At 43.5% G+C, this 143,802-nt stretch overlaps 4 protein-coding genes across 8 annotated transcripts; 2 read left to right on the top strand and 2 right to left on the bottom strand.

Moving 5' to 3' along the window:
- Positions 1 to 43,523: 43,523 nt before the first annotated feature.
- EVPL (envoplakin) lies at positions 43,524 to 72,742 on the top strand. Its single transcript, XM_066613373.1, has 21 exons — positions 43,524 to 43,619; positions 46,036 to 46,190; positions 46,466 to 46,589; positions 48,850 to 48,975; positions 49,831 to 49,869; positions 50,779 to 50,940; positions 51,708 to 51,815; positions 53,241 to 53,336; positions 53,964 to 54,089; positions 55,292 to 55,438; positions 57,587 to 57,741; positions 59,940 to 60,037; positions 61,664 to 61,845; positions 63,265 to 63,443; positions 63,635 to 63,773; positions 65,363 to 65,556; positions 65,936 to 66,086; positions 66,488 to 66,571; positions 66,660 to 66,770; positions 67,637 to 67,729; positions 68,874 to 72,742. The coding sequence occupies exons 1-21, from the start codon at positions 43,557 to 43,559 to the stop codon at positions 72,318 to 72,320; spliced, it is 5,979 nt and encodes a 1,992-aa protein (XP_066469470.1). The 5' UTR covers positions 43,524 to 43,556; the 3' UTR covers positions 72,321 to 72,742.
- Positions 72,743 to 73,364: 622 nt separating this feature from the next.
- CDK3 (cyclin dependent kinase 3) lies at positions 73,365 to 89,479 on the bottom strand. Of its 4 annotated transcripts, none has more exons than XM_066613860.1 (9): positions 89,396 to 89,479; positions 87,219 to 87,367; positions 85,281 to 85,358; positions 83,541 to 83,661; positions 80,756 to 80,926; positions 79,183 to 79,230; positions 78,587 to 78,688; positions 75,158 to 75,361; positions 73,365 to 74,486 (listed from the first exon to the last, which is right to left on the bottom strand). In XM_066613860.1, exons 1-9 carry the CDS (start codon positions 89,423 to 89,425, stop codon positions 74,364 to 74,366), a joined length of 1,026 nt encoding a protein of 341 aa, XP_066469957.1. In that variant the 5' UTR covers positions 89,426 to 89,479; the 3' UTR covers positions 73,365 to 74,363. The 4 variants fall into 4 exon arrangements, with proteins under 4 accessions (XP_066469957.1, XP_066469959.1, XP_066469958.1 ...); XM_066613862.1 differs by having other exon boundaries at positions 87,219 to 87,363; positions 89,396 to 89,438; XM_066613861.1 differs by lacking the exon at positions 79,183 to 79,230.
- Positions 89,480 to 92,248: 2,769 nt separating this feature from the next.
- TEN1 (TEN1 subunit of CST complex) lies at positions 92,249 to 103,740 on the bottom strand. Its single transcript, XM_066618276.1, has 5 exons — positions 103,389 to 103,740; positions 99,950 to 100,082; positions 97,798 to 97,914; positions 96,373 to 96,530; positions 92,249 to 93,606 (listed from the first exon to the last, which is right to left on the bottom strand). The coding sequence occupies exons 3-5, from the start codon at positions 97,884 to 97,886 to the stop codon at positions 93,470 to 93,472; spliced, it is 384 nt and encodes a 127-aa protein (XP_066474373.1). The 5' UTR covers positions 97,887 to 97,914; positions 99,950 to 100,082; positions 103,389 to 103,740; the 3' UTR covers positions 92,249 to 93,469.
- A 119-nt stretch (positions 103,741 to 103,859) lies between these two features.
- On the top strand, positions 103,860 to 142,388 carry ACOX1 (acyl-CoA oxidase 1). 2 transcript variants are annotated; one of them, XM_066614103.1, is made up of 14 exons: positions 103,860 to 104,072; positions 106,716 to 106,875; positions 120,566 to 120,726; positions 125,188 to 125,295; positions 127,097 to 127,216; positions 128,285 to 128,400; positions 129,931 to 130,100; positions 131,386 to 131,548; positions 134,918 to 135,108; positions 136,257 to 136,436; positions 136,817 to 136,922; positions 137,017 to 137,160; positions 138,978 to 139,184; positions 140,610 to 142,388. In XM_066614103.1, the coding sequence occupies exons 1-14, from the start codon at positions 103,952 to 103,954 to the stop codon at positions 140,658 to 140,660; spliced, it is 1,998 nt and encodes a 665-aa protein (XP_066470200.1). In that variant the 5' UTR covers positions 103,860 to 103,951; the 3' UTR covers positions 140,661 to 142,388. The 2 variants fall into 2 exon arrangements, with proteins under 2 accessions (XP_066470200.1, XP_066470201.1); XM_066614104.1 differs by lacking the exon at positions 120,566 to 120,726 and adding an exon at positions 116,399 to 116,559.
- Positions 142,389 to 143,802: the final 1,414 nt, after the last annotated feature.

Genomic DNA, 143,802 nt, shown 5'->3' with positions numbered 1-143,802 from the left:
TGAAGCTCCCAATGACACCAACCCCAACTTTCTGTTGTGCAATCCCCCATGTATATGTGACACAAACCTTCTGGCCTAACCCTTTATCTCTCCTAACAGCCACAGTGATCCCATACCTTGAGGAGGTTCCCTGTCGAGGAGGGAGTTTCTCCTTATCAGGCAGAGTAGCAGAATGCGGCTTCAAGGACAGAGCTTACAGCCCAGCAGAGAATACAGACAGGCAGATTTATACCACCAATCAAATCTGTATTTGCAGCAGCAGCACAGAGGAAGCAGCACAGAGGATACAGCAAATAACACACCACACATGACTTTCCATGACCACCAAGGACCCACAAATGAGGGCTCTCACAGCCTTGCTGATAAGGAACTGGGAGCCAATCAGGATGGGTGTTGCATCATCCTCTTACCTCATCCTGTCTTGTGATGCATGATCTCATCCCTGTGATTGCATCAGCCACATACATTTTCACAATGCACTCCAATAGAAGTGTAATGTACTCTGTCATGATGACTCAGCACTTTACATATAGGCTGCATGGAATACATTAGGCCAGGGGTGCCCAAACCCCAGCCTGGGGGGCCACTTGTGGCCGTCAGGGACTCCCAGTCCGGCCCGCGGGGAGCCCCCAGTCTCCAATGAGTCTCTGGCCCTCCGGAGATTTGCTGGAGCCCATGCTGGGTGACTGTTCGACCTCTCACGTGAGCTGTGCGACAAGGGCTGCTTGCTATTTGACATCTGCAATGCAGTAGCAGCAGCAAAGGAAACACCTGCCTTGCTTTGTCTTTTATAAGCCTTGAGCTCTTGCAAGACCATTCATTCATTCATGTAAGTTCCATCTCTAATATATTCATATATGTAAATTTATTCAAATTTTATTCCCAGCCCCTGCTACAGTGTCAGAGACATGATGTGGCCCTCCTGCCAAAAAGTTTGGACAGCACTGCATTAGGCCATGTCTTATTCAGACCTGCAAATTCCGTCTGGGTTATTCTCCAACCCTGACACCCCTCCAATTTGCAATTGAATAAGGTTTACAGTCTAGTGTCATTTACATTTACATTCATCCCAAGTTTCAGTACAAGACCATCATGTTTCTGAGCAGTGAGAGGTTTGGTCGTTACATCTGCAATGTTCTCTTCTGAAGGACAATAAATCAAGTCTATCACCACTTCTCTAATGGCTTCTCTAATTATGCAGTAACAAATATCTACGTGTTTACTTCGACTCTTTACTCTGTCTGAGATTACCATCTGTATATATGTTTCACTGTCCTCATGTACTGGTACAGGCAACTGCACTTGTACTCCTAAATCACTCAGTAGCTGTACCACGTTAATTCCAGGCATAGTTCAGACAGTGCAACAAATTCAGCTTCTGCTGTAGACATAGCTATACAGGACTGTCTTTTTGACTTCCAGCCTATTGGTGTGTTGGCAACTTTTATGATTAGTCCAGATGTGGTTTTTCTACTCTTTGTGTCACTGGCCCAATCACTGTCTTCAAAAGCTTCCAGCTGTAGGTCTCACCTCAAGATACTGATTCATGGTTCCCTTTCAGTATCTGAGGACTCGCTTTACAGCTAGCCAATGCCTTCGTGTTGGCTTGGCAGCATACCTGCTTCAAATGTTAACAGAACTGCAAATGTCTGGTCTAGACCATTGGGATAAATAAACTCCCCACAGCTGTTTGACACATATCTACATCACACATTTCATCCTCTTCATCACTTGAATTTTGGAAATCTACAGTCATTGGAGTTTTCACACTTTTACATTTCTCAATACCACATTTTTCAAGTAGTTGTATTATTTTTTCACTCTGACTGAGAGCATACCCCTTATTTGGCAGCTTTTGTATTTTTACTCCTAAGTAACTTTGAATTTTTCCTAGGTCTTTTAATTTGAACTCTTTTCCTAGCATCTGGGCAACTTGCTTAACCTGCTGAACTTCCTTTGCCATCAAACAGATATAATCAACAAACACCAATAGAATAATTTTTTTTCATTTCCAGAGCCTTTTGAATACACATAAGGATCTGCTCTTATTGCTACAAAACTCATCTCTTTGAGAGCTTTCTCCAACCATTTGTGCCAATTCTGGGCACTCTGTTTTAATCCATATAGAGCTCTCTCTAGCTTGCACACTGTGCCTGGTTCTTTACTCTCACCCTGGGGCTTGAGTCATGTAAATGGTTTCTTTTAGCTCAGCACTCAGCTAAGCTGTCTTCAAGTCATAGTGACGTACATGCCAGTCTTTTGTGGCTGCAATGGCTAAAGCAAGTCTTACAGCCTCTCCTCTTACTTTAGGTACAAAAGTTTCATCATATTGAGAATTCTTTAGCTGAGTAAACGCTTGGGCGGCTCATCTAGCTTTATACTGGGTCTGCCCATCTGCTGAAACTTTTTTCTTAAAAATCCATTTGCTCCCCAGGGCTTTGTGCCCCTCAGGCAAATTACACTCCGTGAAACCTTGGAGCTCTTGCATAGCAGCCATTTCATTTTGCATAGCTCTTAACCGGTTCTCTTTCTCTGTTTTGGGTAGTTTTAAAACTTCCTGGTATATCTGAGGTTGATAAACATTTACTCCTTCATTACAGCTTGATGCTTCTCCAACAGTAAAACGTTGGGGTGGTACCCCCTTGTTAGCTCTTGGGGATCTCCTCAGAGCTGGTTCCTGAATTTCCTGAGTTTCCTCTTCTAACTTTGGTGACTGAGGGGTTAACAACTCCTCCTCATCACCCTGCAGCTGTCGAGGACTGCCTACCTTATCTGGTTGTATAGACAACTGCTCTTGACCATCCAGGGAAAAATTTTCACTGACTGGGAGCAATATTTGGGAGTCTTCTACTCTTTCCCCGCCTGCCTGTTCATTGAAGTTGGCAGACCGGGAGATAATTATCCTTTTACTCCCATCAGAAAACCAATAAGCCTTTGAACCTGGTTCATAGCCCAAAAAGGTCAGCTTGAGTGCCTTGGGTTGGCCTTTGCGCCTTTTATGGTTATGCACCCACGCATTTGAACAGAAAACTCTCAAGCGAGATAAAGAGTAACATATAGTACCTGGTATGGGATTTGATTGATTGCTGATGTCCACAGGCGATTAACCAGGTAATTAGCTATCAACATAGCCTCTCCCCAGAACAATTGGCCAAGCCCTGAATCTGCTAGGAGGGCATCTTTTATGGTTTGTAACCATGAGTTTCTACGTTCTGCAACACTATTTTCAGCAGGCGAAAACAGGTTTGTACATCTGTCTCCGATCCCAGTTTCCTTAAGCCAAGCCTGAAATCTGGCATTCATGAATTCTGATCCACGGTCAGTCTGGAGCTGGGCTACCTTTTGCCCAAACCTGCGCTCCACAAACTTTACCCACTGGCAGAACTGCTCAAAGGTTTCATCCTTTCCCTTTAAGAGATAGCAGAACCCAAATCATGTATAGTCATCCACTATCACCATTACAAATCTTGCCCCTCCATAAGTTTCATGCATGGGGCTTATTAAATCGATATGGACCAACTCAAAGGGATGGTTTGTTTGTCCAGTACTCTTTTTGCTTACTGGGTACACTTTTGATTTCACCAGTTTGCAAGTTGTGCAATCCAAAAAGGTTTTGCACGCGTTTAGGGTAAGACCTTGCACACACTAGTGTCCTGCAGCATTTTAAAACATACATGCCCCGTCCTCCTGTGCATTAAATGAATACAATTATGATGTGGTGGCTGATTTTTAAAAGTAGCCTGGGCCAAATTATTACTGGCTACAGCCATTAGCACATACAAATTGTTTAGCATGGTGCCCTGTGCACAAATTTCCCCATTTTGCTTTACAGTGAACACATCCCCTGTGAAATTCACTTCATATCCTTACTGAACAAGGCAAGAGACACTAAGCAAATTATGTTGAAGGGCAGGAACACAAAGCACCCCTGTTAAAGATTTACCCAAATGGTACAAACACTGTTCCCTCACCCTGCACAGGGGAGCAAACCCCATTTGCCAAGTTCACATGTTCTTTGGCTGCGGGTTCCAGCAAAGCAAATAAGGCTGGATCATTTGCAATGTGTTGACTGGCAGCACTATCAACAAGCCACATGTCTTGAGTGTTGCTGCTGTCTTCACCACGGCAACCTGAGTCCTTCCAGTTCTCTTCTGTGAAGTGACACTCATTTTCTCTGGGGTGTGACGGGTTACAAGCCATGATGCAACCTTGCAAGCCTGGTGCAACCTCCTGATTTCAGAAATGGGCTATGTCAGATGCAAGGGAGGGCACCAGGATTCAGGTCTCTTGTTGTCTTGTGTGCTCCCTGGGGCATTTGGTGGGCCACTGTGGGATACAGGAAGCTGGACTAGATGGGCTTATGGCCTGATCCAGCAGGGCTGTTCTTATGTCTAATATTTGTAGTGATTTTATAAATAATTCCAAAGAATTTAAGATTATCGTATATGCGGATGATATTTTATTATTTATTTCAAATCCACAATCCTCCATAGCAGAACTGATGAAGGTAATTAATGGCTTTGGAAAATTATCTGGCTATTCAATTAACTGGACCAAATCTGAAATTATGCCACTTGGTGAGGATAATCTTCGTAGCATGTACAGTGAGTGGCAATTCCAATGGTGTCCGGATGTTATTAAGTACTTAGGTATACAAATTCCTAGTGATATAACACAGATTACAACGCTAAATATTAACTTATAAATTAGATATCACTTAATTTGGACAGATGGGCCTCTTTGAATTTGTCATTATGGGGTAAAGTAAATACTATAAAAATGAATATTATTCCACGTGTTTTATACGTCCTACGCACAATTCCCTTTTATATACCCCATAAATATATTCACCAGTTGTATGCACTATTTAGAAAATTTATCTGGAGCTCCTCTCAACCACAGATTTCATTAAAAAGGATGCAGCTTCCTTATACTGAAGGTGGATTTGGATTTCCAGATCTTGACTTATACCATCAGGCATATCTTCTTTCCTGTACCAATTTTTGGGACCATTCTATAAATTCTGACAAACCTCCATGGGCTATATTGGAAGCCTCATACTTAACCCCTCTGACTAGGTGGACAGCTTTAGGTTCTTCATGGGTTAAGATATATGGAGCCCCACCTACAATCTCATCAGTTAGACATGTATGGTCCAGTATGGCCAGGAAATACAGATTTGATCCATTTACTCCTGCTTGGGTTACACTTTGGGACAACCCTGAATTAAAAATTGGAGGAAAGCCTTTTTTTTAGAAGAGCTGGGTTGATAGAGGAATTATTACTCCAGATCTGCTGGTTTATGATGATCAGCAGTTTTTATCCTTTGACAAATTGAACGGTAAATATAAATTGCCACCCTCAGCTGAATGGCAACTCTTGCAGTTGCAACATTTGTTAGTGAGTAAGTTTGGCCCAGCTGCAATATCAGCATCTCAAGTGCCTTCAATTTTAGCAATATTAGCTGAATCTTATAAGAAAATGAAGCCTACAATAGTGTTATAGAAGCATTTAATTTCATTGAATAAATATAATCCTAATAGTCTCCAGGATATGTGGAATGAAGAGTTGGAAAAATCCTATTTTAAATGAACAATGGAAGATTGCAATAGCAAATATAAATAAAATATCTATGGACCTTAAGTTACACTTGATCCAACAAAAAGTTCTTTTTAGAGTTTATTGGACTCCTAAACATTTGTTTAATAAGGGATTTATCAAGGAATCAAATTGTTGGCGATGTGGTGAGCATAATGCATCATTTCAACATATGTTTTGGTCTTGTTCTACTATACAAGGATTTTGGATAGAGGTCATTAGCAATATTAATCAGGTTTTGGAGAAATCAGTGTTTTTTATAGACATGTATATTATTTTGAATTATATTCCAACTTTATGGAATCTTTCTGAAGGACAACAAAGATGGACTCTCTGCACCCTGACAATTGCAAAAATACTTAAATCCTGGAAGGACAAATGCCCACCCACTATCACCCAATGGAAGGAAGATCTCCTGGCGTTATCTATATTTGAATCAGTTGTATATAGAAGACAATTTTGTGTTCATAAATTTTTTGATATTTCTTAGATATTTGTTAACCTTTTAAAGATATTTTTGTATAGTTTTTTAATTCTGTCACTTCTCTCATTTTTTTCACTTTTTTCTTTCTTTATTGATACTATTATGCCCTAAAATTGTATTTCTTGTATTATGTTTATGAATAAAATAAAAAAGTCTAGTATTTGTATTCCCCCACCCGCCTAATTGCAGTACTCCTGTTGTAATCTTCTGATAGTTAAAGGGAAATTTTTTCTTTTTGTCTTAAAAGAAGTCTTCCTTTTGTGTATGTGGTTTTTCCTTTAGAAAAAGCAAGTGGAGCACCAATTTCCGATGACAAAAGGAGTCACACAGCTTCAACTAATTTTTATGTGCATGAATGTTGTTATATTGCAAATAAATCATTTTGGTTCTCAAAATATGTGGCAATTTCTGGACTATGCTCCTGGAGCTTATTAAATATCTAACAAAAGTTGAAGATCTCTGACTAATTAAGGACCCAATCCTATTTTTTCAAAGCCGGTGCAGCCATGCTGTTGGGGCATGTACTGCATCCTGTGGTGGGGACGCAGTCACAGAGGCCACCTTAAGGTATGGGAACATTTGTTCCCTTACATTGGGGTTGCATTGAGGCTACATTGGTGCTGGAAAATTAGATAGGATTTGGACTGGGAACATTCTGGAGTAATTTCCTTTGCACAAAAGTCTGGACAAAAGTAAGTCTGAGGCATGTTTCCTGAACAATACAGTCTCTCTCTCTCTCTCCTCCCCCGCCCTGTGTCTTGCAGATGGTGTGCCTATTTTCCAACAGAGCCTATGCATGAAAATACAAAGTGTAGTCACAAACTATTTAGTCTATGCTCATGGGATATCTGCTTCTGCCTTATGGGGGCAACCAGTCTATTCCCAAGGCAGTGGTTTTTTGTTTTTTTTTACTGCAGCAGCTGTAAACTCTGCTGACAGATGTGATGCTCTGTCAGGTTAGCATGTGATGGAGGTTGAGAATACCTCTGGGATAATAGTGGTATAACTGTTGTCTAAAAAATGGCGATGCAGTTTTTCTTAATGGCAGACCAGTGTGAATGGGAAGCAAGATGGCCGTAACCAGTGCTTTTTTTGTAAAAGAAAAGGTGCAGGAACTCACAACTTGTTAATCTTTTATTTATTTATTTATTTATTTATTTTTAAACCATTTTTTATTGAAGAAATAAAATCTTTTTTATGTGCTTCCCCCCTAAAGATGAACTGACTTCTGAGTTGACATGCATAGGATTGGGCTGTCAATCTCCACAACCCCTTCCCCCTAGCTACTTTTTCTACACATGGGGAAAAATACTGTACAGGTGCACTTGTAGCGTGTAGTATGTAGTGTGGCACTACTTCGAGGAGAGGAAGTAGTGAATGGATTCCAAAAAATGGCTTCCATGAGTTCCATGTAGTAAAATTACTCTAAGCAACTGTGGGAGTAAGAATAAAAAATGAATTCTTACATGAGAGGGGTCCTTAGGTGCACATAGAAACAGCTACATTTGCAAACAAGCGATTAAATATGGTTTAATTCAGGTATCAGAATACTCTGTGTCTTTGGGAAGGCGCGTGGCATGCAATTGTATGTTATCTGCTGCCCTGAGCAGCTGCTGTGCATTGCTAGAGAGGAGCTGCAAATGCTGGCTGGCGGAGGGCATGCTTGTGGGGGAAGGATGAGGAGGATCTCTGGCAAGGCTGGACAGCACGTTGTACACACGGAGAATCTTTTCACCTGCCCTTAGCATGTGAAAACGGGTGCAGATATATATCTCTGCCAGGATTAAGAGCCCAGTCCTAGGTATGTCTACTCTGAAGTAAGTCTCGTTCTAGTCAATGGAGCTTACTCCCAGGAAAGTGCCTAGGATTGCAGCCTAAGAGCCCAATCCTATGCATGTCTACTCAGAAGTCCACTTTAGTGAATGAGGCTTACTTTGGATAGGATGGCAGCCTCAGGGCCCAATCCTGTGCCTGTCTCCTCAGAAGTCAGTCCCATTAGAGTCAATGGGGCTTCCTCCCAGGAAGGTGTGGAGAGGACTGCAGCCTCAGAGCCCTTCCTCTGCCTGTCTACTCAGGCTGCAAGGCTATGACACTTTCCCAGGAGTAAGCCCCATTGAACACAATGGAACTTACTTCTGAGTAGACATGCATGGGCTTGGGCTCTCAGGCTGCAAGGCTATGCACCCTTTCCCAGGAGCAAGCCCCATTGAGCACAATGAGACTTACTTCTGAGTAGACACGCCTAGGCTCGTGCTGCAGATTGGCATGGGGGCTGCACCAGCCAGCTTCCTTCCCCTCCTCCTCTGCCAAGCCAGTACCTGGATGTTCCATGGGTGCCGCAGCCCGTTTCCCTGGCTGGCTGTCCGTCCGTCCTCCTCCTCAGCGTCAGCGCACCCTCCACCAGCTTGGAAGCTGTGCAGGGAAGCAGAGTGCGGGGGGAGGGGAGGCGGGCTGGGTTCAGGCGAGAGCTTGGGGATGGGGCAGGAGGGGGGTTGTTGTGCAGTCAGGCAGGGGCCAGGCGCCTGCCCACCCTGCACCCCCCAGCATCTACCCAGCTAATGCCTCTGTTTTGCTCCCCCCCATGCCTCCAAAGGAGAGGGGCCCCTGCAAAAAAGTGCCGGAACTCCGCACCCCTGCGTTCCATTAGAAAAAAAGCCCTGGCCATAACCTTCCCATGAGGTTTTCATCTTTTCTATTAGAGATGCAACCTGGAGACAGGATTGTGAGACAGATGTACATCCTGCAAAAAATTTCTCCCGTCATCCTCATTGGAGCTTGCCAAAATAAAGACACTTGGCTCCAATAAACAGAAACAATCTATCCAAACTACTAATCTAAGAAGGCAATGTGACAGAAAGATAAAGGCATCTAGCATTGTACTCTTTCCCCATGTGCTCCACTGCTCTATATTCTGAGACAGGAACAGGAGAATATTCAGAAGTAAACAATTAAGCCACTTGTGAATTGATCTGTTCATGTTGTTGCCAGCTGGTGAGGCAGAATAATGAAAGCTATTTTGATTAGAAGAGTATCTGTACAGAGAAATTCTGCAAACTAAAGTGTTTTATGTACTTGCATAGCATGAAAGATAAATGACTTTCTTTATGCATGCAACATACCCTTTTCCATGTATGTATTCATGCACTCTGAAACCTCACTTCAGTGTTCTATGGTTGAGGACAGGAAAAGCAGAACCAAATATTGCCTAAGGGCCCAATCCTATCCAACGTTCCAGAACCAGTGTAACCGCAATGCAGTCCCAAAGTAAGGAAACAAATGTTACCTTACCTTGAGGAGGCCTCTGTGATTGCCTCCCCACCACAGGATGCAGCACACGCCCCACTGGCACAGCAGCACCGGCACTGGAAAATTGGATAGGATTTAGCCCTCACTTGGGAAATCTCATATCAGTGGTGAATCAAAATAACCCAGCAGTTGCTGGTCAGATGCTCATGAGAAGCTCACAAGCAGGCATGGTCAGTAGCCCCCCTCCTTCCACTATTTTCCAACAATTTGGATTCAGAATCATACAGCTTCTGAACATGAAGTATCATTGTACTGTTAACAACCCTAGATATTTATTCCATGGATATGGTTGTACCCCTGGATATGTACCATGGATACATATGTACCCCTGGATATGTACCATGGATATGGTTGTACCCCTGGGGGCTGGGGATAAGAATAGGCCCTCAGTTTGGCTGTACTTGTCGTAAGAGGCGACTAGACAGCCACCGGGTAGATGGGACTCGTCAGCCTGGGAAGGCAGCTCATCTGAGAGAAGGAAAACTCTGATCCCAAACCTCCACTGCCTTGTGGCTACATCCAGTTATGGAAAAGGCTTCAGGAGTCAACCTCGAGGCAAAATCCGGAGCCGGAGTCCCTGAGGCAGTTCATGGCTGAACACAGTCACATTCTGGCAACTCCTTCGAGGCCACTGGAACCAACCGTATTGGCCTCTGCCTTTCCATTGGACCATTTCAGCGACGTGGAGAGGGGGGATTTGCTGCATGGGTAACAGCCCATCCTCCATACCTACTTTACCCAGGCTTCGCGCACTGGAGAGGACACTGTTCCAGAACCACCATTATAGTCTTTAAGACTATAGTGACGCTATAGTGACGCATTATACTCATTAAGACTATAGTGACGCTATAGTCTTCTGAGACTGAAGGATGCCAACAATGGATATGGTTGTTTTTCTAAAATTCTTGTTACATGGACAAGCCCAACTACATCCAAGTTCAGTGACTTCTGCACATCAGATCATGCTTTTCAGAAGGGGAGAGAGGTGGACAGCGATATAATATGAAAACTGTTGTGCATCAAGTCTCGGTGATTATGTCCTATATGGAATGGGACAGGTGGAGCTATCCACAACTACTTGTGATCTACCTTGACTATTAACTAAGCACCTATGGGAGTGCTGAGTTTGTGATGCCCTTGTATTGTCTGTTACTTTTAAACTGATCTAGTTCCCTGAGCTCAGGTGTTTCCAATGTGCCCACTTGCCTTCATGTGCCTAGCTGGTGCAGATAATGAAAAACACAACAAACCAGGACTGTTCACTTCAGCTCTTGGCATTCTGTTTAATGATACTGTTCTCAGTCCCTCCCTCTCCTGAACTTTGAGGAAGTAGAGCTGAGGTGAGTGAGTGCCACTTGCAGCCAAAGCAGAGGTTTAATGTGTACAAAGGTTGGGGTGTGGGTAAGTATGAAGATAACTTGCTTGCTTGCTTGCAACTTTCCTTGTTTCTCCATGTTTCCAAACACCTTGCTGAAAACTTCTGACAAAGTTATGTAAAGGACATAACTCCTCCTCATCACTATCCTCATGTAAATCTTTAGACTGTGTATTCATGGAAGGAATTATGGACTTTCAGAGCACTCTGCCAATCTGTGTCTAGATTTCTAGACCAGTTTTGTTCTTTGCAAAGTCTAGCAAAAGCAGAGGATGAGGTACTGTGGAGCTCATTTAAGCCTGTCTTTCCCAGGCCCTCTATTGCCATTTTGAGCTGTCATGAATATAACTAAACATGCATGTGCATGTTACACTGAAAGGAATGTCTGGGAACTGCCACAGCTGCCTTTTTGTTTAAGAGATCTCCTGGCTCTTTATTGGCTTTAAGTTTTTTCCACAGACCCCTGATGTGGTGTCTGCTAATCCATTTATAGAGAACAGTGCTACGGTTTGCAGAGCTTTGATTTTTATTCCCCCCTCTCCCTAAATAATTGGAATAGGATTGAATCTTTCCCTGTGTAGTGAACGGATTATTCTGATTTGTCTTATTTAATACAGAGCCCAACTTATGAGACTTTTTAAGCCATCAGGACCTACTAACTACTAAGCTTATTATCCTAGTGGTTGGTCTGGTGCCTCTTACTCCGGGCTGGCTGTGTGCTCCAGTTCTACAAGCTTTGGGTATAGAATTCAGCTTTCTGATTTGTGGTGTGAGTGTGTTTTCTACTGTAGCTTTAAAAAAACAAAAAACTTTCTAGCCCTTATGGCTGCAAAGGTGACTCTTGCAGAACGAAATGCCTTATACTAAATCAGATTATTGATCCACCTTGCTTAACTCATTTTTGCCCAACCCACAGGTGTATACATTTGGTCTCTGTTTTGTATATGCAACACTGGGCAGAAAAGGCTTAAATGCTGTCTATATTGACTGACAGCAGCTCTCCGGAGTACCAGATAGGGGTCTTTCCTAGTACTACCAGATTATGCCAGGGATTGAAACTGGATCTTTCAATGTGCAAAGCAGGTGCTCTACCATTGAATACAGCCCCGTACCCAAAGCGTGTGAGTAATGTCTACTGAAACATTAACAGTCTCAAAATGAGCTTCCCAGTGATCAGGCTTTTGTGCCCCCCAGTGACTAGCAAAGCCAGAATAAATCATGCTAACTCATAACAATTGCAGGAGAAGGTATTCAAATGACAGAATTTTCCAACTTGCTCCATGTGCATAATTCATACTGGTGGCAGAATTCAGCTTAACGCAGCATGTTGATTGCCTGTATGCAGACTTGGGTTGTTTTTAGCATGGAATGCAATGCATGTACAGCCCTGTACAGGACTTTGCCCTGACCCAGTTCCAGGCACATCCTTCACACCTTATTTTGGGGGAAGGTTGTTATGCCACAATATCAGTGTTTGTGGCCTGGAATGTGGAAGTGATCCACCTATGACTGCTACTCTTCCATCCATGACATAGCCAGGTCTCAGTATCTGCTGTCTCCCCAGGAGCCCAGGCAACATCTCACCCGCGCATGATAAAACAGTATTCTCATTCGTGCCAGCTTCAGCAGCTCTGTTCTCTCAGTGGTGCTATTATTCCAGGACACCTGAACCAATAACAAAGCAAGAGGTGTACAATTTACATAAATCTGCTTTTATTTTTCCTTGTTGATGCTGCCCTAGTCTTGAAAAAATGTGTGTTCATTCTCAGCATCTCGGCCACAGTGTCGATGTGGTTCACAGAGCAGTGTTTGACAGTATACTGGCATCAGGGTTAGTTGAAGTTATTGAGTACCCCCCCCCCCCCCATGCACCTTGTACTCATTCCTTTCTCAGCATGGGACCTTTAGACAAAGCAGAAAGTGTGGAAAATGCCAGGAACACTTCCTGTAACACTTCCTGTTTTATTTGGATACCTTGCAGAAGAAAGGGGCAAGGTAAGGAGACTGGCAAGGTAAGGGGGTTGGTTTGCTGCATTCCAATCCTCAGAATGGCTCTATCAATGGGCAGAAGAGGGTGCGAGTCACCCCTGCCCATTTTGTTCCTGCCCCCTTTTACTGCTTGATGTGAGTGTCATTGAGAGGTCAGCCATGTGGCATAGTTTTCCACCTCCTTGGGGAAAGAAGGATTTGAATGAATCAAATATTGTAAGCCAGAATGCTAAGTTCATACAGAGCTCCTCTGGCAGTGGTGATCAACTAGTTATCAACCTCAAAGCCCAATCCTGTCCAACTTTCCAGGGCTGATGCCACCATGCCAAAGGGCCTGTGCTGCATTGGGGACCTTTGTTGCCTTAACCCAGGGCTACATTGCGGCTGCATTGGTGCTGGAAAGTTGGATAGGATTGGACCCTCAGTTGATCTTTGTTCATCAGCTATCAGCCCTTAACCCTATTTATCATTGTCAAGGGATACTGTATTACCAGGTTCCTCAAGAGGTGTTTTTTCAGGCTTTATACACTGTTATTGAAGCCTCTGTTCTAGCACTGTATTTACACACTGAAACTGGTCATCTTGATTTATGCAAGATAACTGACTCATTCATTAGTCATGCTCAGACCTTTCTGCTTTTTAGGCAATAAAATGCCAAGCCAATTATTCACCCTCCTCAAATACTTCTGAGGACAGCCCAGGATAAAGCTTGCTTGGTAGAATTAGTGGAATGCATTCTTTTGTTTAGTTTGATGTCACAACTCATGTATGTACTTTAGATTCTTGTAGCTATTCCAGAGTTAGGTCACTACAGGATGATAGCTTGTCCCTATGTTAGACTAGGACTGGGCTTGATAATTTTGCCTATAACATATATTGCTCCGACCACGTGCAATGTCTGCTATATGAGGTGCACTGGAACAGTTCTTTTTCCATTGTATCAGTTTTAAGAAAGAAGGCACCTCAAGGGCGATGTGATTGAGACATATAAAATCATGCATGGGATGGATAGAGTGGATTGAGGGAAGCTCTGTTCCCTCTTGTACAACACCAGTACTATGGCAGAAGAGTTGGAACAGGCAAAGGGAAATATTTCTTTACTCAATGTATAATTAATTTGTGGAACTCCTTGCCACAGGACATTGTGATGGCACCTGCCTTAGATGCCTTTAAAAGGGAGATTTATGGAGGAAAAGTCTATCACTGGTTACTGCATGCAGCCTCCTGGTTTTAGAGGTAGCCTATTGCTGAGTGCCAGGAGCAAAGGAGTGGCAGCAGGATATAGGTATCTTGTTGTCTTGTGTGCTCCATGAGGCATCTGGTGGGCTGCTGTGAGATACAGGAAGCTGGACTAGATGGGCCCTTAGCCTGATCCAGCAATGTCCTTCTTATGCCCTTAGGCAGGTGCGCATTGCAGTGCTTCATGGTGGAAACTGAAGTCACAAAAGCACAACAGCAAGAAAGATCTGCAAGATGGTCTAGAAAGAACTGTGCTGCTTCTCAGACTAAAAGAACTTAAATCTAGATGTGCCTTATATAGCACATGTATTTTTTTTTTTTTGTTGCATGTGAGAGCAACTCTTTCAATAAGGGGAAAACTCCTTACCCTTCTGGGTCTTTGTGGTGACATCACAACATTAAATGTGAGCTTTGGTGGTTAAATTTCACCAATATTTAATTCTAGTTTCTTAACACCTTGGATAAAACCATATTAAATAACCCAATGAAACTATGTTTCTCCAGCAAATAAGACATTTATGACCTTCTCAGCTGAATCAAGCTGTAAGCTTCTGCATGTTCCAGTAGCACATATGTTTATGGTATCTTCTGCAGTGAAATTTTCCATTTGATACCTTTTGAAAATGTCTGCATTGGTAACAGGCTGCCAACTATGCCAAAAATGTGGTGGTGGGTGGGGGGAGGCAGACTGTTAGGTCCTGAATTTCCAGTTTACGGCTGATTTATTAGGTAGGGCAAGGGCCTGTTCACTGCATAGCATGGATGTTTGGTTGAGGCTCTTCTTTGTAATTACAAAAAAAGTTACATGATTCCATAAGCACCATTTGGCCCAACTTCGTATGCCACTAGTTCCAAAATGAGCCACCTGTTGCTTCCCTGCCTCTTCTATACACCCTTTCTCTGCTCTTACTGGTTTCAGCTCTTGGTATCAGCTGTCCACATTCCCTTGCTCTTCATGCTCTGTTTATGTTAGTCTGGGACTGCAGTAGGATGGGTTTGTGGTCACCGCGATGCCGCTATGTTCATGTTCTCAACTCTTCCCCTTCCCCACATCTAGTGGGTGTAGGAATCGTACAGTTTAACAACAGTAGGCAGGGTTCTCAGGATCTCAGCAAATCTGTCATCAATTAACCAACAGAGTAACAATTTGCATGCCTGCTCTAGTATCGTGGCCTCTAGATATCCCTTAATTTGTAGATGGCTAGCACAACTCTATTGGGGAAACAAGTCACACTGGCTAGTTCTAGAATGCCCAACCATATTTTGCCTTCTTCATGCTGAGGCTCAGATCCATTGTGTGGGGATACATGTGCATGTGCAAACAACTATGGGATTTCTCTAGGCACTGGGGAAGGTGGAAGTGCTACAGAAGGATTCTGCTTCTCAGTGGGAATCCTGCAAATGAGCTGGGAAGAGCTCCATTTTGTGATATCAAGACAATGGTCTCCATCCTCTTTCCTCACTTATCTGCCTGAATTCACAGCTGCTTTGGGAATGGGTGTATGGTTGTTTGATAACCCTTTTGCCCCAAAAGTAAAACTGTATACCACTTGGTTCAAGAGAGAGTGAAATTGTCTCTTTACATACGCGTAGAGACAAGAAAGCTGGGCTTGGCTCTTCGGTTTGGAAGTGTTGGAACTAAGAGAAAAGCTGTAGTGTTTCTGTATTGGCCTTTCTGCTTCCACGACTCATTGCTTTGTTGTATTTAGGCAAAGTAAAGCTTGAAAAGGGAGGGTCAGCCATCAATGAGGTATTACTAAAGTATTCTTGACAACCTGTAAGGCAAGTGAACCTTGCTCAAAGGTTGGAGCCAGGAAAATATAACCCAGAAAACCATCTCTCCCTGCTTCCCAAGCACCACTGGCCCAGTTGGAGGTGACCTGATGCAGCTTGTCTCAGAAATGATACACTTTTCTTTTGGGCATAGACAAGGTTACTCCCATTTGATTCAGAAGATCTTGATTTAGCCCCCCACCCCCTAAATTTTCTTTTTTAAATTCATTTCAAAAAATACTCTTACATAATACGCTAGTTCAGGGGTGTCAAACATAAGGCCTGTGGGCCAAATGCAGCCCCCATAAACAATTTATCTGGACCCCGTTATAACTGGGTTGTCCCGGCTTGATAATTGGGGTGTCTCATCTTGAAAATATGAGTAAGAATTGCACATTTTTTTGTTTTGTCATTTGCAGCTAATGAGTTTCTGTGTGAGAACAAAATGCTTATTTCTGGCTATCATCTGCTTAATGATGTCACTTTCTGCTAAATGATGTCACTTCTGGCCCTCAGCAAGCACCATGGATGCTAACTTCAGCCCTCTGTATGGAACGAATTTGACACCACTGCTCTAGTTTATGCTTCCAGGAGATGGCAGCAGGAACTCCAATGCATTGTTGCCTCATGACAGTGATTATCTTTTTACCTATAATTATCGTGTGACACAGTGTGAGCTGAAAGTAAGGAGTGCCACCATGGAAAAAATACAGTGAAGCATATGAATGAAATCTGACCAAAAAAAATCTAATGGGTGATGCTTTTGAAGCATGTGGAAAGATACTCTTACCTATAATCTCTGGAAATGGCAGAAAGTAAATGTGAAATGCCTTTATGCTCCATTAAGAATATGCTTAAACCTTCCTTACTGGAGTATATCCATTAATTTTGGATAGATCTTTGTCTGTATGTCAGCAACATGCCCGTTGGCCCACGCCCCAGTCTTCATGTGTTCCCTCCCCTCTGCATTCAGCAAGACAGCTTTTCTTGCTTGCCAAACCAAAGGACATGTTTGATCACATGCTAAACCATGCTTAAGAGGAAAGCCCTCCATTGTATTTATGCAATAAAAAGCATTTCAGAAAGAATATACCAGGTGAGAAGAGCCTTGATTGCCGAAGGAAAGTGCTTCAGCATGTATATGTCTCTTCCAGACATATGGGCAATCCCATCCAGCAGGTGGGGCTGCACAGGACACACGGGCCTCCAGTGCTGTTCTAGTACAGCGCTGGACTAGGAACCATGACCACAGCAGCGAGTTCATGCTTGGCACTGAGCAGATGTGGAATCTGCTTCAGATACATGTGATCCCTACTTGCACTGTGCAATATGGAAAGGGACGTGGCTTCTTCCTGTCCTTGTAGGATGCAGAAGAGAATGTATGTGGCGCTCATCTCCGGGGCCACCATGTATCATTATTTCTGGGCATTTGAACTCAGCAGAACATCTCGGTGTGCTCAGTTAGGTTAGGCCAGGGGTGTCCAAAGTTTTTGGCAGGAGGGCCACATCATCTCTCCGACACTGTGTTGGGGGCTGGGGAAAAAATAATTAATTTACATTTAAAATTTGAATAAATTTACATACGTTTACATAAATGAATACATTAAAGATGAACTTATATGAATGAATGAAGGTCTTGCAATAGCTCAAGGCCTATAAAAGTCCTTGCACAAAGCAAGACCAGCCTTTCCTTTGCTGCTACTGCATCACAGACATGAAACAGCAAGCAGTGGAGGGAGCCCTCATCCCACACAGCTCACGCGAGAGGCCAAACAGTTGACCTCATGCTGAGAGCAGTTGCGTCAGGCCAGTGCAGGCTCCAACAAATCTCCAGAGGGCCAGAGGCTCATTGCAGACTGGGGGCTCCCTGAGGGCCACAATGAGAGGCCTTGAGGGCTGCATGTGGCCCCAGGGCCGGGGCTTGGGCACCCTTGGGTTAGGCAAATGGGTGATACTTCCGTCTTTCAGTTGGGAAGCTTGGCTGAGAGAAAGTAACATGCTCGACTGAGTCTATGGCTGAGTGGGGAGTGAAATCTGTGTCCCAGGCTGCAATCCTATGCATGCTCAACACAGTGGGACTTTCTTCAGGGTAAATATGCTTAAGATTGCTCTGTAAGCCCTTGCATTCACTACACGGGTTCCACTTGTTCTCAGGCCTTGTCCAACTCCATACTAAGCTCTGTTAAATGTAGCATGTCATCATTCTACCTGGTCATTTGTGGCAGAACTAGCAGTATTATGCAGTACTTTTAATGTGGCTGCTCCTTGGCTAATTAGTCTTAGCTAATAAAGTACAGAAGTGTTTTATGGCTCGTTAATAGACCATGACATCAATTGCTTTCTTCAGTTTCAGTCTGAAAGGTTTATTGTCCTCTATCCACCCTCCTGGGTTCCTTGCTACTTATCCAAAGGCGAACATGCAGTATTTATACAGATATCCTTGCCTGCTCCTTGTTCCTATTCAGGCGGTGCTCTTTATCTCCTAAAAATATGTCTTTTTCCTATACTGCCTTCTACCCTACAATAGTCTGAGTTTGTTCATGATGTCGATGGACATTTTAGAACCTTCCAGCAGCCATGGTGCAAGTGAGCACACCGCCTGTCTTTCTGGTTCCCAAATGGATTGTATAGTGTATTCTAGGAGATAGCAAGTATGGCTGAAAAAATTCCTTAGGGCAAGGCACCAGGCGAAGGGTGCGAAGGGTGACAAAAGCTCTCAGTGACTTTTGCAGAGGAATGTGATGCCGCAGTGGTGTTGTTTGCTACTAGCCTGCCATTTGTGACATTTGAAGTACCCTTGCCTGAGTTTAGTTATCCTTGCAATCAGTTTCCCTACCAGGAGTTTTCCTTGCATTCATTGACTGGGAGCCTGCTGTTTGCCATATCATGTCTTCCAGCCCTCATGAAACCTCTGGTCTCCTAGGTGACTCAGCAACCATTCTATGAAAACATTATCAGTTACCATAAACTTGGAATTCTTTGAGTCTTCCGTGTCCTCGCAACATTTTGCACTTGCACTCTGGAGGTTCATTTGTAACACGCCCTGACTTATTTTAGCTCCAGTCCTGCTCAACCAGTAGAGACCACAACGGTTTCTGTCCTGTGTGCACAGAAAGTTACTGACATTGCAGCTAAGCCAGTTCCCCTAGTTTGGTTTAACCCCAACTTTGGGTTACCTGTCTTGCCTTCAGAATTAATCTCAAAAAGCATGCTATGTGGTGGGTACTTTTGGAGTCCTGTCATAACCTGCTCAAGACTTTCTTGGAGTGGCATGCCAATTGCTGCCCCCCTCCAACCTGCTGAAGTGCCAGCCTCTGTCCCTCTCATTCTCTGGATTGGAAAAGAGAGATGAAGCAGAAGAGGACGGGTGAAGGAGAGGAAAGTGAAGGGCCATAACATCAGAGATCACTCTCTTCTCCACATTCCTCTTTCCATTTCATCCTCCTTGTCCTTTTCCAATCCAGGAAATGGGAGGAGGAAGAGGAGCAGTGGAGGTGAATGGACAAATGGAAGTGGGTGCCTCCCTCACAATCTGCTACCTGAGGTGATTGCCTTAGTTGGTCTCATGGATGGGCCTAGTGTTGGGTCCCAGAATGCACTATGAATGGAACATTTCATAGCAAACAAGCTTTTGTGCACTTGTTCTGTAGCATCTTAGCCACCAGTAGGAAAAAAGTTTCTTGAGTTAGATGAATTGTTGGTCTGATGCAGTATGAAGTAGAATGCAAATGAAATAGAATCCTTCCCACCTCTGCATGGAATGCTCAGATATTATTAAGAATATTTATACCACTTCCACAAAGAATGAGTTCACAAAGTAGTTTATACAATTTAATTAAATTAAGGACAAATTTGCATACTCATGCTTCTCACTCATTGGCCGCAGCATCAAGTGAAGACTTGTCTGTTGTGACAGCCATTACAGGGCTTTCTTACCATCACCTCCAGCACATATTTTTCTAGTTCACACATTCAACTGCAAGTCAATGAGTGTTGCGTGATCAAGTTCTGACACAACGAAACAGCCCCAAACAAAGTGGGAGAGGATTTGTTCTCATCTTTCTGAAGGCATCAGCAATGCTGAGGGTGATCATGTACCTTATCTTTTATACCAGCCTTCAGAATACCAGCTGTGCCATCCAAATATAGAATTGGTAGGGCTTGTGTCCCAAATCAACCCTTGATTTGATCTTGGTCTGTTTACAATCTGTAATTCTTTGAGGAGGTAAGAATTAGAATAATGATCGTAATATAACTCCCCTGGGATGTTTCATTCAACACCTTGTCTCTAACTATGACTAGCTCCATTATGGCAGCATGATACAGTACTCTAGGCCCCATTGCAAGTTAACATTTTGGGTAAACTAGACACGTACCTCATGGTTCTTGACTAGCAACTGAGGGCCCAACCCTATCCAATTTTCTAGTGCTGGTGCAGCTGTGCCAACGGAGCATGCGCTGCATCTTGTGGTGGGGCAGCGATCACAGAGGCCTCCTTGAGATATGGAAACATTTGTTCCCTTACCTTGTGGCTGCATTGCAGCTACATCGGGGCTGGAAAATTGGATAGGATTGGGCCCTAATGCTGCTGTGAGGCTGTACTAGTGCAAAAAAAGTTGAAATCCACACCTAAGAGAGAGAGTAAGCAGAAATGGTATCTTATTTTGCTATAAGCGCTTTTTGTAAACACCTTGTGAGCTCCAGCAGCCCAGCGAGGGTCATGCAGAGCTGTCTAAATTGGCTGCTCACTCCTGTGATGTCAGGCTCTCACATCATCTCCAGGCATCGGGGATCCAAGAGACACTGTAAATCACGCAGCTGGCAGTGATCTTGTGCGGGCAGAGTCTGGCAGCTGGTATCAGGCCTTTAAAAGGCTGCCAGCAAAGGGGGGGTGAGGAGGAAGTCAGAACGGAGAGAGAAGAAAACTCAAAAGGACAAAGAGGTCCAGGAAGAGGTGGGGAAGAACGGGAAAGAGAGTGAGGTGGACAAAGCAGGAAACAGCTACAGACTGAGAGTCCAAGGAAGAGAGAGAGAAGGACCCCAGAAGAAGGAGCTAGCCTAAACAGGGTTGAAAGGAAGCCTGGGGAGAGGAGGCTCAGTTAATACTCAAACAGCCAGGGAAGCTAAGACGAGGCCACAAGTGTCTCTTTACACAGTCTCCAGGTCCAATGCTATCCAACTTTCCAGCAGTGATGCAGCCGTGCCAAATGAGGTGGGCACTGCATCCCATGGGGTGGGTGGGCAGTCACAGAGGCCTTCTCAAGGTAAGGGAAGGTTTGTTCCCTTAGCTCAGGGCTGCACTGCAGTTGCATTGGTGCTGGAAAGTTGGATAGGATTGGGCCCCAAAGAAAGAAAAACAAGGACTTGATCAGGACTTTTCATGTTGGCTACGCAGGCCCTATGTAAGAAGAGGGGGTGAGTGTATTCAATTGAAAACTGGAAGTGGTTTCCAGCAGGAGATAAGTACTGCTTAGAGCAGCCAGCTGAGGGGGCTGAGAGCCCCCTGCACCCTGCTGAAGGCCAGTGCTGCCCCCCTGTAAGTTAAAAAGCCCCTCATGCGCCGCTGTGGCACAGTCACGGCAGCCCTGTCACTGCCATCCCTGCAGGGCCGTTCCCCTTAAGGGGGAATGCCCTGTTTCTATTTACCCCTGGTGGGTTGTGACCCACCAGTTTTGGAACCAATGTGTTACTGGCCTTGATGTAGATTTCCTTGGTGTGATGAGATGAAGGAGGGTGCAATCCCCAGACACCCATATAAGGAAACACCCAAAGCAGTCAAGCATGAACTTCCATTCCAGGCAAAGAATGCAACTGTGAGATTCTTATTTGTGGCCAACATGCAGCAAGGTGCTAAAATGCCTTTACCCAAGCAATAAACGAAAGGCTTTTCTTTTTTAAAAATTCCCACGAATCCCTTTATTAGTTGCCACCAAGTCCTAGATCAAAGCCAGTACTCTCGACTTCTTCAGCTTGTTCTCAGCTCTCAAGTCTCGCCCCAGAAAAATGTTGCTGTAACTGCACAAAGAAACCTTTTGAGCTCCACGTTTATTTTGCCCTTCAGTGAAAGCCACACCTTCTTTCTGGCAAGCAGCAGCCCTCCTTTCAGCTCAAAAGCTTGGCATGTTTTGAAATCAGGCTGGAGATTAGTTGCATTTTCCCGCACGCCCACATCAGCCCTATCAAAGTCCCGCTTGACCATCAAAGCCTAAAGGTGTCTATGAGAATATCTGTGCCAGTCTTGGCTGGATGTGATCCAGCCACAAAGAGGAAATAACCACTAAGGGTGACTTACATAGCTCGTGGAGAGAAACTTTAAATCAGTTAAGGCTGAGGGTGACATCAGTGGGGATGCCGTTGCATGTCAAGTGCCACACCAATATTGTTTTTGGTGTATTTAGGTTGAGAGGATGGGCACAGCAGTTCCTGAATTAAATATTTATAGTAAATTCAATACAACACAGCGATGGCAACAGTAATCTGTGGGAAATGGCTGCAAACACACTCAAATGTTGCCAATCGTCTTTTGTTTCCATTTTGTAAATAGGAAACTGGAGCATCAGATTAATGCATGGTACCGTATATCTGTCTTTCTTTTTAGGGATGTATCGCCTGTTGAATCCAGGTTCCACACAGGCATTGGTAAGTTAATCAATTTTTATACATTCGTTACATATTTGATGCAGCCTCTAGTTATATATTTATATATTTGATGCAACTTTCAGTGCCAGCTATATATTTGATGCAGCTTATATATAATATATTTTTATATAATAGTTATATATTTGATGCAGCTTGCAGTGCCAACTTCAGGGTGGGGGGCATCAGGCCAAGCCCAGTTCTGCCCCCAGCACTTGTGGGCGAACACAGCTCTAAGAACACTGAGAAGCACCTTCAAGATCTCCATGCATACAGTCACTGAAGCTGGATGTTCCATTAAAAGCTTGTGATAGTTGTACCCTCCGTTAATGTGTTGAATCCCCTTTTAAAGCCATCCAATACAGTGGTCATACAAACGCCTGGTTCTCAATTGCACAGGCGGCCGGCCAGACTGTTGCCCCCAGGCAGCCTGCAGTTTGGTGCAATTGCTATCCCTGCACCCCTTCTAGATATGCCACTGGTAGGGCGATTTGGTTAGAGACCTTTTCAGGGTAATGTGGTGGCAGGAGGCTGGCTAGGATAAAAGAAAGAGGTAAGTGGTGAAGGGTAGGAAGGCACCAAAGTAGCTACAATAGGAGAGTTGCACTGAACATGTTTAACTTATTGAAAGGGCCCAATGCACATCAAGCAAATGTCTTCTTTGGGGCCCAGGAACCTTATGCACACTGCATTAATTAAAGTAAAGCAAAATAACTACCTACTTCGCCAGGCACTGTCTGGCCTGCCTATTAATATTTACCAGATGAGAGCTGAAAGCATTCTTTTGTAACTGGGAAATTTCCCTTTCAGAAGAAATCATGCTAATTCTAAAGAGTGGGGGAAACACAGGCCAGGACTGCTCACCTGGTTCCACCTGCCCAAAATGGCTTCAGGCTTTTGTTTTTCAAATATCACCTTTGTGTCACACAGCAAACTGCTGTTGACTAATAATAAAGCACAGTGGAAAGTGGGATCCGTGGCTCAAAGATAAAGGCACTGGGAAAAGAATGCGACAAATGAGTGACATTGCACCTATCAGCCTCAATAATCAGAGCTGTGGCAAGCATCCACTGTGAGATACGGGAAGCTGGACTAGATAGACTTTTGATCCAAGACTAGATGGGCAAGGATTGACATACAAAGCAGACTGGCGGGCTGGAGAGGGCAGCAGGCAGCCAGGGGGCTCATTGGTTTGACTTTAACTTCTCCACTTCACCCAATGGTTTCACATAATGTCATGGACAAGCTGGCCTTGGGGACAACCATGAGTGGTTGGGCATGGTCACTAGCTTGAATGCCTTAAAATGGGAATTGGACGACATAATGGAGGACAGTCTATCTATGGCTACTAGTCACAATTGCTATGCGCTATGGCTATGCGCTAATGGCAATGGCTATCTTCAGCTTCAGCAGCCATATGCCTCTGGATACCAGTTGCAGGGGAGCAATGGTGGAAGAAAAGTACGCCTCTGTCTCCAGCTTGTGGGCTTCCTGGAAGCAGCTGGTGGGCCACTGTGCCAGCCAGGATGCTGGACTGGATGGATCTTTGGCCTGTTCCAGCAGGGCTTTTCTTATATGTGTGTTCTTATTTCTTCTCTTAGCCAGGGACTGCTTTATGTGTTACACAGAGATCCTTCCACGAAGGAAAGCTCACATGCACCAATATATAAAATGCAGCATCACACAAATGGGCAGCTGCTGTGAACTGGGGCTGTGCAAGCCACACCATACATTATACCATATACTGTACATTGTTTCCTAGATGGATCTTAATCTCTGGGAAGGGAATTGTAATGTATGAACTGGCTGTCGGAAACCCTGTGAACATAGCTGGGTCTGTCCCTGCTTGTGCAGAGGCATTCTTCAGAGTACCAGGGTGGGGTCTTCCACTCTGCCTCCAGGCTTCTACTCATTCAATCATAAACTGGTTTTTCTAGTCATTTTTTTTTTTAAAGGCAAGTTTCCATCTCTGCTCTTGATCACCTGCAGCTTGGGGAGGAGCCATCCAGCTTCTGCTCTGAACAATCTGCAGGCTCTCTCAGCCTTTCCTGTCATACCATCTCGAGAGACCGCAGCAGGCAGAGAAAACGGAACCATCCCACCCACCCCTTTCCGTGAGAGCCTTCTTGACGTCAAGCGAGAGGAGCTTCCATTGCATCCGAGATGTTCAAAGGGGTGGGTAAAGGCTCGCCAAGCAGAAGCTCCCCAAGCAGAGGATCCCCGGTCAAGCAAGCCAAGTAAGTCGCTAACCAAAGCCTGCCTCATTTAGATTTTGCAGAATTGGAGGAGTGGGCAAGTTGCACAACAGGGAGTCAGTGTTAAGGAATTCTGAGAATAACGGGAAAATTTGGGTCGCCTGTGGAAATGGCAAGAGGAGCATAAGTGACCTGTGGACAGGGGCCTAAGGTACTTGCCGAGGTGATGAAGGAATAGGTGCAAACGTTTTATATCTGCAGCTGCCTCTGCATGTAACAAAGCAGTTCAGATCCCTCTTACTCAGCATACCAGATTGTACTGAATTATCTATCAACAAGTGGAATGCTGCAAGTCCTTGACTATTAAGGCCCGTTGAAAGTATAACCTGGTTTGGAGCTTGACAGCTTACAGCCAAATCCAATTTTTTTTTTCTTCTCACCACAAGTCCCGAGAGTCCTCTGAGAAATTTCTGTCTTTCAGTTCCTGTACATCACTTTTTCTCCTGGCAGGGGTATGAAAACTATGGTGAGTTTTTATGCCACAGCAGTAAAGAGTAGAGGGACTTGAATGCACACTTGCTAAAAGCATGAAGGTCTTGCAAAGGATTGTGATTTCTCCAAGTACTGGAAGAATCCAGTGGAAGTCCGTTGTGGACTCCATTGGTAAATACAGACTATTATAAGAAAACTGGTGTTCATTTAAAAAAATTTTTAATCTGCTTGTTTGAGCTGAGGTATTTGAAAATATGTAGCTAGTATCTGTTGAATCAAAAGGCGTATCTATAGGATTGTCAGAGGGAGTGGGTGTGGCATTCAGAATGCATGCTCTCACTCTGCTGTCCATAGGCCCCAATTCCAAAATATGCCCAATTCTGCATTTGGGAGCGTACTAGAGAGGACACTGTTCCAGAACCTCCATTCAGAGCGTGATACCATAGTCTCCTGAGACTGAAGGATGCCAACATAATGCAGGTAAAAAGGCAATTTAGCAAAATTTCAAATTAGCAAAAGAGACGAATAAGTCAAGTTGGCAGATATTCATGTCAAAGGGCAGTTAATTTAGTTAATTAGGGTTAATTTAGTAAAAGAAGACGTTTCAGATCCATGACTTCTGTCTAGTAATGATGTTTCACTGCCCCACTAACATTTCATGGTTCTTGGGTAAGAAAGAAGGCTTACAAATGTCTACCCTAAGAACACAAGGAGTGGCTAATGCGTCAAAATATTATTATTAATAATAAATCATGTATTTATATACCGCCTTTCTTGGTTGTCAGATTTCTCCTCAGACTTTATTCAAGGCGGTTTACATGGGCAGGCTGTTCTAAATCCCCGTAGGGATTTTTACAATCAAAGAAAGTTTCTATCTTTCAAGAACCACAACAGTCTATTACTAGAAAAATGAAATTTTTGTAAGTTTTGACACTTATCTCACATAGTGAGTAAGTGCAGGGTGAGAAATGGTTGCTTGAATGTCATACAACTATTGGATTGTGCCTATTGTAATGACTTTTTTGTTCAATCCAATCAATTAATCCGATCAATTAATGGAATGGATTAATGTCTAAGAGATCTCTAGTGATGAGCAACACCAATCATCTGCATGCTTGCACCACATTGTGAACTTTTAAAAAGCGACCAGTTGGGCTCCTGGATGGATGGCCCTGCTGACAACTTTGAGGAAAAGTATTTGAGACCCCCCCCATGCACGTGTGTGTGTGTGCATGTGCGTGCACACACGCACACACACACAGAGTGATGAGTGTGTGTAAGTGTGTGTGTGTGTGTTGTGCTTTAAAGTGGTTGTTTGGAAAGACCTTGAGAGTTACCTTCATTTACCAGGTGTCTCAGAGGACGTGCAGTACAACACTGGAGTATTCCACCACCTGCTCTTCTTATCCACCCTATAGGGCTTACAGGCCAGTTGTACAGGCCAGTCCCTGATCATGGATCATGTTGAATCTTTTCTGAGCCAAGGTATACTCTGTGGCCATTTGCCAGGACTGACCCAAGACCTCCTGACACCTGAGGTGGTAGGCCAAATGCTACCCCCCTTACCCTACTATGTCCCAATATCTGTTCCTTCCACTCTCCAATATTCTAGTTCAGCACTCCACTCCCCTCCACAGTTACTCTTGCTATCTGTCCTCCTCTTCCAGTTCCAATCCAAGGAGCAGAATGAAAAGGAGGAGCTGTGGAGGACAGAGATGGGCAACCTCAGCAATCAGCTGCCTGAAGCATCTTCAGTTGGCCTCATCAATGGGCCAGCCCTGGCCATTGTCACGACCCCTTAGGTGTCCTTCTTAAACTAAGGTTCTAGCTCTGGATTCATCTGGCTCCCTTATTCTCCTGAGATACATGAACCACAGCAGATGGTCTCCTATTGAAGTGTCTACTTGAGTCTCTGCTTAAAAATATTTTAACTGCAGAACAACCCTGCTTATAGGCTGCTCATGTTGCCCTTCCTGTATGTGCCCAATACTATACCACTATAAGCAGGACTTTTTTTCTAATGGAACACAGGGGAACGGAGTTTCGGCACCTTTTTGCAGGGGCCCCACCCCTTTGGAGGCATTCCAGGAGGGGGGGAGCAAAACAGAGGCATTCGCTGGGTGGGTCCTGGGGGGTGCAGGGTGGGCGGGCGCCTGGTCCCTGCCTGACCGCACAATAACCCCCTCCTGCCCCATCTCCAAGCTCTTGTCTAAGCCCAGCCCGCCTCCCCTCCCCCCACGCTCTGCTTCCCCGTGCAGCTTCCAAGCCGGTGGAGGGTGGGGGGGACACGTGCCGATGCCAAGGAGGAGGACGGACAGCCAGCCAGGGAGACGGGCTGTGGCACCCACGGAATGCCCAGGTACTGGCTTGGCGGAGGAGGAGGGGAAGGAAGCTGGCTGGTGCAGCCCCCCCTGCCAATCTGCAGCATGAGCCTAGGTGTGTCTACTCAGAAGTAAGTCTCATTGTGCTCAATGGGGCTTGCTCCTGGGAAAGGGTGCATAGCTTTGCAGCCTGAGAGCCCAAGCCTATGCTTATCTACTCAGAAGTAAGTTCCATTGCGTTAAATGGGGCTTACTCCCAGGAAAGTGTCATAGCCTTGCAGCCTGAGTAGACAGGCAGAGGAGGGGCTCTGAGGCTGCAGTCCTCTCCAAATCCCACTGCCTCTAGTGGGACTGACTTCTGAGGAGATAAGCAGAGGAGGGGCTCTGAGGCTGCAGTCCTCTCCACACCTTCCTGGGAAGAAGACCCACTGCCTCTAATGGAACTGACTTCTGAGTAGACAGGCACAGGATTGGGCCCTGAGGCTGCCATCCTATCCACAGTAAGCCCCATTCACTAAAGTGGAGTAGACATGCATAGGATTGGGCTCTTAAGCTGCAATCCTAGGCACTTTCCTGGAAGTAAGCTCCATTGACTAGATTTACTTCAGAGTAGACATACCTAGGATTGGGCTCTTAATCCTGGCAGAGATATATATATCTGCACCTGTTTTCACATGCTAAGGGCAGGTGAAAAGGGATTCTCCGTGTGTACAACGTGCTGTCCAGCCTTGCCAGAGATCCTCCTCATCCTTCCCCCACAAGCATGCCCTCTGCCAGCCAGTGTTTGCAGCTCCTCTCCAGCAATGCACAGCAGCTGCTCAGGGCAGCAGAGAACATACAATTGCATGCCAAGCGCCTTCCCAAAGACACAGAGTATTCTGACACCTGAATTAAACCATATTTAAAATTGCTTGTTTGCAAACGTAGCTGTTTCTATGTGCACCTAAGGACCCCTCTCGTGTAAGAATTCCTTTTTTGTTCTTACTCCCACAGTTGCTTAGAGTAATTTTACTACATGGAACTCATGGAAGCCATTTTTTGGAATCCATTCACTGCTTCCTGTCCTGGAAGTAGTGCCACACTACATACTACACGCTACAAGTGCACCTGTACAGTATTTTTCCCCATGTGTAGAAAAAGTAGCTAGGGGGAAGGGGATGTGGAGATTGACAGCCCAATCCTATGCATGTCTACTCAGAAGTAAGTTCATCTTTAGGGGGGAAGCACAAAAAAGATTTTATTTCTCCAATTAAAAATGGTTTAAAAATAAATAAATAAAAGATTAACAAGTTGTGAGTTCCTGCACCTTTTTTTTTTTTTACAAAAAAAGCACTGACTATAAGTGATAAAGTAGCTGCTGCCTTTCATAAAAGGTTGTCACATACCATAAATGGGTACTGTATGAAGAAGGTGATTTTTCTGCCATGTGGAGTGGTATCAAATGATATACAAGGCTGCACTGGGGCTGATTTACCCAACCATTATGCAGGTGGTGAGTTATCTTCTTGCACCAATCATGGGATGAACAGCCCAGAGGGTGATGGGATGGGGCTGCCATGGTGAAAGCTAAGTCTTATGAGTATTCTCCTTTGGGAAACTACTTATATAGTACAGTATAAGTGAAATCAATGCATTCAAATCTTCATGTTGGATTACATGGTGATTTTTATGCTCCACCGTTCAATCCACTGTAGGAAGGTTTGAGGTGACATTCATCAATTTGTGGTTTACAATATGCTTGTGACCAACGATTCAGAACTTTGGCTGACTTGAGAGCCAGGGTGAAGTAGTGGTGAAAATATTGGATAAGGCCCCAGGAAGACAACATTCACGCCCCCACTCTGCCATGAAGTATACTGGGTAACCTATCCTGGGCTTTTCATTATCAGTCTAACCTACCTCACAGGATTATTTCAAGGATAAAGGGAAGAAGAACAATGTAGTTACCCTGAGCTTGTCAGAGCTTACCAGTGGTGGAGAGGGAGCATTTGAAATATCATTTCCTGAAAATTCAATTGTTAAAAATAATTAGAAGTGTGAGAGAGGACAACTTGACAACTCTAGTTGCTTGGCTTATGCAAAACATGGCACTAGAACAAATTTCTCCTGTAGGCTACACATCATTATGATTTGTATTTGAGCTGCCAGCTCACACTACCAGATGAACAGGAACATGCTGGAACTGTGACTTTTCAAAGAAGAGAGATTGATTATGCTACATGGAATTGTGATTCTCCAGAAAAAAGAAGCCAAAAAATATAGAGTGCTACTTGAAATTTATGATACATCTGGTCTATATTTAAATCATTTGGACTGAGATTTGTACTATGTGGAGCAGGGATATAGCCCCATTAAACAAACTGATGCCTTGTCTTTCTACAGTCACAGCTTCAGAATGTTCATCTGTGTCCAAAAGTTTGACCTGACAACCATAGACAATTTGTTTTAGTCAATACTTATGGGCATTTGGAAGAAACTCAGCAGTATTACTACTAGAGATAGAGCTTTGACTGTCAGGTTTGACCTTAATTTGAATAAAAGAATCAAAGAATCACTCTGCTTTAAGATTCCCACCCAACTCCAAAACCAAGGCTATTGGCCTCCCTTGCTACTAAGGTAGTCATCTGTTTTGAAACTTGGCAATGAATGAGAAGTTTTAGAAACTGAAGTGAAAGTTAAAATCAAGTTGATGACAAATGAAAGAGTCCAGAATACAGTATGTAAACTGGATTGATACAAAATCTTAGGCCATCAGGAGTGTATATTTCTTTCTTGTCATATATACTCTATCCTTATGTGTCAAGTTCTACTCAAATCAACTGAGCATATTATGCACCAGCTGACTTGAGTAGAACTTGACATATGAGGATAGAGTATATATGGCAAAAAAGAAATATACACTTTGATTTTATTGCATAAGATATTATATCAACCTAGTTTATATATTCTGGCTATCTCTGTTCAAATGATTTAATGGACAAGGCATCTGTTGTGTTTAATGGAACTATATCCCTGCTCCACATTGTAGATAGCTAATAGAGTCAAATTGAATGACCACACTAGTTCATGTGCTCCTGATTCTGAATCACAAGGTCTTTTGTATAGCCTTCTATAGTTTCCAGGAAGGGAGTGAAGAGACTAATGTTGTCTATGTGAAGAGACTAATGTTGTAATTAGCAACAAGGGATGCTGCAGGCATCTCCCAGCCCTTTGCACAATCACTTCCGCATTTAGCTAGAAATTTTCATTGGCCAAGGAGGATCTTGCATGGGACTTTTAACAAGCTTGCATTCTTATCTGTATCCTGTGTCCCTTACCATTCTTAATAGTCTTTTTTGAATGTTACAAATAAGAATGACCAACCTAATGAAGAAGGTACTCTGTAGATAACTAATGTGGAAGCATTTACTTCTTACGGCTGAAATTGTTCTGAGATGGTGAGAAAAAATAGAGATTTCAAATCCATTGAGGTGGGCTGGGTTGATTGTGCTCTATTGTTGAGAAAGATTCCTTCATACATCTAGTTGGCAACTATTTTTGGACCTGTTAACACTTTTTGGTCCATACAAAAAGTCTTGATTAGCACTGGGTATATGCTTTTGTCTTGTGGACAACCAAAACACATTAAACCACCCCATTGTCGATATAGTCAACAGCAACTCTTGCGGCAACACTGATGACTACTGTATATCCATGTCTGTGTGATTCATACATGATCAGAAGAAGGAAATCAGCCCGCAGTTGGTTCACAATGACAGAGAAATGAAAGGATTATTGAAGGAGGATAGTGAGGTTGCATGAATTGTTGGCTTCAGTCTCCATGTCGAAAATGTTGGATGTATATCTATGCCTGAATTGCTTGGAGGAGGGGGAGAGCTTCTTTGAAAGGGGATTGGCAGGGGGAGGGGGAGAGCCAGGAAATTACAGGCCAGTTAATCTTTGCTCCAGGTGAATTGGTGGGAAGTGCTATAGAGTTATTAAGCACATAGGAGAACTAGTAAAGGGAAGTCTTGTCTCACCAACTTTTTGGAGTTCTTTGAGAGCATCAGTGAGCATGTAATTAGGGGTGACCTGGCAGACATTTTACACATAGACTTCCCAAAAGCATTTGACAATGCTCTCCTGTAAAGGGGTCAAACAAGATGTTAAATTATGTATTTATTAAAGGTGAATATTAATATTGCAGTTAAAGATAAAGTGAGTGAATAATCATCTAGTGCCCTTGTTACATGTGTACTTTTCTGTATTTTCATGCATGATCTGTCTCTTTTTCTGTCCCCTTTGACTGTTCCCTTTGTCTTCTCTGCTTCTTTTTGTTACTCTGTATTTTTGCAACTCTGTATGTAGTTTAATAACCTCTGTGGTTAAATGTTAATTTAAGTGATGGTTGATAGTTGACCTGTGATTCAGGAGTCAGCAGAGAACCCAATACTGAATACAGTGCAGTGGCATCACTAGAGGGGTGTGGGCTGCACCTGGTGATGGTGTGTGACACCTCTACTGGCCAAAATTTGTAAAGTCTTGGTACCTTCAAATAATACCATCATGTTATATATCATTCAATGTGTAATTTCAAGCAGAATGCAATTAAACAAACCACATTGAAATATCTCTATTTTATCAAAAGTTATAGCCAAAAAAAAATTAGTGGGGCAGGAGTAATGGTACGTTGCCACGTCCACTGTCCAGGGTGTTGCCCCACCCACTGCATGAGAGGAGGTCCGTCATGGAAGTGACGTGCTGGCTTCCTGCACCAGGTGACACAATTCCTAGTGATGCCATTGATGCAGTGTGATGGAAACATCTAGCATCTGATGGGGGGGAAGCTTACAGGATAAAAACGGGGGTTATGGAGGAGAACAAATATGCCACTAATTTCATGTCTGCATTTGCTCTTGTTTATATCTGACTTATGCTGGGGACTCCTCCTCTTTATTCGTAATTGGTTAAACATCAGGAAGCAGATGGTAGAAATATGTTCTTGTGCTGTGATTGTTTCCATAGCAGAGGGAGTAAACATTGGGTTTTCTCAGAGGATCTGTATTGGGATTGGTACTATTTCCCTTGTTTATAGATTATCTGAAGTTAGGGGTGATCAGTGAAGTTAGCAGATGAACCGTTTGTCAGAATGGCAAAAACTCAATTCTTTGAGCTTCAAAGTAAATGTTCCAAAAAGTGACAGATGTTCAACATAAATAAAGTAAAACAAATTTCCCATATGTTGGATTCCAAACTGGCAGTGATGATCCAGGAAAGAAATGTTGTGGTTGTGGTGGATATCTCATGCAAACGTCAACTGCGTGTGCAGAGGGAGAAAAGGGCAAATTCCATCCTAGGAAATATTAGACAAAAGTATGATGACTGAGCTCCACTTGCTCTGTTCTTGGCATCCTATATGTTCCCCTTCAGGAAAGCCTCAGTGTAAGGTTCAACAGGAAGGAGGCTTTCCTGAGACACTCTGAAGTCTGCACCATTGCAAAAAGTTCACACTGCAAAAAGTCCACTTGTCCAAGAAAGTGGGTAATTTTGTTTATTCCTTGTCTTAATCATCTATCAAGAACAATTGTCCTAGCTAGCTCACTTGCTAGGATTGGCATGCCAATAGGGCCAACTAATTGGTCATCCAGGTCCACTTGACCAGGTTACAGAATAGGTATGGATGGTCATAAGCCGTCCAACTGGGCAGACAGACATGCCATTGTTGAGTGTAGGTTTCCTAAGGTCAAACCCAAGTCTTCTCAAATGCATTCTGGCTGTCTCAGGGGAATCTCTGCATGACTATACCCACCCACTGCACTGGGAAACAGAGTAATGGCTTCTGGAAAACTGAGGATGTGAGTGAATATAGTTAGGGACCAGTGAGCTAAGACATGTTTGTCTAATTGCCTGCATGCATTTTTATGCTAAGATTTACCCCTGGGCACTTTCAACATCCCAGCCATTTCCCACACCTGCTTGTCACCCTCACTGCCACTCCTACCATTCAATGGATTCATAAATTGATTATGATGTGGCCCCATTTGGAGTACTATGTACACCTCTGGTTGTCAAAAAAGACCTTGTAGAGCTGGAGAGTGATAAGCAAAGCCTAAATAGAATGATCAAAAAGGATTGGCACATTTTGTCTGTGAGGAATGGCTACAGTATCTGAGGCTTTGTGAAAGAGAAAGAAAGAGAGAAAGAACAGGTGGAGGCACAGTAGAGGTTTACAAACATATGTGTGGAGCGGGGGAAATGGAAAGAACAAAGTAGTTCTTCCTTTCTAAATATTAGAGCTTTTAAGGGGGTGTGTCACTTGATGAAACTGGCAGTAGATTCCAAAAAGATAAGAGATAAGATAAGATAAATAATAATAATAAAGATAAGATAAAATAAGATAAAAATAAAAGATAAGATAAAAATAAGATAAAAATAAAGATATGATAAAATAAATAAATAAATAAATAAATAAATAAATAAATAATAATACAGGTATTTCTATACTGCCTTTCTTGGTCCTCAGATTTCTCTTTAGACTTGATTCAAGGCGGTTTACATAGGCAGGCAAATTAAATCCCCATAGGGATTTTTACAATTTGAAAGAAGGTTTCTATCTTTCAAGAAACCACAACATTCAGATGTTTCCTTCTTGATCTGGTCGCACATTCTGGCCTCCATCCTCCCACGCTCAGAGCAGATGGAATAGCTCGGCTCAGCTTGTCAGCTGCTTCAAGGTTGCACGGTGCCAGTGGCCTCGAACTGGCGACCTTCGGATTCTTCAGGCAAATGGAGGCTCAACCCTCTAGACCAGACCTCCTGCCAGAACATCTTCACACAATGCACAATGGCTGGTAGAGTCTTCTTCAGAGATGGCAGTGTGCTGCTGAATACTAGTTGCCAGGGGCAACTGCATGGGAGGGCCACTGTTTGCAGGCCCTGCTTGTGGAAAGGACCAGTGTTAAAATAATTTAGCTGGTGCTGAAGGTCCAGGTCCCACTCCTGAACCCTGGTACCATCACTATACCCTTAACCAGAGGTTCTCAAACTTCTCGGGAGTAAACCTCCCAAGATCGGTATTTGCGGGGGTGGGGGAAAAGGCAGTGACACAATCGCCCCGCTGCGGGGGTAGGGAGGCTTTTTTCTAACACATCCTACCTCCTGCCAGGGTCCAGGGGGTGTGGGGAGCCCCATGGAGCATTCTGCCAGGCTCCCCACAGTTTGTAGAAAGTGAAAATAGCTATCGCGACCCACTTCCGAGTTGTGATCATGAAACTGGAAGTGGGTTGCCATAGCTATTTTTCACTTGTGCTGGGCTCATGTTCGGCTAGCACATGTGGAAAGCAGGTGCTTGCTGCTCAGTAGTCACTTGAACCGCTGGGTGGTAGAGAGGTAAGTGGGGGTGTGGCGGGAGGTGGAGAATGGGGAGGAAGAATTCCTTTGTAGGAAGAGGTGGGGGAGGACGGGGAGCAGGCATGCCCAGGGAGGGAGCGGTTGGGAGGAGGGTGGAACCGGATCCTGAGCTTCATGTCGGGCATGAAACTTTTTGATTCTGCAGCAGCTCCAGAACCAACACTTTGGGTTGTCTAGAGATAGATTATTGCTTGTTGTGATAACACGGGCCTACAAAATTGAGGGTCAGAAAAGTTTTTTCCCAAACTTTATAGTGGTTTGATATGAATTTGGGGTGCTGATTCCAAGAATGGCATCCGTTTTGCCCTATCACGTCTAGTTTTGGAGACACAGCATAGCCTCATTAGTGAATGGTTCAGGCAGCTTCCTCATGAGGAAGCCATGGTGTAGGCTTCCTCATGAGGAAGCTGCTTGAAGCATTCACTAAAGAGGCTATGCTATGTCTCCAAAACTAGGTGTGATAGGGCAAAACAAATGCCATTTTTTGAATCAGCACCCCAAATATACCCAGGAATTGGTGTAATGTTTAAGGAAGCAAAATGTGTATTGGTCTGTGTAATCCTAGTATAGGTGGAAAAATATATCCTGATGGTATAATCTCAAAAGGCAGCACATGCAACACTGTGATGATTGTATGAATTTCAGCAGGAATAGTTGCTGAATTACGTGTGCTCCTCTTCATCTAAAACAGGGAGAGACAACAAGGTGGGCTCTATGAGCCACATGTTGTTCACTCTGGGTGGCGTTCAGTACTTGGGCTGGTTTGTTTGACAGAAAGGGTGGGTCAACCTAGTATATCAAGATACAATACTTTTGTGGTTTCTTGCCATATGTAATATAGTAAAAATTGTAAAGTATGCACACATCTTTCAGTGTAGTGACTTCCCTTTGGCTAGGTCAGTTGGTTGAGCTGCTGGGAGAGAACTCAGAAAAGCAAATACCTTTCCAGGGCTGTTGTCTCAACATGTCTAGGAGGCACTGTGGTGATGACTAATGCTCCTTCTCCCTTGCCAGACAGCAACAGCTGAAAAGTTGGGTGGTGCTGAAGTATCTGCTATCACGGCTCCTCCTCATTCCAGGGAGCCAGTGGGGCGTCAGCTTGTGCAATTGGATGAAAAATGACAAACCAGTTTCTTTACCCAGGCTGGTATATCCAGTGACCTCTAAGAAAAACAGGGGCCTGGCCACATACGTGACCTCTCTCAAGTCAACTGTTACCATCCAGTCTCCTGGGCAGTGGAGAAAAACATAATCTCACACACACACAGGTTGCAGAATGTAGTCCCAGTTGCAGAATTCTGATCTCTAATTTGTAATAACTGAAAAGCCAATGGGGAAATGAAGAAAGAACAGCATCTGTTTCCCAGTTTGATTCAGATGTAAGACCAGCATGAGCTTCCGTGATCCTCTGAAACTTGTGGAGCTCAGTGTAGGTGAAAGTTGAGATTTCTCACTTTTTAGATTATATCTGAAGCTAGGAATCAGAAGCGCAGGTCACTCACGTGTCCACATTCCCACCTTCTTAGCACAGGGCCATAGTTCAAAAGGGAGAGCAAAGACTTTGCAAGCAGGAAACCCCAGGTTCAACCCCCACATCTCTAGTTTTAAGAAAGATCAGAGTCAGCAGGTGAGGGGGAAAGAGTCTTTGCCTGAGACCGTGGAGAGCTGCGGCCAGTCAGAGTAGTAGACCATACTGAGTTAGAGGGACCGCTGGTCTAACTCAAAGGCAGCATTAGAATGTCATGTACACATCGGATCTCAGACTTCTATTTACTGATATGAACAGAGGCTTTTTCCCCGCAAATTGTCAACCTAAATGCCTGGCTTCCATTTTTCTACTGCATAGTAGCTTGAAGAGGGGGCACAGTAGCAAATGGGAGGGAGGGAGAATGCTTATCCCTACCTCTGTCCACCATTTTCCCCCTGCAGTGTCCTCTCCCAGCTGCTTTCCCCCCAAGTTGTGGTTCCAGACCCACATTTCTATTGCCGATTGGTGTCTGACTTTCTAGCTGGAGTGGGAAGCTGCAGCAAAACAGTAGAAATGTTAAGCACCCCTTCTCCCACCTATCACTACTGCTCTGCACCGGTGATAAAATCACAGCCTGTCATGTGCATGTGTGAGGAGGGGCAGGGCTTAGCGTCATAGAGCCAATAGATGCATTGGCCCTTCTGAGGTCGAGAACGAACTTGAGGCAGTGCATTTGTTCAGCTCCCCTGACAGTTATGGTGGCTGAAGATTGTGTGGCAGTGTTACATTTTTAGCATTACACACAGCGCACATACTAAAAATCCATAATGTGCTTTGGGCGATGAGCATGCTGAGCAGAGAAATTGAGCGTACATTCACTCCAGAGCTGGCGGGTGGTCAAAGTTCTGTGCTGGGTATGTGTTTTTGAATATAATTGTCTCCTGTAGTGTGTGAAGAAACCCTTTATGATTGCAAACCAAAACTGGGGTAATTTCTTTTTAATTCCAGATACAAAAGAAGATTTAGGAATGCATAGCAATAAAAATGAACTTATGTAATGCATGTCTAAGGAGCACACATTAGAGTGCATAGAGAAATGACAGGTGCACCCATGGACGCCATCAGACAGAAGCCTTCAATTCACACAAGACTTCTATTGACACACCCTATCATTGCTGCGGGCATAAATCAGTGGAGATAGAAATAATTAGAGCATGCAAACTTGAGGTACATTGGAAAGGTTCATGAAGTGTTCCACAGAACTGTAGCTAAAGTGCTGACAAGACTTCCAATTAACAGTGGCATCACTATGGTGGTGCGGCTGGTGCAGGCTGCACCAGGTTCGAGTGTCAGTGGCGGGTGACACCACACCACCCAAGTCTCTGTTCAGTGATCTTTAGCCCTCTCCAGGCCCATGTACTTCACACACTCACTGATAATCATGTTTTTACTGCTTACTGCGAGAACACACAGTGATTGTGCCCAAGATCAGCCAACAGAGGTAATCCAGAGATGGGCCTATCGCATTAAAAGCAATGCAATATGGTGGAAGGTCGGAGGTGATGTGATTGTGATTACATTACTCCCAAACTTCTAGACTGCAGAGCTCCACGAGGTAAGTGCCACACCAGGTACGATGAACCCTCAGGACACCTCTGCAATTAAACAAAAGCAAATTCAATTTATGCTTTCTCATTTGCTAATCATCAGCCCAAGGAACATTGGAGCTCCATTGAAATTCTGCTGCCTCTCCATCACTACTTCCATCCCTACGTGGATGCATGTCTGTTATCTGCCTTCTTTTCTGCCTTGGTTTAGAAGTTGAGAAGTTGCATATACCCTCTTCGCTTGTCCGCCCACTGCTACTGGAGGAGGAGGGGAAGTGACAGCAGTGGCAGTCCCAATCAGGGAACAGGAACAAGATCATCCTCATAGCTACTGCATCTCCTCCTTGGCCCCCCTAGCTTGCCCAGCTTACATCCGAAAAGCTGAAGTGGGGGTGGTTTTTTTTCCTGGTCTCTTGTTCCACTGGGCTGCTCTATTAAAAAAAACCTATAGTAGCAGCGCAAGTAGGAAGAGGTAAATAGACAAGTATGGCTAGGTAGGGAGGCTGATGGGCCCAGAATGCTGCCAGTGCCTATCCATTGCTGCCCTGAGGAATGGGGGGCAATGGGGGGAGATCAGGTCCAGCAAGAACAAATGTTCCCTCAAAGGAGACCTCCAGAACCCAACCCCCCCCCCCAAAGACTTCAGCAGTAGTCTTTTAGGTGTCATTGCATTGGTACGGGGTGGGGAGGGAAGGATGGTATTGAGCTGCCAGTGTAAACCAATAGTATATCCTAGAACAAACCCAACATTCTCCAGACCTGTGGCTGCACATCTTTATAAAGGAAACTGCCTGGTGGTGAGCAAGCTTGCTTTTAGCTATTCTTCTCATTTAATTTTCCCTATAAGCTCCCAATACCTCAGGGTTCTGCTAAAGGATCTAAGGTGGTTTGTAACAATAACTAAAATCTCATAGTGTTTTTAACGAGACCTATAATTAGAGCCAGGATGGTGTAGTGGTTTGGGAGTTGGACTTAGACCTAGAAGATCCAGGTTCAAATCCCCACTCATGCAAAAAGCTTCCTCGGTGACCGGGGCCAGCCATGATCTCTCAGCCTCTCCTACTTCACAGGGTTGTTGTGAGGACAAAAGGAAGGGAGGAACCATGTATACTACTCTGAGCTCCTTAGAGGAAGGGTGGTATAAAAATGTGAAAAATAAAATAATTAAATAATCACAACAATAAAGTTTCATATTTGATGGTTAGCTTGAAGTAGTACAGTATTTCATATTCAATGGTTTTGGTAGTTGACATGCAATAGTATTTTTTTTTTTTAATCTTGAAGCATTTGAAAGATATTTTGAAATGGTGTTTACTCTTGAGATAACATTTGGTAGATAATACGCAATGGTACTTAGGAGTGAAAATAGACATGACATTAGCTGTGTATCTACTCACAGGTGCCACCTGGTCCTCTTGTTACCTGTGTCTCTACTGTTTTGTGTTCTCCTAAGGTCTGATTCTTTCTCAGGGGTCACCTTTGACTGAACAATCACAAGACGTCACTGCTTGGCCTTTGCCGAGTCCTTACGTTCCTGAACAGCTGTCTGCCTCTGTAGTTCATTTAACTAATAGCTGATAAATGATTAGAGAATCAGTAAGGAACCTAATACTGAACACAGTGAGACTTAAATGTTTCACATCTGATGAAAGGGGAAAAAAACAGGTTTGAGAGGTTTAAAAAAAAAAAAGTGAGGCAGGGAAGCAAACACATACCTGTCTGTTTTGACCCTCCCTACTTGACATTGACAGCTTATGAGCTTTCATACTTGAAATTGACCAAAATCAAAACAGTCAAGAGATGCCAACAAGTCTAAACCCCTTGAGTTGTGAATTATGAGTTAAAATTGACTGTTGATTGAAAATGTATCAAAAATATGACTGTTTACATTTGCAAGCTTGTGTAATGGCGAGCTTTTACAAATACTCATTTCCACTCTAATTGTGAGTACAAAACAGGGTTTGGTATGAGTAACAAACTTATGTTATACTACTGGTGTATGGTTTTAAAAAATTAGAATTTATAAAGGTGTTTCTAATATACTATAAGTACCCTGGAGGTACTTCAGGAGGTATAGTCGGTGTTGCTGCTCTTCTTCCTTTCCACTGTGGTAGAGCTGGTTAGTACTTGGATGGGAGACTGCCTGGGAATACCGGGTGCTGTAGGCTTATACCATAGTCTTTCGAGACTGAAGGTTGCCAACCAGAGCTGGGCGGGAGAGTGTGGGGTGTCGTGGGTGAGGAACAAGTAGCATTCATGATGACTAGTTTGAGGAGGCTGAATGGTGCTGTGGGACAGGTCGAGCTCTGGAGCACAGCAGCGGGATGAGGAAGGGCTGTGTGACAAAAGGAGGAGTGGCTAATTATGCAAGGCATAATGTGTGAGGGATATTCCCCTGGGGGCTGGGGATAAGAATAGGCCCTCAGTTTGGCTGTATTTGTTGTAAGAGGCCACCGGATAGATGGGACTCATTAGCCTGGGAAGGCAGCTCATCTGAGAGAAGGAAAACTCTGATCCCAAACCTCCACTGCCTTGTGGTTACATCCAGTTATGGAAGAGGCTTCAGGAGTCAACCTCGAGGCAAAATCCGGAGCCAGAATCCCTGAGGCTGTTCATGGCTGAACACAGTCACGTTCTGGCAACTCCTTCAATGCTGCTGGAAGCAACCGTATTGGCCTCTGTCTTTCCATTGGACCATTTCAGCGACATGGAGGGGGGGGGTTTGCTGCATGGGTAACAATCTATCCTCCATATCTACCTTACCCAGGCTTTGCGCACTGGAGAGGACACTGTTCCAGAACCACCATTCAGAGCGCGATACCATAGTCTTCCGAGACTGAAGGATGCCAACAATGTGTGAGGCAAGGAGGAGCTCAGAAAAGGAAGAATGAGGAGCCTTAGGTGATGGAGGATGGTGGGGGGTGGTGTGAATGAGAGAGAGCTAATTAGAAAGCAGAGGATGGAGGAGCAACAGTGTTTTCTTTATGTCAGTTGGAGAGATGTAATCACACGGGATGGGAGACAACTTAGCAGTGAGACTAGCCAGGCCAGCTCTGCTGTAGAGGAGGAAAAAATGAAATGGTGGAAGTAGCTTTTGCTCCTCCTCCTCCTCCTCTTGTCTACCTACTTCTGGGGACTGGGTCCAGAAGGCAAGGTCTACAACAAGGAGGAGGGGTTTTACAAACTTGCATTTTCCACCAGCAAACATATTGGCTGTTCAGAAACTGGCAGAAAGGATTGACTGAGCATGTGAGGACTGAGCACGAACATTGATTATTTATTTGTGAGTGAGAATGTTTGTAGGCCCAATATCTGAGATTGATCTGGAGGGCTCCAGTCAGCAGTGTGTTCCCTGCTGGTACTGAGAGCTGGTATTGGGCTTGGGCAAGATGTCTGATTGCCCCCCCCCCCTTCCTAAACGCATGGAGTAATAGAAGTGTACTGAAAGTGGATTCAAGCTGTAGTGGAAATGTAGCCATGGATAGGCTGAGATTGAGGTACCCAAATTTATTTTGTAATGAATTTGTTTTATACTGTATGGTTTGTTTTGTCATAGCCTGGCCCTCCTGGAAGCCCTGGCCCTGAGGATTCCCCCTCACCCCCCCCTCCTGAGGCCTGCTGGTACTTTACCCTTGGCAGATGCCTGACCATGTTGTCTGCTGCTCTAGTTAAGGGTGTCCAAATACAGAGATAAATGGATCCAGCTGATTTGTAGAACTCTCGGAGGGTGTCTCCACTGACATCAGTGACTGTCCACTTGGTAGCTTTGCCAGTTTCTGAAATAGGGTCTTGGCCCAATGGAGCCATTAGCATAATGGCACAAAGCCATTTTGAGAGGCTGTGTTGGTTACATACCAGTGATGACAGCAAAGGCCCAAATCCTAACCAACTTTCCAGCACTAGCATAGCGGTGCCAATAGCGGTGTGCTGCATCCTGCAGTTAGGTGGCACTCATGGAGGCCTCCTCAAAGTAAGGGCATGTTTGTTCCCTTACCTTGGAGCTGCGTTGCCCTTATGACAGTGATGGAAAGCGGATTAGGATTGCGCCCAATGTCATTGCCCCCGTACAGAGTAGTGTTTCAGGCGTTGAATGGAGTTTAACTCATTGCTCTTCTGATTCAGAGGCAGAGTCATCTACAACCCATTGTAACCCTTCTGTTATTGATAAACATATTTGCATTCAGCCCAACCTGCAAGCTATAGTTAGGGCAGCCTCTAAATCAGAAATATTGGTAGCACAGTTGTGTCACTCTTTGCTTGGATTATTTCCAATCTGTATCACTCTTGGATGCAAAGAGGCTTTTGAAAGAGATGAATGCAACCACATGCCTTTTTAGATCTGTGCCCTTTGTGGCTGATAAACCTGGTGTGGGCTGGTAGGATCAATCAGGTGCCTTTGATGGGGGATAGAATAAATGCCTCCCCCTGTGGAAGGAGGATGCCTGCTTTAAAGGAGATGAAAAAACTCCCTGGGTGCCTGTGATCTAGCACATTTTTAGATGGTTTTTTGAAGCTTTTCCTTTTTTAAGCAAAGATAACACAGCTTGTGGTTGTCGTTACAGAACAATTTCAGACAGTCCTGGAAGACAAATGTTACTCGGATCTTCCAGTCTGGTTAAGACCTGCAGTAGGTTTAGTAGCTCTGCAGTGTGACTTTCCAGAAGTGCCAAAACAGAGCTCCCACATCACGCCTAGTTTGGCTCTAACATGCTCTGCTACAAATTCAGGAAAATGAGACTGCTTTGCAATGGCACAGTATCTTGCATGAGACGGCAAATTGATCAGCAAATTCAGTGCAAAATGCATTAACTGAGCTTATCAAGAGCTGGTAGAAATACAGAAAATGGAACAGAAGGTCTAAAAGGGTGTTTTGAAAGAACATGTTGCCACCATTTGGGAAAATGGAAATCCATCCTAGCAACACTAGATTATTTTGGACATGGTTTTTTCTTATTTCAAGCCCAATTATTTTGGAAATGCTTGTGTCTCACACCCATACATGTTCTTTGGAGAACTTGTGCATCAGTGCAGCAGCAAAGATGGGCAGACGTTATTTCTCACATTGAACTTGGGTTGGCTTCAGTACTGACATTACCATTCTGCTCCTTTTGTGGAAACCAGGACATTGCTATCCTGTTATCATATGTTTGGGCAACAGATGATTTTAAAAGGAACCTGTCAGAACAGACAAAATAAAATATTTCCTCACCCAGCATGTAATTAATCTGTGGAACTCCTTGCCACAGGATGTTGTGATGGCACCTGGCCTAGATGCCTTTAAAAGGGAATTGGACTGATTTATGGAGAAAAAGCCACAGGTTACAAGCCATGATGGGCATATGCAACCACCTGGTTTTAGGCATCAGCTAGCCTGAATGCTAAATGCAATGGACTGGCACCAGGATTCAGGTCTCTTGTTGTCTTGTGTGTTCCCTGAGGCATCTGGCAGGCTACTGTGAGATACAGGAAACTGGGCTAGATGCCAGATCCAGTGGGGCTCTTCTTATGAAGCTAGGACAGGAAGTCATGAATTTTCATACTACAGTGTACTTGGCATAATGATTGTTCTGGTCCTCTCAAATTAGAAACTCTGATGAAATCATTTTTGTGCTTATCCATCTGATTTCTGTTTCTTTGCTGTCAGGTCCTCAAGCAGCAATGACCTGGCTGTGCTCATCTCTCGTATGCAAAGAAATGCTGACCAAGTGGAAAAGGACATTCTTGCAACACAGTCCAAACTTAAGCAGGTAAATCTGGGAGACCAAAACTAGAACTATGCCATGTGCAGAAGATAAAGGGGGGGAGTGTTAAAGAAAGTCTTAAATAGTGCCACAGGAACCTGGATACCCAGCATGTACCCAACATCTTCATTCAGGCTTGATGAGCTTTCCATTGTGGCTTATGGGTATGATGCAAGAAAGTGTATACAAATTTCTATGGTCTTTGTTATGAAAAAAATGTTGAAAGGGAGAGATGGGTGTATCAAAGAATATTATAGAATTAAAGAGCTGGAGAATCCCCAAGGATAATACAGGTCAGCCTCTTGTAAGAGCAGAGTCTCTAGAGCTGAAAGATCTACAACAGGTGTTCATCAGCTGTCCTCTCACAAACCTCTTGCATTGATGTTCATCACGCCACTGCTTTGCAACTGTCTGTCTGTGCTTGGTTTTGGTAGAGCCATCAGGATTGTTCTGCTTTTAACAGCTGTGACGCCTATAGAAATTCATCGGGGGAACATTTTCTCAGCAGGCACATGCAGGAAGGAGAAGAAAAGAACATACCTGCTGAATTATTTCTTCCTGCCCTGCTATTAAAAGGCACAGGCAATGTGCCAGAAAAATCAAACTGACAGCTGTAGGCCTGGGCCCAGTAGCTCAGCTCACTTAATTGTCTCTCCGTTTTATCTTAGATTTATCTTAGAAAACGTGCTCCCTTTGAACAAAACTTTTTCTCCCTTGGTTTGCTGAAGGGTGCTGTAGCTCCCACCCCAGTTGCCAGTCCAGTCTCACCTGAAAGAAGGGCATGACACTTCCTTTTAACTTGTTTGGAACAGCAGAAGCAGTGGGAGGGTGACAAAGTGGTGGAGATCAGACTCAGGAGCAGCCCAGAACAGACTGTGTTGGGCCCCCTTGTGCTATCAGGGACTCAAAACATGAGAGCTGACTTGCTGGATCAAACTGAAGGCCCATCCACTCCAGTGTCCTGTCTCCAGTGTCAGCCCAGTGCCTCTGAGAAGTGTCATCGGCTGCTGTTCCTTTCGTGTCTGGGTGACTCAGAAGTAGACTGCTTCCTCTCAGAACATGGATGTCATTGCCAAAAAAGGAAATGGAAAAGGTGCAAAAGAGAGCGACTAAGATGATTGCTGGGCTGGGACACCTTCCTTATGAGGAAAGGCTACGGCGTTTGGGCCTCTTCAGCCTAGAAAAGAGACGCTTGAGGGGGGACATGATTGAGACATACAAAATTATGCAGGGAATGGACAGAGTGGATAGGGAGATGCTCTTTACACTCTCACTTAATACCAGAACCAGGGGACATCCACTAAAATTGAGTGTTGGGCGGGTTAGGACAGACAAAGAAAATATTTCTTTACTCAGCGTGTGGTTGGTCTGTGGAACTCCTTGCCACAGGATGTGGTGCTGGCGTCTAGCCTAGATGCCTTTAAAAGGGGATTGGACAAGTTTCTGGAGGAAAAATCCATTATAGGGTACAAGCCATGATGTGTATGCACAACCTCCTGATTTTAGGAATGGGTTAAGTCAGAATGTCAGATGTAGGGGAGGGCACCAGGATGAGGTCTCTTGTATCTGGTGTGCTCCCTGGGGCATTTGGTGGGCCGCTGTGAGATACAGGAAGTTAGACTAGATGGGCCCTTGGCCTGATCCAGTGGGGCTGTTCTTATGTTCTTATGACCTGTATAACCATTGATAGAATTAACAGCCCAATCCTACTTAAATTCCTTTGTGCCTATGCAGTGTTACCAACATGGCTTCCGCTGCATCCTGCGGGAAAATTTTGGCTGCTGGAGGTCTCCTTGAGGTAAGGGGATATTTGTGCCCTTGCCCCAGGGTAAGCCGCAAGAGCTGGAGCAGGTCAACTCCGACCTGTATCAGCTACGTAGCTGGTGCAAGTCCTCATTGATCAATGTTGACAGATCAGGCCCAGAAAGGTGGAATAGGATATAGTGTGCTCTGGTGCTGCTGATCCCACCACCCTCCTGGTCCCAAGTCACCTTCCAGCTGCACTAGATTTACCTGCTCCAGCAGGCATAGCTCCATGCACTGCTGCCATTGGGAAGGCAAAGTGCTTTATGGCGCTTTTGCAAAAGTGTGCACCAGCGGAACGCATGCTCTGTTGGCACAAGGAAACCATAGGATTGGCCTTTGTTTTTTTAAAAAAGGAGACCATTAGCCTTGTTTTAAAAAATCATCTGAGCCTAATGGCCATCATTTTGTCTATTGGGAGCAAGTTCTGGAAGTAAATTATGCATTATGTGATGAAGAACACCCCTGAGTTTGTGAAAACGTGTAGGCACAGGGGAACCATGGACTTCAGCAGAAACTAATTTTGCACTTCAGCACATTAGCTTTTCTTTATTTGCGACCACACCCTGCCTTCTCTGAAGGAAATGGTGCTCACTCATCTTCATTCCTCTGATTTCAGGACATCAGTAACCAGCAACAAGGCAAATCTTTCGAGTTCCAACCGGAAAATACCAAAAACCTGAAAGAAGCTGAGACATTATTGAAAGACCTCTTCCTCGATGTGGACAAAGTCAAGCGTCTCAAGCATCCTCAGGCCTTGGAGATAGAAAGAGAGTGAGTAATGAATCTGTAGCGGCCACCCCCTGTGTCTAGGCCTGGCTAAAATGAGGTATTTTTAACCCATTTCCACCCAGCCCACAGGTGTACACATTTGATCCCTGTTGCATATATGCACCATTGGACAGAAATGGCTTAATGAAGTGCATGGAGGCTCTTGATTGACATGAACAGGTGGTGAACTTCTGACCTGGTTCAAACCCTTTCATTCCCTTGGGCTGATTTTCCTAGACTCCCATTTCCTCACATTTTCTGTCTTCCCTCCTGTAAAGCATCAAGCAGCTCCATGACCGAGTGACGCACCAATGTGCTGAATATCGAGATCTCTATGAGAAGTTTACAGTTCCCGAAGCGTGCACCAAAGTGGACTGGGCAAAAATATTAGAACAAAAGCAGGTAAAGATGACTAATTGAATATATTGCCCCGTGCCTTTGTTAGTAAAATCAAACACTGGTCTTAGTCAAGAGAACCAAGGCTGTGATTTAAAAGTTCGGTTAGGTGTGGCAATGCACTTTGGGATGTTGTTCCTTTTCACCCAGTAGCAACTCCTCATTCTTCATTGCAGACAATTCCTGCAGTCCCGTCCCATCCCAAGTTTTGGGAATGAGTTGTGTAGGAGCCTGCTTCTGGAAGGAGGGTGCCCCACGGCTTTTAGGTGAAGTGAAGCGTATGGCATATTGGATCAGAGCCAGTAATATTTGCATAGTTGAAGGTTAATTTATCCAGCCCTTATGACAGCACATGTGTTGACTTGCTGTTGCAGATATGCCTACAGGCAAGTGCACGTCATTTAATGTGACACACAATCATGCTCTCACTTGCCTGTTGTCTGAGTTTATGAAGCAGCACTGAGGCCTGTGTGGAAAGGGGGATACCTTCCATGGGAATTTAGAACAATAATATTGAAGGGCTGAGAGGTACAGTCCTGGTTCCGTTACCTGACAGATACTAGGACGTTTCTAAAATGAAGGTCAGATTGCATAACATAGGTTAGTGGTCCATTCTAGACAAAGATGGGACACTTGTCATCTTATTAGAACTTGTCCTCTTCCAGCCCCATCTGAGTGCTGGTGTTCAGCTAAAAGGCCTTGGCAGTGACCTATCTTAGTGAAAGCAGTGTCAGAAATTCCTGGCTATATGGGTTGCTTATTCAAAGTAGGGCAAAGTTTTATTTACTGTAGAATGTTGATACACTTTCTATCATTTGGGTGTTGCAGACTTTAGTGGCAGCCTTTGGGCATCCCAGGTTAATTGTATCAGATTATGGCCCTTTATTCCAATCTCCCAGTGTGGAAGGGATTGTCACTCCTGAATCGGTCTTTTCAGCCACACCAGACGCTGTTTCAGAACCACCATTCAGAGTCTTTTGAGATTGAAGGGTGCCAACAATTCCAATCTGAGCATTTGAGATTTTCATACAAATGCTATTAAATTACAGCCACAACTTCTCCACTATATCATCCATCCTTCCTTGGTACAGCAGAACAGGTGGTTCTGTTAATTATAAATATCTGAGAGAAGCAAAACTAGGTGATCCATTAAAATTTCTAGATGGATTTCTTTCTTGTTATCAGACTACACTACATGGCACAAAAGGCTGTACACCAGCATCGTTGTCAGTGGGTAAGGACCTATGAACTCCACTTTCCCTGTTACACCCTCAGCAGGGACCACAACTCACAGCCTCCCAGGCAGCAGTATGATCACTCTGAGCAGATAAGTCCATCCCGTTTGGGTGTGGCAGTGTATTTCACCACTGAAAGCAAAAGTTCTGTGTGGATTGAACCAACCCACATTCTACAACATGCTAAAATGGCCCTATGTAGCAACCCTTAGCGATTAAAACAAATCAAACAGTTCTGGCATTGCTGTTCATGGAAGACATTTTCAAGAACTTGCACCATGCAAATTGATGGTTATGCTGTCCCATAATCACCTCTAGAGCCTTTTTGTCTCCCCTGTCATCCAGAGAATTACAGCAGAAGAGATAGGGCTCTCACTTTTAAATGCAGTATCTCTGCAATAAACTTGAGGGAGATTTTAAAAGGTTCACTAACTGAAAATAGCCTCCAGTCTTTGTTTTAATTGTGCCTCTGAAAGTAAATCCTCTTGAGCTTGTAATCCAGAAAAACAAGAACCTGTCTAGCTACTCAAAACATCCCTCTTGCCCCAGACATGAGGAAAGGGAGTGGTCAGTGACATGCATTCAACCAAGGGCATGAGAATGTCCTATCCCCTCACTTGGGGCCTCAGAAGGGAGAGATGCCTTCCTTCCCCACTAAGCCTCTCAGGTTTCCATTGTTGCCCAATGACTGAGGGACAACACACACACCCTTTTCATTGATACCAGCGCAAGCCATCCTCTCAGGGCAGATAGCAGCAGTGGGTGCTTGATCAGGATTGCAGGGTTTCTCTGAAGGGGGTGCCAGAGGAGTACTGGCAGCTACCACCAGTTGGTCTCTTTCTCCATTGGGGAGGTGACCAAAGAAGTGGTGTGTCCAGCCCAACAACTAAGCAGAATTGAAAAAGAATAGCGCTGTCATTTGTTAGTTATTGTGGCCTATTATATGTCACCCTGGTCAGTCTCTTGAAGACCAACTGAAAAAATCTTTTAAATAACATAAATACATAAATTTACCTCTGTGTTTGTTGCAGAAAGAACTGAATTCTGGGAAATATGGACCTACTATGCCAGAGCTGGAGAAGCAAATAGCAGAGCACAACGTCCTTCAGAAGGAGATAGAAGCATATGGCCTCCAGATTAAGAACCTCCATAGTCCAGTAGGATGGCATTTGTCTCCTTTCAGATGCAGTGACGCGTAACATAACTTCACAACTTTGTGTTGTGGACAATAGAGTTGGCTATGTTATTTCTGGAGACTTTTTCCCCCCAGCATGATGTAACATCATTAAAGGCCAGTCCTATTCTGACATTATGCCAATGTTACCTGGACTCCAGTGAAACATCTGTCATATCCTAAGACCATCCTGGCAATACTACATGATGGCACCCTGACAATGGTGCAACAGGGCCCAATTCCAAGCCTGTCCCGGCAAGGCAAAGCTGGCATAGCCCCTCCTGGTAAAACCCCAGTGACCATAGAATATCTGTGGTAGTGGTGTGTCATGACCATGACATCAACATATCATCCATGTGACGTCCATGATATATTGCCATGATGTCGGCATGTCATCTGTGTGACATCCATGTGTCATTGGTGTTGTGAACAAGGACTCAATCACTGCATCCAATCAGTCCAGTCAGTCCCAACACTGGCAGCCAGAGATAGTTGTGGCTGCCACCAGGATGAGCTGAGCAGGAGGTGGGGACAAATGCAGGGCCAACGAGTGCCCAATGCTGGAGTAATACCCCCCTGCCAGCCACTAGGAATGAGCAGTACAGCAAAAGGCACCATCCCCAACCATGTTGGAAATCAGTACTGAATCAGAACTGTGAAAAATAAGTCTTCATGTGTTGTTTTCACTTTAAATGCATCAGGTTTTTAATATATTGTATGCAGTAACACAAGGTCTGTTTTAGCTTCAGCATAGTCTGTAATGTAAAATATAGTTGCAATAGGTCATCAACCATTTTGTACATGTTCTCTCTCTCTCTCTCTCTCTCAAAACAATCAGGATGCAGCAGATTTAAAGACTCGGTATAAGGACTTACTGGTAAGAATCTTCTTCAATGACTTTGAATATGACTTTTCTTTTTTAATATTTACTGATGACTGCCAGATTCAAAGTGGGCATGGCTGGAAAATTAAATTTAGTGACTGTTGCAGATTAATAGATTCCTGAACTATTTATAGACTAACTGGAAGGGTGAGGGTAGAAATGCAGTTGATATCAAGCATTTAAGTGCCATGGATGCAATATTAAAATACCACACGCACCACACAGTGATTAGCAAGTTCCAGGGTCTTTGGACCCACTTCACCCACTCTGTTAGGCCACAGGATTTACTGAACACTAACTCCATCCTCCCATCCTCCCACCCAACCAGCCAACTATTCATTGTGAAGGTCCTCGACTTGTCATCTCTGTGATGCAGAAGATAGAATATGGTTGTTAACAGTCCAGTCCTAACTAACTTTTCAGCATCAAAGTAGCCGTGCCAGTGGGGCATTCACTGTAACCTGCAGTGGTGGTGGGGACAGACATGGAGGCCTCCTCAAAGTAAGGGAACATTTGTTCCCTTACCCTGAGGCTTCATTTTGGCTGCATCAGCATAGGAGAGTTGGATAGCATTGGGCTGTTAGTGTAGGAGAGCCAGATTTACACAGCCAAATTCCTTTTCATAGCCAGAAAAGTTCAATGATGGCCTCTAGTTTTCATCCTAAACTACTTTGTGGAATTGTTGTGACATTAAATGTTGGGAAGTGTAGAGTGATAGTTTGCTTGCAGAAGTTCTCAGGTTCAGTCTCTTGCCTCTCCAGGTGAGAATGGAAAAGATCCCCCATCTAAAATCTGCCAGTAAATATAGGCAATATTGAGCTAGATGGACATCTCGATAGATAGCTGACTTGTCTCACAAGGAGGCTGCTTGTGCATTAAAGTCTTCTAATTCCAATCTGGCAGAAAGCCTCTATCTGGAGAAGCCAGAGCTTGGGCAGCCTCTATACACATCTACAAGGCTGTACGAAGGAGCTGGGTTACCTTGCAGAGCAGCAGAACAAGATCTTGAGACAGGATTGGAGTGACCAAATGATTGACCCCCAGCTGGTACGGCGTGAGTATGAGGTAAGAGGGGCTGTAAAACCTGGTGGGGATGAATAGAGGATGTGGTGGTTAAGAATTCAGTTAAAAACTCAGGTTTAAATGCTTCTTTGCTTGTGAATCCATGCATTTCTGAATCCAGGGCACAGTTTTAGCTGGCATGAGCTGTTGTTGATCTGGGCCTCAGTTTCCTTAGAACTTGGGGTACTATTGAAATGTTGTCTCAATGACCAGAGCTTCTAAAAAACAGGACTGAACCAAATCACTACCATTTGGGGGTGTGGGGTACCATTAGTTTGCTCTACCCTACCATCACAGAACAGCCAATGCTCATGTAGACATGCCAGCTTCCAGGACAGTTTTGGTTAGTTAATTTTTCCCCACCACGTTTAGGGGATTGTATTGTTTGTTAATCTTTTGAGCAAAAATAACAGAATCTTCTGGTGCCTTAAAGATTTAGGGCCCAATCCTATCCAACTTTCCAGCACCAGTGCAGCTGCAATGCAACCCCGGGGTAAGGGAACAAATGTTTCCCATACTTAAGGAGGCCTCTGTGACTGCCTCTCCATTACAGGATGCAGCGTACGTCCCATTGGCACAGCTGCATCAGCGCTGGAAAATTGGATAGGTTTGGATAGGATTTAAACATGAAAAGCTTATACTGTGATAAGTGTGATAGTCTTTAAAGTGCCATAACACTCATTGTTATTTTTCCCATCATGAAGGACTAGTGTCAGTATTTTTCAGAATTTGGAGTGTTTTGTATGCAGATGCTTTCATTTCTTTTGCAGGACTTCAAGCGTGATGAGCTCCTTAACCAGGAAGAGTATGTGAATATGCTCCAGGATGATGGGGAGAGGATGATTGAACTAAAGCATCCAGCTGTGAGCCCAATACAGGTAGGTGCAGAATTTGGAATCATTTCTGTCCCCACATTTTAAAAAACAGGGAAAGATGTTAGGGAACATATCACCAGAGAGAGGAACTCACTAAAACAATAACCTCTCCCCAACATATAGATATTTTTGTTGTTGTTGGCACGAATTGCATATAAATACCTGTTTATTTTAAGATCCTTTGTAGAATGTGTTTAGCAGAACAACCCAGTTTGCATGTTAATTGAAATAGTGTTTCAATTACTTCATAGCCTATCCCCAGTGGTGGACTTCTAACTCAAGAAGGCCCTGGGAACCATCTGAGGCCAGAGTGTATAACTTGTGCGTGCACACTCAATCCCAGGATGTTTGTACAAGAATTCTTTCGCAAAACTACTTGACAATAACTTACTATTTAGTAGTTTTGCAAAAGAATTATTAATATTAATTACTGTAATACTTGTAGGCCATCATTCAGTGTTAAACACTCAGGCCGAGAGAAGAACCAAACAAAAAGTCTGGCACCTGCTGTAGTCTTTTTAATGGGGTTCTCTCTCTCTCTCTCTTTCTGCGTGTAAAATAAACACACACTATTTTGTTTACAATAAAATACAAACATTAAACTGAACTTTAATGTTTTACATATTTCTATTTTCTATTAACCTAGGATAGCACATAAGAAATAAGTTTAATACTGAGACCCCCAAGTAATGAACAGGTAGGCTGTTCAGTTTTTGAAAGTAACAGACCTTAGGGCGCAATCCTAACCAACTTTCCAGTAGTGAGGTAAGGGCAATACAACCCTGAGGTAAGGGAACAAACATTCCCTTAGCTTGAGGAGGCCTCCATGAATGTCCCCCAACTGCAGGATGCAGCACATGCCCCACTGGCAAAGCTATGCCAGTGCTGGAAAGTTGGTTAGGATCGCGCCCTTAGTTGAACAAGTATAGTCTGGGGAGGCCACATGAAAATGAAGTTCAACACTGTCTCTCCAGCTGAAATAGGAGCTGTGGCTGGATTCTAGTAACTCAATTTCTCAGAGACACAGAAGAATACAGTACTTTCTAATCTTAAAAAAAAGTATACTGGGAATGAGTTGCTTTGCAAGAATAAAATAGGTGGTTGTATGTTTTATGGTATACATGGGTTGTAGAGAAATTTGAATTTGAGTATTTCAGAAATATTGAAACTTGCCCATTCCAGTTCACTATTGTACTTTAAACCTGTTCATTTATAAAGATACAGGATCAATTTTCCTCTATCAAATTTTGGAAGGCATATTATTTCTGTCCTATAATGTCAATACTTTTGCGTGCATTCAACAGCCAGCATTATCTGCCACTGGCAGACCTGGAACTAACTGAAATGACCAAGAAGAAACTCAACAAAAGGAAGTGATGCAGCTAGGCAGAAACATATAAGAAGTTCTGTTTCTTATTCTTACTGCAGGCTCACCAGGAAACTCTGAAGAGCGAGTGGCAGAATTTTCTCAATTTGTGCATCGGCCAGGAGAAGCACCTGACAAACATAGAGAATTATAAAAAGGTAAATGGTGCTTGCAGAGGAGGTAATGATTCCAGACGGTGAGAGATGCAGGACCTGGGAAACCTTTGTCTCTTTTCTTAAAATCTTGTTTCCAGTCCTTGTGATTGTATGTGGAAGTTATTCAAAACATGCAAAAAATGTCAGCTAAATGATACACTGTAAAAGCCAAGCAAAGTTTGCATAAAGCTTAGTGGTCAAAGGCTTTGTGTGTTTCTACACTTCTTACTCGCTATCTTGGGCCATCCCCGCTGTTTCACCACCTACTTTACCTGCAAACATCTCATGTCTCCCTTCTCAGCCACTACTGTATTTGGATTCTTGGAGAAAAATTAAACAAGTTATTAAGTCCTATTGATAACATTAGAGCATATCCCTGGGTTTTTTGTGCTTTAGCACCAAATGGCCCCAGTGTGCAGCACAAGCAAAATTGGTGGGGACCAATGTGAGCCCAAACATTGATATTTTGAAATGTATGTGTTCTGATTATGGTGAGCGTGTGCCTTCCTGAAAAGGCACAAGTGTACGTATACACTCTGCAGTATGAAAGTACAACAGAGGTTGCAGTCTCTTGCCTTCATGGCTGAAGAAGCATCTTCTGACTCTTTTTTCTTGTCTCTTTTGTCCTAGTTCTATGATGATGCTGATGCAGTGAGCCAGTCATTAAACAAGCTGAACAATGATCTTGATACAAAATATAGCAGGTTCAACAAAGACAGCCCTGGAGTGGTGTCCGACTTAATCCGCCAGCTGGAGGTAAGAACCACAAGGAGGAACCAGTGAACTTTAGCAGGTTCTTAGGTCTTAATTACCAACCTTTAACAGCTATGTCTTTCCTGGATGATTATTTTGACAACCAAACCTAATGATTTATTTTATTTATCTAAATTCAGTGATGTGTATATGTGTATAAACCTAATGATTTATTTTATTTATCTAAATTCAGTGATGTGTATAGCCAGGAAACTATAAGTTATACAAATGGCTTGTGTCATATCATTAACTTGGGTGAAGACAAGCAAGAATAGATGGGAAAATAAGAAAGGGATGATGAATAGCTCAAAAAACAGCATCGTGTCCTGTGTATTGTGGCTGAGTAGTTCCCTAGAATGTCTCAATTAAGAATTGACAACACAAAAGCCCTGTTCAGACAATCAGTGTGTTCAGTGAACACGTGGAAGAGGACATGGGATCATGGTGATTGACCCTGTTCTTCTCATCTCCATTCATGTGTGCTGGCAAAGTCTTCCCTGGCGCAGACAACACTTACTGTTCTGCTAGGGAGCCTCCACAAAGAGCCTCCATGCATCCCCAGTCTTTGCGCTGGCCTGCTGCATCTACCCAGAAATATGGGTGCAAAGCCTGCTGGGGTATTGGAAGCAGATGGCCGGCGTGGAGACTGGGGTGCACAGAGGTGCTTTGCAAAGGCTCCCCCACGGAACGGTAAGTGCCATTCACACAAGGGAGGGCTTATGCAGGGTGCCAGATCTGGCCCACGGGTTGGAGTCTGGCAAGCACAGGCTAAACAGAACCTAGTGTTTGCAGGATTTCTAGTCAATCGGGGAGAGCCTTTGCTTTGCTTTGATGAATGGATGAAGATTTGGTGCAGACATAGGTAGCAAGTGCAGTCCTGACCTTTCTCTTTCCATTTATATGAAGAATGCAAAAGTTGTCCCATCAGCATACCTCAAAGAAGGATCTCCTGCTTCTTGACCACTGCTGTACATCCTGTGGCCCTCTAAGCCAAACCCAGCTTACCCTTCATATATGGCAGCTCAGTAAGCCCCTTTTGGATTGTCAAACACCTAGCAAGCCGCAATACATAACTGATGAATTGTGTTTGGCTTGCTGGACCCCAGGCCTACTCTAGGCTATTATATATGCCACCAGAATATAATTTTAATTATATAATTAATTTAAATATAGGTTTTAATTCTCTGCTTCTCATTCCCATCTAGAATGATGAGAAGATGGTGAAACATGCTGAGAAGAGCATAGCTGAACTGAAAAGGAGGAGCAAAGAGATCAGTCCTTTGAAATTGCGCAGAGTTCACCCTTCTCAGCCAATTACTCTGGATACAATCTGCAACTGGGATTTGGGTGATGTAAGAAGATAATGTCATGTGTGATGGGAGCAGGTCCACCTGAAGCTCTATCCTTTACTCATGCGTATCACCCTGTGGTTTCTGAAGTCTTGCTTAAATCTCCCTTCTGCTGTTTCTGTTCTGTCCCAACACAGCAGGCTGAAAGGAAAGTGGCTGTGAAGTATCTCATGTTGTCTTTTGAACAGAAACATTGATACCGCTCTGTCTTTTGAACAAGATGACAGCCTTATGCTCTGAGCAGAAATAGGGTTGCTGTGACATCTAGCTCCTCTACTATGATACCAGTTTTAAGCAACATTGTTTTGCAGATTTTCCTGTGGACCTGTCCCAAATATTCCAACTTCCTTCTAATGCCCACTTTTGGCCAATTAACACCCTCCTTTTCCAAGAACAACAGCTGTGGTGTGCAAAGAAATGAACATAACTCCTTATCAGTTGAGCAATTAACAAGAATTTATTGCTACAAATACATACGCTCCCTGCAAGTCCTCTTGTCCAGAGGCTTTCCTTCCCCCAAACTCCACTTAACTCAGTGGGTAAAGGTCCGAAGCCTCCATTCCAAGTCCAATCCAGTGTCCAAAGCACAGTCCAGTCTTCCCAATCCAGTGTTCTGCAGCAGAGTCCCTCCTCTCCAGCAGTGTCTCCTCCAGCAGAGTCCTGGCAGTCCTCTCTTCTGTGTCTTCCAGCAGAGTCCTGGCAGTCCCCTTCTCCTGTAGGTCTGGGTCAGGTAGCTCTGTCTGGTCAGGGTCCCTCTTGGTCAGGTAGCGTCTCCCTCTGGGTCAGGATATCTCTTGGTCAGGTAGCCCTGCTCCTTCTGAAGCTGCCTTTTATCCCACAGCCCCTTGTTAAGTCCAAATGCAGTTCAGTTGTGAGCTACCTCCTTTGCTCATTCAAAGTCCCATCAAGGTCAAATGAAGCTCATGTGTCCATCCAGGTCTCCATTGGTTACAGCTGTGGAGCCAGCCCTTCCCTTCCCAGAGCTGTCAAACAGCTGTCAAAACATGGAATCGCTGTCAACACCACATCATCCACCTGATGATCTTCTGATCTTCCATTACAGGACCGCAACACACTGTCCCCCATAAAAGTATAATTGACTGGCCTCTAATCCACTAATATCAGGATTGCAATGCAGTTTCTGAATGCCCCACCCCTTGAGCTCAGGAACAGAGTCCCCTTCACTGGCCCAGCAGCGATTGTGACTGCAACAATGGTGACAGTGGAGATTGGAGGCCTCACTACCACCAGCACCTAGAACACTAGCATTCCAGGGATACTAGCAGATGTAATTTTATGGATACAGAAAACTACATCTCCCAGGATTCTGAACATCTGTGTGTTCCAGATGCTGCAGAGGAGAGGGAGAAATGTATTTTAGGCTTCAAGGTATCCCTATCTGTTGCTTCAGACCAAACAAGTGAAAGTGGGAAGGGGGTTAGGCATGTGTAGGGCATTCTCTTATAGCACAAATTATTACCCAAAGTGAAGAACTATGAGCATGGGTTGGCACTCATGTGGGATATGTCAGAATGTTATGAGCTAAGTGAATTCAAATCCTACTCTCTGTAAAATTTGGTGGCATCACTACTCTTGATTGCTGCATTAACATGAAGTACCTGCTGTGGTGTAAATGAATGCTGCATGTCTCCATTGTGGAGACATTCAGATCTCCAAAACCTTGAGCATGCTGTATTTCATTTCCACTACCATCACTTTCGTTAAATCCTCAAATTTCAACACGCATATTCAGAGAATGCATTGGGGGGAGGTGGAATGAAACACTATGCAATGATTAACCCCATTATTGAGGGGTGAGTACATGATACGGCACAGCTTAAGGAGAAAAGATGGTCCGTATTTTTGTACTTCTCTGTGCTCAGTTATGTCCAAATTGCATAGATCATTTAAGTACATTAACAGCACAATCCTGCCTATATTGGCTTGAGAATAGCACTTGTTGAATTTAATGGGGTTTGCTCCCAGGTAAGTGTGCATAGGACTGCGGCCTAAAATAGGCCCAAAGCACCCCCCACCATTCACATTTGGACATTGAAGGTCAGGATTTTGTGACACCCCAAAAATATTTTGTATTTGTATTATTTTTTTGCAAAAGTGGCCTAAAACCCTTTTCCACCCCTTTTATTTCAGGTGCAATTTGAGGTGGGTGAGAAGTATACTCTGAAAGATAACAGCAGCCAAGAAAACTGGGTGGTGCAGAACTCTAACAGAGAGACTAAGACAGCTCCTGCTGTTTGCTTCTCCATCCCGCCACCAGATCTGGAAGCTCTGGATAGAGTTAACATGTGAGTATAAAGCTTTGTGTTTTCTCCTCTGAATACACAAGTAGGTGAGAATACATTTTGTGTCTATTGTTTACAGATACTGTTGGATACAAGCTTCATAGGTAGAGTTGTGAAGCTTACACATGGTGGCTCCACATCAGAGTTTGTGAAATAGGGATAATAGCAGCATCTGTATCACATGGTTATTGGAGGGTATTGGAGCCATAATTGGACTCCATGGCCTAAAATGACTTTGATGGCCCCTTCCAACTCTATGATTCTGTAGCAGAAGACTCCAAGGTTGGTTCATGTTGGCTGTAGCATATATAAGCAATGTACATGTGTACCATATCAGGCTTCCATATGCCTGCTGACAGAATGGAGATCTCATGGTATGAACTGGCCCTACCAAATACCACTTTATAAATGAATGCAGCCTAGTTGTATTATCCTGACATTCTCTAAAGTGGACTAGCTCTCACACAACCTGGTTATATTCATGTAGACAGTGATCACATCTGGGTGCTGATTCACACCATAAAATGTCCATGTGATCAGCCACCATGCAAGAGCCCCAACTGGTGCATGTGGACTCCTAACCTGTACACATCATTATTGCTGCAATGGTGATTCAGCCTTAAGGCTCTCTGGTAGTACCCTGTATAAATATAATCTGGAGAAATGCTGGTCATTCTGCTTAAGGGACTCATCTGCTTGGCCAGTAATCCCTTTTTGTCTGGACTGGTTCTTTCGAAATGCACACTATTCATGTAGCTCGTTGCTTAGCACACTCCTTGAAACAGGAATTTTAATTAGCTTATATACTTCCAAGTTCCATACAAGTTGCACTTTGTAGATTCTATTCCCTCCCAATGGGGACCCTGTGAATCTTTGATATTCTTTCTAATTAGTACTCTTTTCTGGTACTCCCGGGGCATCACATCTATCTAAAAGTGTTGACAACTCTCTAAAGCTAAATGTGATATTTCTAAGAAATATTTTCTCTCTCCAAAATACGCACCCTAAAATATCCTTGGGCCTTTGCCACATTTTTATATTTCTACTACACTCTCATCAACTGATGACATTTCCTACACACACATGCAAGGCACACACACACTTTAAGCATGCTTTCTGTTTCACCTCCTCCAAGCAACCAGAAGTGTCAATGGGTATGATGTATAGCCATCTCCTGTCTATTCTTTGTGTTTCCAAAGTCTGGCCCACAGCTTATTGTCTCTAGGATTCACATCTGGTAAAAATGCCCTTAGTGGAAGCCATCTGAGCAGTTTGTACAAAAAGGTGAAATTAACATAAGATCACAGCCACCTGGTAGACATGACATTAGAAAGCACCAAAGTTGAAGAATGGGCTTCATCAACCCCATTCAGCCAGTAAACGGACAAAACCACTGTGATTATAGGTACACCTGTAAGATGACAATGTGGTGACACTGGTACAGTAAGGCTCTCGGTTACAATGGTTTGGAGGAGATGAACATAGGTATCTTCTTGAACTGAGATTAACCAATCAATCTATCATTGGTCTTGAGAAATCCGGGAAAAACCATCCCTCCCAGGGGAGCACAGAACCCCATGGTTCTGAGTTAGTAGTGGTTTATTTCTTCCCATTCACCCAAGTAATGCAACTAAGAAAGGCTGTCAACCAGCAGAGAGACCCTCATGGTGAGAAAAAAGCCTTGTACTAAACCTGAGATATTAAACCCACACTGCTGGTGGCAGTGAATATCTGAACATGGGTGTCAGAGTCTGTTTGCTGTTGATGTGACCTGAGGGTAGTGAGAAGATCAGCATCACAAAGGTGAGCCTAGTTCCTCTCAGTGCTACTTCTGAGGGATCACCAGAAAGCAATGTGTTTGTAAAGTAGTCCCAGCACTTGATCTGAAGGCACATGATATGGAAACCTGCTAATGTTAAGCAGATCTGGATCTGGCCTGTACTAAGAAGGGTGACAACCAGGGACCTCAGTATATGCTATCTTGAGTTCAATCACAGAAGACAAACAGGACATAAATGAACCAGGAAATAGTAGAATTGACCCATGTTAATTGTTGTGAAGTTAAAAAAAACAACAGCAGGTGCTATTTAATTTGGAATACAAATAATGTGATTTTGTTAGACTAACCTTCCAGCATACTTTGGTAGACAACGAGTGCTGTGAGCCAGTGAGCAATGCTGATTTCTGCCTGTTGCATGTAGGCTGGAAGGTGAGCTGGGTGCCGTGAAACAGAAGAGAGCAACAGTCCAGAACACACTCAGAAGCTGCCACAGGGAACCAATTAAATCCAGTCATCATGGTATGTCAGCAACCAAACTGATTTCCTGCTGGAAATCAAAATGCCATTGCGATCTGATGGGGGGTGAAACCACTGTGCTGTATTCCCAGGAGACTTCAAGATGGGTTGTGCTGCCTATTCAGTAATTCATTTTAAGATGTAGGTTTGTAGCTGGCATCCCAGGGAAGGATTACCATTCCAAATGCAGGCGAGAAATGAGGGGAGGAACATCTATAAGAATGCCAAATGTGCATTTGTATGCACACTGAAAGCTCCACTTGCTTGAACAAGGGTGTGATTGAGGGGAAGCACACACAGCAGAGTTTTGGGACCTCTCCTGCAGCAGAAGCAGTGATATTATTTTTTCAAAAAAATGTAGTCAAGAAGAAGTATCAGGCTCAAGAGCAGGCGACCTAAGAAATTTGCCTTGTCTGTACCCTTTTATTTATTTTTTGCTGCCTTAGAGACATTATGCAGCACACATTACATTAACAGTAAACTCCTATGCCTGTTCACTCGGAAGGTAGTCCCATTGCATTCAATGGAGCTTACTCTCAGGAAAGCATTATAGGATTGCAGCCTAAAGCAACAATCTTAGGCCACTGTCCCTTTGAGGAAGTATAGCGAATCCTCACTTAAAGTTGCTGATAGGTTCTTGAAAACTGCAACTTCAAACAAAATGACTTATAACAAAACCCATTTTACCATAGTCTAATTCACTGGTTCTCAAACCTTTAGCACCGGGTCCCACTTTTTAGAATGAGAATCTTTCGAGACCCACCAGAAGTGATGTCATGACCAGAAGTGACATCATCAAGCAGGAAAATTTTTAGCAATCCTAGGCTGCAAACCTACTCACACTTACACAGAAGTAAAAAGCGTATACACAGTAACCTGTTAAAAGTACAGTTCTGTAATATTTCCCCAGATGCAGTCACGTACCATGGTAGCATCAAATCTAATGTATTAAAAATAAAATCTTGAAATGAATGGGGACCCACCTGAAATTGGCTCGTGACCCATCTAGTTGGTCCCATAGTTTGAGACCCACTGGTCTAATTGATATACATAAACAAGTGTTAGATTCCTACAGCATATTTCTGGTCACAAAAACATCAACAAACTTCTGGGTAAAGACCCAGAACACTTCTGCTATTAAACACTGAAATAAATGTGAGCAGACATGGGGAGAAGGTGAAAATTTCTCACAGACAGTGGCCTCGGCTGGGAATCAGTTTTTTCCCCTCACCAACTTTATAAAGAAATGACTTTGAATGAAACAACTAAGTGAGGACTTGCTATACTATTTAACACAGTGGAACTTACTTCTGAGTAAACCTGCTTAGTAATATACTTGTTTATATTTATCTGGGGTAATTTCTTTTTTCAGGATTTATACATTTGTTGCAATCCAAGAGTTTGGGATGAAATGAGCCAGCTCTTTAAATGAAATAACATAAGTTACAGAGTGGGAATATGTTGCAGAAGAAGAAAACACACTAATGAAGATGTTTAAAATTAGGTTTTGGATTTTTTGTGTTGTCTTAGAGGGTTGCAGCTATGGGGATTTTGCCATGATGAGCTCCTGCACTTCAAAAATTTACCACGACACCACCGTGCTTTAGTCAATATTTGCTATCATTTCAGTCCCAGTTAGAAACTCCACCATGGTCCAGGATGATCCCCAAGCTGATCAGTTGCTCCATAAGTTGGATAAGGTAGATGGTGACTTGGATGAGGTCAAGAAGGAGATTTTTAACCGCTTGAGGTCCCCACTAAACCACAGTGACCCTACAGAAGATCTCACTCAACGGATCAGAGACCAGGAGGCAAGTGCTGAGGGTATTGTTCATGTTTCTATGATAGCCTGATGGCCTGCATTGGCCAAAGCTGAGTTGTTTAAGCACCATGCAAATAAGAGATGCTTATTTTCCACTGCTGAAAAAGCACTCTACTGGCTGCAGTGCTCTGAGATGGGCCTCTTGATGTGTTTTTATACTATAAAATTAACTGAGGTTAGCCCACTGATATTTGTGGTACAGGACGAAGGAAAAAGAGGCATTGTCATGTAACACTTAAAGCTGCTTAGTAAAGATTAAATTTACCTCTGGGGGCTGGGGGATAAGAATAGGCCCTCAGTTTGGCTGTACTTGTCATAAGAGGCGACTAAACAGCCACCGGGTAGATGGGACTCGTGAGCCTAGGAAGGCAGCTCATCTGAGAGAAGGAAAACTCTGATCCCAAACCTCCACTGCCTTGTGGCTACGTCCAGTTATGGAAAAGGCTTCAGGAGTCAACCTTGAGGCAAAATCCAGAGCCGGAGTCCCTGAGGCAGTTCATGGCTGAACACAGTCACGTTCTGGCAACTCCTGCGACGACGCTGGAACCAACCGTATTGGCTTCTGCCTTTCCATTGGACCATTTCAGCGATGTGGAGAGGGGGGATTTGCTGCATGGGTAACAGCCTATCCTCCATACCTACTTTACTCAGGCTTCACGCACTGGAGAGGACACTCTGTTCCAGAACCACCATTCAGAGCGCAATACCATAGTCTTCTGAGACTGAAGGATGCCAGTGCAAAAGATTAAATTACTATCCTTTTCCTCCCCAAGATTTTGTATAATGCAGTTCTGCTTGTTCTTTTCGAATTCCAACTTGTTTCACATACTGTGTTGATAAATAATTGAATCGGGGTGTCAAGCAATTTATCCACCACCACCCCCAATTATAATTGGGATCTCCCAATGTGATAATTGGGCTTTCTCATATCTTGAAATTATGAACCAGATTTGCACATTTTCTCTTCTGTCATTTTCAGCTGAGTTCCTATGTGGGAACAAAGTACTTATTTCTAGCCATCGCCTGTTAAATGATGTCACTTTCTGCTTAAATTATGTCACTTCCAGCCTTTAGCAGGTGACATGAATGCTATTAAGCCCATTATATGAAATGAGTTTGAGATCTCTGAAATAGATTATTGGGTGAGAAAGTTCATCTGACATGAAACAACTGTCTCTAGCACTCTCAGATGTGAATGGAAGAGAAACTAGCTCAATTGGGCTGATCAGGTCCAAAGTGGTCATAAGTCTAATGATACAGGACACATAATCAAGCCACATAAACTGTAGCCAGCCCAAGCTACTGTGTATTGTGGAGATGTGTTCCTTTGAGATGAGTCATAATCTCTTAGCAGTATATCAAATTGGACTTCAAAGATTGATTTTTTAAAAGTCTGCCTTGTTATCAGGGAACAAGAAGGAGACTTCAAGCCATAGAAGCAGAGAAGGAATCTGCTCGGAAGGAGTGTGAAGCCTATCTTTCCAAGAAGCCTGCTGGCACCTCTGCCTCTCAGCTCCCTGTGACGCTCAACAACATCAAGAACAAATGCAATGATGTGACAGTACTTGCCAGGCTCTATGATGAAAAGTAAGTGGCATCAGAAATACCCTGTAGCAGAGAATAGAACTGTGTTAATGCTGGGAGGGGGAAACATCCTTTAAAATGTTCCCCAGTGTTTTGATTCACTTGATACAGGGAAATTGCTTCTTGCTTCTGTGCAAGGAAACAGTTTTGAAGTGAAACGTTGCCCTTCAGCTTTAGTGTTTCCCCTTCCTCAGAGCCAAAGCAGGCCTGAACCTGGAGAATCAGATTGAGAGCACAGACAAGATCGTCAGCACCTTTGAGGCCAAGTTATCTCATGATGGCACCATCCCAGCCTCACCCAATGCACTGCAGGATCGTTGCAATGACCTTCAGGTGAGAGTAAAGTCAGAGGAACTGGGGTATAGGGAGAAAGGGAGCTGGTTAGCCCAACATCATTTTCTCCCACCACCAAGATACACGGGAGAGTTGATCAGCAAGCTTTCTTGTTCATTTTAAAACCTATCCCTGAGAATGTCAAATCCGCTAAGTTGGAAGCTACTTTGTCAGTTGCTTTAGAAAAAAACCCACTTCTTCACTGATTAGTCTTCTCAATGATAATTTGAATTCAGAGCAATTATCTGTCTACACAGAGATCCTCTTCTAGGTTTATTCCTGTCCTTGGCTACCTGGAATCATGCATTCCCATCACTCTCAGGTGACGTGAAACCATTTTCAGGAAGATCTCATTACATGTAACTACCTGCAGGCATTAATTAATGAGATCAGAGAGCCAACTTGTTGCAAAAGAAGCTGAGCCAAAATTACCTGGCCAGGATTAAGATATAGTGGCTTGAAGTGTGGTACTGTAATTATGGAAGAGAAGATGAAGTTGGGTGAACATGTGTTGCAACCAGGGGGTAGGTTATGGGGGTGAGGAGGAAGAGCAATGACTGGTGGGAATATATAGGAGGCAGGTTGCAATAACATGAACATAAACACACACTCTTATAAAAACCAACTGGTAGGCATTGTGGTAACACATCTCTGTGACTTTTACATTTACTGTATAATCTTGGGTCTAATCAGACATGCACAAAAATGCATACAGTATTTTTGACCCTTTCATTATTTACTGCATAAACAAATAGTGCACACATGCCTGCATGCAAAATAGCCCAAAGCCATGGCAGAGGATAAGGTGGCATTAGTTTTTAATCCCTGCCATGATTTGTTGCTGGATTGTGCCCCACCCCAACCGTGCACTATTTATAGGGGGAAAGGTTCTATAGGCTTTGTATGAGTTTTTTTGAATAAATGGTGCACCAGAAGCACCATGTTGGATTACAAGCCACTGTAGGGGCTAAGTATTAAAGCATCCCTACTTCCCACCAAAGTTTGGGGCCATTTTCTACACATGCCCATCCCCAACTCTGCACTGATTCTTCTTTCAATCAAAGGTCAAAAGCATGCATTTGTGCGCATGTCAGATTAGACCCTCAGAGTACACAACAAGGCAGCACTGGTGAAATGTTGCAAATCTGTTGTGAGCTTCATGCAGTCTTTTATTCAGCTCATTGACTCCCTTCCAGAGATGTATTCTGTGGCCAATGGCAACAAACCAGGCAGGCTACAATAAACACTGTAGCATCTAGTGCCTCTGGCCATACATGGGCATGAAAGGTCAAAGTGGAAGGTGGCATGCCTACTGAGTATTTTTGCATTGGGGACAAAATCCATCAGAACCACCATCACTGGAGTCACCTGTGCCTCGGATGAAATAAACATACCGCTGGTGGTGCACACCACTTGTCCTAGAAATTTCTTACTTTGCCCAACAAGACAAAGCATTGATCTTGCTTCTGGTAGCCTATTTGTATACTAGGGGAATTTATGATTTCTCCCCTTCCCAGGTGATGCCAACATTTCTTTTTTCCATTTACTGTTTTTTAAAAAAATGGTTCAACGTGTCCTCCCTTTTGTAGAAACTGAAGCGAGATTTAGTCAAACAAGAAGATAGTTTGTTGAAGCTCAACCGCAGCCTCAAGGATGCAGAGCACAGCTGCAGTGCTGTGCAGAACAACTTCCAAGAGTACTGCCCTGACTTTCCTAGGCAGAAGAAGGAGGTCCAGCTGCTTAATGACCGATACCATGCTGTAGCTGACCAGCTGGATTACCGGTGAGAAGCCCAACTCTCTCTACTTGAGGGTGCACCTAGTGGGAAAATTCAGAGATCCAGAGGTCTCGTGAGTCAACTTATTTAAAAAGCCAGGTTTGGAAATGATCAGAGATGGCTTCCAAAGTCTCTCTCCCTCCAAGAGCTCAAGAGAACTGCTCTTAAAACAAAGCAGCAGATATGCCACAAGCCAGCATGTCTAAACAACCTTGTAGAGCAAATTATTCTGCAAGGTAGCTTGTGCAGAGCAAATAGGTATTTTGTCTCAGCCTTTCATGTCCCCGCAACCAGCCCTAGATTTTCCAGATTTCCCTGTCAGGCCTCTTGCAAAACTCACCAAAGGCAGTTTTCTTCCTAACCTCCATTTTTACTTTCTGAGCAGGGAGAAGACACTCAGGAACACCAGCCTCACCTACCAGCAGTTTCAAAATTCCAATGAGAACCTGATGTTCTGGCTTAATAGTCTGCCCCAGTACAAAGTCAAAACCACAGATGGGCCAAGCCAGATCAACTACAAGCTCCAGTCTCAGAAGGTGAGCACTATGAGCTCTTCAGGCAAAGACGGGGGAGAAAGGCTCCTGCTACAATTCTCATGGGCATTGACAGAATGAGCACACACCAAGAGAAAGCTGGACTCGTACAAGCCACTAAACAAAACACATTGGAAAGCAGTGGTAGAAGAGTAATTGTTAGAGCAAGTCCAACTTTGCACATGCATGTGCTTCTCTCAGTGACTCTAGCACCAAATGATAACACGGGTGTACGAAGCAGGCATGACAGATCAGACTCCTAGATTGAAACCACTTTGGGGCAGGGACTTGTTATTCTTTGTTTCTTTCTTTGAAAACCTCCAAGACTAGGCATGCGCCTGGTGCTTTAGAAACAAAAATACCATCTTATACTGGATCTTGTCCTGTTTGCATTTCTCCTGCAGAGGCTGGCTGATGAAATTCAGAGCAAAGAATCTGAGAAGAATGCTGTGGTCAGCCTGTCCCAGAATGTGCAGTCTGTTCTCACTGTAAGTTTGTGGAGTTTTTATACACTTCCTGCTTTCAGTTGGAGAACCAGCCTAGTGCCTCCTTTAACTCTGTCATTTCTTACAACAGGATTATGAGCTTCAGGCAGAAAAATATCGGTCCTCCTTGGACCCTGCTCTGATTGCTTCAACCGCCAAACGCCTCCGAGTCACACCACTTCGGGAGAGCATCCAGGCTCAGGTGAGAACTTAAAGGGCCAAACCACACATGGCATTGAACACATCATAGTGAGATCACAGGCTTAAGTTTACTCAAGTGGAGGGCCACAGTTTGGATTGGGATCTCAGCAGGGAGGTTATTTAACACTTTGCCTTCATGCTATTTATCACACTGAAAATCACCACTACGAAGCAACACTTTACCCCTGAAAATGTGTTTGCTACAATGGCATTTTTAAATTGTCCCTCCTTAGAGGTGGTTTTCAGCAGGAAAAATAGGTGGTGGCAAAGAGTTAACTACTCTCAACCTCCCTGCTGATGTTCTGTTCCAAATAATGATCTTATGTGTCTCCTACACATGAGTAAACTTAAGCCTGTAACTCACAATGATGCATTTAGTTGGTTGTGGAGGACTTCAAAATCTTAATCTTAATATTCAACCTCTTCCTGCAATGCAAACCCCCCTATACCCAGAGTTTTCTAATAATCACATGTGTCACCCTCATTATAGCATGTCATGAACAAAGGACCGAGAAGCATCAGGCTGGGAGCCAGTAGGACAGCAAAGATCAGCAAGGCATACTCAAATGTTTCTGCCTCTGTTCCTGCATTTACCTTGTGCCTACATACTGGTTGGTTGGCAACCTTCAGTCTCGAAAGACTATGGTCTAAGCCTACAGTGCCCAGTATTCCCACGTGGTCTCCCATCCAAATACTAACCAGGCCTGACCCTGCTTAGCTTCCGAGATCAGACGAGAGGCATAGGTTTTGCTGTGATGTCCTTTGTTCAACAGTGTGACCTAGAAAATTTTTGGTAGGCCTGAAGTAGAGGGAGAATGACAGGAAGGCATGCCATGATGTCTAAATGTTTTTGCCAAACCTCTGCAGGAAAACGAGGTGACGAGACTCTTCACAGAGACAGCTGCCGAAAACAAACAGCAGCTCAGCCGGCTGGAATTTGCCAAGAAAATTATGGACAAGGTATCTGTGGATCATACTCAAATGCAAATATTATTAATGCAAAGTTAAATGAATACAGTTGGCCTGCATCAGCACCCAAACAAAAAAGGGAAAAAAACAGTTTGAATAGTGCAGGTGATTGTGCTGGCCATTCCATTCACTAAGTATATGCTACAGAGTGAGCATGAGGTGGGAAAAAGAATCTGCCGTTCTCTAATCCAAGGCTTTTCAAACTGGTGCTTCGCGATGCCCCAGCCAGAGAGCCCTGGCCACTTTCCCCTTAAGGGGCGGGGCAGGGGGGAGCAGCTACATGATCCCCAGGATCATGTAGCTAAGGGGGCTGCAGGAACTAGGATGCACTCACCAATCCCTGCAGCAGTCTGTTGGGGGTGCAGGGAGCCCTGCAGATACTTGCACAGGGCTCCCCGCACCCCTGACAGGCTGCTGCAGGGACTGGTGAGTGCATCCCAGTTCCTGCAGCCCCCTTAGCTCCATGATCCTGGGGATCGCGTTGCTGAATCCCCCCCGCCCTCGCAAGAACTTACTGTGGTTCAAACTCTCCTAGAGTTTGAAAGCGGCTGCCCTAGTCATTGCAGTCTCTGTGCGTCTCTCATAAGGTGATTTTGGGTTCTTAAAGAGACAGTATGTATTTTTCAGTTTTAAGGTAGTTTCAGCTATATGTGATTTTCCCCTTATGCCCTGATTTCAGAACTTAACCCTTATGAAGATGTCGGCCAACTTATATAAATAACCATAGATTCTAGTGAATTTCTACTGGAACGGTGGGGGGAGGATTGCTCGGTTCCTGTCTTTGCTTCCATACCAAAAATATGCCGGACTGCTGCCTTGAGATGCTATTGCACTACCACATTCCAATTACTTAGGAAGTTATTTTTAGGGAGATAGAAGCTACTCTCTACCAGAGTAGGGTGCAGGGATGCCTGATACTTTCGTTGCAGGAACCCGCCTCCATATATATGTACTGTATTCCATTTGAAGTTTGCTTGCAGCCGTCCTTGATGGCAGTGGTGGCCAGATCCTAAAACATCTGGTAACAGAAGTGGAAATGATAAGGAATGCAAGGAGACAGAAATTGCATAATATTTTGTAAGAATTGCCTTTTCACTTTCTCCTCAAAAGTTGCTTTTGCTTTTTCCTTCTCCAGAAGGACGTAAATGATGCAGTGCAGGTGATCCATGAGCAGACCCAACAGACTGCGAATACAACCAAGTCACTGAGAGAATCAGAAGCTCTGAAATCTCAGTTGGACATGGAAAGGAGCAAGAAGGCCAGGGCTCAACAGGAGCTGGAAGAACAGAGAAGCAAGCTTTTGATGCTGAAGACCCAGCGGCCCATTGAAAGAGTGGAAGAGAAAGAAGTGGTGCAGTACTACAGAGAGCCAGCTCTGGAAAGTGATCTGTCTAAAATATCTCATCAAATTGAGGATGAAAATAGGAAGAGGAAGACCTTTCAGGCAGATATTCAGATGGTAAGCAATAAGGTCCTCCAAATGGAGAAAGATAGGAAGGTTGTGAAACCTCAGCTACTTACAAAAGAAGTCACTAAGATAGAGAAAGATCCAGCCCTAGAGGCCCAAGCAGTCAGTCTCAAAAAGGAGATCAAGCACCTCCGAGAGAGTTCAACATCCTCCTCTGAACTTGAACGGCTCAGGAAAGAGCTGCGCTTGCTGGAGCAGATGCAGCCAAACATCCGAGAGAAAGTGGTGGTCAAAGAAGTGGTCAAACTGGAGAAGGACCCAGAGATGCTCAAAGCTGTCAGGACTCTGCAGATGCAGATTGATGAAGACAGTTTTAAGAGGAAGTCCATGGTGGAAACCATAGGGAAATTAAAAATCAGAATTGAAGAACTTGAAAAGCTGATTGAAACAGCAGAACCTAAAGTCATTGTGAAAGAGGTAAAGCAAATGGAGCAAGACCCGGAACTTTTGAAGGAATCTTCCAAACTTCAAAAGCTCATTGATGCGGAAAGGAACAAGAATGTGATGCTCGGAAGTGAACTGACAGAGCTGCAGGGCAAATACAATACTGTGGAGAAGCAAAAGCCTAAGGTGGAGATTAAGGAAAGAGTCAATGAGATCTTCCGTCTTGATCCAGAAACAGAAGAGGAGATTGCACGCTTGAAGAAAGAGCTCCAAGAAGCATCAAGAAAAAGGACAAGAATCGAACAGGAGGTGGAAAACGCCAAGATTGAGCTCAAAGTTCTCAAGTCTCAGGTGCCTACTGTGGAGTTTAAAGAGGTTATCCAAGAAGTTATAAAGATGGAAAAGAGCCCTGAGGTTCTGAGAGAAATAGACAGGTTGAAACAACAGCTGAATGATCTTGTGAATACAAATGGAAGGTCCCAGGAACAGTTGATCAGGCTACAGGGAGAAAGAGATGAGTGGAAGAGAGAAAGATCCAAAGTCGAAACGAAGCTGGTTAACAAGGAAGTTGTCCGATATGAGAATGACCCTCTGTTAGAGAAGGAAGCTGAACGACTGCGTCAAGAAGTCCGCAGTGCATCACAAAAGAGGAGGGCAGCTGAAGATACCATCTATGATCTCCAGAACAAGTACATGCTTCTGGAGAGGAGGAAGCCTGAGGAAAAAGTGGTGGTCCAGGAGGTGGTTCTTATGCAGAAAGATCCAAAGCTCAGAGATGAGCGCAACAGGCTGAGTAGAAGCTTGGATGATGAAGTGAGCAACCGCCGGCGCTTGGAGCGTGAGGTCCATCAGCTTCGGACAGCAGTGGAAGAGACAGAAAAACTACTTAACTTCCAAGAAGATAGAAATAAAAGGCTTGCTTTGGAAAAGGAAATGAGGCAGGTCACCTTGAGAATAAAGGAAATTGAGGAAAGCCCTGCTCCAGTTCAAGAGAAAATAATCATGGAGGAAGTTGTCAAACTAGAGAAAGATCCCGTTCTTGAGCAGTCCAGCACCAACCTGCGAATCGACCTGGATAATGAGAAAGCTCAAGTGTTGAACCTGCAGAGGGAATGCAAGAGTCTTCAAGTCCAGATTGATGTTCTGCAAAAAGCCAAGTCCCAGGAGAAAACCATCTACAAGGAAGTAATCAGGGTAGAAAAGGATAAAGTGCTAGAAAATGAGCGTGCACGTCTCTGGGATCTGTTAAGCAGAGAGCGAACTGCCCGGCAGACTGCAGAAGAAGATATTAGGCATCTCAAGGAGAAGATTGAGAGGGCAGAAGCCATGAAAAGAACATGGTCCATAGAAGAAGCTGATCTCCAGAGAATTAGTAATGTGACTTTGCAAGAAAAATCCAGCCTTGAGAATGAAGTAAGGGAACTGGAAAGGCAGAAACAAGAGAAAATTCTCTTCCTTCGAGAACAGTCCAAGCTCCTGAGCCAGAGGACAGAAAATGACCGGCAAAAGAAGATGCAACTTGGTCAAGAGCTTTCTCGACTCGAATCAGACATCCTTAAAGAGAAAGACCAAATTTATGAAAAAGAGAGGAATATCCGGGAACTCCAGTCCAGAGTCAATAAGGAAGAACTGAGCCATGAAACCCAGATGAGAGAGACAAATCTCTCCACAAAAATCTCCATTCTCGATCCAGAGACTGGCAATGACATTTCACCCTACGAGGCCTACAAAAGAGGCATGATTGACAGGAATCAGTATATACAGCTGCAAGAACTAGAGTGCGACTGGGAGGAAATCACAACCCTTGGGCCCAAAGGGGATGTTTCTGTCCTCCTTGACAAGAAGAGTGGGAAGCAGTACTCCATAGATGATGCCCTGCGTTTTAGAAGGATCACCAAGGAAGAATACCAGCTCTATAAAGAAGGAAAGCTCCCCATATCTGAGTTTGCTCTGCTGGTAGCAGGAGAAACTAAGCAGCCTTCATCACTGTCTATTGGTTCAATCATCTCTAAGTCTCCAATTTCATCCCCTGCTTTCCAACAAAAGCAGACCTTCTTTCCTCCTGGCCCACAGGTGGCTTTCTGTGATGATACCTTCCCCATTGCTGGAATATATGATACCACAACAGACAATAAGTACAATGTCAAGTCAGCTCTTGGCAAGAAGCTTGTGGACCCAATGACAGCTCAAAAGCTTCTAGAGGCTCAGGCTGCTACTGGAGGCATTATTGACCTTATTTCACGGGACCGCTATTCTGTACACAAAGCCGTTGATAGGGGACTGATAGACAACACCTATATGCAGAGGCTTTTGAATGCCCAGAAGGCTTTCACGGGGATTGAAGATCCTGTCACCAAGCGAAGGTTGTCTGTAGGAGAGGCAGTTCAGAAAGGATGGATGACTAAGGATAATGCCTTTCCCTACCTGTTAGTCCAACACCTGACTGGAGGGCTGATAGATCCCAAGAAAACTGGCCGTATCCCTATGTCAGAAGCTACCCAGACACACATGCTTAGCAGCGATTTGGCCATGATGCTGCAAGATGAATCCAGCTATGAACAAGATCTTGTTGACCCTATTACTAAAGAGAAGATTCATTACAAGGAAGCTATGGCTCGCTGCCGGAAAGATCCTCTAAGTGGGCTCCTTCTCCTTCCAACCACTTCTGATGGGTACCAGACATATCAAACAGCAAGTCATTCACCGACCCTGTCCCGGTTCAGGCTCTGAGATCATCGGCTCACTGTAATCTTCAGTACCTACATAGCCTCGGGTGCTGTAAATCCCCAGCAAAGCTCAGGAACTGTCTACAGATGAACATAGTGCCTTGCTCTTATGGATGGCTATGTGCTACTCTAGATAGCTAATCTTACTTATTTCCACCAAGGAAGCAATGTACATAGAAAAGCTGGCACTGCTGAAACAGAAAGCTCTAATGCAGGAGTGAGTGTGTACCCAGGAAGCAGTTCCCAAACTTTGTTTGCGGCGCCCTTCACATCAGAGCAATTCCTTCACAGCACCCCCTATATTTCTGTTGCTGTCTTAGCGACAGCACAGCCGGAACGGGAGGAAAATTTCCTGGGGCACCCCTATGAGTTTGTTGCAGTTTGGGAACCGCTGCCGTAGGGCAATAAAGGGGATTTTTAAAAAATGGAACAAACATGCTTTGGTAACTTTTATTCTGTGCCTTCGTCTCATGTTTGATGGGATGTATGGCAAGGTGCTTTGAGTTAGATGACTGTCATGCACGCAATAAAAAATTAAAATATTTTAAAGGCTCCACTTATTTATCTTTTAAAATGGAGACACTCCCTTCACTTGTCAGTACAAAATCATAATCGTAACCATGAGTCAGAGATGAGAAAAACGTGCTGAGTTAAGAAGGGAACCAATGGATATATGTTCTAAGACTGTGGAGCTCCAAAAAAACAAGGCCAAAGGTGAGGTGGAGACGTGTGGTCAAAGAATACTTGGAATAAAAGTCTAATGGTTAGTCTCAGGCAGGACTGGGGGCACTTGAAACTAAACAAAATTGTATCAGACTGAGACAAGCAATACCTCTTTGCTACAAACCTGGCACCCACTTTTTCATGTCTCTATGTAAATACAAGGGCTAGAATCTCACTTGGAAAATGACAGCTAGATGCCTTGGGAATCCCAGATTCCTTAAAATAAGGAAAATGGCCATGGTATACACCAGTGTCGCATCGCAGCTGTCCTTGCCCCTAATGACACTTTTGAATTGTCAAGTCTTTTTAAACCAGTATATGCTTTTATTTTATACAGACAATAACATGAACAATTTTGAGAAAAATCACAACACCAATTTTTTTTAGTAAACCTATGAGTAGACAGTGTACTTGCCAAGAGCCAAGTACTTATTTTTTATGATATGCACAATATAGCTTATTCTGTTTATTTAGCACGCTGAGATCAGAGGCTTTTCACATTCTCATATAACAAGAAATTAAAACCCATTTTTTTAAAGCCTAAACAACTGGTCTAACATTAATAAACCTCTTCATGTCTAATAGGGTTTGGACCATTTAGGCAAAATTCTACTTGTCCTTTCTACTGTATAGGAAAAAAGTTTGTTCACAAAAGGAAACAGACTATTTTAATACCCATCATACAACAAAAGATACAAAAAATAAACTCAAATGCATTGTGTTCCATTCCGGTGCCTCCATGAAGTTCAGCTCCCCAGCTCTTTTCTCTAGAGCAATGGTTATTTGTCAGTGGGGCTGCAAATGCCAACAAGGAGCTACCATATTAAAAACAGGGAGAATCAAACATCATGTTGATCCCCAAAATGTAGTACTCCTGTGCACTGTAGATTTTGCAGGCTATGCCAGTGTGCCCTAAATTACTGTGACAACCTTATCTGCAATGTAATGCTTCAGCTGCAACGAAGATTGAAAAGTGTGTGCTTGCTGGAGAAGGATCCAGCTAAACTTTTTCCCCATTCCATCCATCTGAATAGACAGCAATCCTAAAACAGAGAATCACATTTCTTCTCTTTTAATACACTAGCAGTGAACAGCACCAAGCTCTTCTGTCTCACTTAAAGAACATGCAACAGCCATCATAAGGCAATGTATCATGCAGAACAGTCAAAAGTTATGTGAACATAATAGCAATCCCAGCAAAGGCAGAGAGAGTCCAAAACCTGAAAGAACTGGTTCCTCTGCTTGTTAAGCCCTTGCTCAGTTATCGAAAAGGGTTAATTTGGAGAACTCTTCTTGGTGAAGTACAGCCCAGAATTGCCTCTTTTCATGGGCCGTATCTCTCTACCAGACATTGCTGTTTGGCATCCCGTGGAGCCTGCCAGAAGTACTGATGGGTCAAAGCAGCTTTGGCTGAAATACGCCTGTTGGGATCATACAGGAGCAGTTGCTGTAATTAAAAGGGAGACAAATGGAGAACAGCACTTAAATTCTAGCCAGTCACCCTTACTCACCTTTACTGACAATTGAGTGCTATTCACGCAATACTGAAAAAATAACAATCATGTCCAAGCCTGAGAGTGTGACAAACAGAATGAATCTAATACAGAAAAAATATAAACAAAGATGATGAGAATGCATCCTGACGTCTGCAATGGTGTTGCTAAACCTTATTGGTGTGAATATAGAACTTGGGATAAATTTGCCCCCTACAATTAAAGGAAATTGGGAACAATGTCCTATGGAGATTGCTTACAACTCATGTTGGGAATCTTCAGATTTAATTTTACAGCCCAGTGATGTTCACTTAATTTCAGTGGGACTTAATCCCAAGTAACTATGCGCAGAATTTCATCCACAGTCTTAACTTAAGCAGCCCTTGGCAAGCTACTATTAGTTTTTCGTTGATAGCATAGCCTGATCTCTGTAGCTGCTCCCTATTAAAGTATAGGATTTGCATGCTAATGGTAACACAGGTATTCTGGCATAATGGGATATAGTATTTCCCATGGGAAAGAGGAGGAATAGGCTAAATCACAGTTTGGTCTGCCAGCTGTCATATTTGTTCAAGACAAATCCTTGCCACAAGGATTTTAAACAACAGACCATCCCTCTACTCACCGCCAACAAATCTTGTCCATCTCGGTCCAAATTTGGGATTATCACCTTCATGTCCTTCCTTGGCCATTTTGGGAAATTCCCTTTATAGTCAGGAAGCTGAGTTACCCCTGGCCATACTGATTCAGTAGGGGTACCAAGGGTGCGAAAAATCCGGAAAAGCTGATCAATTTCAGAGTCCCCAGGAAACATGGCTTTTCTGGTCACCTAGAACAAGACAAATGTGGCTGCCTTTTCATTATTCTCATCCACCTGTAGTGTCAAATTAATCTTTATTCTGGTATCATCTCAGAGGGGGCAATACTGAGGAAGTGTCCATTTTAACCACTTAACTTTTAACACCTGTTGCTGATGGGAGGGACAAATCCACTGGGCACTTCTCTAATCCCCCAAAATGCTCACAAAAATCACTGTCTCAGATTCAAGGCTAAAAGAATCAAAACACTGTCATGTATAATACCTACTGCAGGCTTAAGATGATTACACAGAACATGATACCTGAAAAAGATACCGTATTCTATATTATCTCAAACCCAACACAAACTAAAATGTCAACCATATTTTGTTCCATGTAAGAGTTCAGGGACAAAAAATAAAAGGTAGAGCCATGAAAACACAAACTTTCATCCATGTTAACCTGAAAATGTGCTAATATGATGTATCTTAAGTTTTCTAGTTTCTGTTTGGAAAAGTAATTGGTCTGACTTTTAGGTAACCAAGGGGAGGGAAAGGCTGAAGGAGGAGTCTCCATTGATCGTCTTTGTATATTCAAATTTCATTAACAGTATCAAGAACAGTACTCCCTGTACTTGAATCAGATGCTGTGTTAATGCTCTCTTCTTAAACAGCAGCAACCTCTAGTGGTTAAGGTAACACTACACCTCTTTTTCATTTCAAAATACTTACCTATGATTAGGCAACAAAACCAGCCAGCCAGGATGAAAGCAACAAAAAACAGCCAGCTTCATGTAACTGGCCAGAACTGAGCCAGATATTCAAGGAATTAGAATAAATTAATTGAATGAAATGCAAGCTACCTTGAGCATAGGAATGATTATTAATAGCTAGCCTGACTGTCATGGTTCCATGTTATTCCCCAGCTAACAATCCCTCTAGGACAGGGGCCTTTAAACTATGGCATGCCAAGAAAATAATCTCCAGTGAGTGGCAGTGCTGAAGCCTTACCATTCCATCCTTCCATCTTCGTGCTTGATCTTTGCAGCAACTCAAGCCGGGCAGCTGCTTCCCCTGGGAAATCGGGGCACAGAGCTTTCTGGGGCAGTTGGCAGCAGAAGCAGCTGCCTGGAGCGGGTTTCTGCAAAGACTGGGCATGGAGACAGGAGAAGGCATGGTAAAGCTACACTACTGCCCCACCTAAGAAGATTTTCTTGGTGCACTGTGGGCCATAATTTGGAGGCCCCCTGCTCTAAGACATTGACAATGATATAAAAGAGGTAGAGAAAGTAAGCCTCACTATAGAAAATGCAGATTTCTTGTTCTGCCTGCAGTCACTGATTAGCTATCTATTCATACACAAGCAGAGAACCTGGGTTACGGGTTACAAGTCATAGTAGGTATGTGCAAGCTCTTGGTTTTAGAGGCAGACTGCCCCTGATTGCCAGATGCAGGGGAGGGCACTGGGATGCAGATTATGTCTGTTGTCTTGTGTGCTTCCTGGGGCATTTGGTCCCTGGAGCATTTGGTGGGCCACTGTGAGATACAAGAAGCTGGACTAGATGGGCCTTTGGCCTGATCCAGCAGGGCTCTTCTTATGTTCTCATGAAAACACAGCAAGCAGAAAAAAACAATGTTGATGCACACTTCAGGCTTGTAAGTACTTTTATGGACCCAATGAAGAGACTCAACAAGATGGCTGAGTTGAGGTTTCTTGAAATTTATTTTCTTATATATTTATCTTATATCACGCTTCCTCCAAGGACCTCAGGGTGATGTACTTGGCCCTTCCCTCTTTTTGTCCTCACAATATCCCTGTGAGGTAGGTTAGGCTAAAATATAATGACTGGCCCAAGGTCATCCTGGAAGCGTCATGGCTAAGCAGGGATTTGAACCTGGATCTTTCATTACACATAAAAGCGCAAACTGCTGCAGGCCCTGTGCACATACCAGCGGTTCACCAAGCCCATGCTAGAGCAGGTAAAGTGACAGTGAGCGTAGTTCAGGAGAGATCTGCAGTGGGGGAAGTTTGGGGTGATGGGCTGAACCAAGGGCGGGAATAGCTAAATAGCTGGTGTAGGTCTGAGGAGAGCCATTCATATGGCCAAGCAGCTTACAGAGAGGTAAGTAAAACATTTTTACTCACCTCTCTCAGGCCATCTGGTCACCCTCCCCTCCCCCCACCATAGCATGTAGCACACACTATTGGGGGTGCTGCATGCTATGGGATGGTGGGGGAATAGGATTGGGCTGTCTGCCTAGCACCAGAACTATCCTGCACAGAAACTGTCCAAATCTATCCTGCACAGAAACTGGCAGGCCGGCTGGCCTGTGCTATATCGAGCACAAGGTTGGGGCTGGCTGCCACGCAACGCAAGGAAAATCATTTCCTCATACTCTGTGTCACATGGCAGTGGCCTGAATGGGGCTGCTATTATTATTATTATTATTATTATTATTATTATTAATAAATAAATAAAGAGGTGGCACACCTTTAATACCCTAAAGAGGTGGCACAGATCCAAGCCGCTTGGTAGTAGGCTGGGCTGTCCAGGAGGGGGGATTAGGATCCAGCCTATATGCTAGATCCTGGCACCTGGCCTGGCCAACCCATGGGCCTACCCCCCTCTGCCCTTCCCCGCCCTCACTGAACCCCTGCACCGGCCAAGGCAGGCTGGTGCATACTTACTGGTCTGCCAGTGCAGCAGGGCCCGATACAGCCTCCGGAGGGCAGTGCACATCTAGGCACCAGTCTACCTCCTCCCATAGTGGCACAGAAGTGCCTTACGGCTCTTTTGCAAGGCCCGGATGCCAGTGCAAGGGACTTGTGCTGGTGTAGGGCACAGTTTGGATTGCGTCCTGAGACTTGGAATGTAAAAGTGTGTGTCAGTTCAACATCGATGCTTTCTGATGTCATCTAAAGAGTTGATGTCAGTTGATGTCATCTAAAGTTTGATGTCATCAACTACTTCTCATGCCATAATACAGATTTCAGGATCTTCTTACCTTCAGCATTGGGATCTGAGAACAAAATAAAACTCCCAAGTTTGACCAGGACATCTTGTTGAAGAACAGACAAATTTTGTGTTGCCTTTTAGCTCTAGCCATTATTGTCTCTGATTGTATGTATGTGTGTGACTGAGAAAGGAATGTATTTACACATACACTCTACTACATGGGATTTTCCTTTTAGACACATTGTATTGTGTCTAAAAAGCATGTCCTTTATTTATGAAACTATAAAATGAAGAGCATTACCATTTCTGCAAAGATGCAACCAATGCTCCAAATATCCACAGCTGTTGAGTAGTATTTGCAACCCAACAAGATTTCAGGAGCCCGATACCATAAGGTTACAACCTGGAAAGAACCAAAAAGAATGCCTAAGTCCAACTTGCACTTCCTATATTCATTATGCTTCCTATATTCATGATGTCTTCCCATCTTCCCAACTGAAATGCTTATTACGCAGCCATGTGTCAAAGTTCACAGCCCAACAAGCACCTATCCATGTATTAGCAAGAAATAGTTCTCATTTTAGTAGAGTCTGCTGGTTCCCAGCAGTGGCCTCGCTCAGGTTTGTGTCACCCGGTGCAGGATGCCAGCGTGTCACCCCCCCATGCAGTGGGTGGGGCAACACCCCGGGTGGTGGGCATGGTGATGTACCATCACTCCGCCTCCACTGGTTTTTTAGCTATACCTTTTGATAGAACAAAGAGAGAACACATTCTGCATGAAATTATGCATTGATTGATACATAACATGCTGGTATTATTCCTCCAAACTGTGATTTTAGTGATTTTGGTCACTAGTGGTGTCTCACACACACACACACACCCAGGGTGTCAACTTACTAACAGTTTATTGCAGCAGTTCTCAAACGAATTTCCTCTGTAGCCTGCCTGCAATAACACCCCCTCCAAAATCAGTAAGGTTTTCAGCCCTGACCAGTGCCCAGTTCAATTTAAGAACTTCTGTTTAAACCTGATCACTGTCAGGATCCAGATGGCTTTGCAAATCTCAAAAAAGTTCACCATATCAGCTGAAGCCTCTGTTTTGATCCTTCTGGAGCATTTGTTGAGCTCCAGTTCCATCTGATCCAGATCATTCTGGTGGCTTCACATTCCCCTTTGGCTGGCCTGACCTCTGGCCAAGGCATGTTTGCTTACTCACGAGTAAACGCAACAGTGAGGCTTAGTTATGCTTTCCATAGGGCTCAATACATTTGTCTGCTTGGAGGGAAGGACTTCCTTCTCAGGTGTTTTTTGGGGCTGCACTCATTGGATCAGGACCATTCTGGTATCATCGGATTCCTCTCAGCCTGCCCTTTCTGACGGACTAAGGCAATGTCACCTACTCACGAGTAAATGTGCGATACTGCTCAGTTTCATTTTCCATAGGGCTCCATGCATTTTTTGTTCTCCAGTTTTATGGCCATAACTTTTGATAGAATGCAGATATTTCACTTTGGTTTCTTGCATTGCATTCTGCTGGAAATTCCACATCCAATGGTATATAACCTGATGGTATTACCCCTAACCACTGTGATTTTAGCGCATCACCCCCCCAGTGCGCCTCACCCCTCCAGTGCGCTTCACCCCCCCCAGTGCGGCTCACACCACCTGCACCCCCCTAGCGACACCACTGGTTCCCAGCACAGTCCCTTATTGTCAGTGAAATGAGAGGAATTTGCTCCCTGTTCCGTTCCTTAGCCATTCCAACACCAGTTCCCATGAGAGTGATTAGCTTTTACCTCAGGTTCTGTCCCTAAATTTACAGTCTACGGCAACCAGGGAGTCTATCGTTGTAAGGTTTTTCATATCATGCTCCATCTGTCTCTTTGCTCACTCTCTAAAATGTACCCAACCTGCTGTGGGACGAAACCATGGTCCTGCTTGCTAGGCAAAGGGACCTAATAGAAAAATGAGTCTCTGGCAAGATGATTGCACAACTATGTCCTGCTTTGGAACACTGAAAAATAGAATAATTCCCAGGGGAGTAGTCATATTAGCCTGTCACTGTATAAACATACCTTCAAGACCAACAAGCTTAGTACTAACATTTTCACAGGCAAGAATCCACTTCTGACAAAATAATGGGATCTGGCCTTTCAAAACTCATGGCACCATCAATGTGTTAGTTATTTAGAGATGCAGTCACACAAAAACCTGTAGTGCAAACCCACTCTCTGCTAAAGGATGGATACCATATCAACTTTTCCCAAGGATTTAATTTCTTCCACTTCCTTACCAAATAGGATTGCCAGAGCCACTTCTTGAAGGGAGTTCCTGCACCTTTAACCATTTAATAACATTCTACTAACTGGACCTTCTCCCTTCCCTGTGATGGTGAAATTTTGCTCTAAAGGTAAGGATTTATCTGAGAGTTGACCTGCCCACGCACAGCAAAAAGAGAGAGAAACATCACCTCATGAGTGTAAGTACGTAGTGGAACTCCAAAGGCTCGAGCTAGGCCAAAATCAGCTAGTTTGATGGCTCCCACTTCATTTATGAGTAAATTCTGGGGCTTCAAGTCTCGGTGGATAACTCTGTGGGAGTGACAGAAGCTCACACCTTGTAGCAGCTGGTAAAGGTAGCTCTAGGAAGAAAGTTTTGAAGAAAAGGTGTGAAACGTGAGATGTCAGCACCCTATAGTTCAATATATATCCCAAATGCTCCCCATTTGAAAAAGAGATGGTTCCTATGCAAAGTATGTGACATTTCTGAGACACAACCAGACAGAAGTTTCCCACAGAATTTGTTGGGTGTTATAACTAGGGTGGTCAGATTTTTCTGGCAGATTTGTATATGTCTTTAACAACTGCAGTAAAAATTCAACAGGCTACATTTTGCCTCCTTCTGCCTATCTGTGAACTGTGATGTATCACACAAAGGTACTGAAGCCCTGTAGCCGGAAAACATTTGGAAGTTTTTTAATCTTCTGATCTAGGCCAAACAATAGCATGTTTGTTTCTCCTTTTGCTATCTCTTAATCCATCCTGTATTGAATATTTGCATAACATATAAAAGAGTGCTGAAAGTGGAACAAAACAATGTGGGTGGGAGCCTTATAGTACAATTCTATGCATGTCTACTCAGCAGTAAGTCCCACTGTAGTCAATGGGGCTTACTCCCAGAAAAGACTGTGTGTGCAAAAAAAAATGATGGCTGATTTTTTCCTCCAGAGAAAAGCCACTTCAGGAGCAGATGACTGGAAGCAGAAAAATCACATGGGAGAGGGGATGCTTAACCCTTTCCCCACTTACCACTTCTCCATATTTAAATCACCCCCCCAGCTGCTTTTTCCTTCACAGGGTTACAAATGCATATGAAACCTGCAGCAGGTGGAAAGTGACTTGTGGGTGGGTGATTTAGAGAGAAGGAACACTAAGCAAGGGAAAGGCAAAGCACCTCCACCCTACAATAAATCACTCCCTCCGAAAGCAGCTTTTCTGTCATTGAAAAAAATTGTCTTTGGGATTTAGTTACACACATTTGCTTGCAGCTAGGCCCAAAGGGTTGGGAGGGCTCACATGGGGCTGTGCCAGCCACCTGTTCAACTCTGACACAATTGGTGATGATGTCATCACCAATAGCTACTGAGTCAATGGGAGCCAAAACGCATTGGCCAGGGGGAGTGAAGCTGTGAAAGGCGGGGAGCAGGGCCCCTGAAAGGAATTTTATCGGGGGTACAAAGTTTCTTTTGGGCCCATTCCCAAAGGGGGGGGGGCAATGGCAGCAGGCAGAACGGGGGGGGGCAAAATAGGGCAGGGGGAGGGTAGCCAGAATAGTCTTTGGAGCCCAGGTCTACCAGGCATTTTGATGCTGAGCCCATGTCTACCCGACCATGCAGCATTGGCAGCTAGATAAAGTAATATGGAAAACCAAACACACTCCTGAGTCTCTTTAAAACCTTTGAAATGTAGAAAATCCATTGCAGAAAATCAGCATCTTTGTACTTAGGTTCACACTAGAATGGACAGTGTGCTGTGTGCACCAAAATGAACTTCTGCAGCAACTGTAGCCTTGCACCTGGGTCCCTGAGCTCCTATACACACCTTGATGGTTAACGGATTCACAAGCCAAAGAGCTACTGTAGCAGGCCAGTTTCCTCCCAGATTTGACACTGTGTTAAGGAGGGTCATGGATGCATTCCTAGGCCCAGTGTATATAGCTTGCAGCAGCAGTTGCTCCTCCATGCCCATGGTTGTGCCCCCAGCATCATGCGCAGGCAGCAACTTCAGGTGAGACAGGAAAATGTAAAGATCCCAGGAACTTTCTGGGCCCCCTCCTTTGGCTCCTGGGTCCCTTTTCTGACCCTGGGCCTGGGCACAAATTACCCCCTTTAACCCCCCTTTTCTAGGTCCTAGCAGGAAGCCTCAGAGCAACTGAGACAGACAGTGGAGGTGGAAGTGAATGAAGGAAAGACAGAGATCGCAGGAGGAAGGAAAAGCAAAAAGAAGAGAGAAAGAGGCAGCTAGGGAAAAAACAAGTTGGAGTAAGGATGGAAAGGGAAGCTAGGAAAGGGGGGAGATGAAAGGAAGAAGGTGGAGATGCTAAGACCAAAGATCATAAGAATAAGGGAATGGGGGAAGAAAGAGACAAATAAGGAGGAGCCAAAGGCTAAGGAAGAGGGCTGAGAGGAAGGCACTAGAAACAGCCAGGAAAAAGGGGCCAGGACAACTCCCTGTTCCAAAGCCCCTTCCTGGGGCAACAACTACAGGCTCAGGCTTCCAAGACCCTCTCCTTGAAAGGCAGCAAGGTGCCCATCATCCAGTGGGCCAAAGTACCTTGCAGGGCTCGATATTTCCTCCCAGGTAATCCCAACCCACTGGTGCGGCAACACTCTCAATAACTAAGGAAGAACCTGATCCCTCATGAGACTAACTCCAGGGTTAAGAGCAGGGCCCAGACTGGACTGTACTTCTTGACACAGAGTGTTCTTGCTTTTGAACAAAGCAAGAAATGTGGAAATGTACTTCCTGCAGCATATTGTGGTCCACTATGATCCTATAAGTAAGGGGGAACCCTGGTTAAATCATACCTCGCCCCATCTTATGCTGACTCCACCCCCCCAAGAGGTGGACAGGTGGGGATACATACACAAGAAAGGAGAGGACCACTACATTAATGGCTTTACAATACTCTTCTCAGTAGATGACAGAAGATGTAGAAAGGGAAATGTTCTCAGTTCTAGAAATGTATGTGTGTACCTTGATTAAACTTAAAGGCAACTCCCCTGTACGGGATGAATCCATGTATTTTTTAAGATCCTGGTTCAAGTATTCAAAGACCAGATAGAGCTTTTTCTGACTGTGTACCACATCAAGGAGCCTGAAATCAAAATTAAATCTGTTGAACGAATGTCCAGGAATGGAAGAATGACTAATATTGTCAGAATTGCACAAAAGCACCCACTATACCCACATACATATTTGCAAATAAAGGAATAGCTGAAGTAAGGGTTAGAAGACAAAACTATGAACTTTAAAGCAGGTCTACCACTTGGAACAGCAAGTGGGCACACTGTACTCACAAGGAAGTTTATTAACAGGTGTATTGGAATCCTGGAAGATGTGGCAAGGAGATAAGATGTGATGTCAGCAGGGGACTGTTTTGCAGCGGTTTTCAACCACTGTGACATGGCAGACTGGTGTGCCGTGAGCCTGCCTCAGGTGTGCTGTGGGGCCAAGGAGTCAGGCGGCGGCGGCAGCGGCGGTGGCAGCACATGTGGGAGAAGCGGCTGCTCGGAGCTGCACGCGGTAGCAGGAGAAAAAGGAGCAGTCGCACAAGGGCTTGGACACTCCTGCTGTTGCTGGTGCCTACCTGATTGGGCAGGCAGCCAGAAGAGCCTCGAAGAGCTCTCAGCGGAATGTGGAGGGAGTGAGAACGAGCCTGAAGGCAGGCAGGAGCCAGAAGCAGCTGGAAAGGATCCTGGAGAAACCCTTTTCCTTGCTAGCAATTCCCCAAAGTGACCCTCCTGGCCTTGCCTCCACTGGCAAGGCTTTGGGAGGAAGGGTGCTGGGCCACAATCCTATCCACACTTACCTAGGAGTAAGCCCCATTGACTATAATGGGGCTTACTTCTGAGTAGGCATACAGAGGGTTGGTCGCACTCTTTCTTGAATAAACGAGCAGGCAAGTGATGCTTTTCTCCCCCACCTCCTCCCCTCCTGCACACACATCCCCCATCATAACCCCTCTGACTGCCCCTCCCTCTTCCCCACCTTCCAAAGTTCAAAACCAGTTGCCTCCCATTCTTTCTCTCTTTCTCTCCCCCCCCCCCAATCCTGCACTTGTTTCAGCCACATCTCCTCACTGCCCCTCACGGTTTCTCCAGTATGCTGCCTTATCTCTCTTTGCCAGCACCTCCTGGCATCTCAGAGCATATCAGTTGATAACAGTTTGAACAGACCTGCTTCAAAACCTTTCCAGAAACCACATACACCTTCCTCTCCAGGCTTCTTGGGAATTTCTTTCATTGTCATGTAATGGTCTAAGGCTGCAATGCTAACCACACTTTCCTGAGAGTAACCCCCACTGAACAAACTAGGACTTACTTCTGAGTAGACCTGGTTAGGCTTGTGCCCTTAGTTATATTAATTAAATTAATTGTAACATAATAATGTAATTAAAAACTAGTAGTGTGCCTGGACAATTTTAGTGCCTTGTCAGTGCAGTGAACTGAAAAAGGTTGCAAATGGCTGGTTTAAGGGTTAAGGCCTGGGCTTTCAGCAGAGGGTGTGCTGCACAGCTGCAGCCACTAGAGGGAATGAGGTTCCTAGGGCTATAAGGAGCACCTGATGCAGGAAGGTTTAGTGGGTTGTAGGTGGAGTGAGAGTGGAGGAGGGAATAGGAGACTTGCTGGGCAAACAGAGAAACTTCCTTGCCATGTGATGGACAGGTGACTTGCATTTCAATAGGACTTATTTTTTACATGAGGCTTTTCTCACCTGACTATATTTGGATGTTTCAGTTCTTTCAGCAGAGAGATTTCTCGAATTGCTGTACTGGGAACACCTTCTGTCTCTCTGTGGGGAAAGACATTCTGACATCAAGCAATCCCACCCATCCTAAGGATTGCTTCATTGATCATACTGATACCCTACCATTAGTACTTACTTCCTTTTGTCTACCTTTCTTTCAGTCCAGTCCTATCCTCAGATAGCATGCCATGGCACTGGCATGGGCTTTGCTGTGGGCCAGTCAAGGACCATGACATGAGAGAGAGGTAAGTAAAAGAAATTTTTGCTTACGTTGCCTACTGTGCAGTGTCATAGTTCTCTAAGAGTCTACTTGGATCTGTGCCAGGTCTTTGACTGGCACATGTTTGAGTGGGCCCAAGGGCACATGTTGACTCTAGAACAAGAGCATAGAGTATTGGCAAAGCTACTGCCCTGATATCTGCCTCCTGCTCCATCCTCAATCCCTGCTTGATCTTCTCCCTCCCTGATCCAATCCTTCCCCTACCCACCCATAGTCCAGCCCTGCTGCCAAGTTATAGGTACCACTTGTGGCTGGGTACTCAAGTAATGCGCACACATGGTTGCCAATCAATTGCACTGATAGCCTTATTGCACAAGCTGATGTTGCAGCTGTAGTACCAGTGGCCCAGACCTTCCATTGATAGAAAGTGAGTTCTGTCACTGGAAGGCCCACATCTTGGAGAGTTCTTCAGCACAATAAACAGATAATGCAGGATTACTGGATGGTCAAATAAAATCAAAAACCAAAGAATGCTCTGCACTGGAAGGCCTCAGAACACAACCATAAATATGCAAATTCCAGAGTCACAAAAACTGAACACTTATCTCAATGGATGCCACTGCCCCCACCTTCTTCAAATAATCAAACCAGCTGCTGGATAGGATGGGGGCCATGCAAAGACTTTGCAGACACAAAACATGAGTGCTGAGTAGTGAGTATCTGATGAGGCTTTTTGGAGCTGGGAGCTGGTATGGGTGGAGTTAAGAGTGCTGGAGGACTGCACAGGACAGCAGAGCTGGCAGATGAGAGTTTAACGGAGGAGTTTCAGAGCTTTTAAAAATAACACATTACATCTTTATGGCACTTTAGCAATTTCTCATGTTCAGGTATATCCTAGACTTGAGAAATTGCTAAACTAGCATTAGTCATCCTTGATCACTGCCACTCTCAGGCAACTATCCTATAGCAGAAATTATGGTGGGAGGTGAAAAGCATTTTATATAATTAACATTAGTATATGCATACATGCAAAGAGCTAATAAGTATTTTTTTTTTTTTTTTTGCCATTACAAGCTGATTCCCACACAACCCACTTTTATGTTCTTGAGTACTCTCAGGGCATGGTCTGAAAGGGGCATATGATAAAGTCACCTGATTGAACGAAGCAGATTTGCATCTGGCTGTGCCTGGGAACCTTATGTGACACCACCTTGAGCTCCAGAGAAGACAATGGGGTACAGTATATGTTTAACTAAAATATATTTGGGTCACTTCATAGTGCAATTGTGGCTATACATAAGAACATAACAAGAGCCCCGCTGAATCAGGCCAAAGGCCTATCTAGTCCAACTTCCTGTATCTCACAGTGGCCCACCAAATGCCTCAGGGAGCGCACAAGACAATACGATACCTGCATCCTAGTGCCAGTTCCTTGCATCTGGAGTTCTGAGGTAGCCTGACTGTGTCTGAATATTCAGAAGATGGTTATAAATCAACTGAAAAGGATCCTTTATGTCCAGGAAAGGCCCCAACTTGCCAGGCCCCAACTTTAAGGAAACAAATTATAGTTTTCTTAGCTCAATACACAGATGGTGCTTGAAACCCATTTCATACTATATCATATCATTCGGGGAAGGGGGAAAACCTGTGTAAGCTCCAAATACAGAATATATAATAATACTTACGAATCCAGGCGGATCTTCTTCAGAGCGACTAACTGGCCTGTTTGCTTGTTCCTGGCTTTATAGACTACTCCATAGGTACCCTCCCCGATCTTCTCCACCTTCTGGAATACGTCTTGGAATGTGTCCATTTTTTGTTTTCTGGCGTCTTGCTAAAACGTTTGTTATATTATTAACAACAGTTCCTATTTTGCCATCTCTGAATACCACAGCATTGCACTCTGGAGCTTTCCCCATCCCTATTCTCTTGGAAAGTAATAATCTTCCTTCCAGGTTTCAATCAACTTGACTTTCAGTGCAAACCTATGCAAGCTAATTCAAAAACAAGCCCCATTTTGTTCAACAGGGTTACTCCCAGGAAGTGTGCATGGGACTGCAGCCTTAAATATATTTTTTAGCAACCTCCAGCCTTTCTACAAGTTCATTCCTTCTGAAACACCCTTAAGTATAATGGCAGTCACAGTGCCACATCCTTGGAACACTCTTCCAAGGAAGGCCCCCTCTGTACCCGCTTTTAGGTGGGCAGAAAAGTTGTTCCTGTCCTGCAAAGTATTTAATGATCTCTAGTGTTTTAATTTCTGGAATGTGATATTGGTTTTATTGCTCCTGACTTGCTCCTATTTTAAAGAATATTTAAAGAAAACTGCTGCTGGTTTTTAAACAGATTTTAAATCCTTTTATAATAGAATTGTATCCTAAAGATAGATTCCCAAGTCTTTTCAAAATTAAGGGGATTTAAGTTAGTTACAGCTAACTTGACTCTGATTTCACTTGGATGTCATTATGACTAACTTCTAAAGTTTTACAGTTTTTTACAGTTCCACAGTTTTTTAGTTTGTTTTATATTTGATTATTGTTAGCCACCTTGGGCCATTCTTCAAAAGGGCGAGATATAAATCTTGGCAATAAGTAAGGACTTTTTCTGATTACGACAAAACCGATTGTTCTCTTAAGACTAACCAAATTTTGCTTCTTCATTTGAATAGTGTTTTGATATTCATGCCTTTTTTCAGTCTTGACTGCCTTGACTTTCAGTATTGACTTTCAGTCTTGATAATGACTGCCTTTTTTAGTCTTGAAAGGAAGAAAAATGTTATAAGTACTGTACTATCCTCCTCCAAGACCAAGCCAGCTGCATAAAAAGCAAATAATGATGGTGACTTATAGTACTCCAACCCTCCTCAAACATATCATCCACACTTGAAAATAAAAATCTGGGTTTGGTTTAATGAGATGCTGCTAAAGTTTGATCATGCTATAAGCTTCCAAAGAATTTTTCTGTTTATATTAATTTTAGAACAGTTAAAATTACCAATTCCCTTGTTGTAAAGGTTGCTTACATGAAATTATATATATGAAATATAGACATGAAAATACTCAAAACTCATCAACATGATAGTGATGGCAGTTGTGGGGGTGGGGGGGTGCTAAATTTCAACGCCATCATGGCCTTCATTTGTGGAACCATAATTTTTCCTTGACACATATGGTAACTCACTCAATTAGTATTTAAAAGACTGCTTCATACACTGTGTTTTTCCTATCCAGAAAACCAGGGGTGGCCAACATTTCAACTTTAGAGCTCCTGAACATTTAATAATTGTATAGAGGAAGGAATTTCAGCAGGTGAAGCTTGTCATCTGACAAGCTGCACCTGCTGAAATTCCCTCTTCTGCAATATTGTTAAAGGCCCAGAAGCCCTAAAATTAAAAGGTTGGCCACCCCAGCAGCAAACACTCTTCCTGGAGACACTAGCATGCGAGATCAAAACATGTACACAATTAAAGACAGGTGTGTGCAAAATGATGCAGTTTTGGACACCTGGGTTCCATTGTTCATTCTTCCAGAAAAGGGTTTTCTATGTAGAAAAAGCATTCCAAAAAACAACTGCTGTTACAAGGCAGAGGAAAAAGACTGGGTACTATATTTCAAAGCTTCAGAAATAAGGATGCCCATATACAACATAATAGTTTAGGACATTTTAAGTAAGACCCATTGTTTACAGGACACTGAGATGTGGAATTCTTAAAGGACAAGAGACAGCCTTCAGAAGGCCTCAGGCCCAGATCTCCAACTACTGAGGCCCAGTACACTAGCCACCATGCCACCCCTATTCCCAGGTTACTGAGCCGCTCACGTAAGTGTACGATAAAGTCCCAGACTCTCACAAGGTCTCCCACCTGCTGATCTAGTCTTCCATTAGCCTCCATGCCAACTTTCTGCTGAATCACAGAGCTGCAAGGGAGTCAAAATTCACCTCACACCCCCAAGCATTTTCACCACTAGAGGGAGACATTAAAATATACTGTACACTGTTGCCAAATTCAAAAAAACAAAAATCCCAAATCAACCCCAATAACTGTTTTAATCTATCTTTCAGTGTTATAGCCCGAATGTCTCAAGCAGGAACCATGACAAAATAGGCAGGAAGAAGAGGTATAAAATAGATTTTCCACCTTCACTCTGAGAAATACCTCTAACTACCTGAAAACGGTAAACAATCTGAATAATTTGATTCATTTTCCTTTGAGCTGTGTATAAAATATTACAGCTTTTCAGAAACTTGAAGACAGCATTGTATAGCATACTGTCATCATCCATGCTCTCTGGTCAAATTAATTATGTTGGATTTGGTTGCACTTCAAGTGTGTGCCCTAGAAAGGAAAAAAAATATTTCCCAAATATAACGTCCTGAAATAATTGATATATGTAGAGTATATGCTTTGGTATGATTGTCATAGGTACCTATTAGGCATTACTCAGTAGATGGAATCAGTCAACACAGCTGCCCAACCCCAGTGTCAATAGCCAAAGAATTGCCACCAGTGAACTTAGTGGGGGCAGATGCCAGCTCATTGAGCAGCGAACACTGGAGGGGAGCCCATCTTCCCTTGATGCCCAAGGACACCCCCCCACACACACACACATACACACACGACTCAAAGAAGCCACACCACCCACACCTCCTATAGGCGCTGCAGCGGTACCACCAAAGAAAGGGCAAAAGCAAAGAATAGGAATTCCTGCATCCAGATATGTACATTTTACCTCTCAAATCTCTTATAGTATTTGAAAAGGGCATGTGGATGTGGGTGAACCCATTGATATTATATATCTGGCCTTTCAGAAATCCTTTGACACAGTCCCTTATTAAAGGTTCCAGAAAACTCAACAGACAAGAAATAAGAGGGCAGGTCCTCTTATGGATTAGGGACTGGTTGAAGATCAGGAAACAAGACTAGGACAGTGTAAATGGACAATTTTCACAATCGAAAAAGGTGAAATGGGTGTGCCCCAAAGATGAGTCTTGGGGCTGGTGCTTTTCAGTTTGTTCATAAATGACCTGAAGAAGGGGAGAAGCAGCAAGGTGGTCAAGTTTGCAGATGACATTGAAATTTTCCAGGTGGTGAAGTCTTGAATGGATTATGAAGCACTCAGAAGGATCTCTTCAAATTAGGGGACTAGGTGGCAAAATGGAGGGTGTGTTTCAATGTAAAGTAAATGTAAAGTGATGCATACTGGGGCAAAAAATTAAAACTTCACATACATGCTGATGAGTTCTGAACTCTGTGATGGAGCATGAGAAATCGTGGGGTGGTGGATGCCAGTTTGATGAATGTTTCAACCCAACTTGTAGAAAGCCAAATTCTATATTCATGCTCTTTAAAAAGGGGATTGAGAATAAAACAGCCAGTATTATTATGCCATTGGGCAACTGGAAAAAGTGCAGAAGAGAGCAACCAAAATTATTAGTAGGCTGGAACATCTCCCTTATGAGGAAAGGCTACAGTATTTGGGGCTCTTTAATCTGGAAAGAATTGAGGTTGTTCATGATTGGGACATATAAATTATGCACAGGGTGTCCTTGCTTCCCCTGTTGGGGTGGTGAGGTGGAAGTTCCACTTTAGTGTTAGCATGTGGACAACTACTAGGGTGGGATACCTGCAGCAGAAGACATAGAATAACATATCTTGCCTTACACATGAGTGGTTTGTGCAAAGTGCCCCCTTTGTGTGCCGGGTCCCTTCACCCTGGTTTGCTACAACAAAATTTCCCTTTGAGAGCTCTGAGTTATAGCCCCATACTGTATATCCTGTGATCTGACTGGGTCTGTTCTTCAGCATTGCTGGGGTGGATGTGCTGTGATTGGCTGCCAGATATAGTCTGTCCTATGCTCTGGTGTGGGGGTGAAAGGTGTTACACTTTGTTGCACATTTGGCTTCTGCACTGCACTCTATGGGATTCATCTGATCAATGCTGGCATCCAGTCCATGCCATTTGTGATGGTGTTCTTCCAGCCTTCACACCAGCATGTGTTGCATCCACTGGCAGAGGGGCTTCTGCACCAACAGGACATTGTGCTGGTATATGTGGTGGTTCACTGGTGTTTCTCATGAATTGAATTGGGCCTTAAAACCCTGCAGGGCTGGAATGTTATGGATATTATAGAATTTAGGGCTCATGAAATCTAACAACCACGAAAACCTCTAGCCAACATTAGTTGACACCTTTTTTGAATTCTTTCCCTAAAGCACTGCCTTGTTTTTACAACAACATATCAGGAAGCAACAGGGTGGGGGAGGGACCTAGCTAGCTAAATCACACCTAGCAAATATAGCTATGCTGCTAACCAGCCAGCCCTCACATTATATATTAAACTGATAAACTGCTTTTCTGTAAAATGCTCAAAGCAGTGTATAGAGATATAACACAGTGGTCATGAAACCTAGGAACAGGTCAATGGCTGCAATATTTTGCACACTTTCTTGAGAGTACCCAGCCCATGCCCGATCTCATCTGATCTCGGAAGCTAAGCAGGGTCAGGCCTAGTTAGTACTTGGATGGGAGACCGCCTGAGAATACCAGGTGCTGTAGGCTTATACCATAGTCTTTCAAGACTGAAGGTTGCCAACCAACCTTGAGAGTATGCCCCACTGAAGACAATGGGACTTCAGAGTAGACAAGTATAGGATTGTAATCCAAGGTGCCTACCCTTAAGCAGAAGATTGGAGAATGAATGTCAGACAGAAAAAGAGAATTGAGGTTTATTTATTTAAATGATTTATATCCTGGCTTTCCTTCAAGGTTGAATAAAGTAAAACAATAAAATGCAAAAACAAGAACTAAATAAATGTAGTACAGGTTGAGCCTCATTATTTGCGTGGGTTCCATTCCAAGCACTCACATGGATGGCAAAAACTGCACTATAGTAAATCAATTTAAAAAACAAAGTTTCTTTGCTCTGGTGATTTAAGAACAGCCTTGCTGACCTTTTTGATGTAAGATAAGTCATTAAGAAGACAATCCATCAATCAGTCCTCCTCCAAGCGCTTAGAAAGGAGCTTCACTCAGTCCCTCCCTTCACCAAATGCAAAGTGACCATCTTTCTGTCAGGTGCTCAGGGGGAAGGGAGGGGTTGCCAGGAGAGAGAAGGATTGATGGATTGTCAGCCAGCTTCCCCCCCCCCCCCATTAAGGAGGTTATTATTAAAGGACTATTCAGTTTTTTAAACTGATTTTCAAGGGATGCATTTTTCCCCTTCTCCAGGCATCAGCACATTCCTTTTCATTTGCAGGGGCCATCTGTGTTGAGTCAAATCCGTGTATAAATAGGCTGGACCTGTAATTTTAAAGAATAGTGCAATAAAAAACATTAAAGCAAAACATAACCACAAAGCCCTGCAGCAACTAATTAAAATGAGGTCAGGCAGAAAAGGAATGTTTTACACTGTGAAAGGAAGGGAAAGGAAGAGCAAAGAGTATTTTAAATCTTAATTATATTGTCACCATTTATTTTGACTATTAATACACAAAATACTTAAAAACCAGCTCATGGAAATTTCTACGTGAAAGGGCTGCTTCTTATTTCAAAATACAGCATACAAGATCTTAATAAGCTTGCCGCTCTTCAAAGATATATAGATGCCAAGACTAACTCCACAATGTCTGTCATCCTTTGAAACAGAGATTTGCATTAATGTTGCCACACTGAATTGTTTAAACAATATTTTAATTTGGCGGCAACTTACAAATATCCTAATGCAATATGGGAGCCAGTTCTGAAGTACTGAAGGCAAATTTGCATTCCTTGAGATCTGAATATGAGATTTTCACAGATCTCCTGTGAAGAACTAGCCTCAAACCCCAAATACAATTTACAAAATGGTACATTCCACAGTGAACAGAGGAATGAGCTTATACTCAATATAGCAAGAATTGCTGTGTACTGCAGTAAGTTCCTCCTAAAGGATGACTCTAGGAAGTGGTTCCTGCCAGCTGTCTGTCTCGCTCCTGGAAATATTTTCTTTGTTCTTCTATGGCCTTTTCCAACAATTGAAGGTTCATTCCTTCCACACATGTAATTACTCGGGCTTTTAACATCAATTCCCCACCTGTTAATATAAAAACTAAGTTAATCAGAACTATAAACTAATCAGAAAACAAAAATTAATCAGAAATACATTTTGTTTAGGACCTTTTAAATATGACCAGGGTTTGAAAAAAGAAAAAAAAAGCAGCTATGTGGGACAGAACAACAGTTCGGCTTAGTTCTGCTTCAAATGCTTAGAAGAAAGTATGCCAGTGCAACTTTGTGCCAAAGTTTAAAGTACTAGTAGATGTACTGGTACAACACATACAATTGCATCATCATAATACATGCAGTTCAAGGGAACTGTCTCAAAATCTGGAGAATAATCAGATCATGCTAACATGCTTTTGCCCCAGATTTGAAATCTGTATGCTGTTTCATTTCAGGGCACAAAGCAGTCAGCTGAGTACAACTATTCCAATTCAACAGCAGGTTGCACTTTCCATTATTTGTTATCACATAAGAGTATTGTTCATACCACTGTGTGCTAGGGAACATGGAATGCCACCTGCTAATACTACCAAAGAGCTTTTTGTTTCTCCAACTGCCCCCTCCCGCAAACCACACAATCCTATCATGTGATTTATGGCAGCAAGACAGTGTCCTGCTGCCATAAATTGACTGCCAATGACACTCAGAGCACACCATCATTGGCCATTCTCAAGGCGCTGCCATAAAGGGGCAGCAGCATTGGTGGTTTGCTGTTGCAGCCAACAACCCACTCAAGTGCAAGTAGCCACTGTGTGGTATTCAGCTTCCCATATAGTTTTCCAGCCACTTTCTTTGTCTCTTCCTTTTTTGCTTTGTTTCTTGCTACTCTGCTTCTGTTTCTTGCTAAGTATCAGTCATCTATCCCTGTACCATGAAATGCTTCCTTACTGGGTAGTCTATCAACTAATTATCACAGTAATTAAATGGTTGAAGTTGTTGTCATCCAGTCTTACTCAACACCCTACACAAAACTCCATTTCACATAATAGGAATCTCAATAAGATTATCTTCAGGTTATGCCAGTCACATGATTTAAATGATACCAGGTTGTTTTGGTCTCCTACTACATACACCTATGTTAAGCATAACTGAGTGCTGAAGCAATACTGGTATCTGGTAGCAAGGCACGGCCACACTAGAGAGAGGGTCTGTCCAGATCAGAAGTGCATAGTTTGGTGAGGGAAATCAGGAAGTCCATCTTGAAGGCAGTGCTTCTTTTGCAGGGGTATCACATTTTCCCAACATTAGGGGGAACTAGGCTAGAATTGCCTGTTACTAGACAATTCATGCATCCTATTGTTCAGCTCCTGTTTTGGCATTGGAAAGTGGTATCGGGAAGAAGTAATTTGCTGTGGAGAAGTGGAAAGAGGAGCATTTAATTTTCTCTGCCCAGCACTTTCCCCTTGCAGCACCACCCCATTCAGTATTACCCAGCTGAAGTTCCAAATGATTACTTGTGACAAAAAATTGCATGGTTCTGGAATCCTAGCTGGGGGAAGAAAGTGGTAGTGTTGGTGGCGGGAAATTGTAGGAGGGAAAAAAGCAGGTGGTAATTATGCAAATTACACTTCAAATCACTTCCCAGTGTCACTTCCCATTGGAGAAGCAGCTACCAGGTTTGGGCAGTAATATGTAGTTTCAGTCTCATGCATCAATATTGTCTGGTTCACCAAGCAGTTCTTACATTCTTATTGGGCAGAAAATGTTCACAGGGTTTCCTTGATATGTGTCTAAAACAACAGCAGTGTGCCTCAGTAAGAGATAGGTACCCAATTCCTTGAGTTAATGCAATGTTGAGAGTGAAGCTTGCCTAGTAGACAGCACAGGCTATACAGGTCCCACAGCCATCTCATCTGGGGAATAGCAGAGGCTGACACCCTTGGTAGATGCAGGCTGAAGGAAGTGGATGTGCTTCATGTGTATATGTGAGCCATGAAAAAGTACACCACGAGGACATGCCCACAATTTCTCCCACAAAGAGAGAAAATGAAAAGAATCCTCCCTCTTCTCCCTGCCACAGATGCTTAAATATATCTCAGGCTTCCCGCACAACATTCAATGTCAAAGGCACTTCAACATTCCAAATGCCACAGCAAGGCAAAACAGCTTCTGGGATGGGAGTACACGTGGACTACAGTTTCTGTGTTATATAATCTGTCTTCTGTTTTGCTTTGTTTCCTCCTCTTTCCTTACAGCTCAATCCTTACAGGCTTTTCTGCTAGCAGAATAAATGTTCAGCCAGTGGAGACTGCCTTATGGCAGTCACAAAAAGCACTCTGGAAGTGCGCAGAGCTGCACTGGCAGGGAGGCTGCAGTAGCCTTGTATGTGGCAATGGCTCCGGACTGGCCTGCTGACCCAGGGAAATTGGTAAAGGTGGTGGGACAGGGCAGGAAGAGTAGGGTAGAACAGGAGCAGGGAGATCAGGTCTGAGAAGGAGGCAGGTTCAGTGAGACTGGCAGATGTTGAACACAGACCCCCTTCCCAGACCTGATCCTGCAGTCTGGGTTCACGGAGACCTATGCCCGTGATTTTATTCAATGACTGAAACAGAGGTGTGATGCTGGTTGCTAGGTGCTGAGCTCCCCACCCCCCTCCCCAATTCACATGTACATACAGTTTTAGAGGGGGGAAGAAAACACAAACAGGGACTGGATAACTAAATTGCACATGAACTAGTTTAATTTCCCTTCTATCAAAAGGGGAGTATCAAGAGATCAGAAGTCCTGTTCCTAAGGCATACACTTAATATCTTAAGCATTCCTTACACCGTGAAGAAGAAACTATAGATGCTCTTACCATTATTGTATTCAGTTTCCCCCAGCACAATGTAGAGAGACCCAAGCTGGGCTTGGAAAGGTTCAACAAATTTGGTACAAACCCGGATACAATAACGAACCAAACTGTGTTGAGCTGTAAAGGTGGCTTGAGAGCTGACCATATCATAAGAGTGTAGCCTGAAAGGTGAAAAAATAGGTTGCAAATATTGTTAATACTGAACTATATTTTCAGAATAGTTACTATGCAACAGACAGATCACTGGGGATGTTTACTATATTAACAGTGCAAGCCTTGGCATGTTTACTCTGAAGTAAGTTCCACTGTGTTCAGGAAGTTTTACTCCTAAGTACGCACAGGATCACAGCCTACAGCCATCCTATACACACTTACATGAAAGTAAGTAGCATTCAACTCAGTGGGACATATGTCTGAGTAAACATGCATAGGCTTGCACTGTAATGAATGTTTATGTGATCTATAACCACAGCATGTTTTAACAGCAAGAGTACCTTGGTACGCAGAAGCTAATTACCACATCAGCCCCAATGCTAAACATATGTACAGGAATTTCAGTTACACTTAGCTCTAAGTAAGCATGCTTAAGATTGACGTTTTCTCATGGGAAAATAGGAAAGTTTGTGGGAACTTTCACTTTGTGGAAATGTTAAGGAAGCAAAGATGGGAGTGGTATCAATTGGTTCATTCGGTTACAAAGTCTGCACATTTTGATGATGGGAGACCTTGGTAGAGTGGAGTTAATTAAGAAACAAAATAGTGCCTGCCCAGCAATTTATTTATTTACAGTATTTGTATATCACCTTTCTCATAGACTTATAGACTTGAGTCCCGCAGATTTACATAGGCAGGCAAGCTGTCCTTTTTTCCAAATGGGGTTTTTACAAGTGTTATTCTAGAAACTCATAGAACTCTCCATTTCCCAGATGTTTCCTTACAAAGTACAATCATCATGCCAATTGTCAGCTCTTGTGCTTTCCAAGCTTCCACAAGCAGCTGCAAAACACACAGGCTGGTTCTCAAGATGTTACCCATTTCTTGCCTGTTGACTTCTTCACACTCTACACCCCTCCACATTCCTTTGTCTCTTGCCAGCAGCTTCTAGTCACTCATCCAAGATGAGTCCTGAGTTGATCCTGCGTAGCTCTTTCCGGCAAACTTTTTCAATCTCTTTGCTAGAGAAACTAAAACATTAAATGGCCTCTTAGAGACTAAAACACAGCAGTTAGAATAAGAAATAGGAAAGAAGAAAAGAAACAAAACACAGTGACTTAAAAGAAAGAAAAAAATCAAATCAAACCAAATCAATCTGCTCCTGAATAAAAACTCATTTATCAAATCTGAAGCAAAAAGAACAGTGAGAGAATAGGGAAGATGGACAGGACCAAAAGCCACAGAAGTCTTGAGACAGATACAAAGTGTACTGACCTGCCAAATGTCCTCAGGGTCCTACCTTCTGGGACTGACTCAGAGTTGATTTCCCAAGGAAAGTGATAGACCCCAACAGCAGGCAGCATTGTGTACAACTGCTCTAAAGGGCAGATCCTTCAGAGAGGCAAAGTTTGATGTAAGAATTTAAAACAAAACCTTTTAAACTTCAAAATATATCTACCCCAGAGACTTCAAAATATATCTAACTAGTAAGATTCCATGCGGTTGCCTAAAGGTGGATGTTACCTTTTTGCAACTCATAGTGATTTGAGGTCTCCACACAAAAATCAATCCTAAGAAAATAAGAGTCCTGTTGGATCAGGCCTGGGCCCATCCAGTACAGGTTCCCGTATCTCACAGCGTCCCACCAGTCTGATTACTCTATCAGACTACAACTTACCACGCTTGTATTAGTTACATGTTAAGTAAAGATTTTTCTGGTTTGCCTTATTTGTCCTCATGACAACCCTATGTGATCAACAACTTTTACTTCTGTTATACAGATCTGATGGTCATGTTGCCATATGGACTGTACAGGCACCCGCCGCTTAACAACCTCCTGCTTAACGACATATTACATATGACCACAACAGTGGTCAAAGCACAATAAAAAGGCTCTTAACAAGGCAATCAGGTCTCCAACAGTCTCTTTACAAAGACTACTTAACAGTAATTTAAGTCTTAAAAGAGTCCGAAAACAGAGAATTTAGGCATCCATTTCTTTAAGAATCTATCTCTCACTGCTGTATATTTTAGGCATCGGAAAAAAAATATGCACTGGGGTTTCTAATTCAGTTAAGGGACAATCACAATAACGCTGCTAAAGGGAGCATTAAATAAATAAATAAATGGAGGGATCCTTTGAAAATGACCATTCATTTGTGCAGTTGGTAAAGCATTACATCGTGCAATCATATAAGCACGTCTCAACTTGGAAACCTTATGTACTTGTAAGTACATAAAAATAGATGGATAATAAAAATTTAGTGGGAAATTTAATTCCGAAATAAGAAGGGGAGCAATTACACTTAGCCTCCCTTAAAAGGCCATCCCAATCTTGAATTAACAGCTTTTCAATAAGCAGCAAATGGCTTCTTCCACTAAATTTTTCTAGTGACTATAGGCCCAGCTCACATATTTTCATATTAATGTTGATACTCTAGATTTAGAGACCTTTATTGGCATTAGCTCATGTTCCAACAAATGAGTCACTAAAGTAAAATAAAACGTAAAATAAAAAGAAATGAGTTAAAAATAAGATGAAATAAAGGTCACACAGATTTTAAGATTAAAATACAAACCATACAAATAAACATTACACCAGTCTTTTTCCATACTTTTCTATGACTGACAAGAGAAAATTAGCAGTACTCTGCAACACATCTACTTGACCATCATCTATTAAGTATACAAGTTTCAATTGCTCTGGGAGCCCGTTCTTCTTCACTAGATGAGGTTCTAGATGAATAAAGCACATAGCAGAATGAATGGGACAAGAGAAAAACATATGGGAGAGGGTCTCAACCTGGAGCAGAGAACAAGGGCATAGCCGATCAAGAAGAGGGACCTTATGGTACCTTCCTGAGGTTACTGCCGAAGGAACAACATTAAATCTAGCTTGTGTAATTGCACAACGTTCCTTAGGATTACTCAACAGAGTCAGATAAAGAGCCATTCGATTGTGGGCTAACGGAATGTGGAAGTTTAAGGGGGAACAAGTTCATGTGGCCTAGCTAAGGAGGTTTTGAAATTCAATGTCCGCAAGCCTGTTTAACTTTTGAAAGGAGTTCTATTTCTGAAGACAGGACCAGATGGTCAAAGAGAAGGCCCATAGATTCTATTTTCTTCCAGTGAGCCATCCAAGGGTATCATGCTCAGAAATCATGAGGTATAGGAGACTATCCTGGCTAGTGTGAAAAAGCATTTAAAGGTTAGCAGCCACGCCCTAGTCTCCAGCAATGATTGCCCCAGTTCTAAACAAGTAGCTGCATAAGGTGCACATATAGGGAGACCCAGTACAGGTGGAGCCTCATTATTCACGTGGGTTCCATTCCAAGCACTCATGTGGATGGCAAAAAATGCACTATAGCAAATCAATTTAAAAAACAAAGTTTCTTTGCTCCAGTGATTTAAAAACAGCCTTGCTGACCTTTGTGATGTAAGATACAGTCATTAAGACAATCCATCAATCTGTCCTCCTCCAAGCTCTTGAAAAGGTGCTTCACTCAGCCCCTCCCTTCACCAATGCAAAGGGATTGCCTTCCTCAGGGGGGAGGGATCTGCTGGAGAGAGAAGGATTGATGAATTGTCAGCCAGCTGCCCCCCCCCCCCCTCTCTCTCTCTCTCTCTCTCTCTCTCTCTCTCATTAAGGAGGCTATTGTTAAAGGACTGTTCAGTTTTTTAAACTAATTTTCAAGGGATGCATTTTCCCCTTCTCCAGGGATCAGCACATTCCTTCTCATTTGCAGTGGCCATTCCTGTTGAGTCAAATCCATGTATAAAACATCTATGTATAACAAGGCTGGACCTGTATACCCCTAAAGAAGTTAGCCTGAAGACGCTCAAGTGAATGGTTAATCGACTTACTCCATTTTACCCAGCAGCATTCTTGGGCTGCTAGTTTTGTGAGAATAGGAAGATTTTCAGCAATTGTAAGTCTCCATTGATAATAGCTTTCCAAATCAAGGTTGAAATCTTTGGAAGTTCCAATTCCAACCTTATAACTTCAGAGGCTATTCATGGGGGTAGGGCTAAAAGCTTCTGAAAAAAGGCTTGCTGGAGTCGCTCGAGCTGTTCTACTGTTCCCAAAAACCAGATCGGTGAACCATATAACATCCGTGACAATACTATTGCATTATACACCTTTAGGAGTGCTGGCACGTACTGTCCTCCTTTAACGTAAAAATTTTTTCTCAATGCTAGTGGTGTCAGTTCAATTTTCCCCTTAAGATATTGTATGTGTTTGGACCATACAAGGTTAGATTGGAACACTACTCCAAGATAGCAAAATTCATTAACCTGCTGCAACTTATACGGGCCAATTTTCCATCTTTCATTGTTCCTTCTTATTGATCTTGTAAAAAACAGTATTTTAGATTTATCCTCATTTATTTCAAATAGTTCTTCACTACAATAAGCAATAAATGCTTTAATGGCACGTTTAGACCAATCTGAGTTCCGGACAATAAAACAAGACCACCAGTGTATAATAAGGCAGGAACCGGTTTGTTATCTAGGCATGGCGCATGTATATCTAAATCCAGGGTCGGCAACCTCAAACACTCAAAGAGCCATTTGGACCCGTTTTCCGGTAAAAAGAAAACCTCGGGAGCCACAAAACCCTTTTGACATCTAAAATGAAGATAACACTGCATATATAGTTTGCACTCCTCTCTTATAGGTCCCAGTTATATAATACACTCCCCTCTTGTAGGTCCCACTAAAAATCAGGTCCAGACCCACAGTTGGAGAACAACTGTTTTAGATTGTGCACAGGTGAACTGCTTGTGAAGGATACTGTCATTCTTTACTGTCATTTACTTCTGTAAATGCCTTTCCACACAATACTACCTCTGAACAAGACCACTTAGTACTACTTAACACTGTTCACAAAGGTGCTCCTGAACAAACAAGCTAAGAGTTCAAAACTGCATAAAATAAAAGGCATACTAACAGTGATTACTTCCCAACCATGAAATATGCTTTGGTGCTACATATACAGTATGTTGCACATACAGTATACAAACATATACAGAATACCATCTGGTGCAGGGGTCTCCAAACCCCTTTCAAGTTTCCAAGTGAAGGAAATGGAGCAGTGAGAGTGTGAGTGAGTGACGGGGATGCTGAGTGGGGAGCTTGAAGGCTGTAATCCTGTGCACACTTTCCTGGGAGTAAGCACAATGGGATTTACTTCTGAGGAGACACGCACAGGATTGTGCTCTAAGCTTGGGAGGAAGACAGAGCAGCTGCACAATTGCTTGCTTTTGCCTTGGCTCTATGGGGTCAGGGCTGCTTGTGGGAAGCGGGGTCATCAGGGTGTTCAAACCCCGTTCATTTACGCGCCCTCCCCTACACGGGCAGGCAGCTGGCGCTGCAGCTCAGGCGGGAGGGAACATGCAGCAGAGGCAGTGGGGGGGCTCACCCTCGGCGGTGGTGTGGGCTCTTTGGGCAGGAGCTGCTCCGCCAGCCGTTCTCGCCCTCTCCTATGGAGTGCAGCCGCAGGAGGCGCGCGCGTGCGCTCGGCTGGTGAGCAGTGGCTGCGTCGCGGGAGGGGCGAACCCCTCCCCCCCACGGGTTGGCCCCACAGGGAGCCACAGCAGAAAGCTGAAAGAGCCACTTGCGGCTCCAGAATGGCAGGTTGCCAACCCCAGATCTAAATCAAGCAATTTAGGAAAAACGTCGTTGAGGTATAGATTAAATAAATGCAGTACAAGAACACATCTCTGCCTAACCCCTCTTTCAACAGATATGGGGTGAGAAATAGCTCCATCTTTGTTCAGTTTAACATGCAAGGAGTTTCCAGTATATAAATTCATTATTAATTTTAACAATCTAAGGGCGCAATTCTAACCCCTTATGTCAGTGCTTTCCAGCACTGACATAAGGGCAATGCAGCTCTGAGGTAAAGGAACAAACACTCCCTTGCTATGAGGAGGCCCCCGTGAGTGACACCCAACTAAAAGATGCAGCACACGTCCCATTGGCACTGCTATGCCAATGCTGCAAAGCACTGACATAAGGGGTTATGATCATGCCTTAAGTGAATCTACTCAAAAGTAAGTTCCATTATGTTCAATGGGGCTTATTCCCAAGAATGTGTGCATAGGATTGTAGACTAAGGGCTCAATCCTATCTAACTTTCCAGTCCTGGTGTAGCCGTGCCAACGGGGGTGTGCGCTGCATCCTGTGGTGGGAGGGTAGTGATGAAGACCTCCACAAGGTAAGTGAACATTTGTTCCCTCACCTAGAGGCTGCACTGGTGCTGGAAAGTTGGATAGGATTGTAGCCTAAGGCCCAAATCCTAACCAACTTCCCAGCACTGACACAGTGGTACCAATGGGGCATATCATGCTACATCTGCAGTGGGTGGGCAGTCAGGGAGGCCTCCTCAAGGTAAGGGAATGATTGTTCCCTTACCTGGAGCTGCATTGCCCTTACCTCAATGCTGGAAAATTGATTAGGATTATGACCAAAAGCTGCAATCCTATGCACACTTTCCTGGGAGGAGGCCCCACCAAACACAGTGGGACTTACTTCTGAGTAGACCTGCAGAGGACTGGGCTGTAAGTTAGCAAACGTACATGGGATTGAGCTCTTAGTGGCCCATCTAGGAGCCCAATCCTCTGCAGGTCTACTCAGAAGTAAGTCCCACTGTGTTTGGTGGGGCATCCTCGCAGGAAAGTGTGTACAGGTCTGCAGCCTGGGTCATTATTGACTACCCCCACACAGCAGCCGTTCTCCAGGGATCCAGACAGGGGTCTGTCCCAGGCCTGCATGCAGGCCGCAAGCACAGAGCCGCTCTCTGGGGTTGCCATCCTACCCACACTTTCCTGGGATTAAGCCTCATGGAACACAGTGGGACTTACTTCTGAGTAGGCGTGCAAGGCTGGGGCTGCTGCCGCACTCCAGGGCCTGCAGAGCCCCTCCCTCAGTAAGAGCCACCGCAGAAACAGGCAGGAGGAACGTCGGAGGGTGGACGGAAGCAGGCAGCCCTTGCAGGGGTTGCACGCCCGCGACTGGAACGCAGAAGTGCCCCGTCTCCCAAGACACACTCCCCGCGCGCCTCCCACTCGCAGTAACCACCTCTGGGGAGACGCCTGGAGAACTTGCACGCGCCGCTTCCTCGCTTCCCTATTGGTGGTGCCAGGACAGCCCTTCCAGCCAATGGCGCGCAAGTCTGGAGAGGCGCAGAAACTGACCTAGCGCCAGCACACTGTTTGCGCACCTCCCTCGTGTCACGTGACCTGGACGCGTTTCCGATGGGGCGCCGGTGGAGGTGGGTAAGCCCCGCCGGTGCGTCACGCGGCCGCGCAGTGGGCGGGGCTGAGAGAGGGGATTGCTTTCGCTCGCTCCACCCGCGCTGGTCCAGAAGCTTTCCGGCGGCTTCTTCTGCTGGCGGCGGAGCGGCTGCTTCTCTCTCACTCTCGCCATGGCCATGGCCATGAATCCAGACCTGCGCAAGGAGCGCGAGGCGGCCACCTTCAACACGGAGCTCCTCACCCACGTCTTGGACGGCGGGGCCGAGATCACCCAGCGCCGCAAGGAGATCGGTGAGAGCCGGGAGGGGGGGCGCCCCGAGCGGGGTCTGGGCGCTCGTGCCCGCGCCGCTCCAGCTGCCCTCAAGCCCCCGGTGCCCCAAGGGAGAGATGCCCTCAAGTGATGGGTGCCCTGGCGCCATCAAGCCCTCGGGTGCACTCAAGCCCCCAGGGGACGGGCCTCCAAGCGATGGGTGCCCTGAAGCCTTCAAGTGACAAATGAGTGCTTTTATCATCCCCCTCAGGAAATACAAGTCTGTTCTCACAACTTGACACTTAGTCACGGAAGCCTGCATACAAATCAACAACCATTCTGCAGGCTGGCGTTGTAAGATCACAGATTCCCAACCTGTGGACCACAGGTGGTCCGTGAGACCCTCCGAAGTGGTCCGTGAGACCCTTAGAAAAAAACAAGATCATCTTTGATCGCTTCCAGAGTCTCACTGAATAAGCACTCCCCCATGGACCACCAGGTAGGGCTGAAGTGTCAGCTGCAGGCAGTCCATTCTCTGCCATCTCTGGTTGTCCATGGAGATGCTCCCCCATGGACCACCAGAGAGGGCAGAGAATGGACCACCTCAACCAACAACAAAATCTTCTCTATAAATAATAAATCTCATACATCTCTAATGAGCCCCCCTGGGGGCTGGGGATAAGAATAGGCCCTCAGTTTGGCTGTACTTGTCGTAAGAGGTGACTGAACAGCCACCGGGTAGATGGGACTCGTCAGCCTGGGAAGGCAGCTCATCTGAGAGAAGGAAAACTCTGATCCCAAACCTCCACTGCCTTGTGGCTACGTCCAGTTATGGAAAAGGCTTCAGGAGTCAACCTCGAGACAAAATCCAGAGCTGGAGTCCCTGAGGCAGTTCATGGCTGAACACAGTCACGTTCTGGCAACTCCTGCAACGCCGCTGGAACCAACCGTATTGGCTTCTGCCTTTCCATTGGACCATTTCAGCGACATGGAGAGGGAGGATTTGCTGCATGGGTAACAGCCTGTCCTCCATACCTCCTTTACCCAGGCTTCGCGCACTGGAGAGGACACTCTGTTCCAGAGCCACCATTCAGAGCGTGACACCATGGTCTTCCGAGACTGAAGGATGCCAACATGTGTATATCTCTAATAAATCTTCTCTATTACAAATTTAGTTGTATCTTTGTGTGTGCAGGGGCTGGGGTGGTTGCATATGGTCCACGACGATTTCAGGTTTTGCCTCAGTGGTCCAGGGGCCACTAATGGTTGGGAACCACTGTTGTATCATATCCCCTAAGAGGTATTCCCTCCTGTGCAGCTCTGTGCCTCTTCTAAGGTGGTGTTTGCTTGCTGTGATTTTGTAAGTGCTAATACTAAGTACTCAGATTTGCCACCTAAATAGGGACGCATCTGAAGGAAGGGGGTTAATTTAACAAATTAGCCAACTAAATGTTCCAGCCATAATCAGTGTTGGGTGTTTTTTAAAAAAAAATGCTTTACTTGAGGCAGTGACTCATAATGAGAGGAGATTTCAGCCAAGGATTTCCTGGTTTATAGTAAATTCTCTTAACAACTGCACTGTGAGTGATCCTAGGGAGTAATTATTTTAGATGAACATAGTATATTAGATCCAACAGAAGGACTAGGATATGAAAGCTTTTAGTAGCAGGTGGAGGTAGAAGGTACTAGTTGCATTCTGCTGAATTACTGGAGGAGTTATTAAAGTTTGGTTCCCTGCTTGGGCTCAGTAATATGTTCGTAATTCCCATTTCCCCTCTAAGCACTGAGAGCATTGCCATTCGTCACCTTTCTTATTATGTAGTTAAAGATGAAAGGCTACAGACTTCCATGCAGTGGATCTAAGATAAGGTTATTTTTATGTCAGTTTTCAAGAGAGCAACAGGGTAACCCAAATTTTAAAAGACAGTGCTTCTTTAACACTGCGGAGCAGCTGTTAAGGAAGTTTCATTCAGTAGTACATTGAGAGAAGTATATAATCTAGAGCAGGGGTGGCCAACCTGCAGCAGGTGTGTCACAAGTGGCACATGGACGCTTCCTAAGTCGCACATACAAAATTGCCTGTCACGGCTGCACCAGCTGAAGCACGCACTGCATGGCCACATGATTCTTCAACCTACAGGAAACCCAGAAAGGGGTGACAAGGCCGGAGGGAGGATGAAGATAGCCCAACAGAGGCTCAGCAGATCATGTGGTTATTGGATAATGCTAATCAGTGCATAGATGATCTGTCAATGCTAAACAGGGCTGATCAATCAGGCAGTTAACAAGGTCCTGCAGTTTAAGATGAAACATCTGCTGTGAATGTTGTACATGTCAGATAGGGCCCAATCCTATCCAACTTTCCAACACTGATGCAGCCAATGCCAGTGTGGCATGCTCTGCTGTCTACGGGGGGGGGGGGGGAGGAGGCAGTAATGGAGACCTAAGGGAACATTTTGTTCCAATACTCAGGGTTACATTGCAACTGTATCGGTGCTGGAGAGTTGGATAAGATTCAGCCCTTACTTATTGAGGTTGAAGTAGAAGCTTTTCAATAGTGGTGAAAATGGTCTTATACATATGATTTTTTTTTTTAAATCAGAATTTTATTTTAACTAAACTTAGCTAAATTTTATTCTTAGCTGAACTCTGTGCACTTCTCTTCTGTCGTTTTCTCCCAACAGAAGCACTTGTTATAAACGATCCAGACTTCAAGCATGAAGACGTAAACTTTCTTTCCCGCAGCCAGCGCTATGAAGTAGCTATCAAGAAGAGTGCACTTATGGTGATGAAACTCAGAGACTATGGGATTGCAGATCCTGAGGAGATCTACTGGTTCAAAAGGTATATGAACTCAACCCATAGTACATAAATTAGCAAATGCTTCTGTAAAATTGAAAATCAAGCACTATTATCCTTCATTATCAACCTTTAGTTGTGTTGAAAGGTTAAAGACTGTCCAGTGTCATTGGAAGTTGTCAGCTGACTAGTAAGACTTCCCTGAATTGAATTTTTTGGAAAAGATGCACAATGTGAGGCTGTCTTGTTAAAGATAATCATGAGCAATGTGCTTTAGTACCAGACAGTTTCTTAAGTCTGGAAACGTAGGTCTTGTTCTTAGAGATTGAAATGCAACAGCAGACTGCAAGCAGTCAAAGGCAAACCATAACTCTTTCCTAAAATACACTGAGCCCTCAGCATACATACTGTTCCAAAGGTCTGTGTGGAAGTCAGAACATACATATCCCTAAACAGCTGACCATCATGCCTGTGTGAAAGCACCGCAAAGGATGTACTGCGCCTATGCGAAAGCACCAATGCGCAACTATCCATAAGTTAGAAGTCCATAACTTGAGGAGCCAGTGTGCCTTAAATGAGACTAGGGCCGCAATCCTAACCAATTTTCCAGCACTGACATAAGGACAATGCAACTCTGAGGTAAGGGAACAAACATTGCCTTCCCTTGAGGAGGTCTCCATGACTGCCCCCCAACTGCAAGATGCAGTACATGCCCTTCTGGCACAGCTATGCTTGTGCTGGAAAGTTGGTTAAGATTGCACGCTAGATTTCACACTAAAGCTGTTCTCATTCAGCAGTATAACTAGTACTTTACTTTTCAAATACTTCCATGTTCTCCTCTAACTTTTTCGTCTTTCTCCTATGGGTTGGTGAAATATTTTTATGTTGCTCTAAACATAATTTTTGGAAAGAATTGAGCATTCTGTTAATCTACATGAGATTAATGTCATAACCAAGGTTTCCAAATGCAGTGTCGCTCCCAAGTTGAGAGATTGCCAACCTGCTGTGAATGTAGTCCTGAACGTCATTCAAGTGACTTTTGAACATCTGGATTAACCTTGTTTTAATCATTGTTTGCCTCAGTTTAGCTAGATGTTTACTTACCCCGAATACTGAAGTCTTGAAACAGGAAGACTGAACTCTTTCTATTTGACTATCATCCTCTTCTTGCACCCATTGATGCAATATGTGTTCTAATCTACTCTAGCATATGTGTAAGAGTGAAGAATTGTTTTGCTACCATGTTGCAATTCTGTGGCAACTCAGCTACTGCATAAACTAGATTTGGTTTCCTTTGGAAATCATAGCTCTCGACATAAAGCAGAGCTGGACTATCTCTTTGGCAGGTGTGCTGCAAGCCAGATCCCGTCAAGTGCATGCTATGGTGTATATATAGCCCTTTCCGCTTTGATGTGGGTTTGCCTCTTACTGACTGAGCCAGGGAGCAGTCAGGAGTGCTGACTGTTTCTGTCACAATCAAGCTCATGGGCTGTTCCTATCAAAAATCCCTGTCCCTATGTCACACATTGACACCTCAGAAGTATACAATAGACTGGAAAAATCAACAAACCAATACTGATTTTTAAATTAAGGTTAAAGGTATCTGAAAGCTGTATGATTCTGCAGTGCAAAAAACCTACTTTTTAATGTAACTGCTTTAGATCAGATTCAAAGTGGATCAAGTTGGTCATTATATGTGGAGTTTTTAATATGAAGGAATATCTCCTGGCTTAAACTGGGAGTGACAGATTTTTTGTCTGCAACATTTAACAGTTTGTTTCTGAGGGTTGTCAGAGTGACTTATGCCTGAAGCAGCTCTCCAGCATGAGGTGTGCTAGTCAATCCTCTGTTACATACTATGTTCTGTACAGGGGCGTGATATCCATCAGATGTGGCAAGTAAAGGAGGGTCCTTGTCAGTTCAACCGGAAGCCTTTCACATCTTCCAGCCTTGCTCTTCTGAATCCTGTCGATAACTAGAATGGGGATAGGAGTTTGAGAAGGCTGGTCAATCAGTAACTAAAGTTGCTAAGTAACAAAATTTTATAACACTGTGCAAATGAGAGGAAAATTCATGCCAAGGTAGTACACTAGGTTGAGATATCTATAATTTTAGTCTTATTCTATATCTTGTGGTACTTTTATTAATATCTGGTGCTTCTTAAGATGAATTGTGTAGCTAATATATTCCCCTTAAACTACTGAATGGAGAGCCTACGTGCATGAATATTGAGCAAAAAAAACTTACATGAGTTTTCCGCTTATGTAAGTATACACGTGGCAGGATGGATGAAAGTTCAGTTAATGGGATAGAAATCAAGTGGGTGGAGCTCAGTTTCTCTTCTTCAGTTTGATAATCTGTCTGTGGGGTAAAGGGTAAAGCAGCAATAGCTGAGTTGGGATATTGCTATCTGATCTGCTTCATGACTTTTGAACTGGCTGCTTTCTCTTTCTTTGTGCTCCCAGAAAGGGCAGAATTTATAAAAATAGTGCAGGACTTCATTGCATGGTGCATTTCGAAAAGCATTTTGACAACTGGAGGGAAAGTAGCCCAAGAATCCAAACCCACAATTGTACAGAACCTTTTTGTTTTAGTCAGTTTAATATGTTTACTCATCTTTATTTTTAAAAATGGGGGGGGGGGGGGCCGGAGAAGCAGTAACCTCTTTTTTTAGAGAAAAACATGAAAATACATGAGCAGGTGTTTGCTCAATTCTCAGAAACCAGACCAGTTGAATGCCCTGATCTGGAATCCAGCATTCACTACAGCTCTCTTTCATTTTCCTCTTATCCTCTTTTATCACTTCCCGGTGCAACACTTACACACTTTTTGCTGGTTATCTTTCACCCTAGTTCCTGCTAGAGCCCAGTGCCTACCAACAACAAAATCAAGTAAAGCAGAGAGTTATATAATTTCTTTTCTTTAGAAATGGAGTCTGTTCCTGATCTTTCCACCAAGCCCTTCTGTTTCTCTTTGTCACTAGTGAGGCTGCATTCAGATGCTACATACAGTTTGAGGCACCACATATAAAAAAAAAACACTCTGTTCTAGAACCACTATTCAGAGCACTATACCATAGTCTTCCGAGACTGAAGGATGCCAACTATATAAAAAAAAATGGCAGGTTTGGATAAAGAAATGGGGCACCTTGGAGGATATGTGGTTGGAGCATTTTTCTTTTCAAGGCACTTTTAAAGTAGAGAAAATATAACTTGCAGGCCAATCCTATGGCCATGTATTCAGAAGTAAGTCAATTGGAATTTAGCAAGGCAAAATCAGACTGCATAGGATTGGAACCTAAGAAAAGTATTTTAAAGAGTGTCACGAAATTCTGAACTAGACATATTTATGTCTATGTCAAAGAAAGCTTAGAGTAGTAATCCAATGAAGTTTATTGGGAGAAGATGCCAGACAAACAAATGGAAGTATAATTTAACACAATGTGGAATTAAAATATTTTATGCTTTTGGTCTAAGAAACCATTCTTCCACTTCATTTTCATACCCCATTTTGATTTTCATTAATGTTCTATAGTAGAAGTTTCCAAAGTTAGTCTGATGGATGCCCTTCAGTGGATTATGAGAGTTGAATACGGTCTCTGCTACTGGTACAAAGGTCCTCAAACTCTCAGGGAGAGTTTGGGACTTTGTAAGTCTTTGCAGAGGAGCAGCAAATAGTACCCCTATGATTGCACCACCACCAAGGAAAAAAGACATTTTACTTACTGGGGTTGTTATGGCCGTCTGGAGGGTGCAGAGAGCCTGCAGCCCCCTCTGCTGGCTTCCCCGCACATCAGAACTGCTCCAAAACAGTATTGTGACCCACTTTCAGTTTTCCATCGCCTTGCCACTTAAGTAGTGACAGGGCTTCCGTGGCTGGGCTGTCGCAAAGCCCCAATTTTGGAACTGGTGTGCTAGTGGACTGAGAGAAAGGAGGAATCTAGAACACAGAGCTTTGAGAATGGAACAGCTGACGCAGGTAGTATTAGTTAAATGCCCTTTTTCTTGAGTAAGTTACAGTTCCTTTTCGTTTTGCCTTTTTTGACTGAAGAACCCTTGAACCTGGTTTCAGTAGGGTATGGAGAATAGTGCTGGAATTCTGACAGAGCTTTAATATCTTTCTAATTAGTTGTTCCTAAAAAAGACTTCTTAGAAGACAGGTGTAGTGGGGACTATTGGTCATGACAGCTAAACATGAACTCTGTATTCAGAAGTAGTATGCTACTGAATGGACAGCGCTGGTGGTAAACAGTGGAGCAGGGAGATATTATTTTGCTCAGGCCTGGAGAGTGGTCACTGTTGGAAAAGCCATGGTGGATTAAATAGACCTCTGCCCCAGCTCTCTTCAGACTACTGCATCAAGTAATGAGTGTGGTTTGTTGAGAACCTTAGTAAAAATCGATAACCTTGTAGATCAGTATAAAGAGAGACTCGGGGCCCAATCCTATCCAACTTTCCAGAGCTGATGCAGCCCCGACTAAGGGAACGTTTGTTCCCTTACCTTGAGAAGAACTGTTTTACTACCCCATCATCACAGGATACAGAGCACCCCCCCCCCCATTGGCATGGCTGCATCAGTGCTGGAAAGTTGGATAGGATCAGGCCCTCACTTTTTTATCTGTCTTGGTATATGACAGCTTGTTCAACTGGTCTGACAAGCTAGTTGCCTGAAAGGAATTATTCACTGAGTGAATAACTAGAGGGATCTGTTACATGACATGCTACTTTTTATTTGCTTCTGTGGCAAAGGTAACTATGTGAGAGCAGTATGACTAAGTTGCTTAAGGCCCACTGCTTCATTGATTTTCTGAATCGGTCTAAGTTGAATAACTTCTCAGTAAGATTATCTTGCACCTCCTTAAGCTAATCTTATAAGAAAAACTACTGGCACACACACTACTGGCACACACTGGCAACACACCTCTTGGTGTTTTGTTTTTTGGTACAATAACCAAATTATGCAACAAAGTAGACTTTGCCTCTTTCATCACAAAGCCTTCAGTCTAGCATACTTTGTTGTGATAACAGCATGTAGCTTGGTAACATACCATTTTGTTATGCGGGTGGCTTTCTCTCCACCTTGCCTGCTGGGGCTTTTAGTAAATCATAGAGAACTAGAATTTATTTATCCAAATGACCATGTGAGCCGCAGCCTTTCAGAATGCTGCAAGCAAGTATCTTACTGTAGCGATAACAGTGATCAACCCTTCTCAGCATCATCTGCCACCTGTTGTTCCCATCCCCCATGATGTAGACCACCTCCCAGGAAAGGATCAGAGGGGGAAGGGCCCCCTTGGCATCCACAGACCACATTGGGGAAAAAAAAGGAGAGAGCTTTATAGATGGAAAATTTCTGTATAGAATGTACAGAAAATTTAGAAAATTTCTATATAGAATGTACAGGGTGTGTTTCCTTGTAACCAAAAAGTCTTTTCTCAAAAAGTGACATGGTGAACAAAAGGGTGTATTTGTGAGGAGTTTCCATACCTTTACAGTTGTGCAAGCTTTCACTATTGTACCAGCAAAAGAATGCCCTCAGTGAGAAATAGAAGGATTCTCAGTGTTAAACTTCAATGCCCTTCTCACTTGTTCAGCAACACTTGCAGTGCCTTCCATAATATGTGCAGCATAACCTATGCAGCATCTGCCATAACCAGGCAGCTTATTTTGTGTAAGCTGGACATCCCATGTGACGGTTCTTTATTGCATTTGCTATATATAAATGCTAAAAAAGTCTTTCTCTTAGATTGTCCTTATCAAGTAGGACTGAATGTAGTTGACATCTATAAAAGAAATGATCAAACTAAGAAACATCCATGGCAGGTTTCTAGTTAGTTTCCAGTTATGGTGCCATAATTTTCATTGAGCTACTTGCTTAGAAAGAAATATGGACTTCTTGGGTGGAGTTTTAGCTGCCACAACCCCACATAATTATGGAGTGTATGCAAACCAAGGTTCTTGTTTCAGTAAATCAGGGGTGTAAATTTTCCTTTAACTGAAGAACCTGAAATGTATTGAGACATCCTGGAAACATGAATATTTTTCCCACAAACAGGCTAAGTAGTTAAGAGTTTGGATCAGCTCATAGTAGGTGTCCTTTCTTAGGAATATCATGCCTTGTTCTCATCTTTGCAGAAGATGCTTGGAATGAAATGTAGTTCTTGTCGTCAGTAGTATATTGTGAACCCCATACTCTTGCTTAAAGCTTGAGAGAGAAATGCTTATGCAGCATAGTACATAAGCCCACCAGTGGCTTAGCCATAATGGCTGAATGAAAGCTCTGCATTCAGAGATGATAAACCTCTGAATGCCAGATGCTGGGACAGATGGAGGGACTGGTTGTGACCTTCATATTCTGCTTGTTAGCATGCAACGGCAAACAGAATACTAGCCTGGATGGCTTCAGGCTGATCTAGAAGGCAGCTCTCAAACATGTAGAAGAAAATGAGACAGAAGTTTTTTTGCTTGTTACTTCACATGATGCACTTGGGAATCTTGTGTATGTTATGAAATGTCTTATCAAGGATCTCATATTTAATTGCTTTTAACTCTTACAGTCTTTGACTGTGGGAAACTTCTCTCTAAAATGTGCGATTTCACTGAAAGGCTCAGAACGAGACAGGCCTTGGAGGAACATATCTAGAATGTCTGACTTGCCTAATCCCTTATGGACAGAGTGCAGCCTGCTGCAAGGCAGTGGCAAGTACGTGAAGCCTAGTTACGCATGCTTACAGAAAGTTCATGCTTGTACCCACCTCTTGCTGAAACAACTTTTCCTTGGGATGTAGTATATAGTAACACCTTGCATTTTCGTTTGGCTATAGACCAGAGCATGCATGAAAATAAAAAATGGACAAATGTAAAAAAGCATAGCTTTATTTAGCTTGCAAGTTTATTAACTACTGCTCAAAACATTAAAGGGAACACTTAAACAACACAATGTCACTCCAAGTCAATCATACTTCTGTGAAATCAAACTGTCCACCTAGGAAGCCACACCGATTGACAATCAAGTTCACATGCTGTTGCACAAATGGAGTAGACAACAGGTGGAAATCATAGGCAAGTAACAAGACACCCCCAATAAAGGAGTGGTTCTGCAGGTGGTGACCACAGACCACTTCGCAGTCCCTATGCTTTCTGGCTGGGTGACCTTTGAATGCTGGAGGTGCTGTCACTCTAGTGGCAGCATGAGGTGGAGTCTGCAACCCACACAAGTGGCTCAGGTAGTGCAGCTCATCCAGGATGGCACATCAGTGCGAGCTGTGGCAAGAAGGTTTGCTGTGTCTGTCAGTGTAGTGTCCAGAGCATGGAGGCACTACCAGGAGACAGGCCAGTACACCAGGAGATGTGGAGGAGGCTGTAGGAGAGCAACAACCCAGCATCAGGACCGCTACCTCCGCCTTCGTGCCAGGAGGAACAGGAGGAGCACTGCCAGAGCCCTGCAAAATGACCTCTAGCTGGCCACAAATGTGCATGTGTCTGCTCAAATGGTCAGAAACAGACTCCATGAGGGTGGTATGAGGGCCTGACGTCCACAGGTGGGGGTTGTGCTGACAGTCCGACACCGTGCAGGAAGTTTGGCATTTGCCAGAGAACACCAAGATTGGCAACCTCGCCACTGGCGCCCTGTGCTCTTCACAGATGAAAGCAGGTTCACACTGAGCACATGTGTCAGATGTGACAGAGTCTGGAGACGGCAGGGAGAACATTCTGCTGCCTGCAACATCCTCCAGCATGACCGGTTTGGCAGTGGGTCAGTAATGGTGTGGGTTGGCATTTCTTTGGGGGGCCGCACAGCCCTCCGTGTGCTTGCCAGAGGTAACCTGACTGCCATTAGGTACCGAGATGAGATCCTCAGACCCCTTGTGAGACCATATGCTGGCGCAGTTGGCCCTGGGTTCCATCCACCAGTGCCACGTTGCACCACAGACTGTCCAGGAATTGGCGGATGCTTTAGTCCAGGTCTGGGAGGCGATCCCTCAGGAGACTATCCGCCACCTCATCAGGAGCATGCCCAGGCGTTGTAGGGAGGTCATACAGGCACGTGGAGGCCATACACACTACTGAGCCTCATTTTGACTTGCTTTATGGACATTACATCGAAGTTGGATTAGCCTGTAGTGTGTTTTTCCACTTCAATTTTGAGTATGACACCAAACCCAGACCTCCATGGTTGATAAATGTGATTTCCATTGATGATTGTTGTGTGATTTTGTTGTCAGCACATTCAGTTATGTCAGGAACAAAGTATTTAATAGGCATATTTTGTTCATTCAGATCTCGGATGTGTTGTTTAAGTGTTCCCTTTATTGTTTTGAGCAGTATATATAACACATGCAAATGTGTGGAAAACCTAAGTTAAAAAATAAACATAAGAATATTGGTGTATATTGTTAAAGATTGAATGAAATCGGATGAAAGCATGTGGACAAAATTAATAATAACAGTATTTATATACCGCTTTTCAACTAAAAGTTCACAAAGCGGTTTACAGAGAAAAATCAAATAACTAATGGCTTCCTGTCCCAAAAGGGTTCACAATCTAAAAGATGCAGAACACTAGCAGACAGCCGCTAGAAAAGACACTGCTGGGGTGATGAGGGCCAGTTACTCTCCCCTTGCTAAATAAAAGAGGAACATCCACTTGAAAAAGTGCCCCTTACCCAATTAGCAAGGGAAATGTAATAAATGGTTGAAAGAGCAAAGCGATGAAAGTAAAGGTAGTGCTGTAATAGTTTCCTAACCTGGAGATTGTTGTCATCAGGGTGCCAACGTATGCACTACCTTGTGATGAATTGGCATTCTGCTATTGTAGTAACATCATAGTTGTGTAACCAGATAACAGCTAATCATTGAAACAAGTTATCATTGAAACAAAAGCAGGTGGATATTGTAAAAATGCTGCTTGAAAAGAAAATTGGGTAACTCAAACTGCAATTATGCTATATCTGCCTCTAGTAACATGTGTTTTGAGCCCTTCCACATCCGCTTGTCCCTGTTTCCTCCACATCCTTGTCTTCCTACTTTCTTTACCTCAAATCAGCTCTGTCATACTGGCACAAACTCCATTATTGTTATACAAATGAAAAGCTGTATGTAACTGTACTGTATGTAACTTTCTGTAATATAACTGCAGGATTTGGCTTCTGTTGATGCGGAATCCAGTATAAGTGCTGCAGGGGAGGGGAAAGTATAGATTTCAACTCATTCTCAACCTTGAAATTGGGAACTGCGGTTCATTAAAATTTTGCTTAAACAAATTTCTCTTGCTTAGGTAAATCTCTGCCACCTTCTGCAGATTGGCAAATCTTTGCATGCATGCATGAATAAGAGTTTGGGTTTGCGATTGCATGTATTTTTTTGTTTTTAAAAGGAACAAGCTCCTCAAGATGCAGCAGTTCAATGATTCCATTCCTATCCTGCTATTGTTATTATGTATCTAGAATCCTAAGTCTTCTGGTTTTTTACCCTTAAGTAACAGGTACCTGCACATCTCTTCTGAAAATGGAGAAAAACCTCTTGGAATAAAACAACGCCAGACCTGATCTTCCATCTCTCTCCCATAGAATGTGCATGGGCATTTCTGTTATGCCTCTTGATCTGCACTACAGCATGTTTACAAACACCTTACAGAACCAGTGCACTGTTACCCAGCAAGAGAAATGGCTGCCTCTGGCCTCTCGATTCCAGATAATTGGCACCTATGCTCAGACGGAAATGGGGCACGGTTAGTTCTTTTCAGTGTAACTTCGGGCCGGCAGTGATTTTTTACTTTTTTTTTTTCCAGGACAAACATTCAGCAAAAAGCATACTGGAGCCAGAATTCAGCTTGTCGCTTGCCAGTTGTCCTGGCTGTATGTAGCTTGCATGTTCAGAGGCACCTCCTGGCTGTTTGCTGGTTTTATAGCCTTGTTCTGAAATATTGTACAAAAGAATCGTTCTCAAAATTGTTGAGTCAGCTTTAAACAAATAGCTAGTTTGTCTTGGGATTTGGAAGATGGGCATTGCAATGGTATGATGGTATCAGTTCAACTTCTTGTATACCCTAGGCTTAAGACAATTTCATATATTATAGTTTTACATGGAGATGTGTGCATGTAATGCACAAAAGTATGTACACAGACATGAAGTGTGAGGCAAGTGTATTTTGTAGTGAGGATATACTGATTGAGCTACTGCTGAATGACTGTATTAGCTATCTGAAGGGTATACTTGGAACAGACAAATGGACATGGCTTTCTGTTTGGGTTTCTACGCTCAAACATTGGGTCATGTGATCCGATGTGCTGTACCAGACAAAGTGAGTTGATACCAGTGCATGCATGGAATAGTACAGTATTCTGGAAGTCATGGATCCCCTTTTGAAAGACTAGTGTCTCTTGTGGCATCAGATCAAGCTCTGTTTCTGCTGTGGTATTAATGAAAATACTCAAGTGTGGTTTTTTCCAAAACCAACCAGTTCAACACAATTTAATGTTTTGACTTCTAATGTATGAGAAAGATCACAGGAACAACCAGTCTCCAGCTTCTAGTGATCTCTGTTGGATAAGGCATCACTCTTCAACTACCTGAACAGGAAGAATATCTGAAATACAGAATCAGACTTTAAACCTACAAATGTCAGAGATGTCGTCATTTTCTATACAGCTGTTGCTTCTCTATTGGGGAAAGGTATGCTGTAAAACAAAATGCTCATCCCTTTCCTCCGTTACAGAAAGAAACCTCCTGAATTTGTCAAGACTCAGATTTTAGATTGATGACTTCCTCTGAAACTCTTGAATACAGTATCACGTACTAGACAAGAAATAGACCTTCCAGCAAGAGCAGTTTTGTGGATGAGCAAGAAAACCTTCTAATCTTCTGTTGAAGCGATCAAGTCATGTACCATATGATGGATTCTTCATACATTGACCAAAGTTCTTACTTTAATAAACATAAGCATCCAACCGTTCTCATGGGAAGCTTCACATCACCATTTTAATGGAATGGTGGAGGAAATTAGTGAAGACTAGAAGCTGCAAAATGAATGGAATAGCCTATTAACAAAGCAGATGATTGCTCTTGTTTGCCCTCTCCCTTCGGTTCTTGTCTGTGAAAATGATTATCTTCTGCATTCTGTGCCTTGCTAACTTATTTCCCTGTCTGAGTCAGTGTGTGATTTCAGTTGTCATTTGCCAACTAACCAGTGCATTGATTGATTTGTGTATAACCATACTGACATCTGCAGTGATTTGGGGTAATGGTGCACTAGTGCAACTCCCACTTTTCAGATAACATTTCTTCATCAGTGTGCATGTGCTAGCTGTAAATGTCCTTAGGAATTCCCACTGTTAAATGCTACCTAACCTGTTCAGTGCTTCTCAGAGTGTTTTGCAGTATGCACTGCTTAAAATATGATGCTTAATTGAGGTAGGCTTGATGGTGACCTTAATGGGGACGGAGTAAATCTCTCTGCAAATAATCAGTAAGCATTGCTGAATAGTAAAGATGAAGTCGCTCATCTAATCATTTTAATTGAGCAAGTATTCAGCTATTAATACTTGTATTTTGCATTGGCTGTGTGGCTGTTACAACCCAATGAAGATGGTTCTCTGCACTCAAGCTCTGTGTTCTGCCCCAAATAGCAAGTCTGGACACTTCATTTTGGTGCTACTGTAATCAGGTTTTCATTTTTCCTCTCCTGTTAGCTGCAATGGGAAGTTAGGATTCCACTTGCAACAGCAGTGGGTTTAAAGTGAGGGAGAATAAGACTGCAGCACACAGTATTGTATTGAAGTGGAAACCTGTGTGCTGCTGTTTCGCCTGTAACACTGAAGCATTGTTTATAAATTGAGTTCTGTGTTCTCTCCACTGTACCAAATCGTCAGTCACAACTATCTAGAGAGACTCTTCTTCCCCATATTGACTACTACAGGTGGGGCCTTGGTATCTGCAAGGGATCCATTTCCAGACTCCCTGCAGATACAGAGACATGTGGATAATCAAATCAGCGGATCTTCCCACCTGCTGTTCTCTGAACGTGATTAGAGCTGTGCTCTGGTGACATTTAGAGACCCTTCTGAGGGCTTAAGAGGCTGTGCACGACCTCCCCAACCCTAAGGAAGCCCTCTAAAACCGTCAGAAGGCCAAAAATTGACACTGCTGTTCAGCTGAAAACCGGAAGTGCTGATTTTCAGCCTTCCAGAGGCTTTAAAGGGCCTCCTTAGGGTTGGGAAGGCAGCCCATGGTCTCGCTGGCCCTCATAAGTGCCTCCTAATGCAACTGGAGCCTAGCTCCAATTGTGTTCAGAGGACAGCAGGTGTGGAGATCAGTGGGTTTAGGACCTGCTGTTAGATAAAACCAGGGATCCCGAGTCCACAGATGAAGAGGCCCCACCCATATTTGATATAGCATTTGTCATATGAAATGTTGATATGAGTTGTTGTAGTATGTGCATATGCATATATAAAGAGTATTTCTATAGTCAGGAAAGAATATAACCATTTTGATTTGTGATAAATAAATCTTTGTCTCAATGTTACTTCACTGTTACCTGATTCTACCCAAGGATCTTTATATATTTCACACTATTTGTGTCAATGCTGGTATTACTGTTTGTCCCTACCATGGTCAGCTTCGCATTCTGATGTCATTGGTGTGGGAAGACTCTGCAACCAGCTTTGTACCTATTATATTTGTTGTGAAGAAAATTTCTGAACCACTTCTGAACATATAGTGCATGTTCACAGCATTTTGGTGAACTATGTCAGTACTCATCTATAGTAACCCAGTAAATTTGGCCACTGTGTATCCACATATTGCAGAAGGGGTGCCAGGTCTGAAAGTAATGTACTTAAGGTCTCCTTCAGTTCATGGCGGAGGTGAGGTTTGCACTGGGGGCTTCTTTTTCACACAAGTACTCTCCTGATAAATTGAAATGAGCAGTGCACACAGAAGAGTGTAAGGTTGCTGCAAGTGTGTTGCTGTCCTTTGGATGAAAACATCATGGAACTTGAGAGCAATTGTTGGGTTGCTGTAAAGGAGCATATTTTCTTGGTTTTGGGGGGGGTGATCTTTGCTGGTGTTGGTTCACGCTTATAAATGTTGATTTTTGACACAAGCTCTGGATTATTTCCTTAGCTTTGAATGCTGGCTCAGAGCACCATCCTTTTCTTTCTTTGAGAACCTCTGAAATTTAATTTAAAGCAATAATAAAAATGACAGAGAAGTTGAAAAGAAAAAGGATACCAATCCACCTTAAACCCATCAAAGCAAACTAGCTTTCTTGAACTGTTTTACCAAACAGTTTTTCCTGGACCCAGATGAGAATGAGTAGCTTTAATTCCATTATGAAACATTCCTTATCTCACTTGTTCCAAACTGCTTCAATTTTAAGACGGTTCGAGCTTATATATTATATTTCCAAGGGGCAGAAGGGTCCAATAGAATGTATGGTGGATGTTTTAATAAAATGTTGCCACTGGCAAGCCAGCAACAAGCAGAAGGGCTCACTCTGTCTTTCTGTCCTCCATTTGTCTTAGAAGAAGGATATCTTCCTCATCCTTAATTCTTGGCCGAGTTTACATAGTTGTGGAGAAAAGATTGGTGCTTTGATCAAAGTATGCTTGCTAAATTCTTTTTCACACGAACCTATTTTTGTCTTCCTCCCTATCCTCCAACCTGCACCTCTAATCTCACGTGCTTCAATCCTACAACATCCCTTCACGTTCCCTTCCCTCGGCATATTCCCACAGCACTGTTCACCGTGGACGACCTGAGCCTCTGGACCTCCACCTGGGCATGTTCCTGCCCACCCTCTTAAACCAAGCAACACAAGAACAGCAAGAACGCTTCTTCATGCCTGCTTGGAACTTGGAGATCATTGGCACATATGCCCAGACAGAGATGGGCCATGGTACAGTACTTTCAAGTCTTATTCACAAGAGTAGTGTTTCTTAGTAGGAGATGTCAGCAAAGGCATAGGAGTGTGTTGTTTTACAGTCTAGAGTCTTTCAGGGTGTCCAACTGACAAAATCCAAGGTTCTTTTCTCATGAAAGATAGTTATAGAGACAGAGATTCTAGACTGTCTGATTTAACGCTTGATCAGCTTCATTCAGAAAGTAACATTTCTTGAGGAGACATTGCAAACTCTTCCATATTTCTTGAACTAGAATCTCTGTACCAAAATTGCATGTATGAACTTGTACAAAACAGTGAACCATGAGGATGGTGATTACGAAATAGTCTTGAACCAGAAATATACGCATATCACATTGATCAAATAATTTAAAAACTAAACCATGCTTTATAACCTGAGAGAAGCATCTTTCGTAATGGTCCTACTTAACGATCAGTCGTAATTTCTAGTAAGTACTAATTTCTGTCAGATTAGACAATTTTGTGTGTGTGTTTGAAAAATGAAAATGGCAGGCATGGAATCCTGATCTGTGTCAAGACCATAGCAGGGGAAGGAAAGTTTAATCCAGCGCTGTGCAATAAAAACTCCCTCCTGTCCAAGAAGCACTTACTGTTCTGCTGCTCTGCCACTTTGTTCTTCACCCATGTGGGCACAGGGATGTTCTGGGCAGAGGTGCCAATGGCCTGGACATCCAGGTGCAAAGACTGTTGGGGCGTGGGCCATAGACACAACTTCCCAGAACATCCCTGTGCCCGCATGAGTGAAGAACAAAATGGCAGAGCAGCGGAACAGTAAGAGCTGCTCATGGAGAGGAGAGATTTTGGTGAATGCCAGATCCAGCTGGTGGTCCAGGATCTGGTGAGCCCTGATTTAATCCTTTATCTTTGCTATATTGGCTGTTATTTGCATCTTTTAAACACACACATGCAGGTCCCAATTGTACAAGTGGCATACAGGTCCAGCCCATTTATACACGGATTTTTTATACACGAATTTGACTCAACACGAATGGCCCCTGCAAATGAGAAGGAATGTGCTGATGCCTGAAGAAGGGGAAAAATGCATCTCTTTAAAATCAGTTTAAAAAACTGAACAGTCCTTTAACAATAACCTCCTTAATGGGGCAGCTGGCTGACAATCCATCAATCCTTCTCTCTCCAGTGGCCCCTCCCTTCCCCCCCAGCTTGTGAAAGAAAGATACTTTGCATTGGTGAAGGGAGGGGTCAGAGTGAAGCATTTCTAAGCACCTTGAGAGAGACTGAATGTTGGATTGGCCTCTTAATGACTATCTTAACATCACAAAGGTCAGCAAGGCTGTTTTAAAATCACTGGAGCAAAAAAACTTTGTTTTTTAAATTGATTTGCTATAGTGCATTTTTTTTGCCATCCAGGTGAGTCCTTGGAAAGGGGACTCACTCAACCTGTAGTCTCAACCCGTATTGTCCTGTACAGTTTCAACCTGTAATAATTAGTCCCAACCTGTATGGTCTAGTTTAACCCCAAGTTCAGTGGCTTGCTAGGAGATGCCTTAGGGCACAATCCCAACCAACTTTCCAGCACTGACATAGCTGTGCCAGTGTGTCATGCACTGCATCTTACAGTGGGGAGGCAGTGAAGACCTCCTTAAGATATGGGCATGTTTGTTACCTTAGCTTGGGGCTGCATTGCAGCTAGACCAGTGCTGGAAAGTTGGTTAGGATTGCACCCTTAGTGGTTTAACTAGCAGGTTCACCACCTCTAGATAGGATAGTAACTTCTACAAAAGCTACTAGAATAATTTCTCCTCAGTGGCTTATTCTCTGAGGCAGGCTCTAATTTTAGGTAAACTTGAATGATGTAACTTACCTGTGTGGCAATAACTTCAGGCCAGTATTTAAAATGGATTTGCTTTAATGCGATTTTTGCTGTCCATATGAGTTCTGGGAACTGAATCTGCACGAATAACGAGACTTAACCTGTAGCGCAGTGTATTGCACATGCTTCTAAATGTGAAATTCTAATATGCTGTGTTGGGGTGCATTCCTGTTTCAAATGAGAGGCTATAATTAGACAGAATGTCCTCAGTGTGTAGTTATGGTGACTTTACCCACTCGATTCATTAGAGTGACTAGTTCTAGTTAGTATGTTTAAAGATGAGAGGGCAAAACTTCATTGAGATACTGAAACAACAATCCAGTTTCCCTTGTACTTGGGAACTGGTCCAAGGAATGACCCACACTAGGTATCCTTTGCGCAAGTAAGAACTGTAGGAAACGACACCTTTCTCTGATGTAAAACAGAGAAACAAACAGTCCTCCAGAAGGACTGATGATGCAGGGCAGAAGGTTTTTCATGAATGAAAGAGATGAAGTTGCCAAGTGACATAAACAGATTCCAGTTTAGTGGCTTGGCTCCTAAGAGCTGCTTGGGCATTCAGCATTGGGAATATCTGGTGCTGGCGTCTAGCCTAGACGCCTTTAAAAGGGGATTGGACAAGTTTCTGGAGGAAAAATCCATTACGAGTTACAAGCCATGATGTGTATGCGCAACCTCCTGATTTTAGAAATGGGTTATGTCAGCATGCCAGATGCAAGGGAGGGCACCAGGATGAGGTCTCTTGTTATCTGGTGTGCTCCCTGGGGCATTTGGTGGGCCGCTGTGAGTTACGGGAAGCTGGACTAGATGGGCCTATGGCCTGATCCAGTGGGGCTGTTCTTATGTTCTGATGTCTTCACTTCATGCCATATCACAAACCACTTTTCAAAGCATCCTCAAATTTTGAAAAACTGTTTGACATGGCATGAGTCTACCACACAAAGGAAGTAGTTTAAAGATTCTATTGAGCATGCCCAAGCAGCTCTTTGGAACCAAGCCACTGTTCTCTTGCCATCTATACCTCATCAATAAGGTGTTTAGAAGAGGCTTGTTGCCACACACTTATCCAGTTTTTTCAAAGAAAAGTTATTTTTCCATTGCAGGGCTATTTCTAGCCCAGCTGCTTCTGTTAGGAACAGGATGAGCATCTTTGATAAAGAATGCTATGAATGCAGTCTTACAGCTTACCCAAGTTACTAGTGCTCACATATAGTTTTGTTGATCGCTTGTGACACAATGGAGGGGAGGAAGCCCAAGTTTCCTCCAGGTTCCAAGGACTTCCCTGCCTGATCACCTGAAAGTTATAGGCATCCAGTGAGGCTGTTTGCAGGCCTGAACTAAATGGGTTGTTGGTAAGCTATAGTTATCCTGGGACAGGTGAGGAAAGGCTCAGGCCAATGGGATTGCATCACAGTTTGCCCTGCATCTAAGGCTAAGGATAGAAACATCACCATCACATCCACCTTCCTAAAACTCTGAGGCAGATTGCTCTTTCAGGTTTATACATGCTGAAAGGGCAGAGGGAACTGAGAATGAGTGTGGGGCTTGGCAAAGGCAAAGCTAGACCTAGATCCAAGTCCAATATGCTCTATATTTGATTGTTCAACGCTACATTCACATGATGTTTTGCATTGCAGTCAAGGCCTAGGTACCTTTCCTCCAAAATTCCTGAACTTTGGGGTTGCTTATGGAATATATAAGGTTTTGCTATTGGAAAAAAAACTTTACACCTTAAAATGACAATAGGTTAAAAATACACCTATACTGTATTGCATGTTTGCAATTGCTAAACTTCTGCTTCCAATTTTGGTACTTGTCCTCTCAAAATATATGTTAAATTTGCTCTGGTTGTGTGAAGCCAGTCCACCTGTTTGCATTGCAAGAGCATCTTACCTTAAAATTTTAATAATCTGTGTTCACCTTGAACCGGCAATGGAATTTCTGTTGCCAGCTTGACATTCTTTACATGCTTCATTGTAATAGAACCTAAGGTCAGATACTCCATTTGCTTGTGTTTGTCAAGGTCAGGTCCATCAATACCATCTGTTCAGTTTCTTTGTGCAGTTTTGAGACAGTAAATTGCACATATTGAACTGCCATAGAAAGAAGATGGCAGCAAAGAAAGTCAAGTCAAGACATGGAGATGAAGAAGCAACTGTTGGATCTTCAGCCTGTCTGCAAAATCTTTCATGCATCTCAGTATTTGGAATTGGGAAGAACAGTCTCATCACAAGATAAAGGTTACTGAGGCTGAGAAAGCAAGATATCGTGGTTGTTTTCCATTCATCTGCTAATTGATTTCTATTTTGCACATCTCCTTTAGTGACAAATAGACAAGCAAATAGAGTTGTGAAAACTGAACGCCTCTGGCTATGAAACCAGATTTCAGGATGGAGGTGCCACAGAAATGGAATTATCTGATATGCCACATTGTGGCATATCAGTAACATATTTAACGTACAATTAAAGTAACGTGCTTGCAGATATTTAACACATGTAGTTGCCTTTATCCACAATGTGCTTTCTGTTTTCCACTGTGTAAATACACATTTGCATTAAGTAATGTGTGGCTGTTGAAACTAAGATGTGTTACCTGCCTGTAGGAACTCATCTCCGGGGTCTGGAAACCACAGCCACCTATGACCCTGCAACCCAGGAGTTCATCCTTAACAGTCCCACTGTGTCTTCTATTAAGTGGTGGCCGGGTGGATGTAAGTGAATCATTTCCATTTTGAAACTAAGGGAGGAATCCCTTCCTCTTTCACCCTAAATATAAACACTGCATATTTTCAAAATGCTGCAATTCACTCTTGGTAGTGTTTTTTTTTATTACACTGCAGATTATATAATCTTATTTCAGTGCCTTAAAAAGTGAATAAAATAAAAGTATTGTTCTAGAAGCAACAGATGTAAAATTAATCCCAATCTTTGTTAGGGCACAATCCTAAGCAGGTCTACTTAGAAGTAAGTCCTATTGTGTTCAGTGAGACTTACTCCCAGGAAAGTGGGGTTAGAATTGCAACTTTAATCTGATATGCTACACAAAGAGAAATGTGTCAGCCATCAGTTAATGCTTTTTTGTTTCACTGTTGCTTTTTCTCCCCTAACTATCACCATCTCAGACTTAATAAGTTCAAGGTGGAACTCATTTCCCCTCAAGCCTTCCTTCTCTAGTGCTGGCCCCCTCTTCTCTGGCAGTGTCACTCTCCACCCTGTTGAGGAAGCTCAAAGCCTTGGTTTCATCATAGAGAGGAGTCAGTCTCCTTTGTTCCCCATATCTTGCCTATTACCAAAGCATTCCACTTCTACATTCTCCTATTCTCCCATTCTCTCCATTCTCCTATTACCTAAGCATTCTCCCTCTGCAACATAGCAAAAATATGTCCCTTCCTCCCTCCCACTCTCCTTGGCAGCAAAAGAAGTTCATGCCTTGACTTGTACAGCCTTTTCTTTTCTGGTCTTCTGTTGCCTCACCTTAGCACCTCACCTCTGACACCAAAATCATTCACCTATCTTGTTTCGCCTATCAAGTCACACCCCTTCTCAGATTCTTACACTCCCAGTTCCAGCACAAGCGTCTAAGCCTTGCCTTCAGAGCCTTCCATGGCCTTGTCCCTCCACACCTTCCCCCCCTCATATTCTGCTGCTCTTTTACTCTTTCTCTGCACTCCACTGTACTGCACCTCCTTCAGCTGTCCAAAGATCACACGCTCCCTCAAACAGCTCTGCTCTTCCGCCTTGCTGCCCCTCCTGCTTGGAATTCCCTCCCAGATCACCTGCAGTCTGCTTTCTCTTACTGCTTACTTTTCAAAACCCTTCTTTTCTGTGAAGACTTATACTTGGCTGCACTAGGGAAAAGGAACCAGGGCAGAAACCTTTTTGACTGGCACCTCCCTTGACCTAATGGGCCATTGACCATGGCTCCCCATCAGGGCTGAAATTCTGTACATTGTATAGGGTAGCAAGTTTTTCACAAAGATTCCACGGGTCCCCTGGCTGGTTTCTGTAAGTCCCCTGGGAGCCACTGGATTAGGGGTAGTGTCAAAGTACCTGGACATAGCAATCACATATTCTTCAGGCATTATTCCTTTTTCCTCCTTCTGTTGTCTCCCTTGTTTTTGTAGTAGATTGTGAGCTTCTTGGCACTGGAAGCTGTCTTTTATTGTAAAGCACAATAATAATGCTTCCTCTTCTGTCATAAGTGGTTGTAGTGCTGGAAAGGAAAGTGCTGCAACTTGGTTAGTTTTTCTTTGTTTCAAGGAAACTCCCTGTTCTCTCTGCTTCATCCACTACTCCCTCAACTTATCCTACAGAGCAGAACTTCCTTAACTTTTTCAACATGTCTTGCCAGGTAAAATAGTGAAGAAAACTTCTAGATGTGACTGTCAACCATTTTGCATTCATCTGTTGTCACTTCATCAGATAGCAAAGCTGGCATTTAGCAGTTGAATTTTTCTTGGGTTGCCTGGTACAGTTTCCCTATGTTTGTTTTGCTTCTTTCCTTTCTTACAGTGGGTAAGACTTCAAACCATGCCATTGTTCTGGCTCAGCTTTACACCCAAGGCAAGTGCCACGGCTTGCATGCTTTCATTGTGCCCATTCGACAGCTGGGAACCCATGAGCCATTACCAGGTAGGAACTTTCTCACTGTGGTGTTATGCAAGGTGTAGGTTAATGCTGTTCAGTGCCCCTCAAGTAATTATGTTAATGTCAGAAATAAATGAAAAGGGACATGTAAGCATGTGTGTGTTTGGCCCTAGGTGACATGCAGCACCATGCCTGTCTACTCAGAACTTGCTCTCAGGAAACTGTGCATAAGATTGCAGCCATTCTTACCTTGGGAATAAGTCCCATTGAGCATATGGGTCTTACTTCTGAATAGATATACCTAGGAATGTGCTAAGAAATGCAGAATCACCTGAATGCCCCCACGAGATGCAAGTCCCCTGAAAAATACATAAACAAAAAAGCTATATGTAAGGAAGCATGTGGCTTGATAAGTAGAAGGGGGGAGTAGATAGAAAGCAAGGCACACATGCAGAGAGTGGAGCAGGAAAGGGCTACAAAGAAGCATCTGCTGATAATATGGGACCAATAAGTTATATCAAAGATTAAAGCTGCACACAGAAGTGCTTCAGGAAGCACAAACTAATGCAGTATTTGGATGATATATTGTTCCATCCCCACCCCATCCAGTTAAGTACTTGCTTACTCAAAGTGTGCACACATCCCGTCTCCTCCCCATCATGTCTGGGTGACTTTGCTTACTTACATTAGGAAGTTCAGGGTCTTCTGAACTCGGACAGATATCCCCCCCCCCCATTAACCAGACTGATTTAGATGCAAGTGGAGGGGGCAGGACACATGCATGTCATGAGCCTGCATATCCTTAATTGCGTAGGGCTGTTTGGGACAATAAATTATGATCTGAAACAGCTTATGCTATTGGCTCATGCTGTAATGTTGTGTGAAAAATATAAGTCCTGTGTACCTATTGGTGGTGGCATGGATTCAGATCATTCCAACATGCAATAGGAATCCAAAGGTCCTTTATCTGAAGAGTTTGTGACATTTGTAGTGTTAAAGTTGGTGGCTAGCATAATGGGGAAAGAGTATTTTTATGATTATCCCTTTTGGCTTTGTGTTAAGAATCCAGAGAATATGTCCTGCTTACCCTTCTGTTGTTCCCCTTTTTATCAGGCATTAGTGTTGGAGACATTGGACCCAAGTTCGGTTATGATGAAATGGATAACGGCTACTTAAAAATGGACAACTTTCGCATTCCCCGAGAAAACATGCTAATGAAATATGCCCAGGTAAAATGTTTGGCACTCTTTTATTGCCCATTTTCAGTTGTCACCTATTCATACAACCTGAAATTAAGCCATCCCATGTAGAGTCTGCTTACTATAGCTTACTCCAGTTAAATTTCTAAGTACTGTTCTTCATAATCAAAAGCAGCTCTTTGTAAGTCAGGCTTCCAGAAAGAGCACTCCGGCCTCTCAGATGAAACTTGGCTACCAGGAGTTCTGATTTCTAAAGCTGTTGTTGTCAGTATTTATATATCGCTTTTCAACCAAAAGTTCACAAAACGGTTTACAGACAAAGGGCGCAATCCAAACCAACTTTCTAGCACTGACTTAGCTGTTGGCAGTGTGGTGTGCACTGCATCCTGCAGTGGAAGGCAGTCAAGGGGGGGGGCCTTCTCAAGGTAAGGGCATGTTTCTAAACCTAAGAGGAACACCACTTGAAAAAGTGTCTCTTACCCAATTAGCAGGAGATAAAGTTCTGTATCATTTACAGTTCTTGAGGTCCACTCTCCAGAAGCTAACTCCATTTTCAGAAGTGTGTCAAAGTTCAGTGCAGTGTGATTATGTAAAGCAAAAAGAAACTGCACTTCCGAGCAATGTGGTTTGTTTATATCCTTGAGAGTGTTTCCTTGATCTGCCAATGTTTGCATGACTAATAAGTTGAAACTAGTAACCAGTGGCGTTTCTTGATTATTAATTGCTTCTGCCTTTTCCTGAATGAATGCCAATAGCGTACATTTAGCAGGCAGCCTCCTTGCATGTTTTCAGTAGCCCTTCATTTGGGCCAGATAACCTTATGATTCATAACTTTAGTGGCCAATTTCAGTAATTACCTGGTGATGGAACTTCTTAAGAACATAAGAACATAAGAACAGCCCCACTGGATCAGGCCATAGGCCCATCTAGTCCAGCTTCCTGTATCTCACAGCGGCCCACCAAATGCCCCAGGGAGCACACCAGATAACAAGAGACCTCATCCTGGTGCTCTCCCCTACATCTGGCATTCTGACTTAACCCATTCCTAAAATCAGGAGGTTGCGCATACACATCATGGCTTGTACCCCATAATGGATTTTTCCTCCAGAAACTCGTCCAATCCCCTTTTAAAGGCGTCTAGGCTAGACGCCAGCACCACATCCTGTGGCAAGGAGTTCCACAGACCGACCACACGCTGAGTAAAGAAATATTTTCTTTTGTCTGTCCTAACCCGCCCAACACTCAATTTTAGTGGATGTCCCCTGGTTCTGGTATTCTTGTTCCATTATTAGGATGGCAGCACCAGTAGCTTCATAACTCAGACAAGACAGGAGGAATGTCAGGAGTATTGACTTATGGGGATTGATGCCAGTGTAGGCTTGGTAAACAGAACAAAATGAAGAATACCAAGGTCTTTGAAAATGGTTCTAAAGACTCATGTGTGCATGTGTGTGCTGTGGCAATGTGGCAAAGCAAAAAGTAGCCTTCTACATTTTTTTAAAATAAGCATTTGTGGATGAACAGCCCTTTAAAATTTGTATACCACTTTTTTTCTGCTAGGTTGAACCAGATGGCACATATGTGAAGCCACTCAGTGACAAGCTGACATATGGGACTATGGTGTTCATCCGCTCACTTATTGTAGGAGATTCTGCTCGCTCTTTAGCCCGAGCTTGTACAATTGCCATCCGCTACAGTGCAGTGAGACACCAGTCCGAACTGAAGCCAGGGTAAGAAGCCTGCCTTGATTAGAATTGACTGCTGTTTTACTGTGAAGTGTATGAGTACTTTTAGTTTCACAGAGCCCTTCTTAGTCTTGACTGTTCAAGAAGAATAGTTTGAAGTGGGTGGAAAAGTGAAAACTTGCAAGCTGTTGAAGTTAAGCTTGTTTTATGCTTATTGGCAGGTAGTTTCAGTCCTAGAAAAAATAAACAGTCCCTGCCAGCTAATTAGGGTAGAGCATTGGTGTAATGGAACATTGATGTTGAGCTTAAAGACTTGAGGTTAAATATCAGCATAATGGACTTGGAGAATAATGGAGTTCTCTTTGAAAACACAAAAACATGGAATAAGCTGTGACTGTCTCTAGTGCAGTCTGGACTCCACTTGACAAGTAACACACTGCTCCTCCATCCCATGTTCGGAGTATTTGTAGTGTTGTGGGTGGAGTGAGTGAGTGAATAAATGAATGGGCGCATATCCACGCATTTGCCTCATTTAGACCTTCAGAAAGAAATGTTATTTATTTCTTGCACAGTTGAGTAGACCTGAAGCTACTTGTGGTCTGCCCTAATCAATCATAACATCTGCTTTGGCTTCAGGGCACAGGAGTAGCTACTTTTAGAAATCAGGCAAAAGATACACAAGTCTCTTCTCCCTGATCCTCTGCTTTAGAGACACACACAACTTCTTCTCTATCATTTATTTGTATTGTATTGGCAACCTTCAGTCTCGAAAGACTATGGTATCGCGCTCTGAAAGGTGGTTCTGGCACAGCGTCTAGTGTGGCTGAAAAGGCCAATCCGGGAGTGACAATCCCTTCCACACCGGGAGCAAGTGCAGTCTGTCCCTGGTCTGTCTCCCTGGCTATGGGCCTTCCTTCTTTGCCTCTTAGCCTCAGACTGTTGGCAAAGTGTCTCTTCAAACTGGGAAAGGCCATGCTGCACAGCCTGCCTCCAAGCGGGCCGCTCAGAGGCCAGGGTTTCCCACTTGTTGAGGTCCATCCCTAAGGCCTTCAGATCCCTCTTGCAGATCATTTATACAGTTCAGAGAAAACCACTGTTGAATCAGGGCTCTGGTCACAGTAAGAGGGAAGGATATACATGTGGGATAAATCCAGGATTACTTCTATAAGTAAATGTACTTTTACTATGAATGTATGCATCGTTACTGGAGTTCTGTACAATTATTTTAAAAGTAAAATAAATGCCAGTTTACTGTACTGTATTTCTTGTACCCTGAATCTGAGCCCTGACAATAGTGGTGGATCTATTTCATGCCTTCTTTCTGCTTCAGGGAGCCAGAGCCCCAGATCTTGGATTATCAAACCCAGCAGTACAAACTCTTTCCCCTTCTGGCAACAGCATATGCCTTCCACTTTGTGGGTGCCTATATGAAAAATACCTATCAACGCATCACAGGGGACATCAGTCGGGGAGACCTGAGTGAGCTGCCAGAGGTAATATTTTATTTATTATTTTATTTATGGCATCTATACCCCAACATTCTTCCCAAGGAGGCTTACAAAAGTGTAGGAAAATCACAGTTGAAACAATCATATTCTGCCCTAAAGATCCATTAAATTTTAAAACACTAAAAGGGCAGGAGGTCTGGTCTAGAGGGTAGAGCCTCCATTTGCCTGAAGATAACATTCACAAGGTCGCCAGTTCGAGGCCACTGGCACCGTCCGACCTTGAAGCAGCTGACAAGCTGAGCCAAGTGATTCCATCTGCTCTGAGCGTGGGAGGATGGAGGCCAAATCAGAATGAAACATCTGAATGTTGTGGTTCTTGAAAGATCGAACCTTCTTTCAATTGTAAAAATCCCTACAGAGATTTAAATAGCCTGCCTGTGTAAACCGCCTTGAATAAAGTCTTGAATAAAGACCAAGAAAGGTGGTATATAACTACCTGTATTATTATTATTATTATTAAAACAGACTTAAAAACAATAAAACATAATTTACAACAGAAGAACAACAGCAACACCTAAAAAAGACAAGCCTGTAAAAGCAGTTGTTAATTAAAAAGGCAAAACCTCAGAAGGCTTGCCTGAATAAAAAAGTCTTCAGGCCTTGCTGGAAGGTCTTCAAGTTCAGAACTCAAGAGGGAGAGCATTCCAAAGATTTGGTGCCACTACTGAGAAGGCCATATTTCTTGCTGTTGCCCCCCCCCCACCTCCCTAGGTGATAGCACTTGTAAAAGAGCCTTCTGTGATGACTTGAGAAGACAAGCCAGATTTTTGTTTTTAAAACGGGAAGGGCAGCCTACTCTTTTTTTTTGCAGCACATCAGAATTGCTCATTAGAGGGAAAGAGGTGGGGGAAGGAGGGTGAATCCCACAAATATATAGAAACGAATGTTGTGGCTTTTAATCAAAGTGCTGTTAGCATAAAATAACAGTGATATGAACAAAGCTAAAGAGCCATCTTTCCTCCCCTTCCAAAAAACATTGCATAGCAGAGAATACAAAAGGGAAGAAAATTCTGAACCTTATTTCTGTATACCTGTACATCTTAGATCAGGGTTTCTCAAACTGTGGGTCATGACCCACCAAGTGGATTGCGACCTGATAATTGGTGGGTTGTGAAGCTTTAGCTGATAAACTGATGGATGAGAAGGCAAATGCATGGAGCCCTATGGAAAGTGAAACTGAGCCATAATATTATTATGTTATTATAATAACAGCACTTATATACCACTTTTCAACAAAAAGTTCACAAAGCGGTTTATAGAGAAAATCAAATAACTAATGGCTCCCTGTCCCAAAAAGACTCACAGTCTAAAAAGATGCAACACCAGCAGACAGCCACTAGAAAAGACACTGCTGGGGTGAGGAGGGCCAGTTACTCTCCCCCTGCTAAATAAAAGAGGAGCACCCACTTCAAAAAGTGCCTCTTACCCATTTAGCAGGGTTTTGTGTGTTTACTTATGAGTGTGTGTTTACTCATGAGTAGGCAAACTTGCCTTAGTCTGTTGGAAAGGGTAGGCTGAGAGGAATCCAGTGACACCAGAATGGTCCCTATCAGATGAACACAGCCCCCCCCCCAAAAAAAAAACACCCGAGAAGGAAGTCCCTTCCTCTAAACCAACAAATGTACTGAGCCCTATGGAAAGCGAAACTAAGCTACATCTTCTCATGAGTAAGCAAACACGCCTTGACTTGTGGTCAGGTCAGGCAAAGAGGAATGCAAGGCCACCAGAATGGTCCTGGTCTGATAAAGTGGAGATGAACAAATGCTCCAGAAGGCTACCCCCCCATAAGAAGAATAAAACAGAGGGTTGGTTTGGTAGGATTAATTTTTCTTTTTTGAGACTTGTAAAGCTAGATATGTTCTGTTAGTGATATGGTTTAAATATAAGAACTTAAGTTGAACTGGGCACTGGGTGGGGCTGAAAATCTTACTGATTTTTTTGGGGGGGTATTATTACAGGCAGGCTACAGAGGAAATTCACTTGATGAAACAGGGCTGACTTCCCCTTATATAATTATTTGTTTTACTTCAAGTTCATTATTTATAATTTATTTTCATTTGCTTGATGATGTCACTTCCGGCCATTACATCACTTCCAGTGGTCACATCACTTCCAGTGTCACAGACGTTCTAAAAAGTGGGTCCTGGTGCTAAAAGCTCAAGAACTGCTGTCTTAGATTGGTTGAGAGAACTGGCAATTCTGAACAGTGAGGAAGGGGTGAGAGGCACAAGCCAACAAATGAGTTTAAGGTTTCCAAGACTTTCTGTGCAACTGTAACTATTAGATTATGTCTTCAGAACAGCAAGCCAAACAATTAAAAACTTTGTGTTCAGGATACTCTGTATTTTTTTATCACTCTAGTTTGGCTTCAGTTCAGGTAGTAGCTCAAGAAAATGACTCGGCTGCTCTCCAATACCTTCCATAAAGACTCCTGTCGCATTCTTCCAATGCAAGTCCTGTAATATAAATATAATGATAAAACTTCCTTGAGTTTGTAATATTTTTTTCACAATGTTATTTGTAGCCATTGGGATCACACTCTCCTCTCTATCATTTTAGCCCACTGAGAATATAGACTGAATTTCATTTCCCAGGTATTCATTGTCTGCCATTTCTGTTTCTTCTATGTGCAGCACAATCCTGTCTTGCACTGGAACAGGCAAGCCAGGTAGCCTGCACTGTATCCAGCGCAAGACAGGGCTCCAAAGTGGCTTAGCCAGAGGCAAGGGGAAACTCTTCACCTTACCCCTGGATAGGCCACTGCAGCCCCAATGGGTCTCCTCGGACTTGCGCCACCTCCAGAGGTGGTATAAGTCTGAGGATAGCAGAGCAGTTTGAAACCGCTCTACGCTGCTCTAGAATGGGGGTTGGGATTTGACATAAGAGTAGGGTCCCAGCCCCACCTCCCACTCCCTGCACACCCTTACCCTGCCACGGAACACCTCTCTCCTGCCTCCTCCCTCCTCCCCCCCCACCCCAGAGCCTTGCATCGGCCAAGTTTGGCCAACGCAAGGCTCCATCCCCGAGTAGGCTTCCAGAGCCCTTGGTTCACCAAATGTTTTCCATCCAAGTGCAGTCATCATCCTGGCTGTGCTCTGCATCTCAGGCTTTCACAGCTTCCAAAGTCTTCCATCCAAAGTTGAGAATATAGCTGAACCTACTTAGCTTTTTCTTATGTGTTACTGTTCTTGAAAAGAGTTATGCTTACCACAGGCGATCTCTCAATAACTTTTTTCTCTACCATCCAAGTCAATGAGGAAGACTTTTGTTGTGAGCTTGGCTGTCACAACATGTGACAAACTTGACAGAATAGGGTATTTCTGCTTAGTTCATAACTTTTTCTTTCTCCCTTAGCTTCATGCATTGTCTGCAGGCCTCAAGGCTTTCAGTTCCTGGGTTGCCAGCGCTGGCATTGAAGAATGTCGCATGGCCTGTGGTGGGCATGGCTATTCCCGTTGTAGTGGCCTGCCTGACATTTACGTCAATTTTACCCCCACCTGTACCTACGAAGGAGAGAACACTGTCATGATGTTGCAGACAGCACGGTGAGTGGGTCAGCTCCAGCAAGCGACTTGACTTTTATTTCCATGTCCCCTCTATCACTTCTCACTTGCTATGTGGACTAGAGCCTACTTCTGATGAGCACCAGCTTCTCCCTCTCATAACTGCACCAGGCAATGCTTCTAGTGTGATGTTACCTGAGACTTAATAGATGACTGTACATTTTGTTTAATTCTAAGGTAAATATATGATACCAGTGGGAATCTCCTTCCTGAGGCAGGAAGCAGCTGGGGGTGCGTGTGATTTTTTTTTTTAATTGGAACCATAATGCAAGGGAGAAAGGGTTAAATACTAAATCCACCCCACACACAAAGTCCCAACCCTAATTGCCCCACAGCAGCTATTCATGTGAAAATAAAAATTAAAAGCTCCAGCGGTGCTCCTAGTATCATATGTGGTTTGGCTAACATGGGTTTTTGTGCTCATCTCTCTTTTCTGATAGTTCTCTAACTTATTCTCCAACTACTACCTTTATGCTAGGAATAGCAACATGTTTCTAGCATTTAGACAAGAATATAAGGGTAGCAGAACTTTGAATCAGCTCATGTGTAGAATAATTAAACAAGGGCAAGTTAGTTGGAAAAGTGCCATTTCCTAATTTAGTGGGAAAGTGACCACAAAGTTCCTATGCAGGCTTAAATGGTTTGAATCCCAATCCCAATCTCATGCATAGGGACTTTGTGGCTGTCCTGTGTAATGAATTTTTCAAGAGTCATTACTGCCCTTATTTCCTATAGGAGATATTTTGGCACCTATTTAAATGTTAATAGAATTAGTTTCTTCAGTCTGTATTGGTATAGACTAAGCAAAAGCAAGGCTATGACTCAGCCTGATCAATGTTATTGCCAGTGTGTGTTTTCAGTGAAGCTAAAGGAAGGCAGTTAAATGAAAGCATAATCTGGAAGGATCTTTTGACCCTATCCAGGTTTGCAGTCAAGATGAACACATTTTACTGTATACAAATTGCTGGTGTGGTCATAAATATGGAAGTCACCTTGTGGCACATCATCTTCCTTCCTAGTTCTACTCTATATGTGTCTCTCATTAAGTTCCTGACATGACTGATGCAATTCACAGGTAGTGCTGTGATGTTCAGCCAAGTTAACATCATGTAATTTTGCCTTCAATACAGGTTCTTGGTCAAAAGCTATTCCCAAGTTAACTCTGGACAACTGCTTAGTGGTATGATGTCCTACCTGAATGATCTACCAGGACAACGCATCCAGCCGCAGCAGGTGGCTGGTAGAACCACAGTAGTTCATATCAACAATCCATCCAGTTTGGTGGAGGCATATAAGCTGAGAGCTTCTAGGTATGCTGTTTAGAGTACACGAAATGTGTTCTCAATGTTGACTAATCTTGAGGTCAAAGAATAAGTTTGTATCACAAGCCCTAAGCATCGGTACTAAATGGATGAAGATATGCACAAACTGAAGCATGTCTCTTATTGTTTTGGAGGGCTTGATGTTACCAATTTAAAAAAATAAATAATAGTATTGTTCCCAGATTATCCAGCATTACAACAGTGCCTGGGATTGGCACTCACTCCTATGTTAAAAAAACTTGAAGTCTTCTTTATCCTTTCTGACTTGATTCTTCAGTTTCTGTCAATAGACTTATGTGTTTACTCTGTTGAACTCTTGGTTTGGTGCCACTTTGAATAAGTTCTGCTTGTGCTCTTCTGTGGTATAGGCTGGTTGAATTTGCAGCAAAGAATTTGCAAACTGAATTGAACCGTAGAAAGAGCAAGGAGGATGCTTGGAATCGGACGTCTGTTGATCTAGTGAGGGCATCTGAGGTCAGTAGGGGGCCTCCAAATAAGTGATTGGGGCAATCTGTTCACCCCAACAACCTCCTGAATTCACATTTGTCCATTAAACATTCTCTTCCAGGCACATTGTCACTACGTGGTGGTCAAACTGTTCACTGCCAAGCTCTCTGAAATTGGTGACCCTGCTGTCCGTGCTGTCATTAACAACTTGTGTCTCCTCTATGCTCTCCATGGGATTAGTAAGAACGCTGGAGACTTCCTACAGGTTGGTTACTAAATCCTGATTTAAATCTTGAGCCATAATGGGAAAAAAATCCTATTTGTGGTGTTGTGTCAATGAGAATTACCAGTAATGTTAGCTGAGAGCACAAAGAAGAAATACTTTTTGTTGAAATACTTGGCAACAGGGCTGAGGACAGGTTTGTGGGGGGGGGGGGTATGGATTAAATATAGCACACTTAGGCTGGCATCTAAGGCAACAATGCTATACACAGTTACTTGGAAGTAAGTCCTGTTGAACACAATTAGATTTACTTCTGAATAGACATGCATAAGATTATGCTGTTAGTGTATGTTGGAAGATAGGGACAGTTATGGGGATGGTTATAACTGGCACTAGGACAATAGGTCTGAAAGACTTCTGTTTGAGGCCCTGGAGAGCTACTGCCAGAGTTGCCAGATTGGGATTTTGATGACATTGTATTTGGGGTGAAGCAGCTTCATATGTTTATAGGGCAAAGTATCCTATCAGTGTGATAGCACTGATAGTTGTAAGAGAAGGTAGTGCACATTCCAAACATGGCTTCACCCTTCATTAACATACGTATGGTATCTGAGCTTCTCTTTAATCAATTCATCTTGGGACTTATTGATGTACTGCTTATGCATATCAGGATTGTAGCACAAATGTTAACCACTAGTGCAGTGGTTCTCACACATTTAGCACTGGGACCCACTTTTTAAGAATGAGAATCTGTCAGGGCCCACTGAAAGTGATGTCATGACCGGAAGTGACATCATCAGGCAGGACAATTTCTAACAATCCTAGGCTGCAGTCCTACCCACAATTACCCAGGAGTAAATCCCATCGACTGTCATTGTCAAAAGAATATACATAATAGCCTGTTAAAAGTACAGGCCTGTAACGTTTCCCCAAATGCAGTCACATACCATGGTAGCATGGATGCAGCCTGCGGAAGCTTTTTATCTGGCCCTCAGGCTCTCAGCTGCTGAGCCATGCTGAAGTGTTACTGCTGCAAGGGTAGCCCACTTGAAAATTGAGCTCTCTTGAATATGATCATCTTGAATATGATCAAGATATGTATATTTTCTTTTCTGTCATTTACAGCTAATGAGTTCCCAAGTGAGAAAAAGTGCTTATTTTTGGTCATGAACTGTTTAATGACATCACTTTTGGCCCTCAGCAGGCATCATGAATGCTATTCAGCCCTCTACATGAAATGAGTTTGACACCCCTGCTCTAGACCAAAACTACCTGTCAGTGTATTTATAATTTTTTTCAATTCTGTGCTTCCTTTCTATATTGCTACTCCCAGGCCAGAAAACAATGCACTACATTTTTTAAATGCATGCATTAATTAAATATAGCTTGTATAGGAACAGCAGGCAGTAGGAAAGATTAAAAATAGTTCAACATAAAGCTAAAGCCTGAAATACAAAGTGTTTCACACTTGAGTTGGGTCTGGCTTTTTTTATAACTAGCCTCTGATCAGGTAGCTGTCAGTTGCAAGGGGAAGCTTTCACTACATCTTTCACCTGGTGGTGGCTCAAGCACCTGTCTCTCCTATTTGGATGTTTTATCCTGGTTTCTCACCACTTCTGATAATTAAAACAGGTCTTTGAAAGCAAAAATTGTTTCATCAGGCTGTTTCCTGTGCTCAGTTCATGTGTTTGTCCCCTTCCAGATCCAATCCATGATGTCTCCTAACTGACTTATTGACAACTTTAGCATCATCCATGACTTGTCCTGCCCCGTATGGGAGATTTGAGCTGTGTAATGGCAGGCCATAAGACTACTGTATTTGGATGCATGACTCTCTTGGTTCTTGCCTTTTGTCTCAGGGTGGCATTTTGACAGACGCACAGATAATTCAGGCAACCCAGCGTGTGAAGGAGCTCTTGGCATTAATCCGTCCCAACGCAGTAGCTCTCGTGGATTCCTTTGACTTCCACGATTCTATTCTTGGATCTGTGCTTGGCCGATATGATGGTAATGTCTACGAAAACATGTTTGAGTGGGCCAAGAAATCGCCACTAAATAAAACACAGGTAATGAAACCTTTATTCCCCTGCCTTAGTGGCATTCTGTGAATGGCATGATGTGGACTATCCCTCGAATCGCTGAGGAAAGTGCACAGAGCACTACAGTGTGGCTGTGCAGGCACAGTTCTGGAGTCCGAAGGAAGCTGCATGGGGCTCGAGTTCCAGCTGCACAGCCATGTAGCTTAGAGGGAACACTGGCTGTGAAGTAAGAGATAAAGGTGTTATAGGAACTGAGAAAGCACTGGGTTAAAATTTTAACTCAAATGCTATTCCAGTTTGTGTAGTGATGTGGCCCTCTTATGTTACTAAAAAATATAGTAGTAGCCCTCAATTATTTGAGAGCACACCCTGATCTAATGGTACCAGAAAACCTGTGTTTTACCATAGGAGCCACAGGGGGGATACAGTGGAAAAATCTCTCGTTCTTGCTTTTTTCCACGGTCACCAGGTGAAGGCAGGGAACAGCAGAATAGAAATGGTTTTACCCTATCCCATCAACGTTAGTGAGGCACATTAGTGAATGTGTACTGGTCCTAATAGAAGCAGAACTGTGAAAACCACCTTCTAACACCCAGGCTCTGCTGAGAACAAGAGGTGGGGCTGGGGATTTTTAGAAGATTCATGAATGACTCACTGAAATGACAAAAACTGTTTTAAACCTATAAAACACTCAAACTCTGGGAGAGGTATATGGAGTCTCCCGTGTTGTATCTCCAAATGGAAACGAAACATCCTCCTCTTGGGGATACCAAGTGTCTTTGGAACCCAGGTCAGAATCCTTCAGTGTAGACCAGATGGGACACTCGACCGATGTGTTCAATTCATATGTCTCTGTACTTGTTTGCTGAAGACTTCATAGTATCCTGTGGCTTTTTTCTCTGCCATACATAGAACTTGCTTTGATAACATACTGTTATTATGGCTTTACAGTGGGCCCTAGGTGTCCACAGGGGATCTGTTCCAAGCCTGCCTCCACAGATACCAAGTTCAGTGGATAATGAAATCTGCAGGGAGGGGGGGAGCTGTGCAGTGCTGCAGTTACTTACCTGGGGGCCGTGCCCAGTCTTCCGGAGCTTGCACCTGGCCTCTTCAGAAGCCTATAGGACAAAACTGGAAGACACTTCTGGGAGGTCTTCTGGGGCCCTCCAGCCATGGGCTCAGCATCTGTGGATATTCACACCCACAGTTAAGGAGGCCCCACTGTATTATTTTTTTTGTGTAGTATGCTGTGAGTCAATAGCTGATGATGCTCTGTGGCTGCAATCCTATACATACATATGTGGAAGTAAGCACTACTAACTCAGTAGGATTTATTTCCAGGTAAACTTGCATCTGCTTGGGTATATGGTTCTGATAGTAGGAAATAGGTAGTTAATGTGTGTCTGCAGTCATTTAAATACATGAATTTACTCATCTTGCTTCTTTCAACAGGTTCATGACTCTTTCCACAAGCACCTGAAGCCAATGCAAGCCAAACTGTGATGATGCTTCTTGCTCTCAATGTACTATTTTCTACTTCCCCAGAATTGATGTCATTTTGCCCTATGAGCGGCTGAATCCAATACCTATGGGGAGTTAGTAACTGTAGCTTTTCCTCCTGATTGTTTTAAATAATTTTTTCGAAGGGGTTAGAGCAGGGGAACCGCAAATTATAAAGTGCAATTGTAATTATATGTGGAAACTAATCATTCAGAAAAGCTTTACAGATTGGTGTAAAGTGCTGAATTATGAAGCAGTTGACGCTGCAGAAGCCTGTGTCATCTATAGCAGGATTTTTTTTTTACTACTAAGTAGTTGTGTTCTGGAAGTAGTTGCTGGGGAGCAGCATCTTCTCATGGGTGGGGGGGACCTCACTTGAAACTCAGCAGACTTGCACACTGTCAGCATGTACCCTGTATTAAGGAAGAGCTGTGGGAACACTTTTGCATTTTACCCTACTTTCTGAGGTCTGTACAGCCTTGGCAGGAACTGGGCCTTGAGGACCTGGACAGGAACAACTTTTGTGTTGGACTCCTAGCTTTCCTCTTTCCAGTTCCTGAAGTGAACTCCTGGCATAATGGATATGGACTGTCCTTCCAATAGGAGTAATTCTCACTTCCAGTATTGACAGTGCTTTTCCAGATGGCAGCTGTGCTGAGCACTAGGAGTTCATCTCCTGTTGTTCAGAGTTCTAACTACTGTCACATTGGCAATTGCTTTGCCTGTGGCATGAAATTAAGCCTGTCTTTAGCTGCTGTTTTCTTATGGTGGCTGCCCCTCCCTTCCTCTCAGAGGTTTCCAGTAACCTGGAAAAAGAAAATATAAAGAATCCCACCCTGCTCTGGAATCTAGAGAATAATACTTTTCACCTTAATTTTTAGCATTTATATTGTTTCAGATCCTATAAAGGTTTTAACTTGCAGTTGCAGATGAAGGGGGAAGGAATCCTCCTTCATTTGACCTGAAAAGTGGAATATTTGAAATTGCTGTCTGTATAGTTTTACTCATCTTAACATTTCTGAGGACTCTTCCTTAATTATTTTGGGGTTGATTTTGTTTAAGTGCCCTGCGCTTATAGAATGACTTAGTCTAGATGGAACAGTTGTCCAAAGTGGAATGATGGAGAAAAGTCCATCAGGGGGAACAATCCAGATTTTGATGTGTCACAAGCAGAGAATGATTGCATTACAGGAAGGTGCCTTTACAGTCAGTGGCTCCAGATTACTCTACTGTTAGCAGGCTGACATTTTATCATTGTACAAAACTTCATTCTTGAAATCAGTGTGACTAAAATGGCACAGAAAATGGTTGGATTCTGCCTTTTTAAATTTTCTCCCAACAAATCAGGATTTGAAGACCACCAGCTGAAGAACTTTTGAGTTCTCTTCAGTTATGTGGAACTATAAATGAAGAGCCCAAACTTGAAGTGTTGATTTGTAGACTAATTTTATACCTACATTCAAGACTGTGTCTTCCTCACACTACAACCTTCAAGCAAGAGGAGAAATACTATATATTAAAACAGAAGCAAATACTACTGTCATTTTACTTTCCTAGCTGATGAAACATTCTAACATACTTGATTATGTGCTGTTAACACATGTGCGTCCTGGATTTTTGTATATTTCAATAGAAAGCAGACAAACTGTGCAGTAGGAGACTGTGGAAAAGCACTATTAGCAGACTGTATGTAAACTTAATTAAAAAAGATCACTTTCAAACCATGAAGAATGCTTTCCTGTATGTTAGTTTCTTTTCATTGGCTCCTATAAACAATCATGCAACTTTTCTATCAAGTAGAAAGCCTGTCCTGCTTTCTGTTTTGCAGCTACTGATTTCAGTGTGTGTCAGCATCTTGTTCAGTGTCCTGCAGTAATAGAGTTGACTTCCTTTAGTTCAAGGAATCTTATATAGATTTTTTAAACACCATAGTTGGAAAGTGAAATATGGTAACATTTCATTCATAAAGCTTTATTAGCATATCAGACATTACCTTGCAGTATATTAAAAAGCAGAGTTGTTCAGGCCATTGATGGCTGTCTTGGAAGCAGTGTTCCCTCTAAGCTGCATGACCACACAGTTTGCAACTGAGCTCCTTGGAGCTTGGCAACCCAAAACTTGGCAGTTCTATCACTGAACTTCACTTATTTACATATTCATTTATTTTCCAAAAAAAGTCCAATCATGTGTGGTGTTATGTTATATACATCAAATAATTACACAAATGAAATATGCATAAAACAAACTCAGTTGTTGAGTGTTGATGAACACCAAATTATTGTGGCATGTCACTTTTGACTTGCATGTTATAGGTTTGCCATCACTGACCTAGAAGGAGAACCCATGTTCTGTGTGCACATACCCTCTGCATGGGAGAAAGTTTAACAGTTATGCAGACATACCTATGTATAGTATTGAAGATGGTTCTGTTGACACACCAAATGTGGGAAAGTTCCATTCAAAACCGTGTCTGACAAAATTGTGTCAATGACATAGTGTCATTTGTGTACATGACAGTTTACAAATCATTTACAGATCACAAGTCTTAATTGGGTATGTGTGTGATGTACTTGCCTTGCTATCTGTAGAGACTTTGGCTACTCCTGATACACACAGGTAGATACACTTTGTTTAATGGCAGTTGGAATCCTTCCAGAAGGAAGGTGCTGGTTGGAATGTGCATTCAATCACCAACACTGCCAATGAGCACATGTTACATGCTTGGTGGATGAGTGGGGGCTACAGACAGTCCAGGAAAGTAAGTAAAACACTCTTGTTTACCTCTCCATCGGCTGTCTGGTCCCCTTGGACCTATGCCAGTTTTACTGGCATAAGTCTGAGGAGACTCCTGGGAGGACACACAAAAGGATCTTGGCTCACATCACCCCTTCTGCCACCACCATCTTTCTACTAGTGGCAATGGGGGTTCTGCAGGAAACTGGTGCCAGTGATATCCTCCACCTTAAGCGCTGCGTAGGACTAGGTGCTAGATCTGCATTTTTGATATTTCTGTTTTGCAGGGTGGAGAAGCAAGTACAATCTTTTCCATTCTAGTTCTTTCCATAATTGAAAGAGCTGCTTATTTTTCAAGCAAGAAGAAAATGAGGAATTAACCTCATTCCTCACTAGAGGAATAACCTTAAAT

This window comes from Tiliqua scincoides, chromosome 2 (genome assembly GCF_035046505.1).
Source record: "Tiliqua scincoides isolate rTilSci1 chromosome 2, rTilSci1.hap2, whole genome shotgun sequence".
In the NCBI taxonomy this organism is placed as follows: Eukaryota; Metazoa; Chordata; class Lepidosauria; order Squamata; family Scincidae; genus Tiliqua; species Tiliqua scincoides.
Note: the sequence above shows the minus strand (reverse complement) of the source record. Positions and strands in the feature narration are given on the sequence as shown.

Coding starts and splice junctions, on each gene's coding strand:
- EVPL (XM_066613373.1), top strand. CDS start 43,557: ATGCAAAGAAATGCTGACCAAGTGGAAAAGGACATTCTTGCAACACAG. Junction 43,620..46,035: donor CACAGTCCAAACTTAAGCAG/GTAAATCTGGGA, acceptor CTCTGATTTCAG/GACATCAGTAACCAGCAACA. Junction 54,090..55,291: donor ACTTAATCCGCCAGCTGGAG/GTAAGAACCACA, acceptor ATTCCCATCTAG/AATGATGAGAAGATGGTGAA.
- CDK3 (XM_066613860.1), bottom strand. CDS start 89,425: ATGGAGGCTAATGGAAGACTAGATCAGCAG. Junction 85,359..87,218: donor AAGAAGATCCGCCTGGATTC/GTAAGTATTATT, acceptor CTTTCCCCACAG/AGAGACAGAAGGTGTTCCCA. Junction 79,231..80,755: donor TACGTACTTACACTCATGAG/GTGATGTTTCTC, acceptor GTGTTATTGCAG/GCAGGCTACAGAGGAAATTC.
- TEN1 (XM_066618276.1), bottom strand. CDS start 97,886: ATGCTGCCTGCTGTTGGGGTCTATCACTTTCCTTGGGAAATCAACTCT. Junction 96,531..97,797: donor ACCCTGAGGACATTTGGCAG/GTCAGTACACTT, acceptor TTCACCTTTCAG/GCTACACTCTTATGATATGG. Junction 93,607..96,372: donor GGAAACTGAATACAATAATG/GTAAGAGCATCT, acceptor TTATATTAACAG/GTGGGGAATTGATGTTAAAA.
- ACOX1 (XM_066614103.1), top strand. CDS start 103,952: ATGGCCATGGCCATGAATCCAGACCTGCGCAAGGAGCGCGAGGCGGCC. Junction 106,876..120,565: donor GAGATCTACTGGTTCAAAAG/GTATATGAACTC, acceptor ATATTCCCACAG/CACTGTTCACCGTGGACGAC. Junction 136,923..137,016: donor ATCTAGTGAGGGCATCTGAG/GTCAGTAGGGGG, acceptor ATTCTCTTCCAG/GCACATTGTCACTACGTGGT.